This window comes from Hyperoodon ampullatus, assembly GCF_949752795.1.
Source record: "Hyperoodon ampullatus genome assembly, chromosome: 3".
NCBI lineage: Eukaryota > Metazoa > Chordata > Mammalia > Artiodactyla > Ziphiidae > Hyperoodon > Hyperoodon ampullatus.
Genome location: NC_136916.1, coordinates 164,535,776 through 164,679,954, shown reverse-complemented (window position 1 = coordinate 164,679,954; position 144,179 = coordinate 164,535,776). Strand labels below are relative to the sequence as shown.

At 39.5% G+C, this 144,179-nt stretch overlaps 2 protein-coding genes across 3 annotated transcripts; one reads left to right on the top strand and one right to left on the bottom strand.

The window, feature by feature from the left end:
• Positions 1–10,502: 10,502 nt before the first annotated feature.
• On the bottom strand, positions 10,503–11,528 carry GPR65 (G protein-coupled receptor 65; the record flags this gene model as incomplete). The annotated part of the gene is made up of 1 exon (XM_079699718.1): positions 10,503–11,528. The coding sequence occupies one exon, from the start codon at positions 11,526–11,528 to the stop codon at positions 10,503–10,505; it is 1,026 nt and encodes a 341-aa protein (XP_079555844.1).
• A 21,238-nt stretch (positions 11,529–32,766) lies between these two features.
• Positions 32,767–119,801, top strand: GALC (galactosylceramidase; the record flags this gene model as incomplete). 2 transcript variants are annotated; one of them, XM_079699633.1, is made up of 18 exons in its annotated part: positions 32,767–32,961; positions 50,149–50,217; positions 50,480–50,543; positions 52,116–52,229; positions 54,241–54,380; positions 56,271–56,309; positions 59,636–59,766; positions 67,029–67,184; positions 68,140–68,264; positions 69,674–69,801; positions 75,154–75,243; positions 75,966–76,052; positions 78,363–78,513; positions 79,524–79,704; positions 84,102–84,265; positions 85,678–85,754; positions 94,198–94,253; positions 119,424–119,801. In XM_079699633.1, 18 exons carry the CDS (start codon positions 32,767–32,769, stop codon positions 119,434–119,436), a joined length of 1,980 nt encoding a protein of 659 aa, XP_079555759.1. The 2 variants fall into 2 exon arrangements, with proteins under 2 accessions (XP_079555759.1, XP_079555758.1); XM_079699632.1 differs by lacking the exons at positions 94,198–94,253; positions 119,424–119,801 and adding an exon at positions 91,599–91,745.
• Between the last annotated feature and the right edge of the window lie 24,378 nt (positions 119,802–144,179).

Here is a 144,179-nt window from a genome sequence, read left to right as displayed (position 1 = left end):
CAATGAATCTGGTAAAGTAGCAGGATACAAAATTAATGCACAGAAATCTCTGACATTCCTGTACACTAATGATGAAAAATCTGAAAGTGAAATCAAGAAAACACTCCCATTTACCACTGCAACAAAAAGAATAAAATACCTAGGAATAAACTTACCTAAGGAGACAAAAGACCTGTATGCAGAAAACTATGACACTAATGAAAGAAATTAAAGATGATACAAACAGATGGAGAGATATACCGTGATTTTGGATTGGAAGAATCAACACTGTGAAAATGACTATACTGCCCAAAGCAATCTGCAGATTCAATGCAATCCCTATCAAACTACCAACAAACTAGTTCTGTTTGTTCTACAGAACTAGAACAAAAAATTTCACAATTTGTATGGAGACACAAAAGACCCCGAATAGCCAAAACAATCTTGAGAAAGAAAAATGGAGCTGGAAAAATCAGGCTCCTGGACTTCAGACTATACTACAAAGCTACAGTAATTAAGACAGCATGGTACTGGCACAAAAGTAGAAATATAGATCAATGGAACAAGATAGAAAGCCCAGAGATAAACCCACGCACATATGGTCACCTTATCTTTGACAATGGAGGCGAGAATGTACAATGGAGAAAAGACAGCCTCTACAGTGAGTGGTGCTGGGAAATCTGCACAGCTACATGTAAAAGAATGAAATTAGAACACTCCCTAACACCATACCAGCAATAAACTCAAAATGGGTTAAAGACTTAAATGTAAGGCCAAACACTATAAAACTCTTAGAGGAAAACATAGGCAGAACACTCTATGACATAAATTACAGTGAGATCCTTTTCGACCCACCTCCTAGAGAAATGGAAATAAAAGCAAAAATAAACAAATGGGACCTAATGAAACTTCAAAGCTTTTGCACAGCAAAAGAAACCATAAACAAGATGAAAGACAGCCCTCAGAATGGGAGAAAGTATTTGCAAATGAAACAACTGACAAAGGATTAATCTCCAAAATATACAAGCAGCTCATAAAGCTCAATATCAAAAAAAAAAAAATCACCCTATCCAAAAATGGGCAGAAGACCTAAATAGACATTTCTCCAAAGAAGATATACAGATTGCCAACAAACACATGAAAGGATGCTCAACATCACTAATCATTAGAGAAATGCAAATCAAAACTACAATGAGGTATCACCTCACACCAGTCAGAATGGCCATTATCAAAAAATCTACAAACAATAAATGCTGGAGAGGGTGTGGAGAAAAGGAACCCTCTTGCACTGTTGGTGGGAATGTAAATTGATACAGCCACTGTGGAGAACAGTATGGAGGTTCCTTAGAAAACTACAAATAGAACTACCATACGACCCAGCAATCCCACTACTGGGTATATACCCTGAGAAAACCATAATTCAAAAAAAGTCATGTACCACAATGTTCATTGCAACACTATTTACAATAGCCAGGACATGCAAGCAACCTAAGTGTCCATCGACAGATGAATGGATAAAGATATGGCACATATATACAATGGAATATTATTCAGCCATAAAAAGAAATGAAATTGAGTTATTTGTGGTGAGGTGGATGGACCAGAGACTGTCATACAGAGTGAAGTAAGTCAGAAAGAGTAAAACAAATACTGTATGCTAACACATATATATGGAATCTACAAAAAACAAAAAATGGTTCTGAAGTAGCTAGGGGCAGGACAGGAATAAAGACGCAGACATAGAGAATGGACTTGAGGACACAGGGAGGGGGAAGGTAAGCTGGGACCAAGTGAGAGAGTGGCATGGACATATATACACTACCAAACGTAAAATAGATAGCTAGTGGGAAGCAGCTGCATAGCACAGGGAGATCAGCTTGGTGTTTTGTATCCACCTAGAGAGGTGGGATAGGGAGGGTGGGAGGAAGATGCAAAAGGAGGCGATATGAGGTTGTACGTGTATGTATAGCTGATTCACTTTGTTATACAGCAGAAACTAACACATCATTGTAAAGCAATTATACTCCAATAAAGATGTTAAAAAAAATAACAAGGGCTGCTAATTTCATAAGCTAGAGCTGTCCCCATTGTCCTTTCCTTCAGACCTCTTCAGCCCTATTTCTTCAAGAATCTTAGTCTGTAACTTACATCACCTTCACTTCCATGTGCCACTTTCCATTAGGACACTCTGGGTTCAAGAAAGGAAAAAAAAATCTGACTCAGGCTGATTTACAGAATAAGGAGGCTGATGTGGTTCACATAACTGCCATGTGCGGAGAATCATTGTCTCAGAAGACCCAGCTCCAGTGTTCTGATTCCCTGAGTTCTTTCTTCCATGTGTTGGTTATTTCATGATCACAAAATGGCCACGGAGATTCCAGGAAGCTCATCGTCATTTGACATCATCCAGAGTGAAACAAAGAGCCTTTGTTCCAGCATTCTAAGCAGGTTAAGCCACCTGGACACCACTGAACCAATCATTGTTCCAGGGGATTGATCTATTTTGATTGGCTTAACTTAGGTACATGCTTCACTCCTAAGAAACCACGTGGGTTTTTTTTTTTTTTTTTTTTTTTTTTTGGCAGTACGAGGGCCTCTCACTGTTGTGGCCTCTCCCGTTGCGGAGCACAGGCTCCGGATGCGCAGGCTCAGCAGCCATGGCTCATGGGCCCAGCCGCTCCGTGGCATGTGGGATCCTCCCGGACTGGGGCACGAACCCGCGTCCCCTGCATCGGCAGGCGGACTCTCAACCACTGCGCCACCAGGGAAGCCCCAGACCACGTGGATTTTGAAGAGAATGTCGACTTGATGCACAGGACTCTGCGTCTTTAGCTGGCTTCTAGTCAGTCTTGTCAATGAGCCCTGTGCCCCAGGATAATCAGGGAGGCAGCAAAGAATAACTGAGGTTCAAAGAACCACTGAAAGCTTAGATAATGTCATTGTCAACTGTGATCGTTAGAGACTCGAAATCAAAGTTCCCTCCTCAATTTTCTTAACATCATGTAAACCTCCCTGATTCTGGTGTGAACCTGAAAAAGGACAGCCTGGTAATGACTGAGATGGAATTTCCTATAGCTTGGTGGTATGTGGGCTGGGAGTTATAATTAGTTTTGTAGCACTGAGTCAGTGAATAGAGGCAGTCATGTCATTGTATAATCTGCAACAAAATTTAGTCCATATATGAACAGCTGACTAAAAATTTAAGGGAAGAACAACCTAAAAAAAAATTCTCATGAGCACAGAATGATAGATGTTAATCAATATAATACCTGTTTTTACCAATTTAAAATGAATGTCATTGAAAATATTTGTTTCTATTTTACTTTAACAAATGTAAGAAATATTAATAAAATCTTTCTTAAAACTATTTCTCCGTAACCTTATTTTCCCATATAATCTTAAAGTTTTTCAACTGGAAGTACAAATAGTTCCAAGGGTTTCAGAAACTGAACTCTGGGGTTAGGACAAAGAGTGAAATTGTACCATTTTTAGTTCATTCTGTTAATGAACTTTATTCACTTAACAAACAATTCCGATTACCAGTGAGAACACCCTTAACAATAGTCCTTTTAGGAGTCAGGACAAGATTTGTAGAGCAAGAGAAAGAATCTCTGCTTATTCCAGACCCTGATTTGGCTTGGCAATTCTTTCATCCAAGGGGAACTGGATGAGTGCTGAAAAGCATTAGGTCTTTCTGTCCCTTAGTCTTTTTTTCCTTTTTTAAAAAATACATTTATTTTTGGCTGCGTTGGGTCTTCGCTGCTGTGCGTGGGCTTTCTCCAGTTGTCTCGAGTGGGGGCTACTCTTTGTTGCAGTGCGTGGGCTCTAGGCCGCTGGCTCAGCAGTTGTGGCTCGCGGGCTCCAGAGCGCAGCCTCAGTAGTTGAGGCGCACGGGCTCAGTTGCTCCACAGCATGTGGGATCTTCCCGGACCAGGGCTCGAACCCATGTCCCCTGCATTGGCAGGTGGATTCTTAACCACTACGCCACGAGGGAAGTCCCTGTCCCATAGTCTTTTTGAACACAGGGTGTCACATGCTCCTGTCTTGGGTGAACTGCCAGAGAAGCACAGAAGACATTGCCCCAAAGATTCAAAACAGATTTCCTGGGGCTTCCCTGGTGGCGCAGTGGTTGAGAATCTGCCCGCTAATGCAGGGGACACGGGTTTGAGCTCTGGTCTGGGAAGATCCCACATGGCGCGGAGCAACTGAGCCCGTGAGCCACAACTACTGAGCCTGCGCGTCTGGAGCCTGTGCTCCGCAACAAGAGAGGCCGCCATAGTGAGAGGCCCGCACACCGCGATGAAGAGTGGCCCCCGCTTGCCACAACTAGAGAAAGCCCTTGCACAGAAACGAAGATGCAACACAGCAAAAATAAATAAATTTATAAACTCCTACCCGCAACATCTAAAAAAAAACCAAACAGATTTCCTTAGCATCAGTGAGTGTCACTTCCATGAATGGGTGAGTGGTATGACAGAGCATTTGTTTTTGTTATATATATGTATATATTTTAACATCTTTATTGGAGTATAATTTCTTTACAATGGTGTGTTAGTTTCTGCTTTATAACAAAGTGAATCAGCTGTACATATACATATATCCCTGTATCTCCTCCCTCTTGTGTCTCCCTCCCACCTTCCCTGTCCCACCCCTGTTATATATATTTTTAAAACACTAATAAAGCTTAACAGAGCTGGCACATATTATGCACACGTTTCGAAGGTTGCCGGTACACTGCTCTGTGGCATTCCTACAGAGGCACTTTTTTTTTTTTTTTTTTTTTTTTTGCGGTATGCGGGCCTCTCACTGTTGTGGCCTCTCCCGTTGCGGAGCACAGGCTCTGGATGCAGAGGCTCAGCAGCCATGGCTCACGGACCCAGCCGCTCCGCGGCATGTGGGATCTTCCCGGACCAGGGCACGAACCCGTGTCCCCTGAATCGGCAGGCGGACTCTCAACCACTGCGCCACCAGGGAAGCCCCCAGAGGCACTTTTTAGTCCATTATTGCAATTCTTTGATTTGATCCATTTAACTGTCAAAAGAAAACAGTGTTTCCAAGTTAATCTATTTGTTAATAAGTGTCAATAGTCTTAGAAGCAAGACCAGAAATTTTACAATAATTTTGAAAAGGATTCTTTTAGAAGGATGTTTACAAGTTCAATCACATTTCCAAGAAGGATTGATGAAATGCTGAGAACTGAAGTTAATATTTTTCATATCATGGGCAAGTCCAGTCATTGCAGAACAAGATTTCTTGGTTGTATTTGATTTTGAAATTAACTGAACACACATTTCCTAGATAATGAAATTTGTATTTTTATTTAAAAGTTTGCACTGAACAATGACATGCAGACTTCCCTAGCCCATTTCTTTATTGGCTTGCTTTTTGAACACCTAATTACAACATTATTTGAGGAATCATAACCTATTTTTTAAATGTATAAAAACCCACTGGTGCTTCATAAAGAGCTTAAGAAAATTATAGGCAGAAGAAAAGTAGATTATAGGCCATTATGTGTTTAATGATATGCAAATGCTGTTAAACTAGAACATGATTGTATTACTGTTCTTTGGGGAAGAACAGATTTAAACAATTCAAAATAACAGATGTAAGTTTTTAGTGCTGAGATCTAACAATAATAAATTAGAAGTGAAAGTCATACATATATTGAATTATATCTTGACTTTCATAGATTATAATTTCATCACAGTAGACAAAATTGCAAACCGCTTACAGCTCATATGTTTTATGTTTCTCTTCATGTGAAAGGTGGCCAGTACTTTCTTCGGTGGGTAAGTTAACTGAATTAGAACAAGTCATCAATGTTATACCCACGATCCTGCAGAAATTATATGATTTAGCCTACGTTCTCCCACATGTAGACTGACGAATTTAACCGACTGGGAAAAAAAATTAGAATGACATAGGGAGTTTAAATCAAATGAAATTATCTGATGGTTACTGAGCTTTCTAGAAAGCAGAGAAATAAATAATGCAAACTGAATTTCAGCATTTGCCCCCATTCATTTCCAATTCATAGGGAATCTTTCTTGTTTCTTGGATGGAAAAATGTCATTCTAAGCTCCTCTTTGCTTCTGGGGAGTGGCAGCTAGCTGTGAACTACAAGATCCTTAATAGAACACGATCAACACCTAGTGGCCACAGACAAGTCTTGAGTGTGATTTTTCTTGGCCAGCAACAAGTGATGTCGTAAGAAAAGGATCTTTGGAAAAGAAAAGGAATCTTAGCTCCCACATCACTTTTCCCTCACCCAAGTTTGACCCGTTGTTGCCATTGCCACCTTATTTCTGCAAACAAGGGGCATTCAGCTAATGCGACTAACAAATGCGACCATCACCCTGTCATGATGGGTAAGCTGTTTGAAATGCAAAAGAATGCGAAAGAATAAAAGAAATAATAGGGGTCCAAAATTTTTTTTTAACTTGAATTGAATCAGGTGTTTATACCATGAACGAAGAATAAAACAGGACATCCCTGCTTTCGTTTAAATTAACCTTCTGTTATTTTCCCCCAAAGGTTGTCTTCCCAGGACATGTAAATAAAACATCCCAGTCAGAACTAGATTTTTCCAGAATAGTAGAGCAATGGAAACAATGCAGATACAAGTTTTCTTACCATGGCTTCCTTGGCAGCCACTTCTGGTTGAAGGAGAAAGAAGGGAGGAGGGAAGGGGTGGGAAGAATCTCAACAGTGTCTCCCAGCTGCTGACTCAGTAAACAAGAAAATAAAACACTCATGTGTACATTATTTCAGAAGGCAAAGAGGTCATACGTGTTCTACTTGTTGATATTAGACAGCTTGCAAAAGAGTACAAACATAGGTTAAAAGGTCCCAAGGAATTTTTGTTTGTTTGTTTTTGTGAGGTGAGGCAGGTTGTTGAAGTCTATGAATATGTGTTCTTTGTGTGTTGTAGCATCTATTGGAGGAACAGACTTCTGATTCACAGCAGGGTCACCTGATGGACCTAGACAAAGAAGTCTCTAATCACAAAGGCCTTCATGGGTCAGGGTGTTATCGCAGCTGATGTGTTTCCATAGTAACCTGTGGATGGGTTTCACCAGAAGAGAGGCCCATGCGTAAATGACAGAATGATGACAGTGATGTCTGGGCAAAAAAGAAGTCCAGGGCAAGATAAACATGTTTTAAACAGAAATGCCTACAAGCTATGTATCACAAATTCTATTTTAAAATAGGTACTGTCTAGTTAAAAACAGGCGAAGTCAACAGAAGCAATTGGTAAATAATTAAGTATTTGGTCATAACATTAAGGATTGGAAATATAATTTCTTGGGGAGAACATTTAGCTTAAATTAACAAGAGAAAAGGGAACAAATCAGGTTGGAGAGGCAAATTTTCTCAGGATGCTTCTAGGGAAGTAATGCTATGTAATTTGAACAAAATGAGGTGATTTTTTAAATGTCTTTTAACTTCTTCACCCATGAAGTTTCTCCCAGACTAGGTAGAGAAAAGGGAGGTTTTAAAAACCTGTTCTCAGTCTCTTCACTGACCTGTCCAAGATGTCTAATTGAGTTCATTCAAATAAAAAATAACATTCTGAATAAGGAATAAAAGGTCAAAAACTTAAATTAAAAATGGATCTCTACCTGTTTATGGTGATGTACATAGCATGTGTCTCCTCAGAAATGTGAACTCTTAGAAGCAGGCACTATTAAGAATGTGGAAGCAACAAAAAAGGCCCTTAAGTTACCATAATGGACTTGTTGAACCCTCTGGGAGAAGTAACCATAGCAGTGGTGTGTGAGGGCCAGCCCCTACTAGCTCACGCTGCTATATTCCTACCCTCAGAGTGCCTCCAGGGACTGTTCTATCTTGTGGGTAGCTATCCACTAATCATGATGAAGATGAGAATAACTGATAATAATAAACATTTAGAAAACTCATCATAGTTTACAAAGTGTTTTCACATCTACTTGTTAAAAGCAAGTGATGCTACTGTCCCTGCTATTTATAGAAACTGAGCCTTAGGGAGAGCCTGAACATTTTTTGAGGTTAAATGGTTCATAAGTGGATAATTGCTGGTGTTCTAATCTAGGTCTTCTGACAAAGGTGTCCCAGGTAATAATAGCTACAAGGTCTTATTCCTTCCAGAAATCCTTCCAGAATCCTTTCCTTCCAGAAATCCTTTTAGTTTAATGGAGAACCGTAATCAGGAAACTATAAAGCCATTCAAGACTAAAGGATTAACTTTCCAATGTTGCGATTGTCGATAATTTTAGATCATGTCTAGAGTGCTTTACCCTAAATGATATGAGCATCCTTCTAATGTGGGTTCTCCATGGTTGGCCCTGCTTTAAAGATTTTGGTGGCCTGGTTCAGTTTGGAACTTACATGTTAGATCAATGGTTTTGCTGTTAATTATTAAGTAGAACGTTCTTACTAAGGGGACCACGAATTTGTATCTGCCACATTTCTTGATATAACCAACTGAGGTCAAGTTCTAACCAGTTCTCTGTAACAGATCAGCTTAATTGCTATCTATATGACTTATTTTATTTCCAGAGGTACTAATTTATGAAATAACTCTCCTTTTCCTCCTTATTCTTATCTTAAATCCAATGACTATCTTGAACAACTCTCCATGTATATATGCCTTTTGCATCCCTAAAGAAAGAAATGGTAGAAATGTCAAAAAAAGCAAAAACAAAAAATAAAAGCATGAAGGAGGAAAAGCAACTCTGGAGGGAAGTTGGGGTTTCTGGGCTCAAGATGTGGCTCTGCTTCCAACGAACTGTGTGATCTCAGACAAGACAATCTGCATCTGAATTTCCAATGTGGGCAAAATTGTTCCTGGATCTTTTACTTTCACACATATTCAATGTACATGCTGCCAATAATTTATCAGGAAAGAATCGAACAGTCCAAACTATTTTAGTTCCTTTTCATTTCATTGGTGTATCTTTAGCCTTTAAGTATGTATAAGTATATCTCAGGGTGCCCAGACTCAATCTATTAATTCTCTAGAAACTTTATGATGAGAAAAGTGCAAAGAACAGAGAAAGCACATAGGGCCTCAAAGCAAGGTGGTGTTCTCTTGTGTACCCAAACTGTCATGGACAACTTTAATAGAAAATGGAGTCAGGTTGTGCACTAACTGACTTTTTTCAGTGTATATCTAGAAATTCATTATTTGTCTTTTTTGTTATCAGATTTTTGTTTTCTAATATGAGGGCACAAATGATACCAAGACATTTACTATCTGATCAATTTTGGGGACTAGAAGGAACAGATAGGAAAGAGAAGGGAGAGCAGGAGAAAAGGAGAATAGGAGGATAAAAACATCTTCGAAAATCTTAAAAAATACTTTGGTTAAGAAAAATGTTTACCTGATGCCTACTTAAAACTAGGCAGAGGGCCTCCCTGGTGGCGCAGTGGTTGAGAGTCCGCCTGCCGATGCAGGGGATACGGGTTCGTGCCCCGGTCTGGGAGGATCCCATGTGCCGCGGAGCGGCTGGGCCCGTGAGCCATGGCTGCTGAGCCTGCGCGTCCGGAGCCTGTGCTCCGCAACGGGAGAGGCCACAACAGTGAGAGGCCCGCATACCACAAAAAAAAAAAAAAAAAAAAAAAAAAAAAACTAGGCAGAGTAATTTCTGTAATGAGAAAATATAAATTTAAAAGAATATATTATATCAAGATTCTCTAAATACTCTAAACCCCCAAAGAAGTCTCTGAATGTAAGATTTAATATAATAAATGTCTTTTTTGTTTATAGTATATCTTTTTGTCTAAACATTAAACTTCTAATAATTTCACCCATACTGTACTCAACAGCAAGTTTTGAAAGAATCAAAATTTTAAAAATTGTGATTTTAAAGAAAGTAAAAAGTTCTCTGATTAACTGAAAGAACTTTCATAAAGCTCATGTCCTTTATATCATGGATGAGGCCTTCAGACTCTCACTCAGAGACTATTTACTTTTATTTTATAAAGAACACTTACAAGCTCAGTGGCTATGTTTCCAAACTGATATAAGCTTCAAAAGGCTTATGAGATCATTTCTGTTGTAACCCCAGTACTTACCACAAAACCTAGCACATAGAGTGGGCTCAATAAATGTTTGTTAACTAATAAGAAGATTAGAAGCAGTATTTAGTAGTTGGTGTTTTTGGCTGGGAGAAATGATAGCCTGAGATCCATAGAAAGAGTGAGAAAAATCACAACAACCAGACACAAAGCTCACCAATTTAAAAACACACAGTCCAGTACATCTTACTAACCTCTGAGAGATTAGAGCACAGATACAAAAGCAATTGCCATTCTACAGGGATGACCCTGAGTCATTAGGAAGATATTCAACTTTGTTTAATTCTTGTTTAATAAAAGTCAGGGAGCTAAAGAGTGCACGTTTAAAATATTTCCATCGGAGAGGATTAAAATAGTCCCTCAGTGGGAACCTTCAGTCCCCTCTCATGCTGAGATTTCCTTTTGAAAACATAATCTTGATGGTATAATATTGCATATCTTTAAAAAATTAGACCTTGGTTCTATTCCAGTATGTCTAATTCCACAGTATCTTTTGTAGACATAGAAAGTATGCTTTTTTCTTGTCTTTTTGATTTATTAAGCTTCTTAGTAAAGACTCTGAATATGTTCCATATATCTGATCTTCCTGTTTCAGTTACAAAACAGTACAGAATTGGATCAGCAACACAGTTTAAACTTGTTAATGCAACTGTGATTCTATAGATTTTATAACTCTGCTTCCCAGGCTTGTTATGGTCAAACATACCTTCATCTAAGTTCACATCATGCTCTAAAATGCTGCGAATCAGCAACATCACATGAAAGGGAGTAAAACACAAGATAAAAGTCAACGTGATACTAAAAAGTAGTTTTATGATTCTCTTCTTTTCACTGTCTTCTGTAGCTTGATTTTGCTGCACAGCTTTGTAGACTTTCTGGTTGCAAGCCATTATGATGACCAAAGGTAGCATATAGCCTACACACGTCCTAGCAAAGTTAAACCTGATTTGCCATTTCTCCAAAGGATATTTGTCATAGCATAAAGTAAAGTTAGACTTTGTGGCATCACAATATTCAACAGCTGTTTCATCTTCCCACAAAATGACAGCATTGAAGATGGTTTCTAATATCCAGATGAAAAGGCTCACCATGAATGCACATCTTCTTGACCTTAGAAAATAAAACTTCAAAGGGTAGACAACTGCTAAATACCGATCAATCGCGATGCAGGTGAGGAAAGCTGTGCTACTGTAAAAGTTCATGTACATGAAGAAGGCACTCCATTTGCACAGGGCAGGAGAGAGTGTCCAGTTGTCTTTATTCCAAGTATAATCAATCCATAGAGGGAGAGTTAAGGCATACAGCAGATCCGATAATGATAAACTGAAGAGGTAAATGCCTAATTCATTTTCCTTCTTTGCTTGCAGAAAAGACACACATAGAGAACCGATGTTGGCTGGAATGCTGACTATTACCACAAAGATGTAAACAACTGGAAACAAATAGTGATCCAAGTCATGCTGTTCTTCAATACATGTGCTGTTCATTTTTTCTTTTTTAGGTGCTGATTATATTCGTTCTTAGATGGTAAGTACCAAAATAAGTCGTGTCTCTTGGTAGTTTGTTTTCAACACCTAACTCTCTTTTACTAAGATTTCTTCAGTTGTCCTTTGCTTTCAAAAGTTCTGATGGATTCATCAATGGTCTTAAAGGATGAATGGAGATCACGCTTCACACAGGTATCGATGGCTGGAAGTCAGGATCCAGGTTCCCGGCAGTTACTAAAGTGATCAGTGATTTTCATGTGCAGAAGTCCATGTGTTTATTCTCACAGCATGCTGATGAAGAACCCTGGAGGATTCGCCACATTATCCATCAGTTTTCATAGAATGCTGTCTTCAGTTTGGTTTTCTTCACGAAACTCAGAGGAGATTGGTGCAAACGTGAATATGTAAGGCTTTATTTTCACAAAGGTTGACATCTCTTTTTAAAATGCCTTTGTTTCTGTAATGAAAGACAAACTAGAATAGTTTGGATGCTTAAAAGAGACACCATGATTTTTGAAACAATCTTATTTTATTTCATTTACTGAGGATATCAAAATGCATTAAATTGCATACAATGAAGGTGTTTAAAAAGGGAAAATTGTCTAATTGACTTCAGTAAATGAAATCAGGCTGAGATATTTGACCTTTTTCAAATAAGAATTATCCAAGGGATGCCAGATTAGAGGGAATTATATTTCTCACTAGACACAATCTAAGCACGCAAAACTAGAGTTAAAAGTCATTTTGGAAGCTAATTTAAAAAAAGGTGGTGAATTCAATTATTTGTTTGTAATCAGTAAATGCATTTGAGTGTATGGTAAACTGTATGATTATAGGATTTCAAATTTTTTATTTCGTATGCAATCTATGTATAAGGCACTTATTTTCAAAATATGCTTATTAGCCAAGAAAAAATTGTCACAAGAAATTTGATAAAGTGAAGCACTTAAAAATATAGCAGTCTGCTGAAACTTCGTAAATAATTAGATGACACTACCTCATTTGTTTCTCCTTTGCTTTCTTTGTGGGCTAATTTACTTTATCTTTCTCGTACTCTTGTGAAAGAGAGGGCAGAATGTGCTCCGCTCTGGGTAAAATCTTGTGATCATCTGTTTCTACATTTATACCTGATTGTTTACTAGGTTACTTTTTAAAAAATGTCTGATGTACATTCATGTAGGAACAGAGAATCCATCCTTCTCTCCATATTGGAATAGAGAAATACTAGCTTTATTCCTCTGCTAGTGAGGCCTGTTGGTGCTTTGGATGATTTATCTGAGGGGAATCTTCACAGAAAGCTTTGTAGAGTCACCATGTAGGGGAAGGAAGACATGTCCTCTTCCTGTGTGCTGTGAGGCCTACAGGACCTCAAAACCGTCCCTTTCCAAGTGTCAATGCGCCCTTATCACAAAAGAGACCTGCCACCACAAGGCACCAGTATTCTGCTGGGAAAGTAAACCATATCCAGAGCCCACAGGATATGTCACTCTTAACACAAAATGGAGAACTAAAATTCCTGAAATCACCTAGTTTTTCCACACCTAAAAATATGGATAAACAGCCTTTTATTTTTATTTTTAAAATTTTTATTGGAATATAGTTGATTTACAAATGTTGTGTTAGTTTCAGGTGTACAGCAAAGTGAATCAGTTATACGCATACATATAGCCACTCTTTTTTTTAAAGATTCTTTTCCCATATAGGCCATTACAGAGTATTGAGTAGAGCTCCCTGTGCTATACACCAGGTTTTTATTAGTTATCTATTTTATATATAGTAGTGTTTATATGGCAATCCCAATCTCCCAATTTATCCCTCCCCCTCTTAAACAGACTTTAAATAAATAGGGAAACCTTCCAGAGAGGAAAAAAAGGAAGCAGGAACTAAGATCAGAGAGGTAAGTGAGCAGTAAAGCTCTGGGTACCCTAAGGCATATGTGGATCTGGAGGAACTAACTAGAGCTTTGACTGCAGAGAACCAGTGACAGATCATGGACCAGTGACAGAGCATGGGCCAGTGATAGAGCATGGGCCAGTGACAGAGCATGGGCCAGTGGCAGAGCATGGGCCAGTGACAGAGCATGGACCAGTGGCAGGGCATGGGCCAGTGACAGAGCATGGACCAGTGGCAGGGCATGGGCCCACACAGGTAGCAAGGGGTCCTCGACATCCCACTCATGCTGGGACCCAGGAGCCTCAGCCATCAAAATAAATAAAATAAAATAAAAAAATTTACAGATATTTGCAGACAGACAGCAGGGAAAGTTGGCAAGTTCCCTGTCTTAGCTTTGTTTCTGTGAGGAGCTATCATAAAAAAAACCAATCCCTGAGTACTCATGGCCTCTGGTTGGTCCTCACTTGGGAATGGGGTCTGAGTCTGCACTATTAATCTTGTTCCATAAACTTCGGGCCAATAGTGAATTAATATTGGATCTATGTGCTCAACTTCACTAGTCGTCAGAAATCTACGAACTAAAACCACAGAGAGATACAACTACACACCCACCAGAATAAACGAAATGAAAAAGATAGCAAAGACCAAGTCTTAGTAGGGATGTAGAGCACGTGGAACTCTCATATACTGTTGGCTAGAAAACTGTTTGGCTCTTATGCAAATCATATGGTTCAGCAACTCTACTTCTAGGTATATGCTCAACAGAAATACATATATGTGGTTCCCAAAAGATGTGTGGTAGAATTAGAATGTTCACAGTAGCACTGTTTGTAATATCCCTCAACTGGAGTGCCTATTAGCATTCAGAGAGGTAAATAGATTGTGGTATATTAACACAATTAAAATCTATACATTAATGAAAATGAACAAATTATTGTTACATGCAATAACATGGTTGAAGCTCAGAAACAATGCAGAGGGATAGAAAAAGGCAGGCAGAAAGGGTACATATTATCTGATTAAGAACCAGGTAGTGTTAATCTATGCTGTCAGAAATCAGGGTAGGAATCCATTTACTGAGGGCTTTCTGTGTGCTGGACTCCATGTAAAATGGCGTGCATATTTATTATAATTTATGTTTTACTGTAACTCTGTGCTGTTTATTACAATCCTATATTACAAAGAAGAATTGAGCCACATATTAGGCAATTAGCCCCATATTGCCTGTCTAATCTTGGTAGAACTTGGCTGCAATCCTAGGTTTAACTCTAAAGCCTCTTGACTCAACTATTTTGTCTTCTGCCTTTTACATAAAAATACCTTAGACGTCTGAGATAGTTTTGCAACGGCACAGACTAGCTTTGTTGAAAAGGAAGAGAATATTTTCTACTTTCCACCTAAATAGTAGCACAGATGGATTAGTACAGGTCTTTCGACTATAATAGCTCTTCTAATGAAAGAAAATGATGTGAATGAAAATTTCTGAAAACTAGATATAAAATAATCAACACTACGTTTTCTAAAAGACGTCACTTTTATGTTCTCTATTAAACTGCGTGGACTTCAAATAAACTTGTGAGAATCATCACCTTACATCATGTCTCACACTCTGACAATGTGTCCTTATGTTTCCGTATATCTGTCAACACATTTTCTTTGGAAGGTTAAACATGTTCCTTTTCAGTAATTTATATAATGGATAAGGCAACAATTTTATTTAGGCTTTTATTTTTCCTGTACTTGATTTTAGAAACAGATGGCTAAAAAGGAGCAAATATCCTGCTACCACGGCGGGGCGGGAGCGGGTGGGGGGGGAGATCTCTCAGTTTTTTGAGTCAGGAGGCTGAATTTTGAAGGGTCTATTGTTTAGATCAGGAATCATCTGTGAATTGTTTTAAAGCCGAAATTAATTATCTTTCACCACTCACAATGTGGTAATGAAAAAAATGTAAATAAGACCAATTGGAAGTGGGAAGAACCATCCTGCATTCCCCTTCTTCTCAACAAAACCCACCTACACTGTTGCAAACAACCATGTAGTATGTCATATTAAATATCTAGTTGTTATAAAAATCAGAGAAAGAGGGCCTCCCTGGTGGCGCAGTGGTTGAGAGTCCGCCTGCCGATGCAGGAGACAGGGGTTCGTGCCCCGGTCCGGGAAGATCCCACATGCCGCGGAGCGGCTGGGCCTGTGAGCTATGGCCGCTGAGCCTGCGCGTCCGGAGCCTGTGCTTCACAACGGGAGAGGCCACAACAGTGAGAGACCCACGTACCGAAAAAAAAAAAAAAAAGAACCAGAGAAAGAGGAGTCAGGTGGCTGTTATCTTTGGCGGGGGTGGGTGGGTGAGCAATGACAGGAAGAGGGCACCAGGAGGACTTCCGAGAATTGGGTAATGTTTTGTTTCTTGATATGAGTGTTGATTTATGAACAAGTTCAGTTTGTAAAAATGTATCATGCTGTACACTTAGGATATGTTCCTTTTTTCTGCATGCAGGTTATATTGCAATTAAGGTTAAAAAGTGAAATCAAAAGGCTATGTGAGATGAGATGTAAAGAATCTTGACAACTAACATCTGAATAACCTGCAGATAGAGCATATATGTCTTCCTAAGAAATGATTTCACTTCTTTCCTCACATATAAAAAGTAATTTATAGAAACACAACAAAACAAACAATAAACAACTTAAATAATCTGAAAATAAATTCACCCATAATAAAAGTTTACCATATGAAAGAATAAGTATTCTAGGCACCGTGGAGGAAGTAAATACAAATCATGCCTTGAGGAAATCTCCCTCCACCCAGGCTTTAAAGAATTCTCACAGATCGCATTCTAACAAATATGAGCTGATTAAAACACCCCAACCCCAAACACACTCAATTTTAAAAATAGATGGATAAAAAGAACAAATATCCTGCTACCACACTAGAAGAAAACACACACACTTACACACATACAGAAATTAGCTGCTATGTGTGAGATTCAGCAAAAGCAAGAAAAAAGAATTCTAGATCCACAAAAGCTTTAGAGATAAAATTAATAGATATATAACACAAAACAAGTATGTTTAATACATTTAAAGAAATAAAAGAAGGAATCTGAACACATGAGTAAGGCTCAAGAGACTCTAAAAGATGACTAGGCATATTTTTTAAAAGATTGAAATAGACCTTTCAGAAATAAAAAATACAATAATATAAAATTAAAAATTAACACAGGGACTAACAAACTACTTAGCTCCAGCTGAAGAGAAAATTAGTATATTGTAAGACAGAGTAAAAGAAATAACACAAAATTATCAGAGTGCTAAAGAGATGGGAAAATACCACAGAGATATGGAGGATAAAGTGAAAAGGTCAGCATATGTATAATTAAAGTTCGTAAGGACAGAAGAGAGAAAGTAGGGGAGAGGCAATATTAGAAAAGATGCTGACTGAGAGATGTCTGAAAGTGATGAAGGACATGGCATCCTCAGATTTATGAAGCTCAGACAACCCCAAAGAAGGTTAGAAACAAACAAACAGAGATGGAAATCTATACTTAGTCAACATTGCAATCAAGCTGCAGATCACCAAAGACTAAGAAAAAAAAGAGCCAGAGAGAAAAAATGGACTACGTACAAAGGATGAAATTTCGACCGACAAAGACATTTTCAACAACAATGATAACATAAACCAGAAGACAGTGGATTGATATTTCCAAATTGTTATGAAAATGTATGTCATCCTATAATTGAATACCCAACAGAACTAAATTTCAAAATGAGAGCACAAATAAGGATATTTTAAGATAAACTACCACTGAGAACATTGACCCCCAAAATCCTCATTAAATAGACTTCTAAAGAACATAAGCGAAGAAGGAAAATGAGACTCGAAAAATGTCTGAGATGCACAAAATTTAATAAGCTACAGAGTATGGAACTCTGATGGTTAGGCAACATCACATCTATCACTAGGCTCATGCCTCTGGGGAAGAACACTTAAACCATGAAAATATTCTTCCTTAGAAGGAGGACTGGGAGAGTTGCGTGATGAGCAGGAAGGTGCCCCTTCCTGCTTTGTCCATGTTACTCAACAAATACTCATCTTAAAAAAAAAAAAGATAAGAAGGGTGAAATGGAAAAATAGTTTTGAGAGGACTTACAAAATTCTCACTGGAATAAATTTCTTTCTCTGTAGAAATATTTCCTGCCTTAACTAAAACAACCATAAAACTGAATGGTTTAATGAAGCAGATACTGGGTGTCTTCTGGGTTGGGCAACAGAGGCAGTGTTTCTGGAGGCTTGTGATTACATGTGTGAGGGCTCTGGAGACTCAAAGGTTCTCAGCAGCTCTTGGGGGATTTGTGACCACGTGTGTTCCTTCACCTCTCTAAGTTTCAATTTTCACAGATGTAAGATAACAACCATTTCACAGAATTCTTGTGAGGATTAAATGAGATAGCACATGAAACTCAGTACCGAGCACATGGTAAGCCTTCATGACATGTTAACTGATATTGTTCTAATGACAACACTGGTAGCCTGTGTCGTCCCCTACATTTCCTGAAAGCAGATCATCTTTGGCTATCTATCCAGAGCATACCAGAGAAACCAGAGGCACTCAGAATATAATTTATATAATAACATTTCACATATGATACCAAACGCTGCAGAGGAGAGCTGTTAAATTAATTGGGTGAATCTGAGATTTTAACAGAATACATAATTCTTATTATTCATACATCTTTTCAGATATTATTTTGATTGCTTTAATCATATTTTGAGAAAACTGTTTTTATATCCAGTGCTGAGAAATTTGGATAAGTTTTTAATTCTGATTTTAATTTTTACCTGATGCCCAAAGAAGATAATCCACAGCTCCTAAAACAGTACCAACCATTGATGACAATGATCAGAAGATAAAATGTTATAGGAAACATTTGCCTTCATTTATCAGTTGAATAGCTACTTATTAAGACTCTACTGTGTGTCAATGTGATAGTCATCTATTAAGAATTATTAATTAATTAATACATACTAGAAATATTAATTAATACTGGAAATATTATTTTCAAATTTCACATAGTTTCTGATGGTATAAAAACATATCACTAGACCTTTATACTGATGAGGAAGTGGTGCTAGATAGCTCTACAGCCAGGAGTTGGTACATTTCTTCCGTAACCACTTAATTTTCATTTTGCCAATATACTGTTTCCTGTAGAGGAAATGGAACAAAAACATTCCTTTTTTATATTTTGATAGTGTTACCTATTTCTAAATGTAAATTTTGACATCCTTTACTACTGCTCAAAGTAGAGAAGCCATGTGTCATCTTCATTTCTCCCTGTCTTATAATACTTTGCATGACCACGTTTATACAGCCCAAACTAGAAAATATGTTTCAAATATTACTGACAATCATTCAAAAGTATGTTATCTACTTAAAGTCTTATTTTTAAATCTTACACTTACCCATGTTTCTTGGGATGATGATTTTGTTGACCGAGGAGCCAGATAAATCTGCTTGCTCCCAGAAGAGAAACCAATATTATTGAGGGGACAGGAAATTGCACTCATATTTCACCACAAACCAATGAGGAAGCAGCATCTTAATGAGAAGGATGTACATTATCCAAGTTTGAGCAACAGAAGTCTCCTAAGTATTTTAAAAGATGTTTTATGTATTATTTACTGTAGTATAATTTTTATTACTCACTTTTCTCTTTGCATCTTAATTACAATTGTATACTGATACTATATGTGCTTTATTTGATAGAATATGTACTAGAATCTCATTCATTCATTCACTCCCTCCCTCACTCATTTATCTGTCAACACATATATCTATCCTCCTCTCCTAAGAGACCACTGTGCTGGCAGATATATAGGACCTGGCCCTAATCCATAAGGAGCTTATCACTTAGTGAAGGAGAAAGCCCTAATAACCGCAATGGTAAAAATGGTAAAAATGGATAAATACTCCAAGAGAGGTACAAAAAGATAGGATGAGTCGTTGGATGTGTAGAATAGGAGAAGATGTTGTAGATGGAATCAGGGTGATCAAGATCCTGGGAGAAAAACAACAGAGAGAGAATGCGGATGTGTGTATAAAGAACATGTTCATTGCTTAATGGCATGATGGTGGGGTCAAGGTAGCCAACTAGGTAAAGTTCTTTATTTTTGTTTTTGTTTTTTTTTTAAAGGGATTATATATTAGCTATACAGTATTTTATTGTAGAACCATTTTCTCCTTTGATTTTCCTCTTGGAAGAGAAGATTCCATCAGAAATTGCTAAACCATGCTAAAGCCACTTGAACGAACTGACTTAGGCAAATCAATACTTTTATGAGACTTGAAAATTTATTTGCGAAAGACATGGGATGTTATAATGAAAATTCACTTAGTATAGTAACGCCTTGACAGTTGTTGCCAAATCTGTAAGTGATTTAATGTGAAGTGAAACTAGCTCTTGGAACTTCTGAGATATAAAAAAGCCAGAGACTTCACTTTTGAACCTTGCCTTAATAAACTTTTATTACACATGAAGGGGAAATCTTTACTTTATAAGGACAGAATTAATTTGGGATGGAAAAATTTAACTTCATTTTAAAAACTGTAATCATGACAATTTGAGCCCACCTTTGTAAAAGGACATTAGAAGTTCCTGTTGGTAGGGTTTTTAAAATTTCTCCCCAGAACTGGAAAAGATGATCTTTTGAAATAACCAAGACTTTTTTTTTTTTTTTTTGCGGCACGCGGGCCTCTCACTGTTGTGGCCTCTCCTGTTACGGAGGGACGCGCAGGCTCAGCAGCCATGGCTCACAGGCCCAGCCGCTCCGTGGCATGTGGGATCTTCCCAGACCGGGGAACGAACCCGCGTCCCCTGCATCAGCAGGCGGACTCTCAACTACTGCGCCACCAGGGAAGCCCCATAACTAAGATTTTTAACCTTGAGGTTATTCAGGATGTAACAAGAGTGTAATGGGTTTCCTATACTTCCTTTGTAGGTTTTTTATTGAAAATAATAAAAGTAATCATTTAGATTTATAAAGTACATTTGCAAAGTAATTTAGCGTATAGGAACTTAAAAATTCAGAATACTTTCTATTTTTACTGAAATAATAAAAAATTTAAGTACAATGTAGAAAATTAATAGTAAGACAAGCCTTTAAAAAAAATGAAAGCAATGATTTCAGTTTACTCATCACTCTAATCCAAAATTCTCATTTTTGTTTGGTTTTGTACATCCACTTATCTGTGGCTGCTATGCATGGGTATCTCATGACACTCACAATTTCTTATTTTGCCTAAATAGACTATACTTCTGCTTTTAGGGAAATGGCATCTTAACATCCACATCAGATTTTTATGTATTTTGCTCTTCAAAAGAAAAAAAGGATGTTGTTAAAAAACACAGGAAACGCAAACTTTCACTTCTGATTAATTAGGAGAAAAACTGTGGCTGCGCTATGCTGAAACTTTGTCAGTTCCACATAATTAGACATTTAAGAACCTGTAATAACTCTGCTTCTTATTTATTCCAGAATATTTGACAATACTGTATTTTCTACTACAGAGCTAGCTGATGAAGAGATGGAAATTTCAGAGCGTTGAGTCTCTGACATTTAAACAACTCCAAGGTGAGAAAAAGCCAATTAGCAGCATTCAGAATACTACCTTGAGAGGTTTGGTGTTCCCGGCATGTCGGTATCTGGTTTCCTGAGGACACAGAATGGACACCCAACCCTGGCCCGTGGCAGGGCACTTGGGCTGCCCATGGGGAAAAGGGGAAGCGAATGTGGTCCTGCTCGGCTCCAACTTCTCCGTGGGGCAGACAGGGGAAGAACCTAATCTGCTGATGAAGGGTCCTTTGCATCCACATTTTCCACTTGCTGCAATTTCACTAGTTAAAGTAGCAACTGAACATGGCAGGGGACATTCTGAAATACTGATTTATTTCTCCAGCCTTACTTCCTTTTACCTCATCCCTATTCCCCCACATGCTCAATTAACCATTTTGCATTTATTGCCTCAAGAGAAGGAATTCTTGGCAGAAAAATACGGGGTTAGGAGGAGAAGACAATCCTAGGTTTAGAGTTTCAAAAGATTCATGCAACTCAGGAGAATGAAAAGGACTGAAGTGCAGACAATCTGCTTGGAAGAATATCTGTTGAGCTAAAGCAAAGCTTCCGGCCCTCAAGAACAGATAAAAGGTTTTTCCTGCCGATGGGGCTGGAGCTTAGGGTTGTCAGAAGGGAAGTCACGAGAATTCAGATGTGGTGGCCTGACACAGGAACACTGCATCCTGACTGTTTTTACCCTCTCCCCTGCAATCCCTGAGGTGGGGGTGGGATGACAGTTACTCTGATGAACTGCATGATGTGGGGAGGAGAGTGATCCTGTCTCTCATGTCCAGGGTGAAGTCCAGATAGGAGGCTATCTCAGGACTACATGTGTGAGAGGCCTGAGACAGCCTTACCACATTCCCCTGTGCCCAGCACAGTGCTGGTCAGGACACATGAGGGGCGCACAGAAGTGATGCAAGGCCTCAGCCCACCTCACGGCGTTTCCAATGGCCCAGTGTGTCACAGAAGAAGCCTTGTCCCCGCTGATGGGGGACAACCGAGATGAGTCCTGTATGGGCTAACTACTGAGGACCAGAAGGGAATGAGGACATCTCATGAGAGGCCAGCACGCACAGAGGGCAGCCTTGAGAATTGGGGGTTGAGCTAAACCCCTCCAGCCTTAGCTACATACAAACTTCCTAGATCCTAGATGGTGTTATGCGCTGACTTGCATCCCCCTACCTCTCTGCCAAAATCCATATGTTGAGGTCTTAATCCCTAGTACCTCATAATGTGACTGTACCTGGAGTTAGGCTCTTTAAAAAGATGATTAAGTTAAAATAAAACTGTTAGTATGGGTCCTAATCCAATCTGATCAGTAGTGTCCTTATAAGAAGAGGAGATTTGGACACACAAAGAGACACCATGGAGGCGCATGCACAGAGGAAAGACCAGGTGAGGACAGAGAGAGGAGGTAGACATCTGCAAGCCAAGGAGAGAGACCTCAGAAGAAACCAACCCTACTGACACCTTGATTTTGGACTTCCAGCCTCTAGAACTGTGAGAAAATAAATTTCTGCTGGTTACACTGCCCAGTCTATGGTGTTTTGTAATGGCAGTCCTAGCAAAGTAAACACAGGCAGAATCCAGAGGAAGAGGAGGTAGGATCCTGAATTGACTGTGATTAAGTGTCCACCAGTTTAGTAGAATGGGGTATTGAAATGGAATTTTAGTTGAGTTACAGAAAGATAAAGAATATTTTATTTTTTGCATCTCTGATTATGGCCTGATATTGGAATCCACTTCATGTGTTTGATCTAAAATGTGTAATTCAACAAACATTTATTAAGCCTTTGAATAGGACTACTGAGCAAAACTATTTTTCTTATTACTTGTCAAGGGGCCTAAAATGTAACTATTAGATGACTTTCATTTGGTGGGGGGGATCTTGAAACTTTTACCAGCAGGCTTCCTTTCTAAGGATGCAAATATATTCCTTGTGTTCCGGGGGGAATATTAAGTTGTCAGATAAAACCTTACTTGGCTTCTACATTATGGTAAAGCTCCCTGAGATCGATTTACATCAATGGTTCTCCAAGTATGCTTCTTGGATTAGCAGCATCAATGTCACCTCTGAACATTTGAGAATTAAAATTCTCAGTCTCACCCCAGGCCCAGGGAATCAGAAGCTCTGGGGCTGCAGTTCAGTGATGTGTGTTATAAAAAGCACTCCAAGTAGTTTTGATGCCCGAAAGTTGTTTTTGTTTTTTGTTTTTTTTTGCGGTACGCGGGCCTCTCACTGTTGTGGCCTCTCCCGTTGTGGAGCACAGGCTCCGGACACGCAGGCTCCGCGGCCATGGCTCACAGGCCCAGCTGCTCTGTGGCATGTGGGATCCTCCCGGACCGGGGCACGAACCCGTGTCGCCTGTATTGGCAGGCAGACTCTCAACCACTGCACCACCAGGGAAGACCAAGTTTTTTTTTTTTTTTAAGGAACAAAGTTATTTTTTAAAATAAATACATTTATTTATTTATTTATTTATTTATGGCTGTGTTGGGTCTTCGTTGCTGTGCGTGGGCTTTCTCTAGTTGAGGCGAGCGAGGGCTACTCTTCCTTGCAGTGCGCAGGCTTCTCATTGCGGTGGCTTCTCTTGTGGAGCACACGCTCTAGGTGTGCGGGCTTCAGTAGTTGTGGCACGTGGGCTCAGATGCCCCAAAGTTTGAGAACAATTGGTGTACAGGATGGTTGCCTGGGTAAGAGACTGGGGGTTGGGTGGTGGAGAGGCAGGGAGAACAGAACCCCTAAAAAGGGAAGAGTATGGAAACACTTTATGTTCAAATTCTTGCTTGGTTTTGGTACTTTAACCTTGTCAGAAAGGAAGACATTTTTCTCTACCCTTCTATGTTCCTCTGGCTGGTCCAAGAATGAAATTGACATGAGACAGATTAACAGGAGAAAATAAAACAAAAATTTAATAGCATGTATGCACTGGAGAGGCCCAGGAAAACTGAGTAACTCACTAAAATGGCTGAAATCCTCACCTTAAGTGTTATCTTCAGCTAAAGACAAGAGAGGATGTTGGGGATAGTTGTTCAGGACTGCAAAGGGGAGGAAGGCAATTCATGTGGAGATGGAAAAGCAAATGTTTGGTAAACAAATGTTTGCTGGGTCGTGCAGAGACAATGGGGCACAGAGAGGACTCTGATCTCTAGGCTCTGCTGAGTTTCCCCCATCACACTTAGTGCATATTTGCAGATACCTCTGGTGATAGCTCTAATCTGGGAACAGGCCCTTTATCCAAATTCTCTTAGACAGTTAAGGGGGGAGGTAGCAAGAAAAACTTCCCAAGTCTTCTGTTTCTTAAAAATAATCAGTCTAAATCAATCCTCATATCAAAGAGACACATTTTGGGGTGGCAGATTTTGTTGCCCTACAGCACTATTATCCCTTCATCAGTATTTAAATTCCATTCTGCATCATTGTACCATTAGTTCACTTGGCTCTGCCTTTTTCAAAAAAGTTGGGTTAATACAGCCTCTCATTTCAGACTTTTAAATGATTTTAACTTAAAGCTTAAGTCAGAACGTAAGTATAGTAACAGTTAAAATGGAGATATGTTATCAAACTAAGGGCTAGAGCCTTTAATATCTTAAATACCTTTTCAGAAGATCTAATATGTATTTCATGATGTCTGTAAATTACATAAATGCCTTTTAATGCCTTTGTTATACTCATTTATTGAAATAACCAAATTTAAGAAGATTAACTCCAAATTGTTTCCTCTGATGTATTGCGGATGTGCAGACTGCTGATTAGCTTAATTTTTAAAGTCAGGATAAGAAGTGTAAGTCCTTGTGGAATTATCTGTTGAGTTTGCTTATGGTAGGGATAACCAGCTAATCGTTTAAGTTTTAGGATCGAAAAAATATTTCATGAATTTAAGTTTAACCAAGACATGCACTAATATTTAAGGAGGTTCAATCCAAAGGATAGGGCGGAGAAGTAGAAAAATGATTGGCAAAAGATTGAGTCAACTGGGGCAGAGGGGCTAGGGACAGACAGGAGGGGACATCTGAAGCCAGATTAAGTGTTGTGGGTTCTATGGCATCCGGACTGGGGAAGGCAGGTTCTGTTACCCAAAGCTGTGGGTCATACCAGAATCCATAGAATGAGCAGAGCAGAGCAGAGATTATAGTGAAAATCCAAGAGTGATAGGAATACCTGCCATTTTACAGAAAATAAAGCTAGAGTCTTTATCTTCCTTGGTGATTTTTTAGAGGATCCTAAAGTATCTTTGTAAATGTGCAGTAATTGAGTAAATCCCTTATATCATTTTATCATACCCATTTCTATGAATAAGCCCTCAAAATATTAGTTACTGCAATATTTAATACTATATCATAGGAGTGGTTTGCTGAAATGCATCATGGGTAAGTGTTGTGATTTTAAAATATATTTACAAATTCCTTGGCACTCCTCCTTTCAAGAGGTGGAGCCCGATTTCCCTCCCCTGGAGTGTGGGCTAGACTAAATGACTCATTCCTAGCAAATAAAGCAGAAGTGATGGTGCACTATTTTGGAGACTAGGTCAGAATAATCTTGTGAATTCCTCCTCATGCTCTCTGTCTCTCTGCTCCCTTGGTCTTGAGGGACGCCAGCTGCCCTGTTGTGAGAAAAGGTCCACATGGTGGGGATCTGAGTGAGGCAACAGTACTGAGTAACCATCTTGGAAGTACATCTTCAAGCCTCCAGATAATTACAGCTCCTGCTAACATCCCTACCGCAACCTCACTAGGGATTCTGAGCTAGAACCACTCAGTGAAGGTGATCCTGAATTCCCAACCCACAGAAACTGAGAGATACTAAATATTTGTTGTTTTCAGCTACTGAACTTTGGATACTTTGTGACACAGGAACAGATAACAAATTCAGTATATCTATTGTTGAGTTGATGTGAATGTTGTGACACGGAGACTGGGTGCCAGTAGTCTAATGTAGACATAAATTATGAACTTGGGATTAATTCAGGCAAGTGTCAGTATTCAAGAAATTTTCCCTTTTTATAACCAAAATACTCTGTTAACTCTCTGGGTTTATGGCATATACTTAACTCATTTTAAACAAAATTTCCTAATAATCATGGTTACTTATTGCTGATTAAAAGACTACTGTCTGAAAAAAAAAAGAAATTTTAATCCTATGGTTTGGACGTGCAAGCAGTACAGTCAGACAGTAGGTGTATAAGTCAGCTCAGGCTGTCATGACAAAATACCGTAGACTGGGAGGCTTCAACAGTAGAAGCCTTGATTTTCTCATACTTCTGGAGGCTGGAAGTCCAAGATCAAGGTATCTGTCATTCAGTTTCTGGTAGGGGATCTTTTTCTGTCTTGTAGACAGCTGTCTTCTCACTGTGTTCTCACATGGTAGAGGTGGTGGGGTAGAAGGGATGAAGTGAGAGAGAGAGAGGATGCGAGGGCGGGGGGCAGGGTGAGAGCCTTCAAGAGCGCACTCTGGTGTCTCTTCTTATAAGGACCCTAATCTTAGTGTATCAGGGCCCCATCCTTATGATCTCATTTAACTTTAATCACCTCCTTATAGTTTCTATCTCCAAATCCAGTCACAATGGGGGTTAGGGCTTCAACATATGAATTTTAGAAGGAAACAATTTAGCCAGTAATCAAAGTCTGAGATGGGGTGGGAAAGCAGGTTGTTGTCCAAATTATCCTCTCCTGAGGTTGGGGAGAAGTGCAGTGAGTGGTGAATGGAAACCAAACAGCATCTGAGGCTTCCATGGGGCCAGAATGCAGGAGGGGGGGGGGGTCTTTCATCCAAACTGTTGGTGTCACAATCAATTAAGCAAAGTGAGAAGCCAGGGCTGCTGAAGTAGCCTGTGACTGGAGGGAGAGAGCCCAAAACAATACTGACAGTCAGAGTATGGAGACGGGAGTCGGAAATCTAGGGAGGAAGATCCCAGCAGTGAATGTAGAACAAGTACTGGCAGGTAATTCTTAAAAATAGGCATGAATGCACATGGTGGGGTTATGTTTGCTGCAGGCTGGTGCCTGGGACGACTGGCCACTACTGTTCTGTTTCTCCTTGCAGGACACCTCTGACACACAGTGTGTGTGGGTTGTCCTTCCACCAAAAACCAGTTCTCCAGTACTCCAGACACCAGCTAGAAGTCCTCCAATTTAGTTCAGTTCTGACACTAATTACCTGGAGTAAGCACCAGATTCCACAAGGTAAGAGCTCCATTCCACAGGACTGTTTCCACTTCAGAGGCCGGTCACAAGACCTCGGTCTCCAGTACTTCGGACCAACTGGCTCTCATTTGGGGGTTCCCACAACCCACTCCTCAGGTTCAATAATTTGCCAAAATGGCTCTTAGAACTCAGAAAAGCATTTTACTGACATTTACCAGTTTGTTATAACTGAACCACTGTTAGATATTGTTACAGGCTGAATTTTGTCCGCCTCAAATTCATATGTGGAAGCTCTAACCCCAGTACCTCAGAATGTGACTGTATTTGGAGATAGGGCCTTTACAGATGTGATTAAGTTAAAAGGAAATTGTTAGCATGGGCCCTAACCCAATCTGACTGGTATCCTTATAAGAAGAGGAAATTTGGATACACAGAGACACCAGGGATGCACATGCACAGAAGGGAGACAGTGTGAGGATGCAGAGAGATGGTGGCCACCTGCATGCCAAGGAGAGAGACCTCAGAAAAAGCCAAAGTTCTCACCACCTTGATGCTGAATTTCAGAACTCTGAGAAAATAAATTTCTGTTGTTTAAACCACTGTTTTGTTGTATTTTGTTATGGCAGCCCCAGCAAAGAGTGGATATTCTTCAATCTCATCTTTAGCAGCCAGAGGCAAAAGTTTACTGAGTGTGCCTAACCCAGGGCCTGGCATACATGAGATCTGCTCAGTCCAACCCCAGCACCACTGGCCACATGTGGCTATCATGCACTTGACATGGGGCTAATCTGAATTGAGGTGTGCTATCTGTGTAAAACACACTCTAGATTTTTGAAACCTTCGTATGAAAAATACCCCACAAAACGTTTTATTAATATATTTTCATATTGATTACATATTTATCAATAATATTTTGGATATCTGCGGTTAAATAAAATGTATCATCAAAAATTAATCTCACCTGCTTTTTTTTTTAACTTTAATGTGGCTACTAGAAAATTTCAAATTATGTATGTCTTTGCCTTACATTTGTTGGACGGAATTGTACTAGATGTTTTAAAAAAATCTTTTGAGCCATGGGAACCTCTTGTACTCTTATTTTCTTCATGCCTAAGACTTGAAATTAGGTGGACTCTAGAATTCTTCCCCTGGTAGGAGTGCAGAAAACAGTATTGACAATCCAAAGAAGAATAGACATATCACAGGTGAAATAGGAGGACAGCAAAATTTCCTGGAGTTCCTTTATTGGAACTAATCCACGCATTAACAATTACCAACAGGGACTTCCCTGCCGGTCCAGTGGTTAGGACTCTGCGCTTCCACTGCAGTGGGTGCGGGTTCAATCCCTGGTGGGGGAACTAAGATCCCACATGCCGTGCAGTACGGCCAAAAGAAAAACCAAAACCCAAAAACAACAACAACAAAAAACCCAAGAAAACAATTACCAACAAAAGAACTACAGGTGGTGAAGGCAGTGTTTAAAGTGGGGTAAATGCAGACCCAGAGGCTGAGAATTCTTTGTGATGATCACATCTGGTCTTGATTATTACCTGGTGAATCAGTCAGGGTTCTCAGCTGCAGACAACAGCACCATCTTTGGCTAACCTGAGCAAAAATGAAAGACTTAGAAAGAAATCAACATATGGCACAGAATTGCTGCTGAGGCTGCAGAACCCGTCTTGTGAAATGGGCTAGAGCCAAAGGACTAGAAAGACAGCCCAGGTCATCCTGCCTGAGCAATAGGTTAGGATGGCACTTCTCACCCTACTGCTCCTGGCACTTGAGGCCCATCTGATGGAGCCTCTATGCCACCACCTTCTCTGCGCTCTGACACTGCTCCAGGGTGCTTTCTCAGCTGTCCATACATCTAATCACTCTTCCAAGATCAGAGTCACAGGTTTGGGGAACTGACTGAGGGAGCTGGGTCACTGGGGCTCTAGAGCCCATGCTGCTGGGGGTGAGAAGAGGGAGGATGTGGCGCCTTAACTCCTGAAAGAGGTGGAATCTGCCTCCCACCAAGATTCACATGAGGGGAATCAGCCACACGGGACATGGATTTGGATGAGTGTAGACAACAAAAACAGAAAAAAAAAATTCAGACCAGTACAAAGACAGGAAGAACCCTTTTCCTCAGGACTGTTGTAGTTGTTTCTTTTTTTTGCAGTACGTGGGCCACTCACTGCTGCGGCCTCTCCCGCTGTGGAGCACAGGCTCCGGACACGCAGGCCCAGCAGCCATGGCCCACGGGCCCAGCCCCTCCGTGGCATGTGGGATCTTCCCGGACCGGGGCACAAACCCGCGTCCCCTGCATCGGCAGGCAGACCCTCAACCACTGCGCCACCAGGGAAGCCCCAGGACTGTCTTAGTTTTGTGGAGAGCAATAAGCTCAAGAGCTACACTATAGTTACTCTGTATTCTATTTATGTCATTTTTTATATAATAAACCCTTTCATAGCATGCAGTATGAGATATATATATATATATATATATATATATATATATATATATATATATAGTGGTCACTCCTCTAAATGTTTCATAAATATTAATTCTGCTAACCTTCATATCAACTTTTCTATCATCATCTCTATTTATGGATGGTTAAACTGAAGCCCAAAGAAGTAAAGTAACTTGGCCAAAATCACACAGCTAGTAGGTGGTAGGAGAGATTTGAAGCTATGTAGTCTGGGGCTCCAGGGCTGATCGTTTAACTACTATACCACACTGCTCCTTACTATAGCAATTTTTATCTGTAGTTATACTTAAGAAGATGTTTAGGAAGCAATATATAATTTATTCCATTATGTGGGTTCTGTCCTTTGAACCATTTTTACTGTCTTTATATATAAAGCCCTGAGTTTACAGAGAGAAGTCATTGAATAGGGGGTGATGTAATTAACAACCGCAATCAAGCAACTTACGTACAAGCTATAAAGATCAGATAAATGACAGATGTTACCGGATAGTTCATGATAAGAAAATACTTCATACTTTTGGCTCCAGAGGACTCTTACTTTAAGAAATGTTTCCAACTTCTTTTATAAATAATTATTTTCTCTTACCCCCTTATATGATTTTTCAGTGATTTTCTAAAAATCAAACTTTTACTTTGTTGTGTCAAGATATTGAGTCCTATCCAGACCCCTGGTTATACAGGAATTTACTCATGTTTTCTAATAGAACTTGTAAGGTTTCATTTATTTACATTTAGAGCTTTATCCATTTGGCGGTTATACTTATGTGTGGTGTGAGGTATAGATCTAAAATTTGACCTTTTCCCAAATAGTTATCCAGTTGTCCCAATGTCATGTTTTAAAAAGCCCACCCTCTTCCAGTGATTTAAGACACCACCACCACAGTGATTTCTGTTTCTTTAAGTTCAACTTAACTAATATAAATATATATTGAGTACCCACCATGGGTTGGACACTGCACTTAAGAAGTACAAAGAAGAAGAAGACTTGGCCTCTGGCCTTGAACTTGTGGCAGCCTAATTCAGACTTCTAAAAGTAAAGCCATTTCTTGAAGTGAGACAACAGACTTTATCAATAACTTTTCATTAAAAGGCAAGATCGCTCACTTTTCTCAAGACCATCTGATTTTGATCACTTCAGAAAACTGGGAAATTTGCTGTGGCTGAAGTACAGCTGTGATACTCAGAAACATTGCTTATTTAAGAGAAAAACTGTCCTTTTTAAACTCATCTGACTTCTGAGAACTGAGAGACGCTTCTTTCCTACTGTTTGGTGTATTTCAGGGACCCTGAAAGCACAGAAGCAAGGGAAGCCGAACACACAATCACTTGTCTGATAACAGCCATTTCCCTTTATCTCACGTCCTGAGCACATCTGAGTGCTGTGCCCAGCAGTTCAAGGATCTCTCTTTCTCAGCTTGTATTTACTGCTTTTTTATTAGAAACTTTCTTGTCTAATGGTTTCCTGAGCATAGATTAGAAATTTGCAACAAGAGACATTTTCCCTGGTAAGCAATTACTTTGGTTATGAACTAATAGGAACTAGTGGTACATATCTACTGTTAAATATTCTGTTTCCTCTTTTACAAATATCACACATTGCACAAATATTTGTGGTGTGCCTTCCAAATACAAGGTGCAACAGTGCGTTACAGAATGACATATGCTGGGTTCTGGTTTCAACTTCCCAGTGTGGTATTTTTTCCTCTATTTTCTTCTAGTTACATGATTATGCAGATGTTACATGCATATCCCAGATATAAAATCTCAGGGTTGGTAGGAAGCTTAGCATTTACTTGATTTATCGGCCACGTCTTGCATCCACTGGTGCTCCGCTCATGTTTAAAATTTTATTAGAACAGATGGATCAGAGTGAGTTCAGAGAAGGTAAGTCTATGGAACTTGACTAGTTACTGACTTGAATCATAGAATGGTGATTGTAAGAAAGGTAGTTCAGGTAAGTGCTGTATGGGGAAAAGAAGAAATGGAAGAAAACAAGTGGCCAATATACAGGGAACTATATAATTTATCATACAAGCCAGAACATTTTTAAGGGTGAAAGGAATACTATTAATAATTATGTTAGGACAATAGACACAAGCTGGGACTGTCCTTGATAAATCATAATAGACCTATAGTAATTTAGGAGGATGGAAAGAGTAAGCATACTGTCCATTAAGAACCTAGAGATATCATAAGGGCCTGACGAGTGTGTTTACGGGACTGCCCAGATAAATTTTTCCTCCTGGTATAATCATAGTCTTGATACTTGAATTTACGTTTGCAGTTAAGGGGCAAAACAATCAGATCTGGGGATCAGAGATGCTTTCTCTGCAGCCTCTCAACAGTCTCTTCAATTTGTTTCAATACCAAGGAAATCAGAAATCTCAGACCAATGCCGGATGTGGCAGGAATTCCAGGACAATCCACAACTTCCCTGCCCATTTAGGGTTATCTGCCTGGAACCATTTCAACTGCCAGCGGCAAGTACCTTATGAAGCCACCACGATGAAGTTGTTACCAGGATGAAGTTGTTACCAGGATGAAGAACCATGTCAGCTAAGGCTTGCTAAGTGTGTCACGCATTCAGCTAAGATTTACTGCCTGTCTGTTGCCTTACTCGTATTTCATTTAATCATATGTCCCCATGCGGCTGCTCTTCTTGCTTCATCTTACGTAAGAGGAGACTCAGGCTCAGAAAGCTAAGTGACTCCACCAAGGTGACAGCTGAACGGGGACTAGGATAGAGACTCAAGCCTGCTCCTCTTTCTTGTTCTGCCACGTACTGGCAGGTGGTAGAAGCGCCCGGAGACGTTCGGGGAGGTCCATAGTAGGCCACGCACTGCCCTGCTCCCTTGGCCTTGGACATCCACCTCCCCTTCGATAAAGTGCTCCAGTGGGTGAAGTCGAAGGAGAGGCAGCGAACGGATACATGCGACTCTGACCTTGGGCCGACTAGGAAAGGCGCGCTCCGCCCTCCCCCAACATTACGGCGGCTGCGTCAGCGAGCTGCGGCCCACACCCAAGATGGCGGCGGCGGCGCCAGCGGCCTCCTGCCCTTCCCCATCATGGCGGCAACCGGAACCGCCTCCAGAGTCGTGTGATCCATACAATGGCTGAGCACCTGCTCCAGGCTTCCCGGCAACGCCGAGTGAAAGCCATGACGGCCGCCGCGGGTTCGGCGGGCCAAGCCGCGGTGCCCCTGCTGCTGTGCGCGCTGCTGGCACCCGGCGGCGCGTACGTGCTCGACGACTCCGACGGGCTGGGCCGGGAGTTCGACGGCATCGGAGCGGTCAGCGGCGGCGGGGTGAGCAGCGGGGGGTGGGACGCGCGGGTGGCGTCAGGGGACCGCTCCGTCTCGCCCCACAAGCCCTCGCGGCCTAGCTCTCCCGTCGCGGCCCGGCTTCCGGCGGGCGCCCCTCGCCTGGCTGTCCGGATCCGCCGGCTGCGGGGCTGGAACCTGCGTTTGCTGGTTTAAAATGAACCTGTAGAGCCAGTTAGATTTAACAGATCCGGGGCTCCACCGAGTAAGTGACAGGTCTAGATAGTGACAAGGCTGGGGCTCAAACCCTTCCTTTCCCTGGGCAGCGGGGCCTGTTGGGGGGGTCTCTTCGCCTTGGAGAGGGCACTCTGGGAGGGTCACTCCAGAGACGGCCAGGGAGCCGAGGAGCATCCGTCTGCTGAAGAGGATGCCCTAGTGGGATGCTTTGGCTGTGCCTCTTCTTTTTTTAGGGAGGGGGGTCGGGGAGTCCTGGACCAGTACTGCAGGATGCGGTTGGGCTCTTTCAAAGGGTCAAGTATCGGATAAGCTTTTGTTAGGAGGCACAGCAGGTTAAGAAGGTGAGAGGCTAGAAACTGTCTGGGACTTTTTTTTTCTTTTTCTAATGGCAGGCTACACCAGTATCAACTGATAGTTTAGGATTGTTTACTGTTGGAGAATTGTTTTCCCCTCGGATGGCAAAGGCCTAAGGGGGTGAGTTGCCCTCTGGAAGGGGCAATGCCTCATTGGTGGCTATTTATGTGTGTGAGGAGAGGGAAACGATGGGTCACCAGTCAAGATAGTGACTCACCACCGTTAAGATGCATAAGAATCACCTGGTCCGTTTGTTTCAATGCAGACTCTGGCCTCCCCGCCAGCTCCCATTCTGACTTTACAGTTCTGGGGTGGGGCCTGAGAATCTGCTTTATAACAAATGCGCCAGTGGCTTCTCATACTAAATGTTGAGAGAACTATTTTCCTGATTCAAGGATCTCTGGAGCAAGCGGTTTTTTGTTTTTTAAATAAAATTTTAATTTAAAGATAGTTCCAAATTTACAGAAAAGTTGCCAAGACAGTACAGAGTTCTCATATACCCTGTAGCCAGTTTTCTCCTGTTATCAGCATACCACATTAGTACGGGACCAACCAATTAGTGTTTGTCCCAACCAATATTGATTACTTTAATGAAAGTCTGTACTTCCTTTCATATTTCCTTAGTTGTTACCTAATGCTCTTTTTCGTTTTCAGGATCCCATCCAGGATACTAATTGCATTTAATTGGCATGTCTTTTTAGTCTTTTCTAGGCGGTGTCACTTGGGATAAGTTCGTATTATCTGGACATTCTAAAATACTTATGTTAAGGGAGACGTGAGGGCCATTCCAGCTTAATGCAAAATTTGTGTGGGCACAGCTGGTAATTTCCTTAGTTCCCTAGTCATGCTGATGGGTGGCTCCTAAGCCTGGGAGCTTGCCACAGTAGCATGATTGTTCTTGGCTCCTAACAATTTACTTAGTCCTGTCTCATGCTCTTTGTAACCACTGTCTTGTCTTTGTTTTATCCCCTTGTGTTTATAGCTTTTGGGTCCATGGGGTTTATGGTGGCAGATCTTTGGTGAGAGAGATTTTCTTTTTTGTACCCCAGATCATAGCTAGAACTGATTTTATTTGAAAATAGTAAGGCAGAACTCTTGAATTGGTTGAATGGGTTGTTTGTGGGGTTGAGTCAGATTCGTGCTTGTATCCTTAGATGCAATTCAGAACCAGCTTGAATGCTTGCTTGCTGGGTGGATGTTTTGGGCTGGTCTCAGCATATTGATAACCAGTGCTGTGGAGGGACTGGTCCTTGTGCTTCTTTTTTTTTTTTTTAACGTTTTTATTGGAGTATAACTGCTTTACAATGGTGTGTTAGTTTCTGCTTTATAACAAAGTGAATCAGTTATACATACACATATATCCCCATATCTCTTCCCTCTTGTGTCTCCCTCCCACCCTCCCTCCCTATCCCACCCCTCTAGGTGGTCACAAAGTACCGAGCTGATCTCCCTGTGCTATGTGGCTACTTCCCATTAGCTATCTATTTTACATTTGATAGTATATATATGTCCATGCCACTCTCTCACTTTGTCCCAGTTTACCCTCCCCCCCCCATGTCCTCAAGTCCATTCTCTAGTAGGTCTGCGTCTTTATTCGCATCTTGCACCTAGGTTCTTCATGACCATTTTTTTTTTTTTTTTTAGATTCCATATATATGTGTTAGCACGTGGTATTTTTTTTCTCTTTCTGACTTACTTCACTCTGTATGACAGACTCTAGGTCCATCCACCTCACTACAAATAACTCAATTTTGTTCCTTTTTATGGCTGAGTAATATTCCATTGTATATATGTGCCACATCTTCTTTATCCATTCATCTGTTGATGGACACTTAGGTGGCTTCCATGTCCTGGCTGTTGTAAATAGAGCTGCAATGAACATTGTGGTACATGACTCTTTTTGAAATATGGTTTTTTCAGGGTATATACCCAGTAGTGGGATTGCTGGGACATATGGTAGTTCTATTTTCAGTTTTTTAAGGACCCTCCATACTGTTCTCCATAGTGGCTGTATCAATTTACATTCCCACCAACAGTGTATGAGGGTTCCCTTTTCTCCACACCCTCTCCAGCATTTACTGTTTGTAGATTTTTTGATTATGGCCATTCTGACTGATGTGAGATGATATTGCATTGTAGTTTTGATTTGCATTTCTCTAATGATTAATGATGTTGAGCATTCTTTCATGTGTTTGTTGGCAATCTGTATGTCTTCTTTGGAGAAATGCCTATTTTGGTCTTCTGCCCATTTTGGATTGGGTTGTTTGTTTTTTTGATATTGAGCTGCATGAGCTGCTTGTAAATTTCAGAGATGAATCCTTTGTCAGTTGTTTCATTTGCAAATACTTTCTCCCATTCTGAGGGTTGTCTTATCATCTTGTTTATGGTTTCCTTTGCTGTGCAAAAGCTTTGAAGTTTCATTAGGTCCCATTTGTTTATTTTTGTTTTTATTTCCGTTTCTCTAGGAGGTGGGTCAAAAAGGATCTTGCTGTGATTTATGTCATAGAATGTTCTGCCTATTTTTCCCTCTAAGACTTTTATTGTATCTGGCCTTAAAAGTCTTTAATCCATTTTGAGTTTATTTTTGTGTATGGTGTTAGGGAGTGATCTAATTTCATTCTTTTACATGTAGCTGTCCAGTTTTTCCAGCACCACTTATTGAAGAGGCTGTCTTTTCTCCATTGTATATTCTTGCCTACTTTATCAAAGATGAGGTGACCATATGTGCGTGGGTTTATCTCTGGGCTTTCTAGCCTGTTCCATTGATCTATATTTCTGTTTTTCTGCCAATACCATACTGTCTTGATTACTGTAGCTTTGTAGTATAGTCTGTAGTCCAGGAGCCTGATTCCTCCAGCTCCGTTTTTCTTTCTCAAGATTGCTTTGGCTATTCAGGGTCTTTTGTGTTTCCATACAAATTGTGAAATTTTTTGTTATACTTCTGTGAAAAATGCCAGTGGTAGTTTGATAGGGATTGCATTGAATCTGTAGATTGTTTTGGGTAGTATAGTCATTTTCACAATGTTGATTCTTCCAATCCAAGAACATGGTACATCTCTCCATCTATTTGTATCATCTTTAATTTCTTTCATCAGTGTCTTATAATTTTCTGCATACAGGTCTTTTGTCTCCTTAGGTAGGTTTATTCTTAGGTATTTTATTCTTTTTGTTGCAGTGGTAAATGGGAGTGTTTTCTTAATTTCACTTTCAGATTTTTCATCATTAGTGTATAGGAATGCAAGAGATTTCTGTGCATTAATTTTGTATCCTACTACTTTACCTAATTAATTGATTAGCTCTAGCAGTTTTCTGGTAGCATCTTTAGGATTCTCTGTGTATAGTGTCATGTCATCTGCAAACAGTGACAGCTTTACTTCTTCTTTTCCAATTTGGATTCCTTTTATTTCTTTTTCTTTTCTGATTGCTGTGGCTAAAACTTCCAAAACTATGTTGAATAATAGTGATGAGAGAGGGCAGCCTTGTCTTGTTCCTGATCTTAGTGGAAATGGCTTCAGTTTTTCACCGGTGAGGACGATGTTGGCTATGGGTTTGTCATATATGGCCTTTATTATGTTGATGTAAGTTCCCTGTATGCCTACTTTCTGGAGGGTTTTTATCATAAATTGGTGTTGAATTTTGTTGAAAGCTTTCTCTGCATCTATTGAGATGATCATATGGTTTTTATCCTTCAATTTATTAATATGGTGTATCACATCAATTGATTTTGCGTGTATTGAAGAATCGTTGCATTCATGGGATAAACCCCACTTGATCATGGTGTATGATCCTTTTAATGTGTTGTTGGCTTCTGTTTGCTAGTATTTTGTTGAGGATTTTTGCATCTATGTTTATCAGTGATACTGGCCTGTAGTTTTCTTTTTTTGTGACATCATGTCTGGTTTTGGTATCAGGGTGATGGTGGCCTCGTAGAATGAGTTTGGGAGTGCTCCTCCCTCTGCTATCTTTTGGAAGAGTTTGAGAAGCATGGGTGTTAGCTCTGCTCTAAATGTTTGATAGAATTTGCCTGTGAAGCCATCTGCTCCTGGGCTTTTGTTTATTGGAAGATTTTTAATCACAGTTTCAATTTCAGTGCTTGTGATTGGTCTGTTCATATTTTCTATTTCTTCCTGGTTCAGTCTCGGAAGGTTGTGCATTTCTAAGAGTTTGTCCATTTCTTCCAGGTTGTCCATTTTATTGGCATATAGTTGCTTGTAGTAATCTCTCATGATCTTTTGTATTTCTGCAGTGTCAGTTGTTACTTCCCCTTTTTCATTTCTAATTCTATTGATTTGAGTCTTCTCCCTTTTTTTCTTGATGATTCTGGCTAATGGTTTATCAATTTTGTTTATCTTCTCAAAGAACCAGCTTTTAGTTTTATTGATCTTTGCTATCGTTTCCTTCATTTCTTTTTCATTTCTTTTTGATCTGATCTTTATGATTTCTTTCCTTCTGCTAACTTTGGGGTTTCTTTCTTCTTTCTTTAATTGCGTTAGGTGTAATGTTAGGTTGTTTATTTGAGATGTTTCTTGTTTCTTAAGGTAGGATTTTATTGCTATAAACTTCCCTCTTAGAACTGCTTTTGCTGCATCCCATAGGTTTTGGGTTGTTGTGTTTTCATTGTCATTTGTTTCTAGGTAGTTTTTGATTGCCTTGTTGCTTTCTTCAGTGATCTCTTGGTTATTAAGTAGTGTATTGTTTAGACTCCATGTGCTTGTATTTTTTCCTGTAATTGATATCTAATCTCATAGCATTGTGGGCAGAAAAGATACTTGACATGACTTCAATTTTCTTAAATTTACCAAGGCTTGACTTGTGACCCAAGATATGATCTATCCGGGAGAATGTTCCATGAGCACTTGAGAAGAAAATGTATTATATTTTTTTGGGTGAAATGTCCTATAAATATCAATTAAGTCCATGTTGTTTAATGTATCATTTAAAGCTTGTCTTCCCTTATTTATTTTCATTTTGGATGATCTGTCCATTGGTGAAAGTGGGGTTTTAAGTCCCCTACTATGATTGTGTTACTGTTGATTTCCCCTTTTATGGCTGTTAGTATTTGCCTTATGTATTGAGGTGCTCCTATGTTGGGTGCATAAATATTTACAGTTGTTATATCTTCTTCATGCATTGATCCCTTGATCATTATGTAGTGTCCTTTGTCTCTTGTAATAGTCTTTATTTTAAAGTCTATTTTTTCTGATATGAGAATTGCTACTCCAGCTTTCTTTTGATTTCCATTTGCATGGAATATATTTTTCCATCCCCTCACTTTCAATCTGTATGTGTCCCTAGGTCTGAAGTGGGTCTCTTGTGGACAGCATATATAGGGGTCTTGTTTTTGTATCCATTCAACCAGTGTATGTCTTTTGGTTGGACCATTTAATCCATTTACATTTTATGTAATTATTGATACGTATGTTCCTATTACCATTTTCTTAATTGTTTTGGGCTTGTTATTGTAGGTCTTTTCCTTCTGTTGTTTCCAGCCTAGGGAAGTTCCTTTAGCATTTGTTGTAAAGCTGGTTTGGTGGTGCTAAATTCTGTTAGTTTTTGCTTGTCTGTAAAGGTTTTAATTTCTCCATCAAATCTGAATGAGATCCTTGCTGGATAGAGTAATGGTGGTTGTAGTTTTTTCCCTTTCATCACTTTAAATATGTCCTGCCACTCCCTTCTGGCTTGCAGAGTTTCTGCTGTAAGATCAGCTGTTAACCTTATGGGATTCCCTTGTGTGTTATTTGTTGTTTTTCCCTTGCTGCTTTTAATATTTTTTCTTTGTATTTAATTTTTGACAGTTTGATTAATATGTGTCTTGGCATGTTTCTCCTTGGATTTATCCTGTATGGGACACTCTGTGCTTCCTGCAGTTGATTAACTATTTCCTACCCATATTAGGGGAGTTTTCAACTATAATCTCTTCAAATATTTTCTCAGTCCCTTTCTTTTTCTCTTCTTCTTCTGAAGCCTCTCTAATTCGAATGTTGGTGCGTTTAATATTGTCCCAGAGGTCTCTGATACTGTCCTCAATTTTTTTTCAGTCTTTTTTCTTTATTCTGCTCTGTGATAGTTATTTCCTCTGTTTTATCTTCCAGGTCACTTATCTGTTCTTCTGCCTCAGTTATTCTGCTATTGATTCCTTCTAGAGAGTTTTAAATTTCATTTATTGTGTTGTTCATCATTGTTTGTTTGCTCTTTAGTTCTTCTAGGTCCTTGTTAAACATTTCTTGTATTTTCTCCATTCTATTTCCAAGATTTTGGATCCTCTTTACTATCATTCTGAATTCTTTTTCAGATAGACTGCCTATTTCCTCTTCATTTGTTACGTCTGTTGGGTTTTTACCTTGCTCCTTCATCTGCTGTGTGTTTCCTTGTCTTCTCATTTTGCTTAACTTACTGTGTTTGGGGTCTCCTTTTTGCAGGCTGCAGGTTCATAGTTCCCATTGTTTTTGGTGTCTGCCTCCAGTGGCTAAGTTTGGTTCAGTGGGTTGTGTAGGCTTCCTGGTGGAGGGAACTAGTGCCTGTGTTCTGGTGGATGAGGCTGGATCTTGTCTTTCTGGAGGACAGGCCCATGTCTGGTGGTGTGTTTTGGGGTGTCTGTGACCTATTATGATTTTAGGCAGCCTCTCTGCTAATGGGTGGGGTTGTGTTCCTGTCTTGGTAGCTGTTTGGCAAAGGGTGTCCAGCCCTGTAGCTTGCTGGTCATTGAGTGGAGCTGGGTCTTGGCGTTGAGATGGAGAGCTGTGGGAGAGTTTTGCCGTTTGATAATACGTGGAGCTGGGAGGTCTCTGGTGGACCAATGTCTTGAACTTGGCTCTCCCTTGTCAGAAGTATAGCCCTGATGCCTGACTGGAGCACCAAGAGCCTGTCATCCACATGGCTCAGAATAAAAGGGAGAAAGAAAGAAAGAAAGAAAAAAATAAAATAAAATAAAATAAGATAAAATAAAAAAGTTATTAAAATAAAAAACAAAAAATAATTATTAAAATTTTTTTTAAGTATTTAAAAAAAAAGAAAGAAAGAAGAGAAAAACCAAACCAAAAGTAAATCCACCAATGATAGTAAGTGCTGAATAGTTTATTAAAAAGAGAAAAGGAAAAAAAAAAAAAGACAGAACCCTAGGACAAATGGTAAAAGCAAACCATACAGACAAAATCACATACAGAATCATACGCATACACACTCACAAAAAGAGAAAAAGGGAAAAAAAAATATCATTACTCCCAAAATCCACCTCCTCAATTTGGGGTGATTCGTTGCCTATTCACGTATTCCACAGATGCAGGGTACATCAAGTTGATTGTGGAGATTTAATCCACTGCTTCTGAGGCTGCTGGGAGAGATTTCCCTTTCTCTTCTTTGTTCTCACAGCTCCCGGGGTTCAGCTTTGGATTTGGCCCCGCCTCTGCATGTAGATCGCCGGAGGGCGTCTGTTCTTTGCTCAGAGAGGACGGGGTTAAAGAAGCAGTTGATTCGGGGGTCTGGCTCACTCAGGCCGGGGGGAGGGAGGGGTATGGATGCGGGCCGAGCCTGTGGCGGCAGAGGCCAGCCACTGTGATGTTGCAGCAGCTGGAGGTGCGCCGTGCGTTCTCCCGGGGAAGTTGTCCCTGGATCACGGGACCCTGGCAGTGGCGGGCTGCACAGGCTCCTGGGAGGGCAGGTGTGGATAGTGGCCTGTGCTCACACACGGGCTTCTTGGTGGCTGCAGCAGCAGCCTTAGTGTCTCATGCCCATCTCTGGGGTCTGCGCTGATAGCCACGGCTTGCGCCCGTCTCTGGAGCTCCTTTAAGTAGTGCTCTTGATCCCCTCTCCTCGCGCACCAGGAAACAAAGGGGCAAGAAAAAGTCTTTTGCATTTTCGGCAGCTCCAGACCTTTGCCCGGTCTCCCTCCTGGCTAGCTGTGGCCCACTATCTCCCTTCAGGCTGTGTTCATGCAGCTCCCTCCCACTGGTGCAGGTCCTGTCTCTATTCTTTTGTCTCTGTTTTTTCTTTTGCCCTACCCAGGTATGTGGGGAGTTTCTTGCCTTTTGGGAGGTCTTAGGTCTTCTGCCAGCCATCAGTAGGTGTTCTGTAGGAGTTGTTCCACGTGTAGATGTATTTCTGATGTATTTGTGGGCAGGAAGGTGATCTCCACGTCTTACTCTTCTGCCATCTTGAAGGTCCTCTCTGTGCTTTTTACTATGATTGCAAGATGCCCTCAGTGATAACCATCAGAAAACTTTGAAAATAAAAGGTTTATTACTCACAGGTCCTGGAAAGCACATGGCACACCTGGACCACACAGGGAGGTTGTAGGTAGAGAGGGGGGTGTGGGCCTGGGGTTCTGCTTTCATTAGGGTCAAGGGTGAGGCCTAGGGTTTTGTGGGCTCACTTTTTATTGGTGAGTTCGAAACTTAAGAGTAGAAATTTAAAGTGCAGGAAGAGAAAAAATAAGCGACCCTAATGATGGTCAGTTATCGAAATCAACCAAGATCTCTAAAACAAAGAATCCCCCCCACCCCCTCCCGCCAACCCCAGCCTGGCTCTTTATCTAGTTCTGTGGCTGGCAGTGTGTTTATTTGAGATAGCTATCTCTGAAGTGGATAACTCTGGAGTGGATGCCTTGTAATCAAAGCTTAAGTCCTGCCCTTCCATTATAAAAAAGGAAAAACCAACTGTTAGGGATTACACTACAATCCACCCTTGGTGCTTAGGCATCAGAGTAAGTGGTGAGAACATTAACTGCCTGAGTAGCTGACTTACTAAAAGTCAGGGATAGGGCATGTTGTAACCTAGAAAGGATTTTAGTAGCACTCCTATAATAATTATATTGAACAAGCAATAGTCCTGAAATCCAGCTGGTAGCCGTTGACCCAAGCTTAAAGGGTCACACCTTGAAACGAGGTCAGTGATGTTGGGGCCCTAGGGATCTGTTCAAATATTAGATAACGTTATGATTAACATCTTGGGACATCTGGTGTAAGTAAGTTTGAATCTGTGCTGAGTTGGTGGATTGCTCCATATCGCACCCAACCACTCTCTTAGAATAGGTCAGTTCAATTAAAGGATTGTGTCTCATTTGAGGAGGCAGCAATGCAGGTACGTTTAGAAAGTTAGGCCTCTATGGTGCAAATATTTGATTCAGGTTATTTCATAAGAGGCATTTCTACGGAAACAAAAGCAAAACAATGGTTAGTGGTTGGAGCATATTATAAACCTAGTCTGAGTCCTGAGGGTAGCCAGTTGAGATTTCTAGATATAGGACTTGAAGCATATTCAGACGGGGTGGGGACAGATGGTGGCAATCATAGATTTTCCTGGTTTGTAGTCTGAATATCTCTGGTGGTGGGGAGGTTCTTTCTGAGTGGTCCATACAGCAAGAGGCACAAAGATTGTTCATACATGAGCTGTTGTAGTGATTTCTCTGGAGTTTATATGTAGTTGTCCCACTTTAGCTTGCATGGCTTCAAGAAAATGGCAATTTTAGTTCTCAATAATTCCAAGTCAGAAAGGTGGGAAAAAGTTGGAAACAATATCTGGAGAGTTGTAGCCAGATATTAGAGGAAGTGAGAAGAATTCAGTATTCAGTCCAGTTTACAGGTAGAAAACAAACCTCAAAGGCAATTAACAGGACTAAAATCTGATATCCTCAGGGTGTCCTTTAGTTTCCCCTTCCCCCCACCTTTTATCAGAGGTAACCCAAATAAGGCTAATTTACTTGCAAAATAAGTCTGGCCTGATTATTTAATAATTAATTTATTTATTATTTATTAAGTGCAACAAGAATAGTGATAGGCCATATAGGCTCTTTCAAGTATACTTTGCTGGACCTCCACACAAGGAATCACAGATTGGACTCTTAGAAGTCTCTCTCAAGGTAGGAAGCCAAGCTATGAGCTTACCATCAGACTTTCCCTGCAGTACTGATAGATTTGGGTGAATTCCTTTCTTCTCGAGGTCCGCCGAATATCCTGAGGTTCCTACATCTGCCAGGAAGCGACCTTCCTTACTCACCTGGTAAGGCTTCTGTAAGCAAGTTGCCATGCTGATTTTTCCAAGGACCTTTATTGGCTCCATAAGTCAAGCTTAGTCAAGCTTAGTTCCTTAAATCTGTTTGGTCATATCTGAGTCTATGTTCATCTCTCTCAGATATGACATTCCAGTTAAAACCTTGGTAATATAATCAATGTTTCCAATTGTGTCCTGTTACAAGGAGGACAGATTCTTAGGAACTTATGCAAATAAATATATTGCTATGAAAATGAGAATACTCACTAAGAGTTTCTAAATTCTGAAGGGATCAGGTAGGGAGAAATTTGTTTTATCTTTGTTTATAAGGGTACACTTTACCAAATTGCTGTAAGTCATAGACAGCCTAGGAAAAAGGGTTTCCTTAAGTCTGGGGGGAAAAAAAACCATTCAAGAACTAACAGTGTTTCGGATAAAAAGTCATAAAATTATAATTATCCTCATCAGTTCATTCAGTTCCTTGTAATTAATTCTGATTGATCTTGATCTTTAGTTAGTAGTTTTATGAATCTTTTTAATTTTTAAATTTTTTTTATTTTTGTGATATGCGGGCCTCTCACTGTTGTGGCCTCTCCCGTTGCGGAGCGCAGGCTCAGTGGCCATGGCTCACGGGCCCAGCCGCTCTGTGGCACATGGGATCTTCCCGGAGCAGGGCACGAACCCGTGTCCCCAGCATCGGCAGGCGGACTCTCAACCACTGCGCCACCAGGGAAGCCCTGAATCTTTTTTTACCTTAGAGTTCTGTAAATTCTTACCCAGTTGAGCAATATGATCTGAAAATTACCAGAATCCTGTACTTTAAGTTAGAGTCCTTTCCACAAGTCTTCTTGAAGATGAAGCACTTTTCGAAGAACACTTTTGCAAAAGCATCACAGTAAAACAATAACTGTCTGTAAATGAAAAAAAGACTTAAACACGACCATGTTAAAGATCTGATAAAGTTTATTATAATGCAAATGACAAGGAAATTAGGTTATTTCTGTGACATACAACATTTTAAGTTAATAACTAGAATTACAAGTGATAACATTATATCAGGATATAGCAGGTGTCTAGGAATTTCATGTAATTTCTGGAACACATATATTAGTAACATATATCAATACAAATATAACCTAAAGAAGGTTTAGCATTATGTCTTTGACAGTACTTCCCATGCAATTTAACATACCAAATAAGCCTAATTAGTTCAATGTCTGTCTTTTTATAAGGAGAAAGATCACATCTTTTGAGATGTTCCAGGGCCCATCTGGAAAATCTCAAAGTTATTTTGAGGTCAAAAAGACTTCATTTAGAATTTGATTTTGGAAAGTTTGTCAAAATATCAAAAGGTGTTAAAACACTTGATTAAATAGGATTGTTGGTCACTGTGAAGTAATACTTAGTTATCCATTTAACCAAAATGACAAGAACTTCACAGGCAAATACATTAAGTTACTTATTTTAATCCCAGTTTAACCCCCCCCCGCCCCAAACACACAACCTTAGCTCTTTTAATAGAGAAGACTCACTTTTTTTAAAGTAATTAAACATTCATTAAAGACAATGTGAAGCATAGAATATTATTATTTTTATTTATTTATTTATTTATTTTTGCAGTACGTGGGCCTCTCACTGCTGTGGCCTCTCCCATTGCAGAGCACAGGCTCCGGACGCGCAGGCTCAGTGTCCATGGCTCACGGGCCCAGCCGCTCCGCGTCATGTGGGATCTTCCCGTACCAGGGCACGAACCCGTGTCCCCTGCATCGGCAGGCAGACTCTCAACTACTGCGCCACCAGGGAAGCCCATAGAATATTATTTTGATAAAACACAGAATCTTTATTTCCTAGGCAGTTTACTTAAAAAGTAAAGAAAAACCTTTCACAGGCTTATCAAGAGCAGACCAATAGTCTAATAAAAATTTGTCTTCTTAGCAGATGAAAGATAATTAAATTTTAGTTTTACATAAGTACGCTATTAAAGTTTATTTAAAAAAATCCTTAAAATAAATTTATTTCAGTTTTAGCTAGCTTGACTACACAGGTAAAATTCCCTCTCTTCTTCTCTCTCTCTCTTTCCCCAGCTTCTATATCCATTCATTTTGTCTACTTTAGGACAAAATTACTTTCATTTCCCTAACAAAAATACATCTCCCTACCTCATACCTTTTCTTAGCCAAAATACATCCTACTTTCCTTGATAGAATTGTTTCCCTTATTATTTCTAGTATTTTAATTACATATATTAGTTAGAATGCTTGACTCTTATAAACCTTAATCTCTATTGAAAACTAGGAAGTAAACAATTGTGAACTGTTATACCAGTATTCTGTAGGTTGGCAAATTTATGAATATATTTTATAATTTCTAGAAGCATGTGCTTCTTTTTTGGTACAGTTTTTCATTGTAGCACAAGGCATGTTTACTAACAGATCTAAATATCTTTTGTTTCTCTGTGATAAGAAACCAAAAGTAGATAAACCTATGTTCAGTAATTAATGTTTTAGCATTTTATATTATTCGGAAATTATCTATATATTTAATGAATTTCCATCATTTAACTTAGCAAAACTCTAAGGTTTCAAGTTACCAACGAGATTTGGGTGACTATTTTTAAGTAGACATACCTTAAAACAATTATTTTTGAAAAGTGGATGCCTCGGTGATCAGAGCTTAAGTTATGCATTTGCATTACAAGAAGGAAAAGCCAGTGGATAACTTGGTCTGTAGTCTGATCACAGATCTGACCTTCTACTGTGGGAAAAAAAATCTTTTCCCTAACCCAGCTGATTTTTACACTTTTATTTCCTAATGTTGCAACCTCACTCATAGGTGCTGGTGCATATTTCAAGGTAAACAGTAGACTAATGGGCTAGTGTATTTATTCTTTACTACTACCATTCATTCTCTTTTCTATTTTTGTGATTTAAACCTGGAATAGCCAGTATTTCATAAAATGAGACTCATAATGTCCTAATATCTTTACTTTGATATTAAGTCCATTGTTTAACTTGCTGAAAATGGAAATGTTTTGTTATTTTATGTTTATTAACTCAGTTTAAAATTATTAAAATGAGAAGAATTGTTTCATAACTCAGAATAGGAGACTGTTATCTATTCTAATAGTGTCCTTATGTGTAATGCATCACTCATCTTAGAAGTTCGGTAAATACCGATTGGGTGAAAATGGTTGCAACACTATATTTGTACACCACTTTATTTTTGTTTGTTTGTTTGTTTTGCGGTACGCGGGCTTCTCACTGTTGTGGCCTTTCCCGTTGCAGAGCACAGGCTCCGGACGCGCAGGTTTAGTGGCCATGGCTCATGGGCCCAGCCGCTCCGCGGCATGTGGGATCTTCCCGGACCGGGGCACGAACCCGAGTCCCCTGCATCGGCAGGCGGACTCTTAACCACTGCACCACCAGGGAAGCCCTGTACACCACTTTAAACTTCTTTCTGACGTCCCTGGTACCTAGCACAGTTTGTGGCAGTAAGTGTTTGGAATCTTCATATTTGATAGGGAAGGCAGTATGGTGTACGTGGACTTAAGAGCAGATCGCTAGGGATCTGTTCTGGGCCCTGGCACTCACTGTACAGCCTTGGGCAGGTTATTTAACCTCTCTGTGTCACAGGTTTTTTTCTGGGGACACAGTGATACCTACTTGGTAGGAACATTGTGAGGATAGATGTCAAAGCACAGGATGGCATCTGTCACATGACTAATTTTGGTTAATATCATTCTGTTTCATAAATTAGTGGGGAGGAAGTTATTCCAAGGATTTTAAATGAAAAACGTGTTCCAGTTTGGGTATACAATGCCTGCCATTTGTTGAGAGCTTACTACGTTCCAGCTACTGTGCTAAGGCTTCCTGGGCTGCTTGTAAAGAGCTCCAGGCCTTATTCAGGGAGCGTGATTAGTGATTTGGTAATTCATTATTGCTTCATGGTACCTTTCAACGTTTGGCTGTACTGGTCCTAACTGACTATTGCCATTGACTAATGCTTTCGCATTGGGTGTGACTATAGGCTTACAGTAGAGTAATGATGTGTTGTGGTTACTCAAAGTTGGCACTTTCTGTGTTAGGGATAGAAGAGCACAGAGAGCAAAATAAGCCCCAAACAGTGAAACACACTCTTCTAACAACAATGTATATCGTTAGCATAATTCAGAGCAGGCAGCATTGTTTACCTTGGGTCAAGGATAGGTTAGTGTGCATATATAGCATTCATTCACTTGAATATTTGAGCCTCTGCTAGTCTGTAAGCTCTTTGAGAAAGTGACTCTATTTTTAAAAACAATTTGTGTATACAGTGCCTGTCAATTCTTGAGAGCTTACTATGTGCCGGCTACTGTGCTAAGTCCTTTACATTTGCCTTATTTTAGTCTTAGGACAGCTGAATGAATAAGATAACCCACTTTATGATAAATTGCCCTTGGTCACATTGCTTGTAAATGATGTAATCAGGATACCAGCTTCATGGATGCAAAGCCTGTATTATGTTGCCTGTGCAGTGCAACAAATGATAACATAAAAGATATTAAATAAATGGTTATTGAATAATAGAATAAATGGGGATATGAACTTGAATAAGACACAGTCCTTGTCCTCAAGCAACTTAGAGGTGAAACAGAAAAGTAAAGCAGTGATGAGGGTGCAGGGATAGAAGAGTCATGGTAGCCATGTGGACCTCGTGCCGAGGGAGTCCACAGTCCAATCTGCATCAGCGGTCCCCGACCCTTTTGGCACCAGGGACCGGTTTCGTGGAAGACAATTTTCCCATGGACCGGGGGAGGAGGGATGGTTTCGGGATGATTCAAGCACGTTACATTTATTGTGCATTTTATTTCTACTATTATTACATTGTAATATATAATGAAATAATTATACAACTCACCATAATGCTGATAGGAGGTGGAGCTCAGGCGGTAATGAGGGCGATGGGGAGCGGCTGTAAATATAGATGAAGCTTCGCTCGCTCGCCCTCCACTCACCTCCTGCTGGGTGGCCCCGTTCCTAATAGGCCACCAACTGTACCCGTCTGTGGCTCAGGAGTTGGGGACCCCTGACTTAATGTTAAACTTGTGGGGAGGAGCAGAAGGTATTCTTCCTTGAAGAGGTGGAGTTTGACCTGAAAGCTGAAGGATGAATTGGATTTGGCCAAATGAGGGTGTCGAATGCATTCCAGACAGAAGAAAGAGAAAAATTAGTTTGTTAGACCTAGATAGATGGTGTGAGAGTGATAAGAGGTGAAGTGTCAGAGTTAGAATCCCAATAATTAAGGGATTTGGGTATAAAACTGGACAATCTGAACTCTATCCTGAAAGCTCTTGGGGGAGGGAAGTCTTGGCATGTTTAAACAGAGTAGTTTCATGGTTAGGTTTTTGTTTTGGGAAGATTAATCTGACAAGTAGTATGGAGGATAAAATATGGGGAGGCAGATGGGAGACCCTGAAACCATTGAGGCTGTTCTAATAATTGAGGAGAACCTAGGAAGGTAGTGGGGTTGAAGATGAGGGGATGGATTTGAGAGATATTAAGGAGGTCTTGGTGACTGAAGATAGATGGAAAGTTTGATGAAAGGGTGACCCTAAATTTATGTCTCAGACAGGTGTTGTTCTTTACTAAGATAGCAAATACATGAGAAGGAAACAGATTTAGGAAAAAGTGGCTGTGTTTGGTTGGGGATGTGTTGAGCTTGAAGTGGCTAGAGAGTAGCTCCATGGGCCTGTGTGTCAGCAGCAGGGGCTGAGACACCAGCAGAATGTCAGTGGTAGCATATATGAGAGTAAAATAGAACATCAAGCCCCATGGAAGTCAAGTCTTGCCCTTGGCATACACCTGGCAAGGTGTTGGTTGTTTCATGTTAAAACCTATCTCTTTATTCCCCTTGCTACTGTTGCTCCCCAAAGTATACAAAATTGGTGGGTTATTGATTTTGTGATTTCTTTGTTCAAGCAGTCATCAGCCATGGTTTGGGTATGATCAAGTGTTATTTCCTGCATCTTCCACCTCTCTCTTTCCATTCTGATGGAAAGTCTTGTGTGAGGTTTCCTTGTGTGAGGCTTCCTTAGTACAGCCTGGCCTGGGGAATCACTGTGTGGTCATTCTTAATAGCAAGAGGTAGCACCTATAAATCTCTAATAAGAATGAGGAGAGTGGAGGTTCCTTTAAGCAGTGATGCTTGTAATATTTTCTTGCAAGATGTTGAGGGGAAAAATTACCTGAGATTCATCTTTCCCATTCTGGCCCCCAGATATTGTAGTTGACAAACAGCCTTAAGACAGAGAAACTGTTTCATTTCTTCTAAAAACCACTCTGTGAGTCAAGGTCCTCAAGATAAATTTGTAATAATGAGATTCATCAATAGACTTAGCAAGCTTACCTCCCAGCCAACCCTCATCTCAGTAGAAGAGAAACCTGGTTGTTGCTTGGAACCTATGTTTTAGCTATGGGACAGACAACAGCCGTATTTGCCCAATGATGGGCAAAACCAAGACAGGCAAACAGATAACCTGGGAAACGACTTTCCACAGCTCAACGCTGCCCAAGAGCTGGCTAAATATGGGCATGCTAGATGGCATGCATACGCACTCTGAAAAGGTGTTCATTATTGGATTTGTTTTATTCATACTTTTGAAAACTTTTTATTTTTTAGGCAACCTCCCGACTTCTAGTAAATTACCCAGAGCCCTATCGTTCTCAAATACTGGATTATCTCTTTAAGGTAATGAAAAAATAATTATTTAATGGTATCTGTGATATCTTAGAAACTGTGGTGAATTTCACCAGTAGTCTTTTTAGTACCTTCACAATTCTAGTTTTTAAAAAACTAGGCAAATTACTTTTGGAATAAGTTGCTGTTTATTTGAAGTTTTGCTTTGGTTTTCTCCTCTGCAAAACCAAAGGCAGTGATTAGTAATTGTCTTAAAGTGTTTTTTCCTTCATACAATGAATCACAGTGTTAATATTGTTACTTCTTTCCCCAGCCGAACTTCGGTGCCTCTTTGCATATTCTAAAAGTTGAAATAGGTGGTGATGGGCAGACAACAGGTAGGAGTATTTGTGGAATGGCATTGTTTTCCCGCAATAATTAAACCTATACTTAAACTTATATGGACTGTGGTTTCAGAATATAAAGAATGCCAACATTTTTGATGTTGATTACTGCTTAGATTGTTCTTTATGGTTTCTCCTTCATTCTAATTATTTTTAAAATATTATATCAAAATATGCATTTTTTCCATACAAAGCAGCTTGTGGACTTTAGATTGCTTATTTAGTTGGAGTACTAAGTAGTAAACAAATCCACAGTTTTTTATAAACTAATATTTACTAGACAGAGCATAGGGAGAGTTTGGAATTTTACTGAGAAGTTAAAAAAGAAAGATTTTAATGTATAAAATATGTAAGATGTTATTAGCTTTAAATAAAATATGTGGCAAAAATATAAGTAATTTCAGAGATATTTCAGAGATATAGCTTTTTTGTCTTTTAAAAATAAAATCATTTTTAACCACTAAATTTTCAGTCTTCATTGTCATAATTTTGGCTTTGTGTCATACATGTAGTCAATTAAAAAATTTATAGGTCTCTGGTTTTCAGGAAGAAGAAAATTCTCTCAATGATTGTATATAACTTATTTTTTATCAGTTAGATTCCATTATAGTGAACCTTAGAGTATTGTCTTATATACCCGTGTACCTGTTAGTGACTTGGAAGTGGCTTTTGTTAAATAGATATATCTGAGTAGTGGAATTGGTATTTAATTCATGATGAAAGAAACAATGCAAATGAAAAACAAAAGAAAATCCCATAACAAAACTATCCCTAACTTATTATAAGAAGACATGCATTTTATTGTCAAACCCTATTTTGCAGAATTGATAATGACTGGCCACCTTCATTTGCTGAAGCTAAATTAGAGGTAGAGATACAGAAGCAGGTAGTTCTTGTGAATTCTGATGTTCACCTTTAAGGAGAAAAGGGCTAGGGCCCCTCTCCTTCTGAGGCCCTTCTTAACAAGGGCAGATGTTTGTGAAATGTGGTAACACGTGAGGACTGATGTCACTTACCCACCTTGACACCCTGTAGAGGTTAGTATAGAATTTTCTTACAGTGGGAAAGTGTACTCGTTCCTTTTTTCTCAAAATTCTGTTGTCTTGATTTAACAAGGCATGTTACAGGCTCAAGGCATGGGTATGGAAATTGGGACTTTGGAGCCCAGGATTCACATCTAGGATTGAGAAACTGGAAGCCGAGGTGATCTGAACTTAAAGTTGGACATAGGGATTTGAAAACCCCAGAGAGACCAAATCCCAGCAGAATATAGTCCTAGGAATTTTCAATTATATGAGTTGATAACACTTCTCTTAACACTGCCTACAATAGAAAGTTGTGGTTTTATAATTTAAGACTTTTATGATGCTTATGGTAATGAAAAAATGAAATAATATGCTTTGATCATCCATCCTTAAGTTAGATAAGATTATTCTTATGTGCCCTACGTCAGGATTGGTTCTGGAATACTACTTCTCTGAAATGTGTGTATGTGTGTAGGGGAGAGTGGCCTACAAAGCACCATTAACAGATAGTTTCCTTTCTGTTTTGCTCTCTCCCATTCAGATGGCACCGAGCCCTCCCACATGCACTATGCATTAGATGAGAATTATTTCCGAGGATATGAGTGGTGGTTAATGAAGGAAGCTAAGAAGCGGAACCCTCATATCACACTCATGGGTAAGAAGTGAAGTTTGATGTACTTTTGTAGTCTGTTTTCCTTTAATTTTTAAATTCTGAATCATGTATTTGGAGTATCTATTAATACTGTAGTATTAATAATGTTGTTAATACTACCAGTATGCTACCAGCAGCAAAGCACATGCCAGGCATGATTCTTTCTTTGCTCATATATATTGTGTCTGATATTTATCATACTTCTGGAGTAAGACATTACTCTTCTCATTTTACAGAAGCAGTGGAGGCTTAGAGAGCTTATACCCCTGACTTAAGGTCAGAAATTTAGTAAATGTCAAAATCAGGTTTAGAACCTTATTCTGTTGTTTTTGATTTTTTGTTTTTTTCTTTTTTTGGGGGTGCTATACTAACTTCCTCAACAAAATTTCTCATCAAAATTTGTAAAAGGGCAATACTATTTATGAAATTGTATACTGTATACAGCAGCATATCCCAACTATTTGCAAAAATTGTGTGCTACATGCAGTAGTAGACCCCATTTCTAGGTGAGGTACATACAAAAGTGTTTTTTGGTTTGTATGTGTGTTTGTTTTGAACCTCAAGGATGTGGTGGTCACTGTTCTAGGCATTGGGGATGCCTAGAACAATCCAGCCCCCAATTCCTGTCCTCGTGGAGCGTAGATTCTAGTGGCAGGATGGTTTCTTAAATGGGACTGTACTCCTTGCACTGTTCTCCTGTAGCAGTGCACAGACCTATAAAAGATTTCAAACATACACAGTGGTGACATACTTTTATCATTTGAAATGAATTTGGTTTTTTTAAACAGGCTTATACATTCAGGCTAAATTACATGAGTTAATGAGATCCATTTTATAGGACTTAATTTCAAGTTATTTTAAAAATCATTTTCAACCATCCAATTAAAGGACAAGCATAAGTTTTTCTAAGTTAAAAAAAATGAGGAGGTCAGTGTGTTCTTTCTAAATGGACTTTTGTAAGAGATTCCAGAAATGTTCTGAGCAGTAAAAAGCATCATTGACTTCAGCACATACTTGCCCATTGTGCTGTTTTCAAGGTCAGTTCTCATTTAAATGCAGAAAATCTGGCGTGCTGAACCATGTCCTAACAAAGACTTCACATGGTGGGCCTTCAGAATGTATTTGGCATGTCATTGTTTTAAAACATTCCATTATTTTAATGTCACATTTATTATGTGGATACACTTAGGCATTCTTCTAGAGTTTAGAAAAATAAGCATTTTGTCACTTTGATTTTAATTTTTTTCAGTGGTGAACTAGATTGGTAATATATATTAACAGTTAAGGAACTTAATGTTGACCTTATTTTAATATTAATATATTAGTAAGAGAATTAGGATTTAGAATCTTAATTAGTGCTTCTCTACTCATTTTTTTTGTTGATTAATAATAACTGGGGTATTGGAAGAATGTGGATTATTTGTTCTATATCGTGTAACAAAGGTATATTTCCCTATTGAGTCAATGGCATTTGTATTGACATAGGACAAACTAGTTTTGTTAAATTTGATTACCTGACTAATTAGTCTTTAAATAGCTTCAGGTTGTAAGAAGATGTACTAGTGAATAAGGAATGTGTATGGTACTTACCTCACAGAAATAGTTAAGCATAAGCCTTTCAAAACTCTTTGATTTTGACCTTAGGGAACAAAAATTGAACATTGCATATCTTTTTAGCAGGAGGTGGGGAAGTTAAATTAAATTGTAGGTTACATTTCTTTATATTGGTAAGTATCATTGAGAGAGGTGTTTGTTTTTGTTTGTTTTTATTTCTTTTTCTTGAAAGAGCATTTGGAATTATGGAACCTGACTCTTGGGGTCAATAAGGAATTACTGTGTTCATAAACTGGAAGGGATTTTGAGAATTTGTGCATGGTGTGTAATCTTTCCTTTAGTCAGATCTTTATTGGCCTTTTGCTTAGCCTGTGTTTGTTCTCTTTGATTTATTTTGCTTTGTTTTTAATAGTGCCAGCACTCCTACACCTACTCCAACTTTGCCTCTTCCTCTCTGCAGGGCTGCCATGGTCATTCCCTGGATGGCTGGGGAAAGGTTTCAACTGGCCTTATGTAAATCTTCAGCTGACTGCCTACTATGTAGTGACTTGGATTGTGGGCGCCAAGCATTATCATGATCTGGACATTGATTATATCGGAGTTAGTAATATATTTTTTAGAACATGATTAACCTTTGGACATTTATTTATAATTTTTTAAAGTAATTTGTGGCACTTTGTTGACTACTTTGTGTCCTGAGACTAATTTGTTCTATTGGTATCTATTAACAAATTAACTACATGTCACCATTTATTCTTTCTCTCTGCCCATCCAAATTCTTCCCACTTTAGAAAACTGTACTTAGTATATGCCTCCTGGAACTATTTCTTTGTTTTTGTTATTGGTACTACTCCAGCTCAAATTCTCCTTCTTCCAAGCTTTCCCTAGTTTCTCTAGTTCTTACAACAATATTGTGTTTACTATATAGTTTAATGAATGATTAATCTCATTTTACTCCATGAGTCTTCCGTGGTCCTAAACCAGAGGGTGGCAGACTTCTTCTTAAAGGGCCAGAGAGTAAATATTTTAGGCTTTGTGAATCAAAAGGCAATATTAAGGATATTATCTAGGTAATTATATAATCATTTAAAATGTAACCACTTAAAACTGTTAAAATCCATTTTTAGCTTTCAGGCTGTAAAAAGTACAAATGGTGGGCCAGATTTGGCAAGCTGGCAGAAATCTGCCTACCCTTTTCCTAAATTGTTATTTAACACCTTTTAATGATTTAAAAATGTAAGACATGATGTCTTGTGTTTCTAGCTGGTCTGTTGGCAGGCTGGAGGAATATGTCACTGCACTGTACCCCATAGAGCCTCACACACACTCATAGTGGGTCTCTATACACTTTTGCTTGTTAATATGCTGTCTGTCAAAACTGATTTTTAAAGTTTTCATGCAATTAGCAAGCAGTTATTGAGCTTCTACTGTGTTGCAGGCATTGTGACTATTATGTTTTAGGGATACCAAGGTTAATAAGCTCTTGAGGAGTTCAGTGAGAGAGGCAGACACTGGAACAGATAAATTGCAGTATCACAGGACATGATATAGGATATGAGGATGAGCCAAGGGCTCTAGGAAGCCAGAAGCAAGAATATACTTGTTTTTGTTATCCTTCGCCAGATTACAACAAAATTGTTTGAGAGCTTTCTTAAATGTCAGGGTATGTTTAACCAGTGAAACTAAATGTAGGTTTGGGTCGAACAGCATTCTATTATGGTAAAGTCACACTTAGAAAACGTTTCTGGTAAATAATGGGTTATTCACATCTCTTTTAGACTCTTGATAATCACAAGCTATGGTGAGGAAGCTTCTTTGATAAGAACACTTTCCAGTATCACTGGAGGCTGAAAAGAGTACCTGGAGGCTAGGCCCATCTCTCAGCTGCAAACTGAAAGTCGTGCAAGTTCTCTTTCAACTCTAAAACCTCCTGCTGCATGATTCTAAGCCTGAGAGATTTGTGCATGTTCCATTTATCTGTCTTCATTAAGAGTTTGCTTTTGTTATGTAGCACATCGTTGTGATTCTCTGTGTGCGCTAAAAAAATTACTCCTGTACATTGTCCTTATTAATACTTGGCTTTTGGGTGTGTGTGTAGGGATCTTATAAGAATTATTATAACAATCCCGTGTCTGTTAGGTCTCCAGTGCCTGTTATAGTCCTTGGCATACATTGCCTTGTCAATCTTTGTTGAATGATTGAATGGATATTCCATTTTTAGAAATCTCTGGAATTAGGTGACTTTTTGAAAAATACCCACCAAATGTTTTAAGGTTTTTAAAAATAATATTTTAATTAAAAATTATGTTGTCTTTTAAATATCTATAAATTTAATAACAGGACATTCCCTTAAGTAAGAAAAATGGATTTTCAGATGATAAGAAAGATGATGAGAGATAATATTAATGGAGAAAGGTTAATATTAATGATAATATTTGCTTTCTGACACAAAAACTTTCAATTCTGACATTTTGACTTTCTGTTTTGCAGATTTGGAATGAGAGGGCATTTGACATCAATTATATCAAGGTCTGTACAACTTTAAAATCTTTTTACGTTATTAGTGAAAAATTCCTTTATGGTTCCATGGAAATTAGTAGTAGGAACACCGTATTTTTTATAGCACAGTTATTTATTTTGCTAGTTATAACATAAAATTCAAGCAAAATGTTAATAATATTTATATTCCTGATTAAGGCATATGTAATTCCCTCTACGCCCCAAATTGCCATTGTCTGTAGAGTTGTGTTGAGTTTTCCTACTTAAATATTCATTATTTGTGGAATTATGATAATCGTTATAAAAACAATTGTATCATTTTAGATTTTTAGGACTTCCAGAAATGTAGATTTTTCTTTCACTGTCACATATCAAAATTTATAGTATATAATCTCATTCTTGTTTTCTTTGGGGTGCCTATTATATTGGAGTGTGTTGGATGTTTCTATTTGTGATTAGCCAGGTAACTCAAAGTTAACTCCATGCTTTAGGCATTACCAGTGAAGTGGTGAGAGTGTGGTGGTGTGGAGGTGGGACAGTGGAACTAGTGTAAGACTGAAGCACAAGAGTTGTTCATGGAAAGTTATGACTGCTGTGAGTGCAGGTCTGATGAGAGCAGCAGGGGGACAGCGCAGAAGCCAAGTTAGTGGCTGTGTCCTGTGTAACCCTGTAGTCAGGTGGACCATGTTGCTGAAGTCATGGACTTTCATCTTCCCAAATTTGACATTTCATAGTTTTTTTTTTTTCTCCTTGGGATTATACATGTCTCTTTAATTGTGTTCATTTCATTTGATGGAAGCATTAGAAGAATTAGAATTTAGTTTCCTTTTTCTTTTAAACTAATGGTCTGCAACTAAGGTGGTTATTTTATTTTATTTATTTATTTTTTTACTATTAAGATTCTGTTGCTGATTCCATTGCATTCTAATTCATCTTACCTGATTTGAAAGACTGTAATTCCTGTTCTAAGACTCATCATCAGTGTTTCAAACAGTTCAGACTTCATTTCCTTTTCCCTGAAACTTTAGTTTACTTGCAGTAACATGTCTCAGGAAATAACTTTTAGTTTGCATTTGCCATTTTTGTAGCAAGTTTTTATTGGAATCTGTGTCCTGTTTGTTAAAATGCCTATTGAAAGGGTTCAATGATGGCAGATGAATGTAGGTATTCAGGTTCGATAAGCTTAATGAATATATATTCCGTATAGTATAATAAGATGGCCCCTGGAAATAATGAGGATTTGTTTTTAAGAGTAGAAATAAATACAGTACAAACAAGCAATGTATGTAAAGGTGGCAAGGCTATTATTTCTTTTATTTTTGCTTTTTACATTGTATTTATGATTTACTCTGGTTTTCAGTGATGTTTTAAAATTGCATCTGGAAAATCCCGTCTGGGATCTGAGGGTGGTGGATGGAAATGGATGTGTGAGTCTCTGGACCCTCATTCAGTCCAATCAGAACAGCTTCCTTTTCATTTCTCTTATAAGTAGGGTTTCTATCTAGGCTTTTTAGGGGGCAGAAAGGGATGGGTTCCACAGCAAAACATTTGGAATACATTAGATAAAACTTTGCTCAAAGAATGCTGCTATTCATACTGATTTTGGCAACCTATTATAAAACACAGCTTATAGACTTGTATATTTTGGAGTATTATTTGAATATATACTTACTTAAAGTAAGCAATCTTAGAGGTGATGTTCTAGGAATAGCACTAGAAAAACTAGATATAATATTGCAATAAATGCAAATGTGACTAAGTTGTTCTCCTTCCTCTCTGTAAGAATAAGAAAGAATTTCAGGGTGATGAAATGCAAGATTGGTCTCCTAATAGAGAGCTTGGGAGTCTCAATCCTACTGAATCTTGAGAGTTGGTCTTTATTTACTATTAAGGATCTGTTCAGATTTCTTCCAGAGTGGAATTGATTCATTATTTGCCTCCTAAAACAGCACATTAATTGGAAATTTCTTTAGTTCAGAAAAGTTAGAAAGTGAAAAGAGAGCTTGTGAAAACCTTTGTTCTTTCTTATCTTAATTAATTCAACCAATGTTTATTGAGCACCTGCTACTATGAAGCTGACAGTTCAGAGTGCTTGCGGGTATAGCAATGGGTTTACTCACACCCATTCATCAAGAACTACTTCTGTTTTGAAACTAACACAGTATTGTGAAGTAATTATACTCCAATAAAGATCTATTTAGGGGCTTCCCTGGTGGCGCAGTGGTTGAGAGTCCGCCTGCCGATGCAGGAGACACGGGTTCGTGCCCCGGTCCGGGAAGATCCCACGTGCCGCAGAGCGGCTGGGCCCGTGAGCCATGGCTGCTGAGCCTGCGCATCCGGAGCCTGTGCTCCGCAATGGGAGAAGCCACAACAGTGAGAGGCCCTCATACCGCAAAAAAAAAAAAAAAAAAGATCTATTTAAAAAAAAAACAAAACTACGTCTGTTTTGAAATCTGAACCTCCTTCTCCTAGGTGAAATAATGTCTTCTTTTCTCTTGTTTTATATTTTGGCAATCCATACATTTTCAGTATATACTACTCTCTGATTTTCTAGGACATTCTGTTAGTTTTAGTGCCCTGATGAGTGTGTTTGCCACCTAACGGTGAGGACCCCATCTTGTGCTTTTTTTAGAGTCCTCATGGGGCCCAGGTACAGAACTAAATACCAGAGTAGGCACTCTGTGCTTTGTTCATTTATTTCCTGTTACAGTTAGCTTGTTACTTTTAATCTGGTGGGTGGATAGTCCTACAGGCAGATTTTATTGCCTGTCCTGTGTATACCTATTAAAGACTTGAGGGTAACAGCAGAATATTTCTTATTTCTACTTCTAGTATGGTACAAAATACTAAGAACTGTAATCTTTTCAGTAATGGCAGAATATTTAAAGACATTGGAAAATACTCAAAATAAACTAAGTTAAAGCATTTTATTTACCAAATGGTATATTTAATTTGATCCCAATTTATTGTGTGTGCATAAGAGAATTCATGAAAGAATGCATACCAGGGTAATAGTGGGTTTTTTATGGGTAGTACTGCTCTGATTTTTTAAAAAAAATTTCCACCCTTGCACCCAAATTTTCTATGGCTAAACATATTTTTAAATTCAGAGGGAAAATCCCTCTAAAACATTTTTACCTCTTCGGTTTTTTTTTTCCCCTTACATTCCCATGAAGTAGATTATCTTAGTAATAATGCTTTTTTCCCCCCACATGAGGCACATTTCTATTGATGCATAATATTGACTCTGTCATCCAGGATGCTGAGTTGGAAGACATTTTAGCTTTCTTTGTTGTAATTCAGCCGCTGAAAACTCATTTTTAACCTTTCCTATGTTCTGCTTATCTCTCTGAAAGGTGTTAAGAAGAATGCTGAACTATCAAGGTCTCCAGCAAGTGAAAATCATAGCGAGTGATAATCTCTGGGAGCCCATTTCTGCTTCTATGCTGCTTGACCCTGAGCTCTTGAAGGTGATTGATGTTATAGGGTAAGGAATGTTTTACTTTGAAAACTAACAGTTTCTGACTGCTTGCTGTGGATATTGACTGTGCCTTTGTTTTTGCCTGCTTCTCCCCATTTGATTATATTTTCAGAAGGTAGCTTTCTTGTATTTATTTAACCAAAGCATGTATAAATGATATTTCATTCCTTTTTTCTTTGAAATATATATACTTTGGGAATCTTTCTATGACAATGGAATAATGTACTGGTAACTTAAAATATTGTTTTAATGTTTGGAGTAATAAAACATGGCTTTGTTTAGATTAAGGGGCAGAGTAGTATTTACATTTCAGAAATTATAAAGGCAGTGTTGTGAAATTAGTCCCTAACCCTCAGACTTCCTGTGCTTGGGCATTCATGAACACTTAGGTAAATGGTATAGGATGATCACTGACCGTGACTTTTGTCACATATCCTTAGCAGTATGGCTTTGACCCTGCTCCTTAGGCCAGTTCTGCCTTTCAGCCTTTGGGGCCTTGACCTCACTGGGTTCCAGCAGTATTTTTTTTTTTAAGTGTATTTGAATTTTGTCTATCATGATAATGTATATAAACATTTGAAAAATAGAATACATATATATGTGGAGTTTGTTCTTTATTCAGTGTGAAGGCTCTACTTGAACTATGTGTGCTTTTTTTTTTTAAACAAAGAATTTTCAATGTGCACAAAGTAGGCAGAATAATATGGTGGATATTCATGTTCCCATCATTCAGCCTCCATAATTATGAACCCATGAACAATTCTCCATTCACATGCCTATACATTCCTCTTTTCTTCCTCCTCACATTATTTTGAAGCAAATCCCAGATATTATATTATTTCTTCCATAAAAATTTTACCATTTATCTCTCAAGATAAAAACTCTTTCGTTTCACCATGAATAATACCATTATCACATCTAAATATGTGACAGTTACTTGATATTATCAAATACCTGTTATTGTTATTTTATAGTTTTATTTGATTGAACCTGGATCCAATTTAGATTCATACATTATGATTAGTTGATATCTAAGTCTCTTCTAATTTTTTGGTTCTTGCTCCATCTCTTTTTTTTTCCTTTCATTTGTTGAAGAAACTGGATTGTTTGTCCTGTAAAGCTTCTTACAGTCTGGATTTTACTGATTTCATCTTTGTAAGTTTAAGTTAAACTTAAGTTTAACATGCTCATCTATCCTGTTTCTTGTTAGAAATTGATAGAGGCGTGATTAGATTAGATTTAGGCTTATTTATTTTTTGGCAAGAAAAGTAAAATGTATTTTAATATTTTATACATTGAAATGAGAATGTAATTTTTGCCTTTATTGTTAAAACTTGCATAAATAGCTCAAATATTGAGGGAAAAAAGTTGTGTTGATCTTGAATATATTTGGCTAGGAAAAAATAAATGAAAGTGTGGGTTTCACTGTATCTTCATGAAGAAGTTGGATGTTTAATTCATTTTATCTTTATTGATGTTGGTATCTTATGCAATTAATTCTCCTCTGAGCACTGCTTTAGGTCTATCTCATAGAGTCTGTTTTTTTTTTTATCATTATTTTCTAATTTACTGCATTGTGGTCATTTAATGCTGAATGTATTATTTAATTTCTTTCATAAAATTTCCCAAGGTCTTCTTCTTATCTTATTATATTAGGGTATATTTTCTATCAGGATACGAGAACTGAGTGTATATTATCCACCTTACTGATTGCATTGTTTTGCTATTCTGTATTCTAATTATTCTGTTCACTTAAACTATCCAAGGTTACTAAGAGTGTTAGTTTCCTCTTATTAGTGAGTTTCTATTTCTCCTTTCAATCTCATGAAATTTCTGCTGTTTGCAAGTTGTTGCTGTGTTATTTGGTACATAGGTATTAGTAATGTTTTATCTTTATTATGGTTTGTAACTATTATTATTAGAAAAAGTCATTCTTTGTCTCATATTATGCTTCTTGGTTGAATTTCGCTTTGCATGTAACTAAGATAGAGAGCTCTGCCTTTTTTTTTTTCATTTGTATTTGCCTGATAGAATCTTTGCTCATACTTTTATTCTTTACCTTTCAAGGTAATTTTGTTTTAGGTGTGATGCTGCATATAGCATAGGTTTAGATTTTGTTCTGAAAATCTTCATATTTTAGTGAGTTTAACTCATTTATATTTATTGATATACCTGAAGGTTTTGTTTTCTTTTCTACTGTGTTTGTTATTTAATGATTTGTACCATACATATATATATATTTATATATATATAATACACCCCCACACACATTCTTTTGCTATGTGATTTGTTTTCTTTGCTCTTTTTAAATGAAGTGTCTTTTTTGTTATTTAACAAGTTTTGATTCTATTGATTACATTTATGCTGATACCTTTATACCAGTAGTTCTCAACTGGGGATAATTTTGCCTCCTACAGAACATTTGGCAATAACTGAAAATATTTTTGACTGTCACTGGTGTAGGTGCTACTGGCATCTGATGGGTGGGGGCCAGGGTTGCTTCTCAGCATCCTCCAATGCACAGGATAACTCCCCCACAACAAAGAATTATCCAGCCAAAATATCAGTAGTGCTGAAGTTGAGATCTGCTCTATATTAATAATCTTGGTTCTCTCTCTATTTAGATATTGCCTATTTGTTTACTATAATTAATATTAAAATTATTTTATAACCACTTCTTCCTCCCCCTCTCTCCTACAATGGAATTTTAATAACCAGAGTTTCTTAATCTTTGTGCTCTTACATGAGCATAAGCTTGTATGATCTTGATTTGTCAGCTGCAAGTTGTAATCTTTTACTCCCAGCTAACTGGCAAACTTAGTTTACATTTCAGTTTCTTCCCTCCTTTTATTTTGTGTCAACTATATTAGTTATACATTATTAGAAAATGTAATGTTTATATACTATTTAATTACCCTTTCTTTTAGTCAAGCTCTACTGTTAAGCATATTCAGTGCTCACCTGTAAGTCTTTTGCTGAAATATCTCCTTTAGTCCCTTGAGTGTCAGAAGCTTAATATCTGCTATATTTCTCAGAAAGTGCTAATAGAAACAATATTTCTTGAACTTTTACATGTTTATTACTATATATCTGTGGCCTTTAGACTCAAAGGACAGTTTGGCTGGGTATAAAATCCTCAACTCATATTTTCTTAATTCTTGAGTATCATAAAATTTGCTCCGTTGGTTACTTACATAAAATGTTGCTGTTGAGAATTCTGATGCCAGACTTACTTTTTCTTATAAATGACTTGGCATAATTCTGGTATGTCCAAAGAATATTTCTCCTTAACTTTAGAGTCTAGTACTTTTATACTGTTTACCATTTCCCAGTAAGTAGTGTGCACCCTTTGAATATCTATATTTCAGTAAGTTTTACTTAAATCTTAATTTAAATAATCATCCTGCTCCATTACTTTGGTTTTCTTTGTAGAAAGCCCAGTTACACATATTGGATCTCCTTTGCATATTGTCTTTATTCTATATTTCTCTAAAATTTTTTTATCTCTTTATTTATTAGACAATGTCTAATCTGTGTTCCTTCTACTTTAGCCTTCATTTCTAAACTGCTTTTTCTTTTTAAAATAATTATTCTGTAATTCTCTCACTTTAGTTTTATATACCTCTGTTGTCTAATAATTTCATTTCCTTACAAATTATTAAGTATAACATACAAACACACACACATACATACATACATATAGAAGATCATAAGAGTATAGCTTAATGAATTATCGTAAAGTGAACATACCTATACAACTACCACCTAGGTCAAGAAATAGAAGATTATCAATATCTATAAAGCTCTCCTCTTGGAAATCTTTCTAAGCAGTAGCCTCTCATTTTGCACCAGAGGCAACTACTAATCTGACCTCTATCATCATAGACTAATTTTACCTGTTTAAAAACTATTTAAATGGCATCTTAGAGTATCTATTATTTTGGTCAACACTATATTTATAAAATTAACTCATGTTGATTTTAATTACTGTTTTGAATTCAATTGTAGGAATATAACACAATTTATCCATCTAGTCTTTGTTAAAGGCCATTTGGATTGTTTCCAATTTTTGGCTATTGTGGTACAATGGAATTTTGTTCAGGAGATGTTTATTCTGTGGCTCCCACCTCCATAGAAAGAGTATGTCTCCCTGCCCCATTCATGTTGTGCTTGACCTGTGCTATGTTTGCAGATTTTTGTTTTGCAGTTACAGTACTTTCTGGGGTCTGCTTCCTCTGGGCCCCATTCTCCCGACTGTCTAAATGTTGTCTATCCCTCATCCTAAGTGTTCCTGTCTTATTCAACTTGGATTCTAATTTAAACAGCTTATTCTTATGGTGAGACTCTACCATTGCAGAAAGGATTGTTTGCTACCTATTTCTGAAATAGTTAAGAGTTTAAGTTTGTATTGCCCAATATGGTAACCACTAGCCACATGTGTTTATGGAGCACTTGAAATATGGCTAATCTGAATTTAGGTATGTTATAAGTGTAAAGTACGCACTGGATTTTAGAGATGTAATATAAAAAAGTAAGTTATTAATAATTTTTATATTGATTTTATGTTGAATGATAATATTTTGGATATATTGGGGTAAACAGTATATAATTAAAATTTCTCTTCTGCTTTTTTAAAAATGTAGCTACTGGAAGATGTAAAATTATCTGTACACTTCACATTGTATTTCTATTGGACAAATCCGGTTTAAACTGTCACAGTATTGTGTTTGATCTCTTAGTGAATTTACTGTTTTTGGCACTTGGCCCCAATTTCAAGCCTGTGAAGACATTTTCACTTTAGCCAGTTGTTCTCAATTCTTCCATTCAGGATAGAGTCTGCTGCTGAGGGGCGGTGAGTACCTGTTAGTCCCCTTTCACTTCCACTGTTTCCGTATTCTGTCTGTTGATCCTGGCCAGTCCTGATGCTGCAAGGCTCCTGGGGATTCCCTGTCACCTAGTTTTGATGCAGATATTGTCTGTGGGTTTTTACTTTCCATCATCAGGTTGGTCTGTTTGGTTTCAGGAGGAGTACTGGGGGAGTTTCAGAAAGTGGACTACCATGATCCAGTTCATTCATAAGTTCTATTTTTCTTTTAATACACACATATTTTTCTGTTAAGATAAACCTTGGTTTACTTTCATTGATCTTAATCTTGTCAATTAAAGTTTGAAAAATCATGCCATGAAATGATAGAGATGTTTTTGCCTAATTATATGCATTTAAAAAATTATATTCTTAAAGAACTTATACATTTTGCTGAACTATGGATCTGGACATTGGGAGAGACCTGGATTTTAGTATCAGTTCTGCCCCTCTTTTCTCAGATCATTTGATAAATCAATCAGGTTTAAAATGTAACAGTTTCATTGTTTTCTGAATGAGGGATATAATACCTATTTCTGTAACTTTAAAAGAGATACTTTTTCAGATTTTAAAAATAGTGCATGCTCATTGTAGAAAATTTGGAAAATGTAGAAAACCATAAAGATAGAGTTAGAACTTACTCAAAATCTTAATATCTAGAGATCATTAATAACATAATAGCATATTATTTTCCAGACTATTTTTTTTATATAAGTATTTTTTACCAGAGACACACAAAATATACATTTGGCTGAGTGATAACTAGATGAGTCTTAAAATTAGTATTTGGTTGAGATGTCAAAACCAAATATCATGACCACAGAATGAAGTTCTGGGATATAGAATAAATCTAAAATGTAAAAGTTTATTAAAATTATATAATTTCAAAGAATAGTAGTCAGATTTTCCAAGTTGGGAATTGTAGTACCAGAACAATAATTTCTTAACCCTGTTAGGTGCTGGCTTGCTCTTGGGGTCTCTGTTGTATATGTTTACAATACTGAATAGGTGCCTGTTTTCAACTGAGTTCAGTGACTCAACAAAATCTTGATGGAATCTCATTTTTTCCCAATTCTTTATATTCTTTATTATTTATGCATTTCTTCCTTATAAAATCCTGGAATGCCAAATTAATGTTGTACCTTAATTCGTCTTTACTAGTATAATTAATTCCCAAGTAGGATATTTTTTTCTTAAAAGATTCATGATCTAAATGGAATTAAATAAGTAAAAACTAAAGTAGGTTTTCACAAGCATTCTTTTAATGTTATGAATACTACTACACCAAACCACAAAGATTAGAATTATGATATAATCCAATCTCTGTTATTCTGCTTGTATTATTGTTAATTTATTTGTAAATAGTTGTTGGCCTAGAAAGTATACACTCTTGTCCCTAAAGTTATTTGGTTCATGTGCTCTCTAATTCTTATACTAACTGTTGGTCTATTTTCTATTTTCCATTTGAAATTTCTTAATTGTTTTTATATTCAATAATCAGTCACTTCCACAATCATCATTATGGCAGTATTTTACTCGTAGAACAATAAATATACATTTATATTTAGGCTGACTCCTCTCAAATGCTAGAACAAAGGAGGGGTTCATTAGTCTGGGGTAGGGTTTCTCAACCTCTGCACTACTGATATTTTTCACTGGATAATTCTTTGTTTTTGGGACCTGTCACGGGTGTTACAGGATGTTTAGCAGTATCTCTGGCCTCTACTCACTAGATGCCAGTAGCAAATCGTGCCCTGCCCTGCCTTCTCCACCAGGCAAAAAGCATTCAAGTTGAGAACCACACTGCTCTGGGATAATAACTTCTAGTTTTCCCCAGATAGTTTATTCTCTTTATTCAAAGAAGAATTCTCTGTGCATTTTTGTTTGTTTTAATGTTTTTGTTTTTGCCTGGGAGTAAACAATAAATGCCTCTCTGTCTATGCGGAGTGGGAGCAGAGGAGGAGATACTACATTACATAATAGACTCATTAGTCTTACTTTTGGTTTCCTTCTTACTCCTTCCTTCCTACTGTCCAAGCTCTCTGTTTCCCCTGGGAAGTCTGAATCCTGTCTCCACCTCATTCATCTTTGGAGTGTTCTAGGTCTCTTCTCCTGCCTCCACCTGTCAACATCCTTCCCTCCATGTTATGGTTTCCAGAAAGAAATTTCTCATCCATTGCTATCTTCCTTCCCATTCTGTGTGTTATAGGGTTATCTCATTCTAAGGGTGTTCTGAGACACAAGGGTGGGAAGAGGATGCTTACAGTCTGACAGCCACCTGGAAGCTGCCCATTATTTTAAAATAGAAATCTTGGAGAAGATATGTATTTTTATTCACTCAATAAATAGATATAAGTGCCATGTTCTGACCTTTTTACATTTCCTCCCACCCTTTCTTTTCTAGAGCTCATTACCCTGGGACCCGTGCAGTAAAGGATGCTAGGTTGACTGAGAAGAAGCTTTGGTCTTCTGAAGATTTTAGCACTTTAAATAGTGATGTGGGTGCAGGCTGCTGGGGTCGCATATTGAATCAGAATTATATCAATGGCTACATGACTGCGTAAGTTACTAGAAACTTTTAAAGGTTTTTATTTTGAAAAATTTCAAAACACAATAAGCAGAGAAAAGTACAATGGACTTCCATAGTCTCACAACCTAAATTCAATGATTGTAAACATTTGCCTTATTTTCTTTATCTATACCGATATCTATACCTAAGCTGTGTCAACTCAAAAAAAAAAAAAAAAAAAAAGCAAGAAGCTGCAAATAATAGAGCTTATTTGGGGTCTGATATATTGTCTCAGATATGGTTAAGTTATCTCCCTGGCCTGATAATAGCTGTTTGTTCTTATGTTCTTTTATTCCCTTAAAATCACTTACTACTGAGACCTGTTCTGTAAGGGCAAGCATTGTGGCCAGGCTTAGATCACAAAATGGCTTAGGCCTAAAATGGCTTCTCTTACGTCAATAAAGTTATGTCTGGTTCTCTTCCTCTGGGGAACCCTTACCCTATCTGCCTACACCATCATTTGAACCCTGGCAGTCTGACTCTAAGAGTTCTTATTTGTAAAACTTTGCAACAGCTCAGAGTGAAGTTCATAAAATTATGTGTTGAAATTGGGGCATTTAGAATGTTGACCGTCAAAAGGAAAGCAAGTATGGATAAAGCCTTTATTTGTATTTGACTCACATTTGTGACATGTCTGGTACTGGTGGGTCATGATTCATCTTCTGGTTACACCATTCGTCAGTAAAATTGTACACCTCATATACATTTGTATTTTTTATTATATGATTCACCATTAAAAATATTTAGATGCATCCAACACTTGATTTTTCAAAATGTGAGTGAACTTTACGCAACTTATATTTTCTTGTTTTGGGTGGTAATTTTTTGTCATTTACATATATTTGTGTAAACTCTTATAAGGTCTTTTTTACTAAAGGCTTGTAGATATTTACATTTTTATTACAAGCTGCTTTGGTGTTTCTTTTTTATCAAACAAATCTTTTAGCACAATTGCTTGGAATTTGGTGGCTAGTTACTATGAACAGTTGCCATATGGGCGTTGTGGACTGATGACTGCTCAGGAGCCATGGAGTGGGCACTATGTAGTAGAAGCTCCTATCTGGATATCAGGTATGGTTCAGATTCCATCTCTCAATCCCTAACTTCCTCTCTAAGAGACAAAGCAGAAAACACTTAGAGGGGATTATATGAACACTGTGTGTGTGCGTGTGTGTTAGTTTTAAATATGTCTCTGTTTCAAGCAAGATTTGTCATAGTGTTTTGTAAGAACCTTTTGGGTAACTAGGCTACTTTCTGTATTCCATTCTCAATTATTCTATAACTAGGCTACTTTCTGTATTCCATTCTCAATTATTCTAAGACCAGGCTTTTTTTTAGTTGATATATTTTTCTCAGAGATTTGTAGTCATGACATTATGTAACCATGACATTATTCTAAACTCAGGTTGTTATTTCAAAAATATGGAAATGTTAAGTTGGATTTGTATATCCTGGTTGGTTAACCCCTTAAATGTTGAAATAGTTGGTCCCACATTATCTACATGAACTAATGTGCTTTTCTAATTTTGTCACTGGTTAATTGTGTCACCTCCCAAAATGGACAAGGAATATTGCTCAGTACATTTTCAGGACCAACTTTGGAGGTGCCCAATAAATACATATTGTGGAAATAAACTTGTTTGAGACCATAAAGCTTAGTTTTTGGAATATTTTGTTAACTTTTAAAAAACCGTATTCTTTGTAGTTATATTGGGATGGGTTAAATAGAAATCATCAAAAGTTGGGAGGGGATAACTTTATTTTTTATTCTTGGAAAGAAAAGGTTTACTCAGTAGTCTTGAACTGCCAGAGTGTGGTTCATTTATTTTCACCAGTCATTCTAAGAATATTCCCATAATTGTACCATTTAACTAGAAGTTGAAACATGAGACTGGTGAGTATTCTTCTCCAAAATAGAAAATAGCTGTTAGACTCAATCAGACTTGGGGTGGAAAAGTTTTCCTTCTACCCTTCTAGGTTCTTTGGCTAATCTAATAATTAAATGGATATAAGACCAGGAAAAAAAAACACATTTAATTTTGTACATAAAAATATGAGACTCAAATTTGCAGTCAGGCAATTGAGGTTTATAATGCCATCCTGAGCTAAGGAATGGGATAGGGACCTGGAGCTTCAAAGGGGAGGAAGACAGTTCACAGGACAAGAAGAGCAGATGTTTGCCCTGCCATGCAGGTGAATCTTTCAGATACAAAGTTGTCTCTGGTAGTAGCTGTCTTTCTGTGCTAGGTCCCCTATCTAAATTCTTTCAGGCAGTTAAAGGAGAGAGAAAAGTTTTTCTTTTGTCTGCTAGGTCTTGATTGCCATCAGTTCAAAATAATCCACATGCTAAAGTGGCACATTTTGGGGTGGCATGTTCTGTTTTCTTTCAGACTCAAATCAGTAAACAGCTTTTTATTTTTTGAGGAAATCCTGTTATCACAGTTTTAATCTTATTTGGGTCTTTCTCTGCTTGTCTATAGCTCATACCACTCAGTTTACTCAACCAGGTTGGCATTACCTGAAGACAGTTGGCCATTTAGAAAAAGGAGGAAGCTATGTAGCTCTGACGGATGGCTTAGGTAACCTCACCATCATCGTTGAAACTATGGTAATTCTTTGTTGTTTTTATTGGATTAATTCACTTTGTTAGTATTGGAAAATACAGCATAAAGCACAACTGAACACCTTCTTAAAAAAAAAAAAAAACAGGGGAGCTTTTCTCCTCTGCATAGGATCCCAGGACTGGGACAACCAGTCTGTGGCTTGACCTGCTCACTCTCTAGGTTGAGAGCAAACCTTCTCTTCCTTTCAGATCCCTCCTAGGGGTGGAGGACCCAACCTTATGCCTTTTTTTCCATTCTACTCAGTTACGTGGAAATCCTTCTTGAAGCTTTGGTTGTATAGAAGTTCTTCTGCCAGTTCTAGTTAGTTTTCTTTGAGAATTGTTCCACAGGTAGATGTACTTTTGACATGTTTGTGGGGGGAGGTGAGCTCTGCATCCTCCTACTCCACCATCTTGATCCAACCTCCTCTGTTTGTTTCTTTGAATCAAAGTTGTTTTTCTTTTTGACAGCATATAGTTGGATCTTGCTTTTTGAAAAATTTAGTCTGACTTTTTGATTCAATTGCTTAATCCATTTACATTTAATGTTAATATTGATATAGTCGCATTTACATCTTTCAGCTTACTTTTTATTTTCTATACGTCTCATTATTTTGGTTCATCTATTCTTCTGTTACTGTTTTCTTTTGCAAAAGTCAATATTTTGTGATGTAATATTTAAATTCTTTTAATTTTTTTTTACTGTATTTTAGTGAGTTATTTTCTTAAGTGGTTGTTCCAGGATTTAGTGTAGAAATCTTGACTTATTAGAGTCTACTTCAGATTTTTATTAACTGCATTCCAGTGAGATATTCATTTTTCGAAAGGTAGTTTTGCTTAATATAAAAATCTAGGCTGACAGTTTTTCCTTGAATGTGCTGTCTTCCATTGTTTCTGGTGATAAACCAACTATTAATCTCATTGAGGTTCCCTTGTAAATGATCTTGTTCCTTTCAAGATTTTCTTCTTTTCTTTGACTTTCAGCACTTTTACTGGGTGTCTGTATGTGCATCTCTTTGTGTTTATTCCTCTTGGAGTTTGTTGAGCCTCTTGGATCTGTAGATTAATGTTTTTCATCAAATTTGGAAAGTTTTCAGCTACTTTTCTTTGAATATATTTTCTGCTCCTTTCTCTCTCCACTGTTTTCTACTGTCCCATTGTATATATGGTGGTGTACTTAATGGTATCCCACATTTCTCTGAGGTTCTGTTCATTATTCTTTTTTTTTTTTTTTTTTTTTTTTGGTGGTACACGGGCCTCTCACTGCTGTGGCCTCTCCTGTTGCGGAGTACAGGCTCCGGATGCGCAGGCTCAGCAGCCATGGCTCACGGGCCCAGCCGCTCCGCGGCATATGGGATCCTCCCAGACCGGGGCACGAACCCGTATCCCCTGCATCGGCAGGCGGACTCTCAACCACTGCGCCACCAGGGAGGCCCTGTTCATTATTCTTTATCCTTTGTTTTTTTTTTCCCCACAGTTTCTCAGGTTGCACAATTTCTATCAATTGTTTTCAAATCCTCTAATTCATCTGCTATTTCAAATCTACTGTTGACCCCTCTAGTGAATTTTTCATTTCAGTTATTATATTTTTCAATTTCAGAATGTCCATTTGGTTCTTTTAAAATTTTTTGTCACCTAATTGATATTGTCTACTTGATGAGACATTGTGATTATATCTTCCTTTACTTCTCTAAACCTTGTTTCCTTTAGTTCTTTAAATGTATTTATATTGGTTACTTTGAAGTCTTCAACTGTTAAATCCAGCATCTGGTTGCTCTCACAGGTGGTTTCTGTTGCCTAGTTTTTGTGTATTGGTCACACTTTTCTGTTTCTTTGAATGTCTCCTAATTTTATGTTGAAAGCCAGACCTTTTATATAATATATTGTGGTAACTCTGGGTACTGATTCCCTCCTTTCCTGGGGTTTGTTGTTTGCTTGCTTGTTTGCTTAGTGATTGGCTGGAGTAGTTTAGTGGAGTTTATTTCCTCCACACCCCCGCCCCCCCCCCGCCCCCCCCCCAAGCCTCAAATGTTGCTTCTTAGAGGATGCAGCTTTGGGCAGGTGCACCTCTCTGTTATTGCCTCATTAATTACTGGTGGATTGCTCTATTGTTTTCAACAATGCTCAGGGGCTTAAACTGCTCCATAAGCTGATCCAATTAAATTCCAGCTTATTTGCAGAGGTGGATTTTGAGGTTAGTGTTTTAGGTTTATTCTGAGGGTTCTTCTTAGCTTTCTTTTTTTGTGGTTCTCCCTGTCAGAATAGCTGGGCAGTGGTTTAGCTTATGCATCTAATGAAGCTGACAGTCTCTTTTTATTTGCTTGCCACCAAAACTTCCATTATTTTTAAGAGCACCCTTACTCTTGAACTTCCCCATGCTCTGCATTAAGTACAATCAATTTCTTTGGGGAGACTTTCTGAACTCTGTGTTTTATGACCTGTCTGTCTCCCAGGACAAAATCTCTGAGCTGAAGCTTGGAGTTGGGGATGGGGACAAGGGTGTGTTTCTCTCTTAGTGACACCTCTGATTTAGGAGTATGGTGCTGGGTGGGGGTTTGGAACCCCCATATTCTCAGTGTGCCTTGTTTAAGGTGAGTCTGTGAATGGAACCTGGACAGAGGAAGGGAACCCTCAGCCTCTTGGCCACACTCATGGCTACTTGTCCTCAGCATCAAGTAGCTGAAGGGAAGGGGAGTGAGAAATGCTGATATTCTGCTTCTCTCACGAAGATATTGTCTTCACCTGGGAGCTGGGAGTGAGGGAACCCTGTGTTCTTGGCTGTACCTACTTGGCATGGAGTTTCTGTCACTCTAGGCTGAGAGGGACAGGGAGGGAGTGGATCATGGTTTAGTAGATTTTATTGAATAAATGTTTCTATATTTGTTGCATGGCCTTAGGACCATTTCCAGAGACTTTATTGTAATTATTATTTACATAGTTTTCACCAGGTTCACTGGGAGCAGGTTCATGGAGCTCTTCCCATTGCCATTCTGGAAGCAGATCACTCCTTTATTCATTATTCATTCAGTTTTTTGAACATATTTAAATACCTGATTTAATGTCTTTGTCTAGGAAGTCTAATATCTAATAAGCAATGACTGGGGTTTCTCAGACATAGTTTCTGTCAACTGCTCTTATGCCTGTGTATGGGCCATTCTTTCCTGGTTCTCTGAAAATCTCATAAGGATTTGTTGAAAACTAGACACATTACCTAAATAACATGGAGACTCTGGAGATCAGATTCTTCCTCCTATCTAGCATTTGTGGTTGTTGCTCTTTGTTGTGGTTGTTGTTGTTTATTTGCTTTGTGACTTTCCTGAACAAATTCTGTAGTTTGTAAGCTTTATCATTTGTGGCCACTGAAGCCTCTGCTCAATTATCTTAGTGGTCAGATCATGATTGTACAGATTTCCTTATGTTTGGAACTAGCAAGTGTCCCAGGCTTTGCCGATGGGCTCTGTGTGCACAGTTGGGGCATGCCTCAATACTCAGGCAGGCAGTTTACAACTCTGCCTTAGCTCTTACTTCCTGTTTGAGCAAAGCTCCCAGGTTGACTTGAATTTCCCAGTAAAGCCATCTGGGACCACAGTTTTCTCTGTGGGAAACTTTTTAACTACATTTTCAACTTCCTTTACAGATATTGGGCTATTCAGTTTGTCCATGTCTTCTTCAGTGAGCACTGGGTTTTTGTGTCTTCAAAGAAATTTGTCTTTTTAAGTTGTTAAATTTCTGGGCACAAAGTTATTAATATTATTCCCCACTATTCTTTTAATATCTGTATACTCTGTATTGATGTCACCTTTCTTAATGTTCATAATTGCAATTTGTGTTTTCTTTTTGTCCTGATTTCCTGATTAGTCTGGCTAGAAGTTTATTCAATTCTATTAATCTTCTCAAAGAGTCAGCTTTTGCTTTCTCAATTATTCTCTCTTGTTTTTCTGGTTTTTGTTTGATTTATCCTTTCAGCTCTATTATTTTCTTTCCTCTGCTTACTTTTTTTTTTAATTTAATTAATTTTTTTATTGAAATGTAGTCAATTTACAATATTATATTAGCTTCAGATGCACAGCATAGTGATTCAGTATTTTTGTAGATTACGCTCCCTTTAAAATTATTAAAAAATAATGTCTATATTTTCCTGTGTTGTACAGTATATCCTTGCTGCTTATCTATTTTAAACATAGTAGTTCGTATCTCTTAATCCCATACGTACCCTATGCTTACTTTGGTTTTAATTTGCTCTTCTTTTCCTAGTATCTTAAGCTAAAGTCTCAAATCCTTTCTTCATTTCTAATCTAGGTGTTCAGTGCTATACATTTTTTTCTAACTACTCTTTTAGTGGCATCCCACAAATCCTGATGTGTTGTGTTTTGCTTCTCATGCAGCTCAAAATTCTTTCTAATTTCACCTTTTATTTTAATTTTTTTCTTTGAGGCATGAATTATTTAGAAATTTGTTATTTAGTTTCTAAATATTTTGGAATTTTTCCAGAGATTTTTGTTATTCATTTCTGATTTAGTTTTATTGTGGTCAGAGAACAGACTTTCTGTGACTTGAATCTTTTTGAATTTATGGAGACTTCTTTTATGGTTAAGAATATGGTGTACTTCGGTAAATGTTCCCTGTGCACTTGAAAGGAATATGCATTCTGCAATTGCTGGACGAAGTGATCTATAGATGTCAGTCCAGGCAAGTTACTTGGTAGTGTTGTTCAAATCACCTGTGTCTTTGTTGATCTTCTGTCTAGTGGTATATCAGTTATTGAGGAAAGGTATTGAAATCTCTAACTATGATTGTAATTTAAAATTTTCCCACAAAGCCTGTCCCAGAACCTTATATTGTAAGTCCTCTGTGATTGTTGAATCCCCTAAAGTAGGGATGATGTCTCAGACTTCTTTTGATCCCAGCCCACTGTAGTGATTATTTGGAAAAAAATGATGCTGGCAGTGAGATTTGTTATATGTATTTAGCTGACCTCAGTTGTGTATTTGAAGGTTATATATAGGTGAGATGCCTTTTCAGTGAAAATGTCCCAAGATTTACTTTTTTTTTTTTGATGTATATTACTTGGAAAACAACATAAAAATTAATCTGTGTGCCATCAAATGACTGGAATTCAAAGTTTGAGTCAGTCAAAATGCCATTGAGTTTTACTTTGACTAGGCATACACAATAGACATTCAATAAAGGTTTTTAAGAAAAAAGTCTTTAAAAGTTTGAAATAAACTGTTATTTGTCACCTATTATGTGTCATTTCTGTTAATCTATAGGCATTAAATGTTTGTTTGTTTTTTCCCCCCCAAAATGGCTTGTATATCATTTGGATAACTTGCATGATTCTTTTTTTTTTCTACTCAGAGTCATAAACATTCCACGTGTATACGGCCACTTCTTCCCTATTTCAATGTTTCACAACAGTTTGCTACCTTCATTCTTAAGGGTTCTTTTGTAAGTAAATAAGTGGAACTTTTATTTTGATTTTGATTTGAGAATTTATATATTTTATCACGGGCTAGCAGTTCTTAAGTGAAGTCTTACATTACAAGTGATTAAGAGTTTGCATATGAATGGGTAAATGCCTTGGTGTCTTATGTCTGCTGACTAGTTTTAGTCAAACATACAGAAGCCACTAGGAGGTAATGCTCTTTGTGGTTTTGAAGAATCCTAACAAAGGTCACTTGCAAGAAAGTTGTTCTTTTTGGTAGAGCATCATTTGTGCAGTTGAGGGAACTTTCAAACATTGATCTTTACAGTACTCTGTACAAAAAAAGAGAGACAAGATTCTTGTTATTTCTACCTATTGTTAGATTTGAATACAGAAATACAGTGCTCTTTCTACTAATCGTGTAAGAATTGTTTTTTAATGCCAGAAAATTCTTAAAAAGCTTTTTACATAGGTATAATAATGAGTATTTTTGAAGCAAAGACACTAAAATCTTTTTGAACATTTGCCAAAAATCTGCAGTATTTTTAGGAAATAAAGTATTTGCTTGAATAATGTCTTCCTACTTTCAAAATGTTTACTATTTAAGATTTGAGGTGGATCTTTCGGTAAAAAGAAATAGAATGCACGTTGTCATTGATTCATTCTTGCTGGTACAGATTTTAGAAATCCTCAAAGAGGAGATGATGAATCACTCAACTATGCTTTCTTTGTGTTTCCTCCTTAGAGTGAAATACCAGAGCTGCAGGTGTGGTATACCAAACTTGGAAAACCATCGGAGAGATTTCTTTTCAAACAACTGGATTCTCTATGGGTAGTTTTAAATAAATTCCTATAGTGTGAGCATTGCAACAGTAAAGGGAACAGAAATTTGATTAATGAATTAATTTTTAATTTCATAACTGATTTTATGGCTGAAGCATAATAGAGGTAATAGGGGCATAACAGTTTGCCCGCCCCCCATTCTTTTAAATAGAAGTCCTCTTCAAGGCAGTATGGTTTGGTAGATGTGTTTGTTCTTGGTATTTAGTTCGTCTTGGTGAATGGTACCAACCATCAGTTGATTGCTCAAGTCAGAAATTTGAGTCTCATTTGAGACTGTCATTCCCACTCACCCTTTCTATACCATCAGTGATCAAGTATAAACAATATCACCCACATATTTCTCCTACCCATTCCTTATTTTCCATTCCCACGACTACTGCTTGTTTCAGTGCCTCATTATGTCTCTCTCGGATTTCGGAAACTATTTCTTGTTTTTTCAGTCTCCCCGCCACCCATCACACTACTACCAGAATGATGCGTCTAAATGCAGATCTGATTTTTGTCAGTCCCTGCTCAAATGCCTTAGTGATTTTTCCTATAAGTTCACATTCCTTAGTGTGGCATGTGCCCCATGTTATCACCTCATGAGGTAAAAGACTGCTTTCCTTTCTAGATGCATGTCCTACTAAACTGACCTTTCCTCACAGACTAAACATCTTGCATTTTTCAGAGCATGGCATGCCAAGTTAATTACTTCTGTGACTTTGCACATGCTTTTTCTTTGTCCTAGAATGCCTTCTGTTCATATCTTTGTCATCCTTCAAGACTCAGCCCAAGTGTTGCTCCCTCTGAAGCCTTCCCCACCAGTCTTAGGTCATAGCCACCTAGGGATATGTACTTACCTAGTAAACACTTTACCCACTACAGTGGATGCCTCGAGGATTGGGTCACAGCCTTATATACCTTTTTGTCCCAGGTGCCTAGTGTAGAGCTTAGCAAATGGTGGTTTCTCATGAGTAAATGTTTCAAAGAATGAATTGGCCCATGCAAGCACATCACTTCACCTAACTGACACAAATCTGCTACTTTTTATGGTAATTATTAAAGTTCTGTGACTCAACTAGTCAGTATCAGTAATTGAACACCCACTGTATATTAAATTTGAAAAAAGGAATAGTCTCTAATTTTTGCACAACACATTGCTAGAAATAGCATAATAAAACTGATTTTCCCCATAGGAAAAATAATATCATTTGGAGTTCTTCCTAAGCCAGAATATGGTATTAGATATTTCATAGATCTGACCAACAATTTATTAAAGCAAAGGTATGATATAAACCTCTAATATAAAGTAGAAAAAAAGAGCTACTCAGATTTCATAAAGTGGACATAATGTTTAGTGCCTGTGTCAATTATGCAAAGGACTTCAGTGTCTTCAGAGGCCTGCTTTTACCATAGGACACCTTTGATGTAGGGAAGGTTTCTCGTAGGTCACTCATTGAGTTTAGAACTTTATAAACATTTTCTCATTTAATCCTCACAATAGCCCTATGAAGTATGTTTTCTTCCCCTCATTTTATAGATGAAGAGATTATGGCTTTATATGCCAAGGTCATAAATGTGACATAAATGTAATTTGTTAATTGAAATACGTATTGAACATGTAATGAGTAAGACTTTTTTTTACATAGTAAACGTTTTCTGTGTTTAACAGCTGAGTCAACAGTAAGATTTTATGGATTTTTCTACCTTAGCAAAGTCCTAAAAAATAAATAAGCAGATCTCTTAGTTACATGTATTGAATTATACACAGGCTTTAAGGATAGTACAGTCTAATAGAAAAGACAGAGTAATGGAAATAGATTTGGGGATCATCTAGTCCTTCTTCCTTCTGTGAAAAGAAGTTCTTTTAATATCCTTTCTAGAATGTTTAATTGCACAAAGTCTTATAAATAACTTAAGAAAAAAGATTCCAAGGGCCTTGATATTGAGTGTGTCCTTCACAAGTAGTTAGGGAATTCTAAAAGAAATGAGTTTGGCTTATCTTAAGCTTATTATTATAATAATAATTTTTTTTTTTTTTGCGGTACGCGGGCCTCTCACTGTTGTGGCCTCTCCCATTAAGGAGCACAGGCTCCGGACGCGCAGGCTCAGTGGCCATGGCTCACGGGCCTAGCCGCTCTGCGGCATGTGGGATCTTCCCAGACTGGGGCACGAACCCGTGTCCCCTGCATCAGCAGGTGGACTCTCAACCACTGCGCCACCAGGGAAGCCCTTAAGCTTATTTTTTAAAAGCTATTTGACCCAAATGAGATGAGCCAAAGTACTTGGCTTGAACACAGCATTGTTTCTTTCTCAGCTCCTAGACAGCGGTGGCAGCTTCACGCTGAAACTTCAAGAGGACGAGCTGTTTACACTCACCACGCTCACCACCGGCAGCAAAGGCAGTTACCTGCTGCCTCCGAAATCCCAGCCCTTTCCCAGTGTCTATAAGGATGACTTCAATGTCGGTAAGTTTTTGTACTAAAACTTAACTTGGTTTCCAGTTTCAGCAGTAGTGGATAGATTTCTACCTGTCAAACCGGTGCCTGATGGAGTGGTTGTGAGAACCACATTAATTTAGCTCTAAATCTCTATGTGGTAAACGGGAAATAATTTTTGTGTTACTTCAAGATAAATCGCAATTTGAGGATCCTGTTAGTTTCAGTGCCAGAAAAAATGTAGAGGTTATTGTTGGAATGAAAGTTATACAGATCTTACTCAACTTACGGTGGGGTTAGGTCCTGATAAACCCATCGTAAGTTGAAAATATCATAAGTCAAAAATACCAAACCTCATAACTCAGTCTAGCCTACCTTACATGTGCTCAGAAAACTTACCTGAGCCTACAGTTGGGCAAAATCATCTAACACGAAGCCTAATGAGGTGTGGCATATGTCATGTTGTTTATTGAAGACTGTACTGAAAGTGAAAAGCAAAGTGGTTGTCTGGGTACAGAATGGTTCTGAGTGTATCTGTTGTTCACCCTCGTGATTGCATGGCTGATGAAAGTGTGGCCCACTGCAGCTTGCTGCCACTACCCGGCATCACAGGAGGGCATCCTGATCAAAATTCAGAAGTTGAGGTACAGTTTCTACTGAATGCATACTGCTTTCGTACCTTTGAGAAGCTGAAAACTTGTTAAGTCAGGGCCGTTAAGCAACTTGCCTGGGGAACCGACTGAGCTAGAATCCGAACCCAGGTCTACTTACTCCAGAACTCATGATCTTTCCTCTTAAGCAGTTGCATGGATTAAGTGTGTAAAGTCTGTAGGTCAAACTGATCACACTGATACTTAATAAAGATGATATAAAAGTCAATAGCTCTTTAGTAACCTAAACCTTAAACTCTGACTGTTTATAAGTATCATTTACTTATTTAAACCTTTTCAAAAGTATATCAAAATGTACCAGAAAATATCAGAGAGGAGAGATTCTGTAAGATTTGATATTAAACAAAGAATTTATTGTGTTCTGAACAGATTACCCATTTTTTAGTGAAGCTCCGAATTTTGCTGATCAGACTGGTGTATTTGAATACTTCACGAATGTTGAAGACCCTGGAGAACATCGCTTCACACTGCGCCAGGTTCTCAATCAAAGGCCCATTACTTGGGCTGCTGATGCATTCAACACCATCAGTATTATAGGAGATTACAAATGGTATGTAAAACTGACATCCTTATGTAGATCTGGCTGAAATAACCTTGTAATGTTGTCAGGTACATTCTGAAGCCAGAACTTTTCAACAGTTCTCCTGTCCAAGAACCTAACAGGTGTGTTATAATATCACGGTGGCCATAAACCAGCCAATTGTTTTATTGTTTAAGTGTCCTTCCCTCAGATTTGCCCAAATTAATAGTAATTGTTGCAGGATCAGATTGATTTTAATATAAAAATTGAGGACTTTGGGACCCAGTTATAATTTAAAATTTATTTCTAAGCAGACTTTGTGATTTGCATGTTGTTTTTAAGTTTTTGTTTTTGCTGGAGAGTTGATTTGTTGAAATGGTGCTGCCACCTGCTGGATCCATACTTGAATTACATTGTTTTAGCTTTTGTGGAAAATCTATTTACCAGGTGACAGTAGATGGCAACAGTAAAAAGCAAATCAGCTTTTAGTTGGCTAGAGAATTCCACTCTTTTATTTAAGCATTTGATAAAGAGAAAAGATGTATTTATTCTTCACTCAAAATATAATGGCCAAAGCAAAACTGAGAAGTCAGTTATGGAATTCCAATGTACTAATTAAAACTGTTTTAGGTGTTTCTTTTCTATTTTTTCTTTTAACTAGTATAATGCTACTGTGAAACATAAAACACAAGCATTTCAGGCTTGGTGATAGTAACTATTAATGTCAGGTCACCAAATAGCCATATCTGTAGCTTGGAAATTGGGCAGGGAAAGGAAGATAATTTGGAAAAGAGCTTTGAATTGTTTATCTGTAGAATGCTGCAGAAAGTCTCTCTCAGTATTGCCTTACTCCCTGTTATAAATCCCAATTCTAGTCCGAAACTCAGATAGTAAATCTTAAGAAACTCCTATCCAGAGTTTCTAGAACCCTTACAGCTCCTTGGAGAGTTATTGGGGGTAGAGTAAAGAATTCTTGCCTAATTTAGAATAACTTCAATGGCTTATCTTTTTATACAATAGAAATACTGTTTATCCCAACATCTCTGTATCACACACTTTATCTGGACATTCTGGTCATGTCAGCGGGGTTTGTGATTTCGTCATTTGTTACTGATGGTCTTACAGTAAGACAGGTGGCTGCGTTTAATTGTCTAAGGGATGGGCCCTGTTATTTTGATCACCATAGAAAACCTTTAAGTTTCTGTGACAACCCATATCCCCCACGCTCATGAACACTACATAGGGCTCTCTCTGAACCCCAAATCTGTTGTTTCTGGCTGGGACTCCAGGAAAACTGAGAGACTCTTTCATTGTAGTAGAGAGATGACGTAGAGCACCATCTACAGATTAAACAAAACTCTTCATACCTTTGTAGGTTTCGCAGTATTTAAATAGCAGTACGCAATCTGTACTACTGCAGTGTGTAAGGAGGTGAAGAGGAGGATGGGGGAAAGTGGGGAGAGAAGGAAGGAGTGACATATTCTGAAAGAAAAAGAACCAGGAAATGGCAACTATGCATGTCAAGAAAGGACTGTTTTTGTCTTTCTTAAGCCCTACTTTCATCATGTTCTTTCACTGCTCAAGAATACGCAGTGGGGCTTCCCTGGTGGCGCAGTGGTTGAGAGTCCAGCTGCCGATGCAGAGGACACGGGTTCGTGCCCCGGTCTGGGAAGATCCCACATGCCACGGAGCGGCTGGGCCCATGAGCCATGGCCGCTGAGCCTGCGCGTCCGGAGCCTGTGCTCCACAACGGGAGAGGCCACAACAGTGAGAGGCCCGCGTACCAGGAAAAAAAAACACCAAAACAACAAAAAAACAATATGCAGTGACTCTTTCCTGCTACCGAACCAGATCTGCACTTCTATGCCTGACTTCCAAGATCTTTTAAAATTTGGTCTCATCCTATTTATTTTGTGTTATTTCCCATCATCCTATCCTGTATTCAAGGGAGCCAGATCTGTTTAGAGATGTACACACATCCCATGTTCATTTCTGTTCTCTGGCTGTGATGCCTATTTATTGCAGGGAAAGGAGGGAATGAAAACTGGGTAACACTAAACACTGGTATGAGCTTCCCATAGCTACCTTTTGGCAAAGGTAGCATCCTCTTTACCTTATAGACTGGGAAACTGAGGCTTCGGGGTAAGATTTGTTCAAGATCCCATACTTTTAAATTCCAGAACCAGGGCAAGAGGCCAGGTCTGTTTGGTGCTGTAGCCCATGCTCTTGGACTATACCTCACAGCCTTGTTTTAATCATTGTCTTCTTCCTGAGAGTAGGAAAGGGAAAGTTAGTAAGTTAGTGGAGTTTATCCATAGTGCTATTCTAGTAAATCAGCTCTACGTGTGCACAGTGCCATCAGTTCTTAGAACTGTGTTTAGGACAGACCTTCTCTCATATTTAGATTTAGTTAAGTATCAGCACAGTAATTTGACTATAAATAGTAGACTTTACCAAAGCTGTTAAAGACTTCCATCTTGTTAGTAAGCTTTGGTTGGGATCTGAGGACAATCACAAAATTATCTTTTGCTGCACAGACCTGAATTCTGCATCCTTTTGATCAAATTTGCTTAATTATGTTGGCTTGTTTTTGTTCTCTCAGCACTTCCAAGAGATTATGGCTGTGGAAGACTAAACCAAACGTTTATTCTCTTTTATTCATTATCTGTAAAATTGCCTGTAAGTTGTGATGCAAGAATCACTTATTCTGGACCGTAAGGTATAAAAGGAAAACATTTGATCTTCTCTCACTCTAACTCTAAATAGAATAAGTTTTTGGTGCTGGCAGGATCTGTAGCACTTTCAAACTTCTGATGAGCCAGCAGGGAGGTAGGGGATGTAAGGAACAAGCTGATCCTTGGTGGTTTCATGCTGGTGATAATCTACAGAGAGACAAACTCCCTCTGCTGTGGGAGGACATACAAGAGAGACTGGGCTTTAGTTACTTAGCATTTGATTTTCCCGTAAAGTAGCCCAGCTTTGATTAAATGATTAAATGTAGATTTTCCTGATTGTTGTGTACCTGCTGTAGGTGCTTCTTTTTTATGTTTTCCTTTACAAAGTAAAATTTCACTGTGCAAAATTCACTGACAGGAAACTCTGAGAAATGTAAAAGTCACATAATTCTGGATCCAATTTCTCCCCATTTCCAAAATATATTTCTTGGCATTCTTAGTTTTATTTTAGATAAATTGCTTGCTTTATTACTTGACTGTGTGCAAGCTTTCTAATTCTTTTCCATTTGCACTTAGAATTTGAGTGGGAGGGGAATTATTTTCAGAGGTTGTATTGGATTGGGGTGGTTATATCATTGCAGAAGGAATCCAGTAGCATTTATAAAAGGAAGCCTGGAGGAGATCTCATTGTTAAAGCTCTGGTAGTTCCTGGTTGGCTGAACCTTTCTCGTCCTTTGATCTCCTGTCAGTGATACCAAAACCAGGGTTTTACTGCCTCTGCACAGACGTAGGTACTCTGTAGGGGAGAACGGTCCTCCAAGTGAGATTCCTGGACCAGAAGCATCAGCATCACCTGGCAATTTGTTAGACATGCACACTCAAGGGGCCCACCCTAGACCTACTGAATCGGACCCTGAGGGGTGGGGCCTGCAGACTGAACTGAATAAGCCCTCCAGGGTGATTTCAATACTGCTCAAGTGTGAAAAGCCCTACTGTAGAGTCAATGTAGAGTTGACTGTGTCTTGTTAGGGTTAAATGTAAAAATTAGCCTCAAAGCAGCTTTTGTTCTCCTAGAGGTTCCTAGCAGTCTCCACTGCTTCTCTTTGCTGATGGAAATGTAATAAATCTTTTTGTTCAGAATGATGTGGAAACTTATGTTTTACGTATTCCTAGAAAAAAATGGCTTCTTCTTATATTCTTAGAATGAGAAGTTATTTTATTATAGAAAGATAGGAAATATATATATATATATATATATATATATATATATATATATATTTTTTTTTTTTTTTTTTTTTTTGTGGTACGTGGGCCTCTCATTGTTGTGGCCTCTCCCGTTGCAGAGCACAGGCTCCGGACTCGCAGGCTCTGCGGCCATGGCTCACGGGCCCAGCTGCTCCGTGGCATGTGGGATCCTCCCGGACCGGGGCACGAACCCGTGTCCCCTGCATCGGCAGGCGGACTCTCAACCACTGCGCCACCAGGGAAGCCCCAGGAAATATATTCTTAAGAAGCCTGAAAACAGTAAATATTATTTTCCAATAGTAAGTCATTAAAAGAGGCAATGAAATGACTTGACTTCGTCATGTAAAACTTGAAACCATCATCAATGAAGCCCATCCCTGGTATAAGTGTGGACTTAGCAAATCACATACCTTGATTAGAAGTTTGGAAGCATGTGACTTCGAAAAGAGCCATTTGTGCTACATTTGAAATGACATAATTAAAAGCACTAACACTTTGATTTTGCAGGTCCAATTTGACTATAAAGTGTGATGTGTACCTAGAGACCCCTGTGAAGGGAGGTGTGTTCATTGCTGGAAGAGTGAATAAAGGTGGTATTTTGATTAGAAGTGCCAGGGGAGTTTTCTTCTGGATTTTTGCAAATGGAACCTACAGAGTTACAGGTGATCTAGGTAAGTGGCTTCTTCTATAGCACATGGTTACTATGTGATATGTTGCTATATCTGTCTGTTACTTATGGGAGTAATGAAGGAGCTTTGTACCTCATCGTGTTCGAACATCTAATTGAGAAGAAATTCAACATGTGTAAGCAAACGCCAAACGATTCAAAATTATAGTGTTAATTAGTACAGACAGAGGCAGCTCAGTGAAAGAGAAAATTGTGCAAAGCTTTTCGGCTATTGTAGAGTTGAGCTAGGCTGTCAGAGTAGGATTACCAGAGATTGGGGTGTGGTGGTAGTAGTAGGGAGAGAATACTCAGGAAACAGTATAAATAAAAGCAAGACTCTAAGAATGTTGCTGGTGTGCTTATGGAAATACAAAAGGAAGGATTGATTTGCTTAAGACGGAGAATTCCTATTTCCTAATTTAGTCAATAACTTGAAAACAGCTGGACTTTTCTCATTCATCTCAACAGTCCTTGTCTTATGTAGAATAGTATTTTATCCAGAATAGGTGCTTAGGATCCGTTCAAGTTGAATTCCATCCACTTCACTTTGGTTTGGGTACACACCGCTCTGTTGAAACTAGACCTTATTGGTGGTGACTCTTCTTGATTCATAGTCTCTTGACTTTTGTCCTGCATTAATAAAAAATCTTCTCTCCTATAGTTTGTTCCCCTTTGCCTCTTCCTAAGGTGGAAAGGGCTCCAATAATAAAATAAAAATTAAAGAGGGAGTGGGTAATGAGGACATTAGAATAGGAATTGCATAATCATAGCATGACTGATCTGGAAGATACCTTGCATTTTCCAATCCAAAAGAGAGTGCCTGAGAGGTTAATTGCTTTACCCAAGGTCTCAAAATGAGGTAGTAGCAGAATTGGAACTAGGGATTTAAATCTCTGACTTCAGTCACCACTGCTCTGTGTCTTAAACTGCCCACTGGACATCTCATCCTGGCTTTCTCTCAGGCATTCAAATATAATATATTCAAAAATTAGCTTATTATTTTCTATCTAATTCTCAGCGAATGCTATTACCATGTAGCCAGGTACACTAGCTGGAAATCTTATGGTAGGTTTTGACTATTCCTCCTTATCCTCCGTATTCAATCCAATCAGGTGTACATGCAGACCTGAACTATACACGCTAATGCGTCATTGTACCCTGCTTGGTTTGTAAGTTTATTTTGCTCGTTCTCTTGTGAGCTCACATATGGCTCAGAGTAGGATCTCTCTGCATGCTGTATGGATGCCTGAATGAAGGATGTTTTGTTTTAAATCAATTGTAGGTATGGAAATGTCGATCTTTATTAAGGCTGACTTTACTACATACAAATGCGCCTAAGAACCCCCACTGAGTTATGGGATTCTGTGATTTAGATTTTAAAAATACATCAGCTGGGATAATCTCTTTGTGTTACAGCTGGATGGATCATATATACTTCAGGACATGCTGACGTTACAGCAAAAAAATGGTATACACTCACTTTAACTATTAATGTAAGTATTGCTGATCAAAATGCCTGAGGTAAAAATATTCTTTTCTTGTGCTTTTCTAACGTTTTCTGTTATCAGAGGGGGAAAGTATGATAAATAGTGGAAAATAGGCAGAGAGTCTGCCATGATACCAGCAAACCACCCGTCCCTGGGATGATAGCGTGTGTCTGGGTAAACCCACCCGAGAACCATCAGCAGCTGACTTTATCACCCCCAGTATTTTTTTTTAATTTTATTTTTGTTTTTTAAACTCAGGAGTAATCGGCAGAGTCAATAATTGAACTATTTTTTTTTCAAGTTTTCTTAAACCAAGATTCTTATTGGAGCTAATAGCTATAAGCAAAGTCACATAAATTTATTTTTTGATGGTTAAGAATGATTTGGTTTTCAGCTATAAGCACACTTTTTTAGAAGTTAGCTTCCATGACTCTTTGTCAGAGATGATACCAGATTGACGGTAGTATCATGGAAATCTAAAAATATTTGTCAAAATTATTGGTTGATCATGAGTTATTGATTGACACGCTTCCAAGGGATGCTGTGTAGAGAACTTCTTCTGTATAATATACTGCTCTCTGCCAAGACAGTCCTGTCATAATTTTGTTTAGGTTACAATAGAGATAAAAAATGGAATTCAAATAACTTTTTGAACTTGTTCTCTTTTCTAACTCAACCACCAAAAGTGACGGTACTAACTTTTCTGGCAGTAACAGTATGTACTGAAAATCCAGTTTGGGTGTAACGCAGTTTATATAACTATAACCACACTTGATGGGTGTAACCTCGTTCCTAGTTCTTCCCTTTTGCAGCGAACTGAGGCAGTAAGGGCTGGCTTACCTTCAGATAGAGGGGAGGCATCTTTTATGTGCCTTTGGTGTGAGGTGGTTCCTGCTGGAACAAATAACAGTACACATGTGCTGTTATTTGCTTAGGCAGATACTAGGTCTTGGAATTGGATTTAAAATTTTAACAGATCCTGCCCCTATTGCTAGCCAAACTATATCAATTTTTATAGCAGTTATAATAATATTTGATATTACTGATTTTAAAGATTTTTTTCAAATTAATAGACATGATTTTTATTTCCTTGATAATTAGGGAGGTTGCACATCTTACTATGTTTATTGGCTATTTGTGTTTTTTCTTCTCTGAAGTTACCCATTCGCACTCTTTCTTCATTTTCCTACTGTGTTGTCTTTTTCTGATGGATTTGTATGAATTTATTCTATATTCTGGGTAGTAACTCGTTGTCTGTTATATATGTCACAAATATTTGCTTCTATTCTGTCACATGTATTTCAATTTGCTTATGGTATGTTTCGTGAATAGACGTTTTAAATTTTGCTACTGTCATATATTTCACTTTTTTTCATTGCTTTTATGTTTTATTTAAGAAGGCCTTCCCCTTTCTCAAGGTCAGGAACATTTTTTCCCCAAAACCAAACAAAGTTCAGGATTTTTTTTAATGTTTAAGTTTTTAATCCATCTGGAATGTATTTGTGGTTCATAAGGAGAAGAGCCCAACATAATTTTTTAAAAACAAGTGGATAGCCATCATATTTATTACATAGACTGTCCTTTTGCCCATGATTTAAAAGCCATGTTTTCGACATAACAAATCATCATGTGTACATAGGCTTATTTCTGAGCTTTTTTTCTGTTTAATTGCTTTGTTTGTTATTATCCAATATCACACCTTAAATTGTGTTTACTTTCTAAAATCTTTGGTTACATGGTTTACTTCCTTCAGAATTCCTTCCTGACCACCTTATATAAGATAGCACCCCATCTCACTCTCTGCCCCTCTTCTCTTCCTTAATTTTTCTCTGAAGCTCTTGTTAACCTCCTGACATCTTACATGTTCTGTTGATTGCTGTGTGTTTGTCCTGCTCCTTTCGCTAAAACCAAGCTCCTTTAATGACAGGCGTCTGTTTTATTCACTGCTGGCTCTCTGGCACCTAGAAAAGTGCCTGGTGCACACACAGTCAGAGCAAGAGCCCTTGCAGAATGAATGAGTGGATATCGGTGAAGCAAGTTCCTCATTATTTCTTTTTAAAAATTACCTTTGCTATTTCAATAGTATATTTACTCTTCTATTTGAATTTTTTTTGTGTGTGTGTGTGTGGTACGCGGGCCTCCCACTGTTGTGGCCTCTCCTGTTGCAGAGCACAGGCTCCGGACACACAGGCTCAGTGGCCATGGCTTACGGGCCCAGACGCTCCGCGGCATGTGGGATCTTCTCAGACTGGGGCACGAACCCATGTCCCCTGCATCAGCAGGCGGACTCTCAACCACTGCGCCACCAGGGAAGCCGCTATTTGAATTTTTAAAACATATTTTCAATTCCATGAAAAATGCTGCTAGTATTACACTGAATTTATACATCAATTTGGGCAAAAATAATATATTCTTTTAGAATAATGTGTTTCCAGGGACTTCCCTGGCGGTCTAGTGGTTAAGACTTCGCCTTCCAATGTTGGGGGTATGGGTTCGATCCCTGTTTGGGTAGCTGGGATCCCACATGCCTTGTGACCAAAAGGCCAAAACATACGATAGAAGCAATATTGTAACAAATTCAGTAAAGCCTTTTTTTCTAAAAAAAAGAATAGTGTGTTTCCCCATTCAAGAACATGGTAACAAGAACATACTGCATCTCACCATTTATTAAGATCTCCCACTATGTCCTTCAGTTTTATTTTTGTAGTTCTTCCACATTACTTGTTAGGCTTATTTTTAGTAACTTTATGAATTTTTTGAAATTTTGAATAGGATTTGAAAAGATAAATCTCCTTAATTTTATTAGATATTTTGCGTACATGTTTAAAAAAAAGGGCTTATCAAAAACACCTGCCTCCTTCCTCACTGCTGTTCCTGCCGCCTCACCCCATTCTGTGTTCTGCTCCTCTGACACAGCCACTTTGAACTATTTCAGCTGTTTTCTTCTGGTATGTCTTTTATATAATGATTTACTACTTTTAGAAGTTAGCTCCAGTCTTGCTACTGGGATGGGCGGGGATATTGCTGACTTACACCTGCCCCACCCCCTACCCCATTATTTCTTGTTCTACCAACTCTGGGCATTCTGCTTCTCCCTTGCATCACATCTCTGGGCACATAATCCAGAGCGGTCTCTGAGGCACCCATCATCACATCAACCTGTTTTAATTCTTCACAGGCCACTTATCTCTTAGCTCTTAGGTATCGTGTGTGTTTGTGTGTCTCCTTCTACTAGAATGTAAGCTGTATAAGAGCAGGGACCTTGTTTTTCTTGTTCATCCTAAATTCCCCGTGACTTAAGCAACATTTGACATATAAATATTTGTTGCATAAATGAAAAACAAAACAAAACAACATCTTTTATGATGTTCATTTTCCAAATTACTGCTAATATGAGGATTTTATGATTTTGAAATTGGCCATTTTTGAATTCTTCTCAGCACACATCAGATGCTTTATCTTAGCGCTGTTGCGTGGGGGTTAGAACGATAAACTTTGAAGTCTATTAATAGTCACTTGCAGATATTTTATGTTGCTCCGCTTCTGTTTTACCATCATCATCTCCAGAAGACATACCCTTATGCAGATTGAATGGTATCATATATAAATATGTATATATATGAAAGTTTGGTACAGTACCCAATATGTGGTGAGCACTTTAATGAGTCAAGTTAATATTCTTCGGAGTAGGTGTGTTAGGAACAAGACAGGTCAGCATTCATATTTCCTTACTGATATATGCTGAGACTTCCAGCAAGTTATTTCACGTTTTTGAGCCTCTGTTTCCTTATCTGTAAAATGCAGGTAGGCTCTGTAGGTTGTTTTAGAGTTAGATGTTTTTTATTTTTCATTTGATACATTTTTATTAAGCATCTGTTACATGCACTGTTCTAAGTACTGGGGATACATCAGTGAACAAGCCAGACAAGGTTCTAGCTCTCTCAGAGCCTGTATTCTTCTAGGACAGGGATTATTAAACTTTTTTTTTCTTTAAAGAGCCAAAGAGTAAATATTTTAGGCCTTGTAAGCCCTATGGTCTACGTTGCAGTTGTTCAGCTCTGCTTTTGTAGTGAGAAAGGAGCCGTAGACTATAGGTAGCTGAATGGGGGTGCCTGTGTGCCAATAACATTTAATTTATAAAAAGAGGTGGCTGGCCTGTGGGCCACGGTTGGCTCACTCCTGCTCCAAATAAACAAATAAATAAAATTATGAAGGAAAAATGAGATAATGAGTTAAAGTAGCTTCCCTGCCAGATTCTCTAGATAGAGAGGTCAGGGAAGGCCTCTTAAAGTGGGTGATGTTTGAGCTGAGAGCTGAGTGGTGGGAAGAGCAGTCTGAGCACAGGGCACTGCTGTGACTGGCCTTGTGTGAGGAGCTGCCAGAGGATAGGTTGGCTGACACCTGGGGGGCCAGGGGCAGGGGGAGGATGAGCTTTAGTGCTGAATATAATTTGTGTACATAAGCTCCTTGACTCAATGTTAATATTCACTATCCCCTAAGTGGCAGAAGATGTTCAATAAGCACTTCTAGAGCTAAAGGTAGCTGTGCAGGTGTTGTAGTAACAGAAATGTATGTGGCTCTGAACGTGGAGTTGGGCAACTCAAATTCAAGTCCTAGCGTTGCTGGTAAATCTGTGACTTTGATTTTTAGTCTCATTAAGTCACCGTGTCTCCATGCATAAAATAAAATAAGTAAATGAAGGCCCATTCCATTATAATTTTATGACTTAAGAGCGGATTTTATTTTGATCCTTGGCTTAGTGCTTTGGATCTTTTGCTCTTCACCCTTTGAAATTAGCTAGTTTTAAATGTAGCTGGAATGAGTGTGTTGTGGATATATGCTCATAAGCATGCTATAATAATGATAATAAGAGCTGTGTGCCAGACACTTAGCTAAGTAGGAATGGCAGCTGTCTGAGGAGGACATTATTTTTATCTTTCTCTGTCAGTGACTAGGAAGTTGTTCCTGTGGATATTTCTCTTCTTCCATCCACTCAACCCCCCGCCTCTCCCCAGTCATCAGTTTAACTGATGGTTACTGTTTTTCTAACTTAAGGGTAGGCTCTTGATATAACTTTGAAGTGGTATTCTGTACATGAGGATAAAACAGTAAAACGAAGGTTAATTACCCCTCTCCCAGCTGGGCTGAGGCTCCTTAATGAAGACCTTAAATAAACATTTTGAGGGACTTCCCTGGTGGCGCAATGGCTAAGACTCTGCGCTTCCAGTGCAGGGGGCCTGGCTTCGATCCCTGGTCGAGGAACTGGATCCCACATGCATGCTGCAACTATGAGTTCACATGCCACAACTAAGGAGCAGGCGAGCCACAACTAACACTTGGTGTAACCAAATGAATGAATGAATGAATGAATGAATAAATAAATAAATAAGAAAAGCCTTTAAAATAAATAAATAAATAAAACACTTTGACCCCAGCAGTCCTGTCTGAAGAGCTGGTGGCTGTAAGCTGTCAATACAATGCATGTACATGCCACTACGTGTAAATGACAAATTTTTTTTTATTTTAGTGAACTTTTATCTAAAATTTTATCATAATGTTATGAAAAGTGTTACATTTCTGCAAGTTTTACAGCATTTTGGTGGAGTACAAGGAAATATTGAGGTATTCTTGTACCTTGGAAACTGTTTATATAAATAGATAAGAATTTCCTTTGAGAAAATTTTTTCTGTATTTCAAACTTTTGCTCAAACTTATGGACTCATTTTGCTGTGGTAAATCTTAAGTGAGAAGGATATTTGTTGCACTAAGTAGGTGGGCCATCCATTAAGAAACAGACTTCAGAGGATCAGTTTCACGTGTCTTTAAGGGATGTGTTTCTCCCCACTCCAGGGTGGTTTCTCTTCTGGCACGCTGAATGGCAAGCCTCTCTGGAAAAACGTCTCTGTCAACTTCCCAAAGAATGGCTGGGCCGCGATTGGAACTCACTCCTTTGAATTTGCACAGTTTGACAACTTTCATGTGGAAGCCATACACTAATACAGAGTGCCATAGAACACTCTCTGGATTTTCTTTCTTTTTGGTTTTGGTTCAGAGCCATTTCTGGTTTTGATGGATCAATATAGGAGCCTTTTGGAAGCTACAAATAATGGAGAGTAAATGCGGAGAAAAGTATATTTTTCCTTGATCATCTTGAAGATTTTTTTTTTAGAATTCCAAGGGGAAACAGATGAGCCTTTAATATGACCTGATACGTCCTGTAGATAGGACACTAGGTACGTTGGTCCCATCCTGCAGAGTGGTTTGGGTGTTCAGACCTCGAAGCCTTGTGTTAATGCTGAGGTAGCTCTCGTCATCTTATTTGCATGTGATCATGCAGATGGCAAGGACCTGATCATCACTGTGATGCATCTATTCATGCTGACTGTGTATCTAGTGAGCTGGTGTCCTCATCGTGGGTAATGCTGCTGTAACAGGAAGCTGAAGAACACTAGAAATACTGCTTTTTTGTTGTTGTTGTTCGTATTACCTTTATTTTATTTTTATTTAAAAAAATTTTTTAACGTCTTTATTGGAGTATAATTGCTTAACAATGGTGTGTTAGTTTCTGCTTTATAACAAAGTGAATCAGCTGTACATATACATATATCCCCATATCTCTTCCCTCTTGCATCTCCCTCCTTCCCACCCTCCCTATCCCACCCCTCTAGGTGGTCACAAAGCACCGAGCTGATCTCCCTGTGCTATGCGGCTGCTTCCCACTAGCTATCTCTTTTACATTTGGTAGTGTATATATGTCAATGCCACTCTCTCACTTTGTCCCAGCTTACCCTTCCCCCTCCCCGTATCCTCAAGTCCATTCTCTAGTAGGTCTACATCTTTATTCCCATCTTGCCCCTAGGTTCTTCATGACACTTTTTTTTTTTTTTTTTAGATTCCATATATATGTGTTAGCATACGGTATTTGTTTTTCTCTTTCTGACTTACTTCACTCTGTATGACAGACTCTAGGTCCATTCACCTCACTACAAATAACTCAATTTTGTTCCTTTTTGTGGCTGAGTAATATTCCATTGTATATATGTGCCACATCTTCTTTATCCATTCATCTGTCAATGGACACTTAGGTGGCTTCCATGTCCTGGCTATTGTAAATAGAGCTGCAATGAACATTGTGGTACATGACTCTTTTTGAATTATGGTTTTCATAGGGTATATGCCCAGTAGTGGGATTGCTGGGTGGTATGGTAGTTCTATTTTTAATTTTTTAAGGAACCTCCATACTGTTGTCCATAGTGGCTGCACCAATTTACATTCCCACCAACAGTTCAAGAGGGTTCCCTTTTCTCCACACCCTCTCCAGCATTTATTGTTTGTAGATTTTTTGATGATGGCTATTCTGACCAGTGTGAGATGATATCTCAATATAGTTTTGAGTTGCATTTCTCTAATGATTAATGATGTTGAGCATTCTTTCATGTGTTTGTTGGCAATCTGTATATCTTCTTTGGAGAAATGTCTATTTAGGTCTTCTGCCCATTTTTGGATTGAGTTGTTTGTTTTTAGGATATTGAGCTGCATGAGCTGCTTGTAAATTTTGTAGATTAATCCTTTGTCAGTTGCTTCATTTGCAAATATTTTCTCCCATTCTGAGGGTTGTCTTTTCATCTTGTTTATGGTTTCCTTTGCTGTGCAGAAGCTTTGAAGTTTCATTAGGTCCCATTTATTTATTTTTGTTTTTATTTCCATTTCTCTAGGAGGTGGGTCAAAAAGCATCTTGCTGTGATGTATGTCATAGAGTGTTCTTCCTATGTTTTCCTCTAAGAGTTTGATAGTGTCTGGCCTTACATTTAGGTCTTTAATCCATTTTGAGTTTATTTTTGTGTATGGTGTTAGGGAGTGTTCTAATTTCATTTGTTTACATGTAGCTGTCCAGTTTTCCCAGCACTACTTATGAAGAGGCTGTCTTTTCTCCATTGTATATCCTTACCTCCTTTATCAAAGATAAGGTGACCATATGTGCATGGGTTTATCTCTAGGCTTTCTGTCCTGTTCCATTGATCTATATTTCTGTTTTTGTGCCAGTACCATACTGTCTTGATTACTGTAGCTTTGTAGTATAGTCTGAAGTCAAGGAGCCTGATTCTTTGATCTCTGTTTTTCTTTCTCAAGACTGCTTTGGCTATTCGGGGTCTTTGTGTTTCAATACAAATTGTAAAATTTGGAAATTCTGCTTCTTGAAAACCACTTCAACATGTTATGCTTACACTCTAAAAAGTATTTTTTCTTTTCCTTTTTAAGATGAGGATTTTGAATTATAGATATAAGGAGTGGGGTGATTTGAAAAATGCCCCATTAATAAAGTGCCCCTAAAGCTATTTCTACAGTAATAAATATTAGCAGATTAATTGGGTTGTCTGCATTTTTTAATTCTCTTGGGTCCGACTTTTAGTCTCGTGACCCTTATAACTCTCTGTGATCATTTTCCCAGGTGACTGGAAGGAGGAAGAAAACCCTATATAGCCAATGCTGTGAGTGGGTCCAAAGGTAAAATTGTAGCAATTTTCTTGTGTTTCATTTCATTGTGCCTTTCATTGTCTTCTCTTGTGGCACTGGTGACAAACTAAAATAACTAGTGAATACTTTTATCTCCTCGTGCCTGGAAGAAAAGGAACACCTATCTAGTTTATAGAATTGGATCATCCTCTAATATTTTGTGTGGTTAGAAGCATTTCTTTTGTTAAAGTACAAATATATTTAAGTATAGGTGAGCATATTTCTCATGCAGTATAATTTATATCTAATCATTAGTGTACCTCCTAGAAGCAAATCAATTATTCATGTGGATAAAGTAAATTCTGGAATTTTTTATAATGAAAGTTTAAAACTATTGAACTAATTCTACAATTTTGGAAATTTTAGTGATTTAATGTAGGCTAAATGGACATGAGGTTTTGTATTACTATTGGAGACAAGAAGCTAAATATTAGAGTAAATCAGATTACAGAGAAAATTTTAAAATTAAAACCAAGTCTAAGTGATTTCCAGTTTAGGTCCCTACATATTTTTAAAAATTAACTTCATTGAGGTATAACTTACATACAATAAAATGTTCCCATTTTAAGTTTACAGTTCAATGAGTCTTGATAAATGGATATAACCAAGATATTGAACATTTCCATCACTCCAGAAAGTTCTCTTGTATACCTGTGCAGTCATTTCCCCTCATCCCCACCCCGCTCCCAGGCAACCATCAATCTGATTTCTATTACTGTTGATAAGTTTTCTTTGTTCCAAAACATTATAAAAGTGGCATCATACTCTTTTGTACCCTTTTTTTTTTTTTTTTTTTTGGCGGTATGCGGGCCTCTCACTGTTGTGGCCTCTCCCGTTGCGGAGCACAGGCTCTGGATGTGCAGGGTCAGCAGCCATGGCTCATGGGCCTAGCCACTCCGTGGCATTTGGGAGCTTCCAGGACTGGGGCACGAACCCATGTCCCCTGCATCGGCAGGTGGACTCTCAACCACTGCGCCACCAGGGAAGCCCTATACCCTTTTATGAATGGTTTCTTTTACTCAGCATAAAGTGTTTGAGATTTGTTTATGTGCTGTGTATATCAAAGGTTTGCTCCTAATTTCAAAGAATACTCCTTTGAAGATGTATACCACAATTTGTCCCCCCAGTTTTTGGTATTACAAATAAAGCTGTTGTGAACATTTGTGTACAAGTCTTTGTGTGGACATATGTTTTTATTTTTTCTGGGTAAATACCAAGGAGTGAAATTGCTTGATCTTTTTGGGAAGTGTATGTTTAACTTTATAAGAAACTATCAAAACTGTTTTCCATAATAATTGTATGATTTTACACTCCCATTAGAAATGTTTGAGAGTTTCCATTGCTCTACATTCTTGACAATGCTTCCTATTGTTATTCTTTCTAATTTTAACCCTTTCTTGTGAGCTTGTAGTAGGTGCATTAGCTGCTGGACATCTTTTCAAGGATTTATTTCTCATTCATATATTTTTTTGTGAAATGTTTGTTCATATCTTTTGCTCATTTAAAAAATGTGGTTCTTGGGCTTCCCTGGTGGCGCAGTGGTTGAGAGTCTGCCTGCCGATGCAGGGGACACGGGTTCATGCCCCGGTCCGGGAAGATCCCACATGCTGCAGAGCAGCTGGGCCCGTGAGCCATGGCCGCTGAGCCTGCGCGTCCGGAGCCTGTGCTCCGCAAGGGGAGAGGCCACAACAGTGAGAGGCCCGCATACCGCAAAAAAAAAAAAAAAAAAAAAAAAAAAAAAAAAAAAAAGAAAAAAAATGTGGTTCTCTGTCCTATTATTGAGTTGTAAGAGCTCTTTATACATTCCAGGTACAATTTTTCTTTTAAATCAGATATGTATTTTATCAATTTTCTCCAAGTCTATATCTTTTGAGGAGTACAAAATTTTAATTTGGAAATCCAATTTATCATGTTTTCCTTTTATGGTAGGTGTTTTTTTCGTGTCCTAAGAAATCTTTGTATGCTCCAAGTTCACAAGGATTTTCTTTTTGTCTTCTAGAAGTGTAATATATTTAGCTTTTACATTCAGGTCTGTTATCCACTTTGAATTACTTTTGTACATGATGAGAGGTGAGGATTGAGGTTCATTTCTTTCCTATATGGATATTCAATTTTTCCAGCAGCATTTGTTGAAAAGACCTTCCTTTGTCAAAAATCAATTGACCATATATGTGTACAACCAATAATAAACTCTCTATTCTGTTCTACTGATCTGTGTGTCTATCCTTAGGCAAATACCACATTGTCTTCATTACTGTAGCTTTATAGTAAATTTTGAACTCAGTTTAAATCCCCCAACTTTGTTCTTCAGAATTGTTTTGAATAATTTAGGTCCTTTACACTTCCATAAATTTTAAGACTCATTTCTGCAAAGGCCTTTTTGGAATTTTGATTGGGATCACACTGAAAGTACAGATGGGGAGAATGGATAATATTGACCCTTAATAATATTGACCCTTCAATCCATGAGCATGTTCCATCTCCATGTTTTTAGGCTTTCTATAATATCTCTCAGCAATTTCTGTAGTTTTCAGTGTACAGGTCTTACACATATTTTATTAGATTTATCCTTAAATCTTTTATTTTTTGATGCTATTGTAAATGGTGTTTTCTCATTTTATTTTTCAGTTCTTTGTTTTGCATACATCGAAATACAGTTGATTTTCTTTTGTCAACCTGCAGTCCTACTATATTTCTAAATTCACTTATTTTAGTAGCATTAAAAAAATCCTTAGAATTTTCTGCATATACAATAATATCATCTGTGAATACAGATAGTTTTACTTCTTCCTTTCTGAAACATATAGATGTTGTTTCGAGGGGCTCTGAAGAGCCCAGTCCTTTATGTCTCAGTGCAGAAAGAATTCAGTGAGAGGCAAAGTGATAGATAAGAAGTGATTTATTAGAGTAGGATGCTTGTGAGGCTCACAAGTGGGCAGGCAAGAGGGTGCTGTGCCCGAGAACTTGGTGGGCTACAGCTTTATAATCAAAGGAAAAGTGGGGAGGGGAAAAGACCACTTTCTTCTTCATTCTGAGTAGACGTCATGCTTTCATCATCAGCTTCTCCTCCAGGTTGGGCAGGGGAGTTTTTTTGTCCTTACATGGTCAAGCCAGGACTGTAAAAATTATTTCAGGTCTCTGTACAATGAGCACCTTTCCATAAATTATTGTTTTTTATGTGTGCAGAGAGCATGTCATAGGGACCATTAACTTACTGAGCTCACTGGGCAAGATGTGGGTCTCATGCCACCATTGTTTTATTGTTTTGGGGCATGTCTCGTGCTTTTGTTGCATGGTTTTGCTCCTAGGCAGGCCTGATTGGTTTTGTGGTTAAGTAAACCTGCTTTCTTGAGTGATCATTAACTTACAGGGGCCTCCTATACTTTTTTTTTTTTTTTTTACTTACAATACCCTAATGGGATTAACTATTTAATTACCTAGTTTGTGCCTTTACTCTGTCCCTATCATTTCCAGTATGTCTGCTGTATTTCTGATGTTCTTGTCTTATTGCACTGGTTAGGACTTCCAGTACAAGGCAGGGAAGAAGTGGTAAGAGCAGATGTCCTCGCCTTATTCCTGATCTTAGGAGAAAAGTGTCTTTTGTCATTGAGTGTGATGTTAGCTGTAGAGTTTCTTTTTTGTAAATTCCCTTTATCTAAGGAAAGTTACCTTCTATTTACAGTGTGCTGAGAATTTTATTATGAATAGAGATTTAATTTATTAAATGCTTTTCCTATGCCTAATAACATAGTTATATGATTTTTCTCCTTTATCTTATTAAGGTGGTATGTCACATGTTTGATCTTTACGTATTAAAACAACTTTGCATTCCTGAGATATAGCATGACCAACTGGGGTTTATTACCCTGTTTATATAGTAGTGAATTTGATTTCTGGGTATTTGGTTAAGGGTTTCTGTGTCTATATTTATGTGGAATATTGGTCTAGTTTTTTTCCTTTTTTTTTGTATAACGTCTTTGTCTGGGTTTGGTAACAGGATGATGCCTTATAAAATCAGTTGGGAAGTGTTCCCTCCTCTTCTTTATTTTTTGAAAGAGTTTGTGAGTTTCTTAAATCTTAGATGGAATTCATCAGTTGTATTGGTCAGGGTCCAGTCAGGAGGCAGAAGCTACACTAGGAAAAACTTAACGTAAAGAGATACTAACTAGTAACAGGATTGACTACTAAGGAGTAAAGAGACACCTAAAGAATACAGAAATGGCAGACATAGAGACCAGCCACTTCCTTGACTGGGGCAAAGTACTCAAGGAAGGAGCACATTTGGAAGAGGGCTTCCTTGCAAGGCCGGGATTCTGATCTCATTGGAGGTGGTATGGCTGTGGCACTGTGGGTGGCATAGGAGTTTGCTGGGATGGTGAGCACTGGGTCTGGCAAGCAGGAAACTGCCTTCCGGGCTTTATTTGAGACTCATTGGGAAACTGCCTCCATCCCGGGATGCTGCTGAAACTCTCTAGAAAGTTACCTTTTGTGGTGCTGGTGAAACTTTCTTGTAAAGCTCTTGGAGTGTTGGTGAAAACTACTGGAAGGTAAGTACTGGCTGTCCCAACCCTCACTAGAAGGGGTGCATCACAGGGTGTCCCCAGGGCTGCTATTAGCCCCACACCACAGGAGCAGGAAGAAGAAAGCACATGGTCTCAAGAATGAAGGCTCCTTTCCTCTGAATGTCCCTGCGGTACCCTCCTTGCTCTCTGGCAAAAGAGAAGTGTTTACAGGCCCCAGCTCCTGTATCACAAAGCAGGTCAAAGAAGAGGAGTTGGGGCTGAGAATCTCTAACAGAAACAGGGTTCTCCAATTTTTAAATTTCTTATGTCAGTTTTGGCAATTTGTGTTTTTCAAGGAATTTGTCCATTTTATATAAATTGTCTATTGGCATGAACTGGTTTACAGTATTTCCTTTTTATTGTCTGTAAGACATTCCTGATATGGCCACTTTGTGCTTTTTCTCTTTTTATATTTATTAGTATAGTTAGAGTTTTGTAAATTTTATTTATCTTTCAAAGAACCAGATTTTGGTTTCTTAGATATTTTTCCTTAGGTTTCTTTATTTTCTATTTTATTGATTGCTGCTTGTACCTTTGTTATTTATTTTCTTCAGCTTACTTTGGGTTTAATTTTCTCTTTTTCTAGCGTCTTAAGATGTCAGCTTAGATTTTTGATTTTGGATCTTCTTTTTCTTAGATATAGGCATTTAATACTAAAATTTTCTCTAACCACTAATGTAACTGGATCTCCCATATTTTGATATGTCATGTTTTTATTTTCATTCAGTTCAAAATGTTTTCTAATTTCCCTTGTGTTTTTTGACCTTTGTGTTAATTAGAAGCGTGGTGGTTAATTTCCAACTATTTGAGGATGTTTTAGATTTCTTTTTTACTATTGATATTTAACTTCATTATGTTAGAGCATATGCTTTGGTCAGAGAATATTCTGTTTGATTTCAATTATTTTAAATATACGTCAACTTGTTTCATGACCCAATTTATCTTAGTTGATGTTCCCTTGAAAAAGAATACAGATTCTGCAGTGTATGACTGTAATGTTTTAAAATATTGTCATGTTGGTTGATAGTGTTGGTTAAGAAGTCTATGTCCTTATTGATTTTCTGTCCACTTGTTCTATCAATTATTGAAAGAGGAGTGTTAAAGTCTCTGAATACAATTGTGTTTTCTATTTCTCATTTCAGCTCTGACAGTTTGATTCTTTTGGAGCCTTTAGAGCTTTGTCAGGGCAGATCCAGAGTAGCCTTTACTCCAGGTCTGGAGTAGCCCCGTTCTTAAAACGTGGAATTCTCTGGGAGTTGAATGAGTTCACCACTATACAGCTCCACTATAGTTCAGATCTTGAGGATCTCCCAGCTCTGAGAGAATTTTAATAGTTGTTCAGCTAATAGGTCCTTTGTAACTATTCTCTCTCTGGTGATGCTTTGCCTGGCCCGTGGAGATTCACGCTATGAATACATAGCTTAGCCTAGAGCCAAAGATGCAAATGGATCTTTGCAGGTTTCTGGACCTCATTCTGTGTAGCTTCCTTCTCTCAGGTGCTCTGCACCGCAAATCTCAGGTGTCTCAGCCTCCTTCAACTCTGAACCTTACCTCCACAGCTCTATAAGACCCCGCCCCCATACTCTGTATTTTCCCTCTGTGTACTGGAATCTGATAAATTCCTCCACATAGAAATAGGGGATCACAGGGCTTGCCTCATTTATTTCCCTTCTTTCAGGGATCACAGTCCTGGGATGTGTTGTCTACTTTCGGAAACGGTTACAGCGGAAGGACTGGTCCATTTCTAGTTACTATTCTTTCATAGCTGAAAATGGAACTCTCCATTCGTTTAATTTAATATTTAACCTTCATGGTCTTTTCCAAAATCTTTTAACACTAATAATATGAACCACATGTTATTATAACTTGGACGCTGTTTCAGGTGGCAGCTTGATCTTCTCAAGTAGCTTTTAACCCTTTGGGTAAAGAATGTCTCATACTTCTGCATTCCCTGTATTGGTGCGCAGTATTAATAGGTGCTCAGCAAGGACTTGATTTCTGGTCAGGTTTGATTTGATACACTGTGTTTATATATGGGTACTGGGAACCATGAATTGTATTTATTAAAGCAGACAAACCAAACCTCTAGATGAAAACACTTTGTAAATGGCTAAAGTTACTTCACATACTGTCTTAGCTATTTGGCTGCTAGAACAAAACACCACACAGTGGGTGGCTTATAAACAACAGACATTTATTTCTTACAGTTCTGGAGGCTGGGAATTCCAAGATCCAGGCACCAGCATGCTCCCCTTCTGGTGAGGGCTCCCCTTCTGGCTCATAGCGGCTCTTCACTGAGCCCTCATACAGTGGAAGGGGCTAGGGATCTCTCTGGAGCCCTTTTATGAAAATAAGAATCCCTTACCCTCATGACGTAATCACCTCCCAAATGCCCCACATCCTAATACCATCATATTGGGCAGTAGGATTTCAACATATGAATTTGGGGGAGACATAAACGTTCAGATCATAACACACACCTAAAAGTCACACTTGGAGGAGCGCCATGATAACAGTATTGAACGTAAGTCCTAAGGTCTGGGTTCAACGCCTGCTCTCTTACTCATTGGCTGATTGAATCTCTTAAGCCTTCTGGACTGAAGCTGCTGTTTCTATAAGCAAAGAAGCGAGGCTGGTTGCTGAGACTCCTTCCAGCTCTTGCTCTGTAATTCTGTGGCTTGTAAATCTGTGTTTCTTTATTTAATTCAAATCCTGCTTACCTGAAGAGGTAACTTCTTTTCCAAATCAGTAGGGTTTGCTATCGATTGTGTCCCATAGTGCAGATGATCATACAATGATGCCTTGTACATTTTCACTTCAGCCAAATGGCTTCATCGAGTGAAATCATTTTGCAAATGGTATTTTACTTCATTCTAAAGTAATATAGATAAGCGTTGTGGCAGATTCCATTCTTCGAGATATGTGACCTGCTTAGAAAAGACTAGTTTATCATTCTCACAGGACTATTAGTAATATTTCAAACTATCATGGTGTCCAAACATTGTGATAAGTTAGACTATGGTCAAGCGGTAATCAAGAGGCATGATTTAGAAGCCACAGTTTTGCTCATAGGTGGATTCTTTCTAACACTTAATTTTTCTTTTATCTTGATATTTTTCTTTCACTTGAAAGAAGTACTTGTTTTCTCTGTATGTCAGAAGTACTATAATTTGATTTTATTATTCTGAAAATAGACTTTTGGCTTTATTCTAGCCCATGGGTAACTTGAAACTGTCTTAAAACACGTTCTCCTCCTCCTCTTCCTCCTTCTCCTCTTCCTCCTCCCCCTCCCCTCCCCCTCCTCCCCTCCCCCTCCTCCCCTCCCCCTCCTCCCCCTCCCCCTCCTCCCCCTCCCCCTCCCCTTCTCTTCCTCCTCCCCTCCCCCTCCTCCCCCTCTTCCTCAGCCCACTCCTCCTCCCCTTCTCCCTTCTCTTCCTTCTCCTCCTCCTTCTCCCTCCTTTTCCACCTTCTTTTTCCTTCTTTCTCTCTTCCTCCCTCTTTCCTTCCTTCTCCAAAAAAATTGAACTTGACGGTCCATATAATTGATAATTGTTACTCAACTAGAAAAAAATGCAAACACTTTGAGGAATTGTGGGGATTCTTGGGCGAGAAGCTTGAAGTGATTTCATTCCAACAGGATATTTATAATTTTCACATTCACTGAGGGAGGGAAGCATGAAATTCAGTGATTTGAAGATTATACTGGAAAGACAGTTTATTACTTTCTGCATCTGTTTGACAGATTGCACTGATTAATATTTTTGAACTGTGTGGTATGTATTGAACACAATGTGGGGAGTGTTTTTAAGCCCGTGTTAAAGATTGATATGCAAGGTGGTACCATGTGCTTTGGGAATCAGTGTGGACTTTGGCATTTATGATATTGCTGCAGTGGATTTACTGCTGTATTTGATAACAAACAGGCTGTCAGCCAATCAATTGCAAGACCCTACTAGACATAGGCAGAGGATACAATTTCCCTTAAAGTAAGTAAATGATACTAAACTTACCTGTGTATAGCTCTTCAGTTTGGGGGACACAATGGCATCCTCCCAGATGGGGTCACACACTTTCTGGCACTGAAGGCTCATAAGATTTCTCAGCTGCTTGTGATACTGTCTATCAGGGGTGGGAATATGGTCAGATTGTTTACAAATGGGATTCAGGGTATCTCTACCCTCTTGCCTCTTTCCAATTGCTCTGGAGACTAGATATGTGCCTGGCTCCTCCTTTTGTGTAACTGGTAACAACCCCAGGGTCATTTGAGAATCTCCTGTAAGACTGGGTAAGTTGAAGATGAGTTTCTCAGGAATAGCCTCCCCTGGCCATTCCAGGCCACAGAGCCTCCCAAAGTCTCTTCCTGCATACCCTCTGTGACAGATTTACATAAAATGTGATTACCTTTGCAAATAATTAAGGTTTGCAGAGAAAATTACCTAAGATGCTAGAATGTTTAATTTTATGTGTCAATTTGGCTAAGCCATGATACCCAGATATTTGGTCAAGTATTATTCTAGATGTTTCTGTGAAGGTATTTTTTAGATGAGATGAACATTTAAATGGTAGACTTTTAGTGAAGCAGATTACCCTCCATAAGGTGCATGAGCCTCATGCAGTCAGCCGAAGGCCTTAATTTAAAAAAAAGACTGAACTTCCTTGAAGGAGAGGGAAATCTGCCAGTGGATGGATTTTGGACTCAAACTGCAACTCTTCCCTGGGTCTCCAGCCTGCTGGCCTACTCGGCAGATTTTGGACTTGCCAAGCCTTCCCAGTTGTGTGAGCCAATTCCTTAAAATAGATCTCTCTCTCTAGATGTATACATCCTGGTGGTCCTGTTTCTCTTGAGAACTCTAATACAGATGCCTTTATCATAGAAGTGCATTTTGGCATTCTTTAAATGGAAGTAGATAAAATCTTCCATTTGGAGTACTGCATTACATTTTCTAATAAAAATGTAACTTAAAACACAAGAGTTTTTGGCTATTTTTTATAGAGGATAGAAGAGTGCATGGGAAACCTTCAATGATCATAAACATTTGTGAATGAAAGTCAAATGAAAAGCCTACAATTACTCTGTGATGATATTTCCCTCCCCTAGCAGTATAAAGGGTGTAAGAACCATTTACCTAATCCTCTAAAGAGAGTGCATATGGCTTCCTGACTTATGGTGACGTTTAAGTAAAAAGCTTGCTAAAAAAAATTGACTTTTGAAAATTACTCTTTTGCATGTTTCAGTGGCATTTTTCTTCCCATATATGCTTCTTGTTGACTGCTCTTCCTGAGGGGAAAAAGGGCCCGGACTTCCCATTTGAGAAGATGTACTGGAAAGACCAATTGACATGTCATTGACTGGAATTTAGTAACATTCTAGCCAGAGTCACCAGAGAGGCTGGGAATTAAGGTCTTTTAGCTGTGCACGTTGACACTCCAAATAAAATTGGGTTCAGTTGCCCAGGAGAAAGGGAAAGTGAATATTAGGGCCAACAACTACCAGCCTCTGCCACCTGGTGCTTATCTTTGTTAGTGTTATTTAAAATCTCAATCTGTGGAAAAGCATTTTGCCTAGTGATTTTCAGTACTGCTATATTAAATCTGGCAGACCTGAATCATCATTGTTTTTAGGGAAAAACAAAAGCCACATACACACACTTAAAATTACTGGAAAATGTTGGGGCTGGCAGGGATCTTAGAGTCTGGCACATTATCTTCATTTGGCAGGGGAAGAAACTAAAGCACAGAGACGCGAAGTGACTTAAAAGTTACAATGCACTGCGAAGACGTCTTGGAAGCAGGAAGTTGGTTGTCTCAGCCTGTACCTATACCCCCCCACACCCCAAACCCTGTCATTTCAAGTTTAATCAAAGCCCTGTCATTTCAAGTTTAATCAAAGTCACAAAGCTATCCAGCCCTTCAGGGCTGCATTTGTTTCTTTCCATGAAACTTAACTCTACAAATACCTGCCATCTGGGAATAAGCAAGCCCAAGTAAAAAGCTGCAAATGCTTGCTGTACCGCTCACACTATTTTTAGCAGCGAAAGGATCATTCCCACTCTTAGCATCTTGAAATAATAAAAGCCAGCATCTATTGAGAATTAGTTTGTAAGCTCCATGGAAGCAGGGATCAAGTTTGATTTTCCTCATCACTCTATCCGTTGTGCCTAGCCCAGTCTGTGATGCGTACTACAGAACACAACAAATAAATAGCTGTTGGATGAGTGGACGTAGTGTTTACAAGGTGGTAGGCACTGTGTTAAGCACTTTTCATGGGTTATCTCATTCCATCTTCATAACTATCCCATGAGGTAGGTAATATTTAAAACTAAAATTTGAAGATGTGCCCAAGCATACAAACATAGTGAGTGTTAGGACCTGGACTCCTCTGTCCGACTCCAGCCTGAATTACGAGGGAGGCTGGAGGTTTCGGGGTTGCCATTGATTATCCTATGAAATGTATAAAACTGTTAGATTAAATATGGGGAATTTTAAAAGCCTGACTAGCTGACATGTTATCCAGCACTAAAGATAAGTTACTGAGCTCTCAATAATGGAAGAATAAAATAGGAAAAGACTGACCTGCTGGGTTAGCTAAAGATGGTTGGGTATTTGGGGAGGAAAAGAATGAGGTTGAGTGGAGAATAATTATGCAATAAAGTTTCTACCTTATCTTGTTTGAGAGTCAAGGGACTTTCTTCCAAACTGTACGTTCCATTTGAAAATGCCATCCTGTGGTGTATCACTTCTAGATCATAGATGAGAGACATTGAAATCTTATTTCCAGGGTTTATTCCCATGATGCTAAAACTTTCAGAGGAAATGGTGCATTTGCACAGATGCAGAGGAGAGCAGTGAGCCCCAAGAACTGACTCTGGTTTCTGTGCCTCAGGCACTGCTCTTCCACCTCGTTGGGACAGAATTTTTCTATTTTTGTGTATGGGATTTTTTATTTTCCTCCTGAGGCATTACTAATGCCATAAGTCTGTGTTAGGTGGTGAGGGTGAGATCCTGTTTCTCAGACTCCTACAGTGAGACCTAAGCCATTGTGTCTGGAACAGAATCCCTAAAGCTGATCCACGGGACTGACTTGATCTAGGGCTCAAGTCTTTGAGTGGATGTGGGTTGGAGACCATGATGCCACATTCCTTTAAAGGTTTTATTTTTTTCCTCCCTCCATATTTCTAGAGCCTGGTTGTTCTCGACCATGGGTGCACATAGAATCATCTGAGGAGACCTAAAATATGGATGCCCAGGTTCCACCCCTAAGGGTCTGGTTTAATTAGTTTGGAGAGAGGTCCAGGCACTGGCATTTATTTTAAAAGCATCCCAGGTGATTCTGATGTGTAGTGGGTGTTGAGAGTCATTCTTGTAGGCTCCTGCCCCAGTGACCATTGTTTTTCTTTGCCTTTCTTCCCTTCCTGTGTCCTGGCTCATGCAGCCTGGGGGCTTCTGCTCATATTGGAGGGCATTTGTAAGGACTGTTAAAGACTGTGCATTTGATTGGGGTGGAGAGGACAGGACACGGAAGGCTTCTATGAAATCACAGAGTGAGGTATATATAAGAGTGGACTATTTTTCTTTTTAATTAAAACTAATGAATAGGGCTTCCCTGGTGGCGCAGTGGTTGAGAGTCCGCCTGCCGATGCAGGGGACACGGGTTCGTGCCCCGGTCCAGGAAGATCCCACATGCTGTGGAGTGGCTAAGCCCGTGAGCCATGGCCACTGAGCCTGCGTGTCCGGAGCCTGTGCTCCACAACGGGAGAGACCACAACAGTGAGAGGCCCGCATACTGCAAAAAAATAAATAAATAAATAAATAATGAATAAACCTAAGGAAAGAAATAACTAAAAGTAAACAAATGTGAACTAGAAAATTTTTATGGCTTTTCTGTAACCAGTAAATCTGAGCACAGATTATCTTCTAACAACTGGAAAAAATAGGCTAAATGAATGCTTTTGTAAGAAATGGCCTTAATAAAACTGACTCAGGATGAATTGAAAAGAAAAAAGAAAGCGATCAATTATCATGGAAGAAATTGAGCCATTTGCTGTAAAACATCAGACACAAACAGTGTCCGCTTGGATAATTTTAAAATATTGAGGACCAGATGGTTCCAAGGCTGTTTAAAAGTGTTCTAGAACAGAGAAAAAGAAGTAAAGCTTCTAAATTATCTTTCTGAAACAAGCACACCATTGGTATAAAATAATGGGTGAGGGTAGCTCTTAAAAACAGTTAAGGGATATATGTATATGTGTAGCTGATTCACTTTTTTATAAAGCAGAAACTAACACACCATTGTAAAGCAATTATACTCCAATAAATATGTTTTTAAAAAAACAAAACAGTTAAGCAATTTAATCTTTCCTAAGAACATTGATATAAAACTCCCAAATAAAGCATAAGCAACTAAAGCATAGCAATGCATAAAAGGTTAGCACCATGGCCTAGAGAGGTTCATTTTAACAAATCAAAGATGGATCAGTAGGGGAAATCTGCTAAAGTAATTGTCTATTTTGATGGATAAAGAAGAGGGAAAAGTATGGTGATTTCAATGGATGTGGCAAAGGCATTTGATAAAAGTCAATATATATTCTGGATAAACAAAACAGTAAAATAGTAATAGATCATATTAGGGAAATTTCAATAGGTTTTCATTATGCTTGATGGTGAAACACTAGAACCAGTTTTTAAAGGTAGAAATAGACGGGATGCCCACAGCAATAACCACTATGATTTAACAGATGTAACAACAAGTTTAGAGCACCAAGTGAACAATGCTTTCTATGTTCCAGGCAAATCACTGAATTCTCCCAACACCTTGCAAGAGAAATGCTACTATTCACATTTTACTGGTGAGAAAGTAAAAGCACAGAGAAATAACTTGCCCAAAGTCACACTGCCAGGAAGTGATAGAACTAGGACTGGACTTTGTGCCTACATTGCCCCTTTAGGAACAAAATTCTTGATAATAGGAGACTTGAATAAATGGAGATTGGAAGATAATTTTGTAAGGATGACATTCCCTCTAAATTTATTAATGAATTAAGCAATTCTCTGATTGTAATTCCAATAAGATTTTCTTCACTTGAAAAAACAATTCTAAAGTTCCTCTAGAGAAATAGATATTCAAGAATAGCCAGAAAAGATCTGTAAAGAAGTATATTGAGAAAGAACTTAAAGTTGTAGTCATGCAGTGAGCATGATAGTGGCCCAGGAATAAACAAATAGGGGATGTAGAACAGGGGTCAGTAATCTAAGACTAGCAGGCCAAATACAGCCATGCCCATCCATTTACATATTATCTAAGGCAACTTTCATGGTACAAAGGCAGAGCTGAGTAGTTGCAACAGAGACCATTTGAGCAGTCCAAAAAATATTTACTGTCTGTTCCTTTACAGAAAAAATTTGCCAACCCTTGTGATAGAATGAAGTCTGCATTCAAGTGTCTATGGATGACATTTAAAAATCACTGGGATTATTTGATTACAGTAGTTGTCATAGTTCTTGTGCCCCTCTTTCCTCCAATACACACATACAAATTGAAAACAGTAAGTAATAGTTGTACTGAAAGAAAATATAGCATTTATTAACTTGCCATGGAAAAACTTTTTCCAGGGATGCCATAAATGAAGATAAAGAGTTTTAAAATATGACTACAAACAAAATATTGTTTAAATGGCAAGGGAACAGCAGAAACAGTATTGTAAGTTAAATGGCAAACTTGGAAAAATATTTTAAGACATGTTTAGCATGGTTTAACATTTAGTGGTTCAGTTGCAGCTTATAGAACCCACTCTGGCTCGTTAAGCAGGAAGGGATTTAACACAAGGAATTAAGCTGTTCCTGAATTGTTGGGAGGGCAGGAGGAGATCTCAGAGGTGGCCTCCCAGGGCAACTGCTGCTCTGGGTCACCCAGGAAGCTGCAGAGGAAGTTACTGTCTCCTGCCATGGTCACTGGATCCCAGGGTCACCGTTGTGAGCCAAAGATCAGGAAGCTTTAGCCAGCACTGTTGACTCACAAGCCCCATGGAGCCCAGTGACCCCAGAGCAACAGACGTGAATGCCACATGTGCCTGGTGTGCTGACCCAATTTCTCAAGTTTCCTGCCATCATGTCCCAGGGGTAGAACGATAGCACATTTGCAATCTTAGCTGCAAGGGAGTCTGGAAAGTGTGGTTTTCAGCTCTCCTGGATTAGGGTAGGTGCTGAAGGAGCCAATCTACTGCCCATAATGATGTCCCATGGCATGTACACAGAGCTGTGAGAAGCTAACCAGGAAAAGATAAGGGTGCTAATTTAAAAAACAGGCAAAGGAAAAGACATGTAACTCAAAAGAAGAAAACCAGGAGGTCAATAGAAATGAAAAGCTGTCAATCTTATTACAGTCAAAAACTGCAACTGAAATTACCAACGACAAAATTTGTATTGGCCAGGATGTGGGGGGAAGAGGCACCCTCGTTCCACTGTAAGGTCAGAAAACCTTTGTAAAAGGCAGGTCAACCCCTTGATTTAGCAATCCTGCTTTGAGGAGTCTCTGCCAAAGAAGGAAATCATCTCATGAAGGTAACAGGAGGCATATCCAAGCATCAGAGTACTGCTATCAGAGTGTTGCTCTCAGGTGCAAAATATTGCAAACTAAATGCCCATCAAATGGCGACTGAGGAAATAAATGGCAGCACATTTACACCACAAAATAGCCTTTGAAAAAGAGGGGCATTCTCAGGGACAGTGTCATGTGGCAATTAAGTGCACAGGCTTTGGAACTAGAGAGGCTGGGTTTGAACCCTGATTCTACCACTTACTAGCTTTGAGATCTTGGAATGTACTCAGTTTTGCCATTTGGAAAATAGAGATAATAACAGCAAAGTAGACATAATAGATAACCTTCTTGGCTGGGGTTTTATGAGAATTAGATAAGTTAATACAATGTCTCCTTTTGAGCTCTCAGTGAATATTAGATGTTATTATGTTTGTTGCTCAAGATCAATGACCATCACATGACATTTCAAGTGATAAATTAAGATTTCAAAAGATCAAGTATATTATGATCCAGTTTATGTAAAAAGCAGTGTACATGTGAGCCCACACACATTAAATAATAGAGGCAACGAGAGAATTTTCCAGAGTATGTTCACGATATTAACAGAAGTCCTCTTTGAATGGGATTTCTGGTGATTTTACTTAGTTTGCACTGTCTTGTATTTGTGTATGTGTATGTATGTGTGTTTATAATGTACCATGTAGCATTTCAAACAGAATCCCAAGGTCCCTGAAGATAAACTGGGAGTGTCAGCCATGAACACGCTGGACCACTTCAGGGAGCCAGGGTCTCATAGCAGGAGTCAGGCACCAGCTCAAATCACCATGGCAACCATGATGGAAAGTTAAAAAAAGTAGTTTTGTGGGAAGAAAGCGCCTCTCTTTATCATTAGTGACATAAAAATAAGAAGTTATATTTTAAATATTTTTGACAGCAACCTTCTTTCCTCCATCACTGACACCTCAAAGCAAGAATTCCAGTCCTTTGGCCATAGGTGCAGACAAATAATTTGACATAAAAGCTCTTTTCATAAACAGTGCTCTTTGGCAGATTTTTCCTTTTCTGATGATCTGTGGACTCTAGAGATTAATGTTCAATACACGTGTTGGAAATGAGGCATCCAAACAAGTGGTACTCTCTTCAGAACAGAATCAGCAAATCTTCGAGTTATTTGGAAGGTGCTTCGGAGGCTGGATGAGAAGAGAACCCCCGCCTGTGTAGTTCTGACCTGTGATGGTTTAGTTTCTGCCTGACCCCTCTAGTGACAGGTGTCCCTACTTGCCTAGAGATGTCTTCATTGTAGGAGAGTTACAATCATTAGAAATTAGCTGTTTTGAGCCCCAAATCTGCCTTTCTAGAACTGCCACCAATTGTTTCTAATTCTAGGTCAGAATCAACTCCCAGAAAGTGTAATTCTTGTCCCACTCCAAAGCTTTTCAAATACAGAAAGGTGGCTGGCATGGACCATTTTGGATAATGGTATCCATTTGTTGTCTGTGGAGGGGATTTCCGGGGTCCTCAGGTCTTGAGCATGTGAAGGTGAAGCAGACACCCCCTTATAGTCTTGTTTGAAAAGCTGATGTATTGTCTCCTCGTCTCATCTCCTCCTGTCATTTCCCTCTTGATCTAGCTATGCTTCAAAAAACCAGGACATATGCTATGCCTCTGAGAAGGTTTCTTGGTTCTCTCGGGAGCTGCCAGCCTCTGCTGTGGCCCCTTCCCCTATGGCGAGGGAGTTTGTTGTTGGATCCATTTCCTCCCTAAGGCTCACAGTCACTCAAGGTGGTGGTGGTGGAGTGCCGTCCATCTTTGATTCCCAAGTGCCCATCTGACTCTGGGACTCGGTAACTGTCGAATGTTCAGTGTGGCTGGCACTGAGAACAAGGGGACAAGCCCCCATGTCTGGTGCCCCTGCTGGGGCCACCTAAGATGACATTCCTGTTCTGTTGGTTGTTAGTGAGTGTGTGGTTGAGCTGCTGACAGATGAGTTGTCACCAACCGAGATGTCACCGAGCTTTGAGGGCTCCAACCAGGGAACCAGGGGGTCCTCCCTGGGGCTTTTCCCATCTTTTCAGTGTGATATGTTTGAATTCTGATGCTCTCACCCATTTGGTCTTGAGCTGTTAAAGTAGTGTAACAGACTGGTGTTGGCCGTGGAGTGCAATCATCTCTCTCTAGAATTGCCCACAAAGCCCCACGGCTGACACCCAATGATGCTAAGGACCCCATGTTCCAAATTCAGAGAACTGCTAGCAGGTGGACCCAGCCCCTCTCTGCAGGGCTTTCCAAGAGAACACCATCTGGAGAAGTGGCCTTATCCTGTCACCCTAACCCTCTCCTGGTGGAGAGGGGCTGGGGGCAAGGGAGAGGCAGCCTCTTGATGTGTGTATATGTGTGTGAGCATTACTGGTGAAGAGAGACTATTCCTTTTGCTCTCTTTCCCAAAATAAGGGGAAGGAGGCTCCCAAATCCAAAGGAGTCTAAACCATCCCGTCTCCCACTAGTGTGGGAACTAGTGGTCTCCTCCGCCTGGGCTCCCAGGCTGCTGGGCTGGTCAGGTGGACTTCCCAGAGACAGCTCTGCTGAAGCTGCCTGCACAACCTCTGTGGGCCTGGCAGGGACATCCTTTTTTCTAGGACATGCCCCAGAAGGGGTGGCTGGCTGCCTGTCTCAGATCTCCCTGAGAGAGAGTACCTACTGGAGATGGGTCCCTGCAGCCTCCTCTGGGGTGCCTCCTCTGGGGGTGCTGAGGGAGCTGGGATAAGGACAGACCCAGCAGGACTTCCTGGGGGGAGAGGCCCTGAGGACTCCTCTCCCTCACAAGAATCCCCAAGTGTGCTCCTGAGACTCCATTTTGAAGCCCCATCCCATGGAGACGACTGATGTCTAGTCAGGCTTTTACAGAGAAACGGGCCACCAATGAGAAGGGCTGGTCTTTGGCCCCAGGCAGCTCTCTGTCTTCCTGTTCCAACACCACAGCAGTAGGAAACAGAAAGAAGACAGAGAGAGTGGGGGGAACCCACAGGGCAGAGGGTCTAGGCTGCCTTGCAGAGAGGGCTTTGAATCAAGTATGAGTTTGAAGAGTTTAAATGAAGATTGAGTCTTCAGGAACTGGAACTATACTGTTCTAATAATTGAAAGTGACCAAAAAGTGATGGAATGGCCTGAGATATTATTACAATCCCCTTCTCCAGCGGGGAGATATTTGCAGAGCAGATTCTTTTGGGCAGAGAAGTTACTGGAGAAAATAAGTCCATTCCATGTTCGTTATCACCACTGAGTGGGACCACCAGAGAATCGGCTTCTTTAGATATATTTATAAAACAGTTAATGAATCCATGGAATTGTACTGTTAAGGTCATGGAGGCTGCTGGGAGGCTGGATCATCTTCCCATTTTTAGCAAGTCACCTAGAAGTCACTGGTCTGGTGAATGAGGTTGGGAAGAGAAGGCCTCTCTTTACTGTATGGGTGTGGTGTCATGATTGTGTGGAATGGGCCTTGGGGGCCTGCAAAGAGTGGGGTCCTTTTCCTGATCAAAGGAAGGAGATTAATTAGGAATGTAAGATGGAGTTACCAAGCCAGTTAGCTATGAATAGGGCACGTTCCTTAGACCAGAAAATCACAGTAGGTCGGATGAAATTAGGAGTGTGGAGAAGTTGCAGGATCCATTCTCTTTCTTGTTTCTTCATTTCTTACTCCCTTCTTGCCTTTCTCTCCATCTCTCATCTCTCTTTCTTTCCTCCTCCCTCCCTCCCTCTCTTCCATCCTTCCTTCCTTCCTCCCTCTCTCCCTCTCTCCTCCCTCCCTCCCTCCTCCCTCCTTCCCTTCTTCCTTCCTTCATTCCTTCCTTCCTTCCTCCCTCTCTCCCTCTCTCCTCCCTCCCTCCCTCCTCCCTCCTTCCCTTCTTCCTTCCTTCCTTCCTTCCTTCCTTCCTCCCTCTCTCCCTCCCTCCTCCCTCCCTCCCTCCTCCCTCCTTCCCTTCTTCCTTCCTTCCTTCCTCCCTCCCTGCCTCCCTCCTCCCTCCTTCCCTTCTTCCTTCCTTCCTTCCTTCCTTCCTTCCTTCCTTCCTTCTTTCCTTCCTGCCTCTCTTTCTTTCATTGTGTTTCCCTCCCTGTGTTTCTCCTTTGTAGAATTTACAAGCACATAAACATTTGTTTAATTTCTGTTTTTCGTCTGCCTTCTCCACTAGACCACAAGCTTCTGAAAACACAGCCATGTCTGTTGGGCTCATTATTCTATCTCTGTTACCTGCCCAATAATGGGCACATGGCAGGCACTCAATCAATATATATTGAATGAATAAATACATGAATACTCGATGGTGGTCATTAAAATAATAACCTTTAAATTGCTAACTTTATTATAAGCTAAATGTCCTGGTCTCAAAGGTATGATCCAAATAAAGTCATGTTTTCCTTTTTAAGTACCCACACTGTAATGTTCTGCCCTGTCTAAGCCATAGGCGTCCCCTCCCAGGGGAATTCTGGGGCTTGTGTGAGCGGCTGTCTGTCAATATACTTATGGTGTGTGTAAATGGTCAGACCATAAATATTTTAGGTTTTGCAGGCCATGGGTCTCTGGGTACAGCTCTCAACTCTGCTGTTTCTGCACTAAAGCGTCCATAGATAAAATATAAATGAGTGGACATGACTGTCTCCAACAGAACTTTATTTATGAAACAGATGGTTGGCCTGGGTGTTGCAGTTTGTTGATTCCCGTTCTAGACAATAAAACAGATATTTAACATGGCAGGTATGATAAAGTGCTAAGAATATAAACAAGACATGGTGGACAGCAGAGGACAGATTGTGCAGGAAGTCATGCTGAGTGAGATTGGAAATCCTTGGAAGATTTAAACAGGGAAATGGTCTGCTCTGACTCCCAGGTCCAGTGGAGCACATTGCAGAAAGGGTGGAAACTTGGAGACCAGTTGGAAGGTTATTGTGATGGTCCAGATGCAGAGGGGTGGAGGCTGGTACCGGGATGGGAGTGATGAGGTGGTAACAAGCGGTTGCATTCTAGGTAGACTTAGAAGTTGACCAATAGGCTTTGCTGATGGTCTAAATAAAAGAGGGCAGTTCAAGGATGACTCTGAGATTTTAGTCTGAGCAGTTGGAAGAATGGTTTTTCCATCTACTGAGATGAATAAGAGGGGAGGAGGTATGGGTTTTGGTCAGAAGACCAAGAGTTCTGTTTGGGACATGTTAAGTTTGAGATGACTGTCAGACACCCAAATAAAGCTGCTGAGCAGGCAGGTGGGTAGATGAGTCGGGGATTAAGGGGAGAGTCATCAGCATGTGGATAGTCCTTGCAGCGTGGATGAGATGAGCTAAAGAATGAGAATTGTGTGGAAGAGAGGTCCAAGGATTGAGCCCTGGGACGTTCTGAGTTTGGAGGTCAGGAAGAGGAGAGCAGAGAGAGGAGAAAGCACCCAAGGAGGCTGAGGGGCAGGCGGGGAGGCAGTGTGATAGCAGAGAGGCAAGGGAGAGCCGACTCAGGGCGGGGGGCATGAATGGCATGCCCACATTTGCTTCCTAAGCCCTGCACCCGGGGCTTCCTGTGATTAGATGCTGGAGCTCAGCTGGAGAGCTCTTTGCGTTGCCTCTTGGACTCTGCATTTCCTGTCCCCCTGTGGTTCTGGCTGCTGCTTTCAGCGAACTCCCAGGCCATCACTCTTCCCTGATCCTTTTATTGCCTCACCAGTTGCATTTTCTTTGCAACTTGGCAGGGAAATCATACCTCCCAAATTGCTCATAATCCTTGGCTAAGCTGACTCCTTTTGTACTGAAAAAAAGGAAGCCAGCAGAGCCAGAGAATAATTTCTGGAACAAAGAGGAACGTTTTCTAACAAAAATACAGGCACATCATATACCCTCTACCCCCTTTCCCTATGCTCTGGGGCAGGATGAACTCTCCTGGCCAAGAGAGCAGCTTTCCCCTTACAGGGTGAAAATGCAGCTCCCCTGAGGGCTGTGGGAAGCATCCTCAGTTTCCCATGGAGGCAGGAACAACAGGAATGGTCTCTTCTGAGCCTGTGATTGTGTGCACAGAGCAAATGTGGGGTGAGAGGGAGGGTGGACAGAGGTGAGAGAGAAGGGCCCGGGGGTCCGAGGAGGCCGGCAAAAGCAGAAAGACCGGGGCAGAAACCCTGAAACTGGAGGCAGCAGGCTTTTTGTGTATCATCTTGAGTATCTGTGACGGAGAACTGGCCCCATGTTTAAGGTCATGGATCCAGGGAGTTGGCCCCCTCCTTCCTCTCTCCTTTTTCCATCACAACAAAGATGACACCTGGCATTCTGAGCTCACATCTGCTCCTGTTTTTGTTCTATTTTTTCCTACTCTGTTCTATTCGGATGTCTGGCACGAGGGACTGAGGTTTGAAAGCGACACTCCAGCTGTCCCCTCCGTGCCCACTCCTACTGAATTATCCTGAAATCCCTCCTGCTGGCCTGATCTCCTCTGGTTCCCCCTAAGAAGAGTCTGGGGCAGGCTTCTGTTCTGACACGGAATCATGCACTTGGCACTTCACGCCCCCCCAACAGTCTTCTTGGATTTTTTTTGTATTTAATAAATGTAATTTGCAGGCATTAACCTAGGGAATTATTTCTGTGTAAACAGAGAAGTGTTTAGCTCTTTGGTCAGAGACATAGAATTCACATGTGTTTGGGGACAACGTTTCTGACAATAGAATAGGAAAGGAGAAAAGCATAAGCTTGCTCACAGAAGATAATCACGTGTCTTCTTGTTTAAAACAATCTCTTCCGTTAAATTCAGTATTTTGGGCTATTCAATTTATACCCAATACACTTACTTTTGGCATACTTATGAAGAAGTGAATGTAACAGATATGTGTTTCTTTGGCTGGCAAGTTAAAAAAACAAATGAAAATTGGAATTTTATCTTTTAAATCATTAAATAAACTATTACAGGGATGCTTTTTTCCCCCCAAATTAATAAAACTAAACTGCTTTCTGGAAAGAAGATTATTTTTAAACCTAATGTATGAACATCCATCATCACAAGGTAATATTTTTAATACTACGAGCTTTTCTTAATTTATTTAAAAAATTTTATGCTGGTCATTTTGTTAGATTATTACTTCTTACCTATGTTTCAATTCCTATTTTTAGAGAAACATCAAACATAATTTATATTCTTTACCAGATATTTCTAATACCTGAAGTCCTTTTTAAAAATTGAAATATAGTGACATATAATATATGTTAGTTTCAGGTGTACTACATAGTGATTTGACATTTGCATACATTATGAAATGATCATCATAAGTCTGGTAAGCATCTGTCACCATACAAACTTACTACAATATTATTGAACACATACATCTCTTATGCTGTATATTACACCCTGTGACTTATTTATTATAAGCGGTTTGACCTCTTTTTTTTTTAACATCTTTATTGGAGTATAATTGCTTTAAAATGTTGTGTTAGTTGCCTCTGTATAACAAAGTGAATCAGCTATATGTATACATATATCCCCATATTTCCTCCACCTGGTGTCTCCCTCCCACCCTCCCTATACCACCCCTTTAGGTGGTCACAAAGCACAGAGCTGATCTCCCTGTGCTATGCGGCTGCTTCCCACTAGCTATAGGTTTTATATTTGGTAGTGTATATATGTACATGCTACTCTCTCACTTTGTCCCAGCTTACCCTTCCTCCTCCCTGTGGCCTCAAGTCTATTCTCTAGTAAGTCTGCGTCTTTATTCCCGTCCTGCCCCTAGGTTCTTCATGACCATTATTTATATATTTTTTTAGATTCCATATATATGTGTTAGCATATGGTATTTGTTTTACTCTTTCTGACTTACTTCACTCTGTATGACAGTCTCTAGGTCCATCAACCTCACTTCAAATAACTCAGTTTCGTTCCTTTTTATGGCTGAGTAATATTCCACTGTATATATGTGCCACATCTTCTTTATCCATTTATCTGTCGATGGACACTTAGGTTGCTTCCATGTCCTGGCTATTGTAAATAGTGCTGCAATGAACATTGTGGTACATGACTCTTTTTGAATTATGGTTTTCTCAGGGTATATGGCCAGCAGTGGGATTGCTGGGTCATATGGTAGTTCTATTTTTAGTTTTTTAAGGAACCTCCATACTGTTCTCCATAGTGGCTGTATCAATTTACATTCCCACCAACAATGCAAGAGGGTTCCCTTTCCTCCACACCCTCTCTATCATTTACTGTTTGTAGATTTTTTGATGATGGCCATTCTGACCAGTGTGAGGTGATATCTCACTGTAGTTTTGATTTGCATTTCTCTAATGATTAATGATGTTGAGTATTCTTTCATGTGTTTGTTGGCAATTTGTATATGTTCTTTGGAGAAATGTATATTTCGGTCTTCTGCCCATTTTTGGATTGGGTTGTTTGTTTTTTTGATATTGAGCTGCATGGGCTGCTTGTAAATTTTGGAGATTAATCCTTTATCAGTTGCTTCATTTGCAAGTATTTTCTCCCATTCTGTGGGTTGTCTTTTCATCTTGTTTATGGTTTCTGTTGCTGTGCAAAAGCTTTTAAGTTTCATTAGGTCCCATTTGTTTATTTTTGCTTTTATTTCCATTTCTCTAGGAGGAAGGTCAAAAAGGATCTTGCTGTGATTTATGTCATAGGATGTTCTGCCTATTTTTTCCTCTAAGACTTTTATAGTATCTAGCCTTAAAAGTCTTTAATCCATTTTGAGTTTATTTTTGTGTATGGTGTTAGGGAATGTTCTAATTTCATTCTTTTGCATGTAGCTGTCCAGTTTTCCCAGCACCACTTATTGAAGAGGCTGTCTTTTCTCCATTGTATGTTCTTGCCTCCTTTATCAAAGATGAGGTGACCATATGTGCGTGGGTTTATCTCTGGGCTTTCTATCCTGTTCCATTGATCTATATTTCTGTTTTTGTGCCAGTACCATTCTATCTTGATTACTGTAGCTTTGTAGTATAGTCTGAAGTCTGGGAGCCTGATTCCTCCAGCTCTGTTTTTCTTTCTCAAGATTGTTTTGGCTATTCAGGGTCTTTTGTGTTTCCATACAAATTGTGAAATTTTTTGTTCTAGTTCTGTGAAAAATGCCATTGGTAGTTTGATAGGGATTACATTGAATCTGTAGATTGTTTTGGGTAGTAGAGTCATTTTCACAATGTTGATTCTTCCAATCCAAGAATATGGTATATCTCTCCATCTGTTTGTATCATCCTTAATTTCTTTCATCAGTGTCTTATAGTTTTATGCATAGAGGTCTTTTGTCTCCTTAAGTAGGTTTATTCCTAGGTATTTAATTCTTTTTGGTGCAATGGTAAATGGGAGTGTTTCCTTAATTTCACTTTCAGATATTTTCATCATTAGTGTATAGGAATGCCAGAGATTTCTGTGCATTAATTTTGTATCCTGCTACTTTACCAAATTCATTGATTAGCTCTAGCAGTTTTCTGGTAGCACCTTTAGGAGTCTCTATGTATTGTATCATGTAATCTGCAAGCAGTGACAGCATTACTTCTTCTTTTCTAATTTGGATTCCTTTTATTTCTTTTTCTTCTCTGATTGCTGTGGCTAAAACTTGCAAAACAATGTTGAATAATAGTGGTGAGAGTGGACAACCTTGTCTTGTTCTTGATCTTAGTGGAAACGGTTTCAGTTTTTTACCATTGAGGATGATGTTGGCTGTGGGTTTGTCATATATGGCCTTTATTATGTTGATATAAGTTCCCTCTATGCCTACTTTCTGGAGGGTTTTTATCATAAATCGGTGTTGAGTTTTCTTGGAAGCTTTTCCTGCATCTATTGAGGTGATCATATCATTTTTATTCTTCAGTTTGTTAATATGGTGTATCACATTGATTGATTTGCATATATTGAAGAATCCTTGCATTCCTGGGATAAACCCTACTTGATCATGTTGTCTGTTCCTTTTAATGTGCTGTTGGATTCTGTTTGCTAGTATTTTGTTGAGGTTTTTTGCATACATGTTCATCAGTGATATTAGCCTGTAGTTTTCTTTCTTAGTGAGTCTGGCTAATGGTTTATCAATTTTGTTTATCTTCTCAAAGAACCACCTTCTAGGGCTTCCCTGGTGGCACAGTGGTTAAGAATCCACCTGTCAATGCATAGGACACGAGTTTGAGCCCTGGTCTGGGAAGATCCGACATGCTGTGGAGCAACTAAGCCTGTGCGCCACAACTACTGAGCCAGTGCTCTAGACCCTGCGAGCCACAACTACTCAAGCCCGTGCACCTAGAGCCTGTGCTCCGCAACAGGAGATGTCACCACAATGAGAAGCCTGCGCAGTGCAATGAAGAATAACCCTTGCTTGCCGCAACTAGAGAAAGGCCGTGCATAGCAATGAGCCCCTATGCAGCCAAAAATAAATAAATTAATTGAAAAAAAGAAGAAAGACAGATACTGTATGATTCCATTAAAAAAAAAAAAAGAACCAGCTTTTAGTTTTATTGATCTTTACTATTGTTTCCTTCGTTTCTTTTTCATTTATTTCTGATCTGATCTTTATGATTTCTTTCCTTCTGCTAACTTCGGGGTTTTTTTGTTCTTCTTTCTCTAATTGCTTTAGGTGTAAGGTTAGGTTCTTTATTTGAGATTTTTCTTGTTTCTTAAAGTAGGTTTGTGTTGCTATAAAGTTTCCTCTTAGAACTTCTTTTCCTGCATCTCATAGATTTTGGGTTGTCGTTTTTTCATTGTCATTTGTTTCTAGTATTTTTTGATTTCCTCTTTGATTTCTTCAGTGATCTCTTGGTTATTTAGTAGTGTATTTTTTAGCCTCCTTGTGTTTGTATTTTTTACAGATCTTTTCCTGTAATTGATATCTAGTCTCATAGCATTGTGGTCAGAAAAGATACTTGATATGATTTCAGTTTTCTTAAATTTACCAAGGCTTGATTTGTGACCCAAGATATGATGTATCCTGGAGAATGTTCCATGAGCACTTGAGAAGAAAGTGTATTCTGTTATTTTTGGATGGAATGTCCTATAAATATCAATTAAATCTATCTTGTTTAATGCATCATTTAAAGCTTGTGTTTATTTATTTTCATTTTGGACAATCTGTCTATTGGTGAAAGTGGTGTGTTAAGTTCCCCTACTATGATTGCGTTACTGTTGATTTCCCCTTTTATGGGTGCTAGCACTTGCCTTATGTATTGAGGTGCTCCTATATTGGGTGCATAAATATTTACAATTGTTTTATCTTTTTCTTGGATTGACCCCTTGATCATTATGTAGTGTCCTTCTTTGTCTCTTGTTATAGTCTTATTTTAAAGTCTATTTTGTCTGACATGACAATTGCTACTCCAGCTTTCTTTTGATTTCCATTTGCATGGAATATCTTTTTCTATCCCCTCACTTTCAGTCTGTATGTGTCCCTAGGTCTGAAGTTGGTCTCCTGTAGACAGCATATATATATGGGTCTTGTTTTTGTATGCATTCAGCTAGTCTATGTCTTTTGGTTGGAGCATTTAATCCATTTACATTTAGTAATTATCGATATGTATGTTCCTATTACTATTTTCTTAATTGTTTTGGGTTTGGTTTTGTAGGTCTTTTTGTTCTCTTGTGTTTCCTGCCTAGAGAAGTTCCTTTAGCATTTGTTGTAAAGCTGGTCTGGTGGTGCTGAATTCTCTTAAATTTTGATTGTTTGTAAAGATTTTAATTTATGTTTTAAATCTGAATGAGATCCTTACTGGGTAGAGTATCTTGGTTGTAGGTTTTTCCCTTTCATCACTTTAAATATGTCCTGCATTTCCCTTCTGGCTTGCAGAGTTTCTGCTGAAAGGTCAGCTTATGGGGATTCCCTTGTATGTTATGTTGTTATTCCCTTGCTGCTTTTAATGTTTTTTCTTTGTATTTAATTTTTGATAGTTTGATTAATATGTGCCTCAGTGTGTTTCTCTTTGGGTTTATCCTGTATGGTACTCTCTGTGCTTCCTGGGCTTGATTGACTATTTCCTTTCCCATGTTAAGGCAGTTTTCGACCATAATCTCTTTAAATATTTTCTCAGACCCTTTCTTTTTCTCTTCTTCTTCTGGGACCTCTGTAATTCGAATGTTGGTGCGTTTAATGTTGTCCCAGATGTCTCTCAGACTGTCCTCAATTCTTTTCATTCTTTTTTCTTTATTCTGCTCTGTGGGTAGGTATTTCCACAATTTTTTCTTCCAGGTCAGTTTTCTGTTCTTCTGCCTCAGTTATTCTGCTATTGATTCCTTCTAGAGAGTTTTTAATTTCATTTATTGTGTTGTTCATCACTGTTTGTTTGCTCTTTAGTTCTTCTAGGTCCCTGTTAAATGCTTCTTGTATTTTCTCCGTTCTATTTCCAAGATTTTGGATCATCTCTACTATCATTACTCTGTGTTATTTTTCAGGTAGACTGCCTATTTCCTCTTCATTTGTTTCATCTTGTGGGTTTTTACCTTGCTCCTTCATCTGTTGAATATTTCTCTGTCTTCTCATTTTTTTAACCTCTGTGTTTGGCGTCTCATTTTCCCAGGCTGCAGGTTCATATTCCCCATTGTTTTTGGTGTCTGCCTCCAATGGGTGAGGTTGGTTCACTGGCTTGTGTAGGCTTCCTGGTGGAGGGGACTGGTGCCTGTGTTCTGGTGGGTTTGGCTGGATCTTGTCTTTCTGGTGGACAGGCCTGCTTCCGGTGGTGTGTTTTGGGGTGTCTGTGAACTTAGTATGATTTTAGGCAGCCTCTCTGCTAATGGGTGGGGTTGTGTTCTTGTCTTGCTAGTTGTTTGGCATAGGCCGTCCAGCACTGGAGCTTGCTGGCTGTTGGGTGGAGCTGGGTCTTAACGTTCAGATGGAGATCTCTGGGAAAACTCTCATGGATTGATATTACATGGGGCCGGGAGGTCTCTGGTGGTCCAATGTCCTGAGCTCAGTTCTCCCACCTTGGAGGCTCAGGCCTGAGAGCAGGCCAGAGCACCAAGACCCTGTCAGCCACATGGCTCAGAAGAAAAGGGAGAAAAAAGGAAAGAAAAAAAATTTTTAATGAAAATAAAAGTAATAAAAATTTAGAGCAACAAAATCAGTAATGAAATCCACCAGTGATAACAAGTGCTAAAAACTATGCTAAGGTAAACATAAAAATCAGAAAGAAATCAGTTACAGACAGCAAACCCCCAGTGTACAGTTGCTCCCAAGGTCCACTGCCTCAATTTTGGGATGATTCATTGTCTATTCAGGTATTCCACAGATGCAGGTACATCAAGTTGATTGTGAGGATTTAATCCACTGCTCCTGAGGCTGCTGGGAGAAATTTCCCTTTCTCTTCTTTGTTCGCACAGCTCCTGGGGTTCAGCTTTGGATTTGGACCCGCCTCTGCATGTAGGTCACCCTCAGGCATCTATTCCCACCCAGACAGGATAGGGTTAAAGCAGCAGCTGATTAAGGGGCTCTTGCTCATTCAGGCCGGGGGGAGGATGGGGTACAGTAGTTATAACTGGAATGCAGGGTGAACCTGTTGTGGCAGAAGCTGGCGTGACATTGCAACAGCCTGAGGTGCACCGTGTGTTCTCCTGGGGAACTTGTCTCTGGATCATGGGACCCTGGCAATGTGCTGCACAGGCTCCCAGGGGGGCGTGGATAGTGACTTGTGCTTGCACTCAGGATTCTTGGTGGCTGCAGCAGCAGCGTTAGAGTTTCATGCCCATCTGTGGTGTCTGAGCTAATAACCATGGCTTGTGCCTGTCTCTGGAGCTCGTTTAGGCAGTGCTCTGACTTCTGTGGGCACACAGGGGAGGAATCCCCTCTCCTCGCGCGCCATGAAACAATGTTCTTTTGCCTCTTAGGCAGGTCCAGACTTTTTTCCCAGACTCCCTCCCGGCTAACTGTGGTGCACTAGCCCCCTTCAGGCTGTGTTCACGCAGCCAATCCCAGTCCTCTCCCTGGGATCTGACTTCCGAAGCCTGAGCCTCAGCTCCCAGTCCCCGCCCACCCCGGCAGGTGAGCAGACAAGCCTCTCGGGCTGGTGAGTGCTGGTCGTCACTGATCCTCTGTGTGGGAATCTCTCCACTTTGCCCTCTGCACCCCTATTGCTGCGCTCTCCTCCATGGCTCCAAAGCTTCCCCCCTGCCCACACCCCCATCTCTGCCAGTGAAGGGGCTTCCTAGTGTGTGGAAACCTTTCCTCCTTCACAGCTCCCTCCCAGAGGTGCAGGTCCCGTCCTTATTCTTTTGTCTGTTTCTTCTTTTGTCTTTTGCCCTACCCAGGTACGTGGGGATTTTCTTGCCTTTTGGGAAGTCTGAGGTCTTCTGCCAGCGTTCAGTATGTATTCTGTAGGAGTTGTTCCACATGTAGATGTATTTCTGATGTATCTGTGGGGAGGAAGGTGATCTCCACGTCTTATTCTTCCACCATCTTGAAGGTCCCCCCAAGTTCCATATTTTTTTGATTATTTCAGCTTTGTAGTATAGTTTGATAGTTTGAAGTCAGGGAGTGTGACACCTCCAACTTTGTTTTTTCTAAAGCTTGCTTTGGCTATTTGGGTTATTTTGTGTTTCCATGAAAGTTTAGAATTATTTGTTCTAGTTTTGTGAAAAATGCCATTGATATTTTGATAGGGATTTCATGAATCTGTAGATTGCTTTGGATATTATGGTCATTTTAACAATATTAATTCTTGCAATCCATGAACACGATATATGTTTTTATTTGTTTGCATCATCTTCAATTTCTTTTATCAATGTCTTATAGTTTTCAGAGTATGAGTCTTTTACCTCCTTGGTTAGATTTATTTCTAGGTATTTTATTCTTTTTGATGCAGTTGTAAATGGGATTATTTTCTTAATTTTTCTTTCTTCTTGGATTACTGAACATCTGCCTTCTAGGCTTCAAATCTTGTGGTTGGAGGATAACCAGCTGTCCCTGAATAGAGCTGAGTGCCATGAAATTGATGGGGATTCTGGATGGTTTGGATCCCAAGCCAAGGAATATACAGGTAAACTCTGTGTTTAACACAGCCTAGGCCAGTAAAGTCCTTTAGATTAGTGGGATACCCATAAAGATAGAATGGTTTTAAACTTAATTAATGATTCTTTGTGTTACTGGGCTTTACCAAATCCAGAATACGGCTTTTGTTTATTGTCCTGGCTACCAGGACACAGTAGGTCAGGGAGAAAATAGGCATGAAAAAAGTAGGGAAGAGAGAAGCATGTAGGGAAAGATTGTATTATTTTAACATCTGCTACTGGAAATATTCCCAGGAAGGGAGCTATTTTAGGAAAATATCTTGAGAAGTCATCTGGGAATGGAAGTGGAAGCACTGAGGGTTCTTAGGAGTCAAGACAACCCAAGGAATTTCAAAAGAGCTGTGTATAGATATCAGGACTTGGGGAGAAGGAGAAGGGAGGATGAAGCTGGAGAGGGGGCCAGAGGCCAAAGAAGTATGAAGTGCTTCTATTCTATTAGTCAGTGTTCTCCAGAGAAACAAAACTAATAGGGTGTGGATGTATATGTATATATACATGTACATGTATATGTAAATCTAGAAAGAGATTTATTATAAGGAATTGACTCCCATAATTATGGAGGCTGAGAGGTCCTATGATCTGCTCTTTGCGAGATGGAGTTTCCAGTCAGGGTCCGAAGGCCTGAGAACCAGGAGCACCAAAGACAGAAAACCAAGGTCCCAGCTCAAACAGTCAGGCTGAGTGAATTCAAACTTTCTCCACTTTTTTGTTCTATGCAGGCCCTCAACAGATTGGATGATGCCCACCTACACCTGAGAAGTGCCACCTGCCTTAGCCCATCAATTCCAATGCTAATCTCTTTGAGAAACCCTCTCACAGACACACCCCAAAATAACGTTTAACTTGATATCTGGGCATCTTGTGACCTTGTCAGGGTGACACATACAGTTAACCATCATGGTGCCCCTGTTGGTAAAGAGCTCAAAGGAATTTTATGCACAGAGATGACAAATACTCAACACCAAGGGGCTGCATGTTAGTAATGTAGCTCTCCCCCCTCCCAGTTTGTTGAAATCTTTGGTGAAGTATATTGTGCACACAAGCGTATGCTTTTTCTATGTGGTGTGCTTGTGTGAGTGTACATGTGCATGTGTGTGCATGTGAATGCAGGCATGGTTGTGTGTATGCATGTATGATATATGTAAGCATGTATTTGTATGAGAGAGAGAAATTGAGAGAGACAGAAAAAGAGAAAAGGTGGTTTGTGCAGATGCAGGAAACTGCGATGTCCCCGGGGAGGGTTGGTGCAGAGCAGAACAGGGATCGGATGAGGAGATAATCCAGAAATTTAGCAAATTCGGCAGAAGCAGGACTCTAAATCAGAGGCCATGGAAAAGCATGAATCCCCAGAAATCTTGTGGATGGTTGAAATGAAATGGGAGTTACAGCCAATCTTGTCTGGATTATAAGGGACATGGTGATGCCAGTGATGAGTTCTCCATGTGTTATGGATTTTACATTAACTTTTGGTAGAATATAAAGACCTGAGGCTAAAAGACTGATAATCTGACCATAATTGCCCTCCGCTCTCAACAAAGCAAATAATCTGGATTGTTCTTCTACCGTTATATTCCTCTGTAGTTATCATCTTATGACAACTTTCCGTCTCCTCATTTATCAAACACACTTTAACCTAATTTTAGCAGACAAAATTGTTGGGGGTGAGGGTGTGATTCCTGTAGTGGCTTGGGATGCAGGGCCCTTTCAATATTTTTCGGGGGCCAAAAAGTATAATTCACTAACAGCAACTTGTTTTACTTGGAACGTCTAGGACACCAGTTGTGTAAGATGAATTATATTTTCATGCAAGGTTCTGAGTGGCCAAATGACAAAACATGAGTACAGTGTTGCCTTGAAGGCTTAAATGGCTTTGCAGATGTGAATTAGTCTATAACATCACAGGCACTCTTTTCGTGTGGGTCACACCACCCCTTCCCTATTCCACTGTTGTAGACAGAATCGTTAGTATGTGTCAGCTGCTGAACTTGAGTCATCAAATACTAATCAGATAAGAAATGGATTAGCAAGGAATCATATAAACTGTATTTTCGGAGTGAAAATAAAGGCAGTGCACATTAAAAATTCGCAGTGAAGCTACCACAGCTATTTAGGATGCAATAAAAGTCCATTTTAATAAGTATCACATAGTTTACCTGTAGCCCATTAACTGCGTTTCAGAGATAGGCAAAGTGAAAAGTGTAATCTGCTTTTAAGCATTTTCCACTAATATAAATTACCCAAATGAAGTATTTGGGCATGCTTGCACTGCTAAACAAGGCAGAAAACTTTACCAAACTTTTATGTTATTACTCCATAGGTGCTCGGCTGTGTTAGCAATGAATCATGCAGTATAAGTGACCACACCCTGCCCCCCATCGTTGGGTTTGGAAATCCAAACAGACTTCCCTCACCTATGCCTTTTGTTCTCTGATCTTGGGCACAACACTTCCCTTCTTTGGGCTGCAGGTTCCTCATGTGTGAAACTAGGTAAATTAATCCTGTAAGTATGGTCATCAGGTTAAATGAGATTATGCACGCATGGCATACACTAAGTACTCTGGAAATGAGAGCTATCATTACTATAAACTTGTAGTACATGTATTTAATTCAACACTGTTATTTTTAGTGTTCTATTTATTTTAACCATTTAAGATGGAAATTTTAAATAAATTCTGCTCTTCGTGCTTGTTAGATCAAATTTTATTTGTTATAAGAACACATTATAACAATGGAAAAGACACTTTAAAAATTTAAAATGATTTGTCATAATACTTATATCCTAACAACAAAGCAATTTTCCTCTTTCTGGATTCCTTTGCCTGTGTATAGGCACATTTTGACATCGTCATAATCAGTCTTCAAAGCATTATTCTATAGTCTGCAATTTTGTAAAATATACTGTATTTTTATGTGGCTGCATAATTGTAATTTTTAGTGGCCATGTTACATTCAGTTGAGGTTGTGGATCCTAATCGAATAGTCCCCGTTTTTAGTCATTTTGATTGCTTCTGGCTTTTATATACATGGCAGAGATGAGTATCTTCAGTCTAACACTCTCCCAACTGAGCTATTTCGGCCACCTAAGATGAATATCCTTTGTAGAAGGAGTCAAGGGATTCTAGATTTGGAGAATTGAAAGAGCTGGGTCCTTTTGCTTGGGGCTGGGCAGAGGGCTTTGTAGCTGAGGTGTTTCAAGAGGAAAGACTGGGGCTCCTGAGTGCTTCTAGATGCAGCAGCAGTGGGGGTGGGCTTGGGGTTTCCAAAGGAGAAGACCCCACGGGGCTGGCATACAAGGCTGCAGGTTATGGAGAAAGGCAGAGGGAACCTTAAGGTTGCCTTCTAGGTGGACCTACTCACTTCAGCAGAGAAGGAAAAGACCCAGGGAACAGGGGCAGAGGTCCCTTCCAGTAAGGAGAAGAGGGAGTCGGCATGTTGGAAGCAGCCTCTGCTTCTGCTACTTTCGGAGTGAGCTCTTTTAATCCTGTAAAGTACTATTTGCAGAAAGTAAGGCACAGAGAGATGGCGTAGGTGGCCCAAGTCAAGAAGCTGGCACCTTGGGTGTGTGTGTGTGTGTGTGTGTGTGTGTGTGTGTGTGTGTGTGTGTGTCCAGCTCCCCAGGCTTCCCCAAACTGGGAGCTGCAGATCCCTAAGGGGCACCCATCTGAGCGCCTCTGAGAGTCCAGTGAACAGCCTTCGACCAGTAAAGGGCCAGTTCTGTATTACAGTTAAACCCAAAAGCTCACCTTTCCTGCTGAGTGAATGGGGACACCACAGAGCAAACAGAGACAAGATGGCCACCGGGGGCTCAGCAGTGGTTGATCACATCCTCAGGAGTGTTGCCCTGGAGGGTGATGCATTTCAGAACAGAGCACCCCGGGGTGTGCAGGTTAAACAGTTCTTCCCTTGAGGACCTCTGCAAAGCCTGCAGGATCCACGGAGAATGGCCATTTTAGCAGTTTGTGGTAAGGAAGCCACCTTAGCTTCCATTCCCAAGCAGAGACCAAGTCAACCAAAGCATTCTGATGGTCACCATGTGAGACTTGCATTGCTCTAGTGCACAGGAGATATCACGAAAATGTATAGGTTAATTAAAATAATAAAAAGACAGCATTTTTTGGCTTATCACTTTGGCAATACATATATATATATAAATATTTATACATTATATATTATTTTATGTATAGCAGGCAATGTATAAATTAATACATTGTGTATGTTATGTATTTATTTGTATTACATGTTTACCTATTTATCTATGTTTGTAATCCTGGCACAGTACTTGCTTTGTTCATAGGGCAGTAAAGCTCACATATGTAGGTAGATGTACCTGAATGTGCTTTTGCGTGAGGAGTGACTTTCGTCATCTAATGCCCCTGCCCTTTTGGCAGAAGGAGAAACTAAGGCTCGGAGAGATGACTCCTTCAGGGTGCACAGCTGAGGAAGCAGCCCAGCCTCTCTGCTTTTTCATTCACGTCCTTCCTCCTCCTGGTGTGACCTCAGTCCTGCAGCCATGCATGTAAAGGGGCTAAAGCAAAACATCTCTTTCCAAACAGTAGCACGTTTGTCACAAAACAATGTTCTTAAATGTCTCAGGACAACAACAAAAAGAAAAAAAAAGAGAAAGTGATTGGCCAGAGTTTCCGTTTGAGGTCTAGCTCCTCAAAGACACGCCATGGAGCTCAACGAAAGGCAGGCGATTGCCCCTCTGATGGTGCTTCTTTCCAGGGGACATCTTTTCTCTTCTCATTTTTAGACAAAAGCAGATAAACAGAAATTCTATTCTGACTCACCGAGTGTCACTGACATATTTGAAAATATCTTTCTACCAAGACAGGAGAAAGGGATAGTGTAAGAATTCTCTGAGATACACTCAAGGAACTCTGTGAAGGAATTCCACAAATTAGCCTCCTAAGGGAAAAGCCATGTCTGACACGAACCTTAGCACTTTAAATCGTTTCTTAACAATTTCCAGGAGATGGAAGAACCGCAGTTCTAAGGGATGTCCACTAGATGGCAGCATGACTATGGTTAAAGTCTCAGTAGATTTCTCTGGCATGGAAAAGGGGATTTATTCTCTGATGAGAGGTTGGAAGTCAAAGGTTTTATGGATACGAATATGCTGTTAAAATATTATAAACTAAACTATATATTTACATATATCTAATATATAATTCTTACTATTATTGTGTAAAGTATCATATTGGCTTTCTTACCATAATTCTTAATATCTTTACTCAGATCCATGTGTGATTTAGGCAGGTTTAATGCTATGACTAAACGTCCTTTGCTGGCTGCCACCACCCTTACTTGAATAATCCCAACGTTTGCCTTTGTTCTTCAAATGCTAATTTATTAAATGCTTTAGTGTACATTAGCCATACCTCTGTGATCCTGCTAATTACTGGTCAATCCTGATTTTCACTCAGTTGTATGATGTAGTCAATTGCTTCTTTTTCTACCACAAATTAATATTAACTATAGTCCGATTTTTGATATTTCGTGGATGCAATATGTTAAGTCATTATGTTTTCACTGAGTGCCAGGCCGTGTGTGAGATGTTGGCAATGCAGACCAAGGTTTTCATGGCAGTTACACGCTAATAAAATTTACCACGACACGTAGGTAAAGTACATCCTTCAGTACTAAGTAAATTCGTTTTTACAAGTTCTTTTAAGATTTAGATACTTTCCCTGTTGATGATGGAAAGTTCTTAGGGAAAGAGCTGGGTGATCAGGAAAAGGGTTTGGACCTGACAGCATCAGAGGTGGCTTTCCAAATTTAAGGATTATTAGGAGAACACCGACACCAGACATGTTCTTTAGGGACCAGGACTGTGCTGCAGCTGTCTGCTATTGTCACCATCTGTCATCTTTAGGAGACATCCACATGGACAAGGCAAAATGTTAGAAATATGTAGACAGTCTGGTTAATTTAGTTAGCTGAATAAATGATTACACACACAGACTGGTGATGAATAGAACAAGTTGTGCTAGGCAAAAGAATTCTTTCCTGTCTTAAAGCACTTGATAGTTGATAAAGCGTGTTCAGATATATTACATGTGAGTTTAACAACATTATGTTCAGAAAATGCCGCAATCTGCCCCAGGTGCCAGTGAAGAAAGAATTCAGAAGTAGAAGGATAAAACATGTCAAGTGCCCATCGGAGGTACCCCATCAATTGCTATTTTACTGTGGTTACTATATACTAGGAGTCAGGTCATTGGTATCCAGGCATAGCAGTCTTCATCATGCTCTATCTGCTTCAAGACTTTATGACTTGAAGTCTCCAGGTGATTCTTTAAGTTCCAGCTTTGACTGTGTGTGTGTGTGCCTGATCTTCACATTCCGCTCCTGGGGTCTCTGTGTATCTGTTCCACTTGTGTTTTGGTGAGTCGTGAAGGAGGGGGCGTGTCTTGTCCAGATGGGGCTGGCAGGACCTGAAACCAAACCAGCATTGTTACTGGGCAAAGGGTAAATTAAACAACAGTGTTTTCCAGGTAAGATGTGTGGAAGCATTACCCCGCATGTGATTAGCCTGGAAAAGGCTTTTCTTGCTGTGTGGCCAGTGGGACTTAAGAGCGATGCTTATTTATAACTCGGGGCAGCAGGAGGGCTCAGAGGTGCAGTGGCTATGAAAGAACACTGAAATGTTAGAGGGAAAAGCTGTTCGCCATAACCTTATAAAACGGGCTTTCTGTTTCCAACAGCAAAAACAAGCAAACAGAGAAAGAAATCTGCGAAAAAGTAAAAACAGCAAAATGATGGAGGAGTGTGAGTCAGTTCAGAGGAAAGGTGCCAGGGTTTCTAGGGGTTGAATTTTCCATAAACAAATATATTTAGAAAGTGGCAGTACCTTTTGACATTTGCTAAGTGATTTTGATGATTGACTTTTCAATTGAGTTTCTGTAGCGAGCAAAGGAGTGGTGTGAGGAAAAAGCAATTTTCCCAATGGGAGTATAAAACCCTTCAGCCTAATGAAATGTTTTCTCTGGTTTAGAGATAACAACCCACTTTTGGGTTTTATGCCTAATATTGATTCTTTGTGTATTTTTTATAGAGGCCTTGATGAAATTCAGTTAATTGTATTTTATTGGACTGAGAGATTGTCTTTTTTAATATTCTCCAATCCTCCTCACCCATGGTTCTTCCTACCTTCTCCTTTCTCCCTATCAATAGTTTAACTTTGATGGGTGGTTTGTGGAGTTTAAAAAAAAAAAAATCAAACTCTCCCTCTACCTTTTTGATCTGCTTCCTGTTTGCACAGTTGCAAAAGCGCTGAAAAAGCCAAGTTCCTTTAAGCAATAAGAGGCTGAAATATGGTCATTAAATCCCAATGGGTTTTTCATTCTGCACTCATAATTTTAAGGCGAGCCACTTTCTGAGATGGTTGGATAAATGCAGAAAATGTAATAAGGGGGAAGTGAGGTCCCAAGGCAGCTTTTCAATCTGCAGGGTGCTGAGTTTATTTACAAACACCAGAAGAACTCGTGAGTTATCAGGTTTGCCTTGCCAAACCATGGTGACTCTGGAATACAATATGGCAGGTTTGGGGGAGTCAGCAGTTTGGGGGCTGGTGGCAGGGGCTGCAGTGTCTTCCATCTTTTTATGTCTCGGTGTTTTATCTAGAGAAGGCATTATCTTGAGAGAAATACTTTGCTGTTGGGCAATAAGATGGCTTAGTTCTTGGCATAAAGGGTCTCGTAAAAGAATTGGGCAAGAAGACTTAGTGTTTTATAGAAACTGTAATCTTTCTTGACTGATGGGGTGGGTATGGGAAGCAGAACTAAATTTAGAATTGCTCGAAAGATAAAAAGGTTCAGATTTATTTAAACCCAAAGAATAATGAAAATGAAAGGTAATAGAGAGACAGGATATTATGGTGCAAAGAGTTCTGCCTTGGTATTTATAAATTTGTTTATTTATTTTATTTTTGGCTGCGTTGGGTCTTCATTACTGTGCGTGGGCTTTCTCTAGTTGTGGTGAGTGGGGTCTACTCTTCCTTGCGGTGCGTGGGCTTCTCATTGTGGTGGCTTCTTTGTTGCGGAGCACAGGCCCTAGAGCATGCAGGCTTCAGTAGCTGCGGCACTCGGGTTCAGTAGTTTTGGCTCACGGGCTCTAGAACGCAGGCTCAGTAGTTGTGGTGCACAGGCTTAGTTGCTCTGCGGCATGTGGGAACTTCCCGGACCAGGGCTCGAACCTGCATCCCCTGCATTGGCAGGCGGATTCTTAACCACTGCGCTACCAGGGAAGCCCCTGCCTTAGTATTTAGAAACCTTGGGTTTTAGTCCTGGTTTTGTGACTTAGAAGCCAAATGTCCTTAGGGAAATCACTTAACTTCTCTGAGCTTCAGTTTTCCTATCATATAAAAGGGTTTTCTGGGGTCTTCTTCGGGGCTGGATGAAGAACTCTACATGTGTTCTCTAATTTAACCATCTCAAGAACCTCATGAGGCAGGAACTATTATGATGATTTCTATTGCATGGATGAAGAAACCGAGGATTATCAAAGGTTAGTAACTTTCCTGAGTCAGTGACTGGGGCAGGATTTGCACAGTCTAAGGCTGGTGTCTGAAACATACATACTACTATGGTAGCACCATGCTAGTGACACAATCCTTGCCTTGCTTACATGATCGTGGTATGATCAGATAAGTTTATACTGGTAAAAAGTGCCTATAAAATAAAAACTTATGCACACAAGTAAGTTGGTATTGTTTCCAGTTTCTTATTAATAGCTTCTTTAATGCTGGCTGTGGAGAATTTGTCTCCCTTAGACTGTAGACTCAGATGCCTTGAGGTTGTTCTGCACTGTGGGTGTGCTATTTTCCTAGGGCTTCTGAAACAAAGTACCACACTCTGGGTGGCTTAGAACAGTTCACTTTTACTGTCTCAGAGTTCAGGAGGCCAGAAGTTCAAAACCAAGGTGTTGGCAGGGCCGTGCTCCCTCTGAAGGCGCGAGGACTGTTCCAGGCATCTCTCCTAGCTTCTGGTAGCCTCAGGTGTTCCCTGGCTTGTAGATGGCTGTCTTCTCCCTATGTCTCTTCATATCATCTTCCTTCCGTGCACGTCTGTGGTCAAATTCCCCCTTTTATAAGGATACCAATCACTTTGGATTAGTGCCCACCCTAATGACCTCAATTTACCTGGATCATCTGCAAGGACCTTATTTCTAATGAAGGTAACATTTACAGATACTGGGGATTAGAATTTCAACATTATTATTATTATTTTTTGAGGGTGGGGAGGTGGGGACACAATTCAAACCACAACAGTGAGAAAGCACAGGATGAAATCTGGAGTCAGGCACACCAGAGTTCAAATCCAGCCTCCATCGCTTACTAATGTGAGGTGACTGTGTTAGTTTCCTATTGCTGCTGTAACAAGTTGCACACATGTAGTGGCTTAAAACAATACAGTTTTTCTATCTTAGAGTACTAGAGGTCAAAAGTCCAGAAGGGGTCCCAGTGGGCTAACATCAGGGTGTCAGCAGGGCTGTGTTCCTGCTGGAGATTCTGGCAGAGAATCCATTTCTTGCCTTTCCCAGCTTCTAGGGCCTGCCTGGACTCCTTGGCTCATGGCCCCTTCCTCCATCTTCAAAGCCAGCAATGTAACATCTTCAAATCTGCCTTTGAATTTGACTTTACCCTCTGCCTCCCTCTTCCATATTTTGTCTCCTTGTGATTCCATTGGGATTTCAAGGATCCTTGTGATTACCACCTGGATCATCTAGCATCATCTCCTCATGTCAAGATCATGAACTTAATCTCATCTGCAACGTCTTTTTTTTTTTTCTTTGGTACGCGGGCCTCTCACTGTTGTGGCCTCTCCCCTTGTGGAGCACAGGCTCCGGATGTGCAGGCTCAGAGGCCATGGCTCACGGGCCCAGCTGCTCTGTGGCATGTGGGATCTTCCCGGACCGGGGCACAAACCCGTGTCCCCTGCATCGGCAGGCGGACTCTCAACCACTGCGCCACCAGGGAAGCCCCTGCAACGTCTTTTTGCCATGTAGCTTACTCACAGGTTCCAGGGATGAGGATGTGGACATCTCTGGGGGGAATTATTCTGCCTACCACGGTGACTATCCTAAGCCCCCTCTGTAACTCGGGAATCCTCCTGGTTTTACTTCAGAGTATTGTTGAGAAGGTTGAAGGAAGCCTTTCTTTTGATGCACTCAGGCCAGCGCCCGGCAAAGAGCAGCGACTCGTTTCCTGTTAGCTGCTGACATTATTATCCTTTTCACCCATGTAATGGTTGAATGGAAAACTTTCTTTTTTAAATTCTTTTAAGTAGAGTGGAAACCTGTGCAAATATTTCTGATGTTTGTATGTATTCAAAACAAAGCATAGGTGTTCTGTTTTCTGAGCAATCAGTGAAGCTCCATGTACCTAACGGTGTGTGTGGGGGGACTTGAACATCATTTGTGTAGCTTACATGTCAGTTTGTTCGGTTCACTATTCAGTCAAGTGGCAATTACTAGAGATTGTGCTTGGGAAGATAGCCAGTTTCACTTGGCGCTCTTCATATAGTTAAATATTCCATTTTTAGGAATCTTAATATTTAAGACATTTTAATGGCTGCTGTAACACTTATTCTATCACCTCCCAATTCCCAGCCTCAGTTTAAATCATTTTGGAGTGTTTAATGTGTCTTATATAAGCAGCCCAAAGCCATACCAATAGAAGGGAATAATAAAAATTACGGTTTTTTACAACTACAATAACAATATAAATAATTGAAGAATACTTTATCATTTTACAAAAGGGTTTCTCATAGACTATCAAATAAATGACTGATTTGATGGTTACACAAGACTTCTAGTGTCCCAGACCCTGGTGGAAATGGTTACAGAACCAAAGTCCATGAGGACCCTGGAGCCCAAAGTGTACTGTTGGAAAGTCAGAGATTTCTTGGCAGGAGACCTGCATCTGGTTTGCAAGGTGGTAGCATCATCCTAGGTCAATGTGTGTTTAAATCGGTTGTTTTGTGATAAAATCCAGATCAAGTCTGTGCGCTTTTCTTTTAGCACAGGTATGCTTTAGGGGATTTTGTTTGAAGGAGGTGGTGCCATCTTTCTTAGAGAAGAATGCACCATGAGTCATTTATTTTCTTAAATACCTCAGTTGTACTGCTTTGTGAAATAGGGCATCGTAAATGGTATTCTCTACAGGAGAGTCAAGATGGTGAAAATGGAAACTGTTATAGGAGATCATGGGTCAGATTCCCTTCAGGGGCCTGAAGACCCCACAGGGGCTCACCTGGAAGGAAGAACTTTTCCTTTATCATGAGAACAAATTGGCTTAACTGAGCATGGTCACTGTCCCTGTGCTCAGGGCCATTTCCCCTGGGATATTTATGGCATTCCTGTGACAGGGGGCTCCGTGTCTGGAAGTTGTGTTTGCCTGCATCTCTGGAGATGGAGAGGAACCTCCCCTGAATGCCTTGGATGAGACAGGAATGTTTCTGCCCTGGGGAGGAAATCAAAGTTGATGCTCCCCCTACCCCCATTGAAGCAGGTTCTTGGTCATGCATGGGGTTGGCTGCGGGGTGTGGGCTACCACCGTATGTCGCCCCCTGTGTGGAGGTGAGCAGTGCCAGCTTAGGGGACCACGGCTACCCTTCCTTCAAGTCATCACTCCCTTGACCATGGGCTGGAAGCAGCGATTAGAAGAGCTAGATATTGCATTGCACTGTCTAGAGTAGCAACTGAAGGAAAAGAAAAACAAACCCCAAGTCTCTGACCAGTTTCTCTCTCTGTGTCCTGAGGCGTGTGTCTTGCTGAGATGGCAGGAATCAAATCAAGGCAGCAGCCAGTTAGAGAGTCATCTCCGATTCTGACAGATCCTAACACAGAAACCTGGTCTCACCAAGGGTGGTTGAAAAAGAGGAATGTGTTTAGCTCAGAGACAAATAAAAACAGGGAGGAGGCAGGAATGCTTCATCACCTGGAGGGGGCATAGGTTTGTTCTCTGTGACCCTAGAGATCGGGGAACGGGAACGGGGTTGAGGTCATGTGCAGACAGACTTGGACTCAACAAAATGAATGCTTTTCTAGCTCATCCCTTCTTCTCATCCCAAGAAGTCATCGTGTTCTTTGCAGAGCACTACACAACGATGGGCTGAGCAGTTCTCACTCTGCCTCTGGCCTCTCTGCCCCATCTCTCCCCAGAGCTAGTTGTTACGCTACCCTCAAATTGAGTCATCATCAGGGACTGAGGATGGGGTGGAATGCTTTTCTGGATGACAGTTTTTTGAGGGGAAGGCAGATAGAGTTTGATAGTTTTCTCCCAGCTCAGTGGGGTTACAGAAGAGAGCGTGGAGTTTGGAAGCAGACTGCTCTTGGTTTCACTCAAGGCTCTGCCACTCATAAAATGGGCGACTTTAGGCAAGTTAGTTAAGCTCTCCAAGCCTTAGTTTCCCCAACTGTAAAATGAGGAAAACAAAAATCACTGGTGTATCTGTACAGTTGTTATAATTAAATGTTTATCATGGCCTGGGGCCTTCTACGTAGATGGCAACCTCAAAAGGCATACCTTATTATTATTTTTTTTATTTTTAAAATATTTTATTGAAGTATAGTTGATTTACAGTGTTGTGTTAATTTCTGCTGAACAGCAAAGTGATTCAGTTATACATATATATATATATATATTCTTTTCCATTATGATTTATCACAAGATATTGAATATAGTTCCCTGTGCTATACAGTAGGACCTTGTTGTTTATCCATCCTATATATAATAGTTTGCATCTGCTAACCCCAAACTCCCAATTCTTCCCTCTCCCACTCCCCCTCCCCCTTGGCAACCACAAGTCTGTCCTCTATGTCTGTGAGTCTGTTTCTGTTCCATAGATAAGTTCATTCATGCTGTATTTTAGATTTCACATATAAGTGATATCATATGGTATTTGTCTTTGTCTTTCTGACTTACTTCACTTATATGATAATCTCTAGATCCATCCATGTTGCTGCTGGCATTATTTCATTCTTTTTTATGGCTGAGTAATATTCCGTATTTTATATGTATATATATATATATATGTATACACACACACACACACACACCACATCTTCATTTGTCGATGGGCATTTAGGTTGTTTCCATGTCTTGGCTATTGTAAATAGTGCTGCTGTGAAAATAGAGGTGTATGTATCTTTCCGAATTAGAGTTTTATCTGGGTATATGCCCAGGAGTGGGATTGCAGGATCATATAGTAACTCTATTTCTAGTTTTTTAAGGAACCTCCATACTGTTCTCCATAGTGGCTGTACCAATTTACATTCCCACCAACAGTGTAGGAGGGTTGCCTTTTCTCCACACCCTCTCCAGCACTTATTATTTGTCGACTTTTTAGTGACGGCTACTCTGACAGGTGTGAGGTGGTACCTCAGTGTAGTTTTGATTTGCATTCCTCTAATAATTAGCAATGATGAGCATCTTTGCATGTAAGTCACCTCTTATTTGTTCCCCATTTACAATGCTCAGAAATATTGAATATAACAAAATGGTACATTCCATAAAACATGATAACATTATAATTACAGATCCAAATACCTAGGGTTTTTAAATAAGCAATTGCATCTTGGGCATTGATGATCCTGAGTTTTGCTGTTAATATCAATTCTTTCTAGTTCTTTTGTGTGGTCCTCTGCTAGCACACACCAGCAGACATGTGCTAATAGATTCCCAAAGTATAAGAAAGACCACTGAGAGAAAATTTAAGTTTTACATATTTTTAGATGTTAAATTCAATGTAATTATTTTTGGACTCAAACTGGGCTTGAAGTCCCATTTGGCTAGGAATTAGCCTTACAACTTTGGACAAATTACTTAACCACTTTAAATAATTGGTGGGTTAATGTCAAGATGTTGGCAGGGCTGGTTCCTTCTGGAGAATCTAGGGAAGAATGCATTTTCTTGCCTTTCACAGCTTCTGGAGGCCACCTGCATTCCTTGGCTTGTGATCCCTTCTTCCCAGCACTAAGTCTCTTGCTTCCATCATCAAATTGTCTATTTCCATATTCAAATCTTCCTCTAATAAGGACAGTGTGAGTCCTTGGGCCCACCTGTATGACCAAGCATAATCTCCCCCTCGCAAACTCCTTAACTTAATCACACCTGCAAGGTCCTTTTTTGCCATATGAAGTGGTGTTCATTGGTTCCAGGAATTTGGGCGTGGACATCTTGGGGGTGGGGAATGGTAGAGCATGATTCTTATACTGGCTGGACGTCTATTTGGGAGGGACACATGGGCATTTAGAAACTGATTATAAATGAAAGACAATAGGGAAAATTGTACCACCCTTAAATGAAAGAATTTCTCTTTTCTTCTCTGCCCTGTGCTGTAATGTTTCATCTCAACTCAGCAAACCTTTTATCTGTAATTGCATTTTCTTGGGGTTATGTTTCAGCCAATTTGTACTAATCCACAAGCCAGGTGAGCCCCTCTCCTACTCTTTTTGGGGTTCCCCCATTCTTCTGACACTCCTCTCTTTTATACTCTCTTGCCCCAAACTGACAGGCCTATCATACTTATATAGCATTTGTATACCATCTCTGTTCTAAACATTTTAATTCATTTAATATTCAAAATATTCTATGATGGATGTATCCCCATTTTTCAGATGAGGGAACTGAGAAGGGGTATAACTTTCTCAAAATCTCAAGTGAGTGTTCAAAACCTTTCTGGCTCTAGAGTCCAGATTTTAACCACTGTCCTCCACTGCCCCTCTGCAAGAAGTACTCAGTAAACGGTCACTATTACTGTTTTTATAGAGCCAAGAAATAAATGTTTTGGAGGCTGACTCCTGTAGTTCTGCTCTGCTTTCTCTCAGAATAAGAAAGACAGAAGAAAGGGAAAGAGAAGAGAGCAGGAGATATTCTTATTGACTTGATCTGGGAGTCATATCCATCCTGTGGCTGAGCGACGCACATGCGGGTGACACTGCCAGTAAGCAATTAACTGATTTCATAGTCTAGCATTCAAGTTAGTGCCAAGCAGATGTTGATAGAAAAAATTCAGAGAAACATCATAAAATGATGATTAAGCGAATAAGAATTTGAGTGGGAAAATCTTAGCGTCTTACATCTATAAATTTATGACTGCTCTGTGCCTTTGTGTAAAAATTCAACCTTAAATCTGTAGCTGTGATGAGAATTTGGAAAGGCAGAGAGTGGGTGTGGTGGTGGGAGATGACTGTTTCCGTCTCCCCTCTGGAGGACCTCCCTCCTGCTCACAGAGGTGGTGAGAAATACAAGACGGCACACCGCATGGTGGGTAACAATCGAAGCTTTGGGGCCAGATGGTCTGAGTTCAAATTCTGACACCACCATATACTAGCTGTGTGACCATGACCAGGTTTATTAACCCTTTCTGTGCCTTAGTTTCCTCAGGAGAAAATGCTCATAATAATGGTAACAACCTTAGAGGGTTTTGTTAAATGGTTAATACCCATCAGCCATTTGCCTCCCACGTAAGTACTCAATACATGTTAACAGTTATTATTATGCCCTTATCATAGCTTATGGGCTTGGGAGATCATCATGCATTTGGGAAGAGGGAGATGTTTTTCTTTGGGTGAAAATTGTAAGGGAGTCACTCATTGCTTGGGGGAGGAAAAGAGACAGATAACAAGCTGTCTTAGCTCGGGCTGCTACAGCAAAATACCACACTGAATGGCTTAAACTCAGACATTTATTTCCCACCATTCCAGAGGCTGGAGTCTGAGATCAGGGTGTCACCAGGTTGGGTTCTGGTGAGGGCCCTCTTCCTGGCTTACTGATGGCTGTCTTCTCACTGTGTCCTCGTGTAGCAGAGAGAGAGAGAGAGAGAGCTCTGGTCTCTCTTCCTCCTCTTATAAGGGCACTAATCCCATCGTAGAGGCCCTACTCTCATGATTTCATCTAAGTCTAATTCTCTCCCAAAGGCCCCACCTCCAAATACCATCACACTGAGGGTTAGGGCTTCAACATATACATTTTGGGGGAGCACTAACATTCAGTCCACACTATTAGCAAGCAGAAAATTTAAGAGATGGTTTCAGAGTGCGGTAAATGCCAGGAAGAAAATGTTTCATAAGAATGGGCTTGTTTGTGCCTGGGAAGGGGGTGGGACAGAGAAATCTACTCCAGTTGGGTAGGCAGGGTGGGCCTCTTTGGGCTGGAATCCAAGTGAGATCAAGGATCTGGGAGGAGGATTTTGGATATGGAAGCAGGAGGGCGAAGGCCCTGAGATGGGGAAGAGCTTGGGGTGTTGGGGAAAGAGCAGCATTAAGAAGCCCAGTGTGGCTGGAGGAAAAATGCATGGAGATAGGAAGGGAATGATGCTTGGGAGTCAGGCAGGAGCTGGACGGTGTGTGATAGGGAGGGTGTTTGATCCTAAGTGCGATGAGAGGCGGCTGCGGGTTTTAGCCAAGTGGAGATGTGCCCTGATCGTGTTTCAGACTTGATGTCACTTGATGTGCTTTTAGTGTGCTGTAATTTATGTTCACATTATTACTATGGGTAGATGCATTTAGTAAGTACTTATTTATGAAGCACATGCTGGGCATGTGCTAAGAAATGCACACATGTGATAGGAAGTAAACTGAAAATTCCAATAAAGACATCAGGATACCATAGACGTGAAATTCCAAAGTAAGATGCCAGACTAAATGCAGATTTTCAAAGGAGCAGGGCTCGGTGGTGGGCACACCGTCCCATAGGATGTAAAGTGTAGAAAGAGCAGATTTGTGAAGAGGATTTCTTTGGACAGCTGATGCCAAACTCCTCCCCCTCTTCCTCCCACAATTGGGGGCTTCAGTGGGACTACTTGGAGAGTGGATTGTCTGTGCTGGCAATTTGGGGGCACATTGAGACTGGGTGGGTCTGACGTGGGAGAGGGGGCAGGAGGGAGGAGGAAATAGGGAAGCAGGTCAAAGAAAGGTACATGAATAGTTGGCCAGAGACGCAGACTGGTGGGAATATTGGGTCTAAGGTCATTTAGAAGGAGACAACCCAAGAGGACCCTCTAGAGGGACAGAGTCTTTGTGGAATAGACACTCTCTTGGCGAGGGGAGAAGATTCGAAAACAAGTCACATGTGACTATTGCCTAGAACTGGACCTTCCCATTTCTGAATTGAGATGGTAGTTGAGAAGTGAGTGGATGGATTTTATCATCTAGGGCTCATTAGTTGTGGGCCAGGGTTCAGACAGGCCTCCATCAACTGCAAAGAAAAATCGTCTCCCACTGAACACATTCTGAAGAGAAGCTCTGAGTTTTGAGTACAACCTTTGAAACTCTCTTGTTCCAGCAATACTGGTTATATACGGGAGTTCATCCAAAGACCCCACCACTGGACAGTCTGACAATGAACTGCTGGAAATAGCTCACAGGTGGTGGGTTTTGAATTTTTTAAGAAAGAAGGATGTCAGCCAATGTACCAAGCCTGATCCTCCATCTCTCAATTGAGGACAACTTGAAAAACTCCCCAGAGTGAAGTGGAACTTTGACCCCATGGCTTGGCATTTTCTCTCATACATTCCAAGAGGGTAGAGCTGGGCCTTTAGGGAGATGGGGAAGATGGGGGTGCTTCTTTCTCCCTAGCTTCCTGTGGCACTCTTTCCTTGCTGTGTATGCTCCCCAATGCTAGCTTTAGGGAGGACCCAGACTATAAATTCAGGGCCAGGGCTGTGATTGTTCACCCAGGTCTCCATCTTGTGTCCACTTTGCTGAGCTTTGCTGGGTTGGGGGGCAGTTCTAAAGCCACAGAGCCATGCTGGAGAGTTGAGGAATTCTATTTTTCAGAGGGGCTCCCAGGCACCTCTCCCTGCTGCTTTGTTACCTTTCTCAGGGAACATCCTGAAACCAGCTTCATCAGTGTGTGTCACCATCCCCTGTATAAAGCTGTTGTTAAACACCCATTGTTAGGATCATGGCTATCAGATAAATAAAATACTGCTGTATAATCAAACATGGCCTTTACAGCATTATATTAAAACAATAAATCAAGTATCACAGGCTCAGCGTTTGAGCCAGCTTTTATTGCATTATTCCATTCTCTCCATTATCCAGCTTTAAAAATCCCTCGCCCTGCATTTAGGATTTTGAAACATTACATCAGTTATGTCCCCATGGCACTTTAATCTAATCCAACTCTTTAAGGGGGTAGGTAAGTGTTTAGGACACTGGGCCAGGCTCTGATCATTTTATGAAACTGTTATTTTATAGAAGAACATTACCTTTATTACCAGATTCTATGGCGTGTCTGGGGGGACAATCTGGTTACAATTACAAATAGCATTTCTTAAGAGTTGCAGTAGAAAACTCAGCCATTTGAAGATGAGCTATGGCTTCCTCGGTGGGTTGGAGCATATTGGTGCAAGATGTTAGAAGGAAGCATGCCAATGCCGCAGCCTAGTGCTTCTCCTGGGGGATTTTAGGTTAACTCTTGGTGCAGGTGGTTCCAATGGAAAAACTTGACTCTGGGCCCTGAAGTAATGTTAGTTTTTCTTAGCACAGTTGTCACCTATATGAAAGGAGGGCATTTACGTACTGGCTAAATTCACCCCAAATGAAGTGACGCCATTAAACCTTTAGAACAATGGTCTCCTTCTTACAAGATGGGAGGTCAGACTCCTGGAAGAGGCATCACTTTCTGCGGTGCTTCTTCTCTGCCTCTCGGGGAAGAAATGGGCGTCTGTCTCCATCAACTTTCAAGCAGCTGCCAATATCCATGTATGTAGTTCCTCGATATCCATTTCTTTTATTTATGTCCATAGATAAAGTAGTTTTCAACAATAACCCAAACTGGGTCAGTAGGATACTGTTTAAAATTCAGGTGGCCTGCATTTCATATACCATGAGCCTCAGGGAAGCCAATAAATGTCAAAGAAATGTCATATCATGTATGTATTTATTGGGGCCACGGTGAGTTTCTGAGGAAGCCTTGTGGTGTTTGGTCTTCGCATTCTTTGAAGGCAACAGACAGAGTAGGGGCCATAAATACATCAAACGAATCTCAGCATCTACCTCTGTACAATCAAGAGTTCAGCATTAGAGAATGTGCAAGGCGCTTCCCTCTCGGGGGTTGCCTTTGCCAGATGATTCTTTTAGCTCTGATGTTGAAAGCAGGTAGGCAGACATGTCCCAACAATCAGTGAGGAAGGCCCAAGTTTGGATGGTCTTTGATGTTCTGACCCCTTATGGTGGAAGCCTTTTAACGTTCTAGTTGACTTTAGCAATCACCTGTGGAGTCGGGGAAGGTAAGCAGGTAGGTGGTGCCATGAAGAAAAGTGGGAAAAGCGTGGTGTTGGCAGCTGGTGTCAGCAAGGGCTTTCTGAGACCACTCTGGCCCCTGCTTAGGAGGACATGTGCGTCTTTCTCTCTGCTCCTTGTACAGAAAGACCCCCTGAGGTGCCCAGGACTTTCTAAGTCAGCATGGCCTTCAGGGACAGAACTGAGCTGAGCTGAATTCACAGGCAGCCAGTTTAAATATGTCTTTTTTTCTCTTTATTAAAACCGAAAGTGAATGTGTCAAACTTCTTATAAACATGCTGCATCAGTATGAAGAATAAATTATTTTCTTTTCAGTAGATCTCTTTCCGCAGCCATTCTCTCAAACAACCTGAATTCTATAGCCCAATTTTTCCTTTTCTAATATCGAGGATTCAACATTTATGGAGTACCTACTATGTGATAGGCACTGCACTCAGCCATTTACGTCTATATTATCTCTAGTTAAGCCTGCAAGACATGTGGAATTATCCCCATTTTACAAGGAATGAAACTGAGACTCCAGTTTGCCGAAGTAACTTAACATACTCAGTGCCAAAGCAAGTGTTTGAACC